This window comes from Lissotriton helveticus, chromosome 12, assembly GCF_964261635.1.
Source record: "Lissotriton helveticus chromosome 12, aLisHel1.1, whole genome shotgun sequence".
Taxonomy (NCBI): Eukaryota; Metazoa; Chordata; class Amphibia; order Caudata; family Salamandridae; genus Lissotriton; species Lissotriton helveticus.
In genome coordinates, this window is record NC_136073.1 from 771985762 (window position 1) to 772123084 (window position 137323).

The window sequence follows — 137323 nt, forward strand, 5'->3', positions numbered from 1 at the left end:
AGGTGTACTAATCAATTGATTAGACACTCCCACTACTTGGATTGCTTCTCCCGAGAGGGGTAGGTTTGGAACGTCTGCTGTTCTTACAGTAGAACGGGTAGCACCAGTATCCAATAGGAAGGTGACATCATTTCCATCAACCTTTCCTTCAATGTATGGCCCTGACTGGTCTACCGACAAGGAGGCGCCAAGTACGCACTCCTTGTCCTCCCCTCTCAGGCCCCGTCAGTACTCGTCATCACAGAAAAAAGTGTCATTCAATAAATATTGCAAAGTTGCTGCATTTCTGTTTTCATTGCCCCCCCAGATCTCTATATCATCTCCCTGCGGTGATTTTCCCTTAAAAGTTGGCTTTGGCGCTCGGGGTATTTGAATCGTTTTTACCTGCTGCTGGGTCTTTCTTGGCTTTTTATTCTGCGTCTGTGGAGTTAAATCAGGTGTTTGGGCATTATCATTCTGTAAATAGGGACATTCGTCTCGCCAATGTCCAATTTCTCCGCACTGGTGGCAGGGAAATTTCTTTTTCGCTTCCTCTCTGCTCATTTTAGCTCGGGGCTTTCCTCCACCCCCACCCCCAGAGCTTTGGTTCTGAGTAATTTTATTTAACTTACTCAGTTACTTTTCTTGTTGTTCTGCGAGCTTTACTTGAGCCCACATCACTTTCTCCTTTAAAGCCTTTTTCTTTTCTGCCATCTCGTCCTCACAGTACTTTGCGTATCGTAGGACCTCATCCATCTTTTTGGTATGCCAACAGATTTTATTATCCTTTATCCACTGACAAATTTCGGGTCTTAAACCGTTTACAAACCTGTAAATGAAGTGTGTCATGTCCTTCATCTCGATGTTATCTATTCCACTGTATGTTTTGAACACCTGCAACAGCCTTTCGTAAAAGGAATGCACGGTCTCGTCCCTTTCCTGCGTGGTTCTATCTATCTTGGTCCAATCAGTTTCCTTTGCAGGCACCTTTTGCTTTAAATGTTGAATTACCTGATCATATTTTTTCATCACTTCTTTAGATGGTTCTCCTGTTTTTTCATCTCTCGGGTATTCCTCACTAGGCCAAGCTATGGCTATTTTACACTCAGTCCATAGATCTACAGGGACCACTATGTCGAAGAACCCATCCAGGTCCTTCCACAAACACTTTTGCACCTTTACAAATCTTTCTACCTGCCGGTACCAATCCACCGGCTTCTCTCTTAATTTCGGGAAGTCATTAGTAAAGGACAAAATATCCTGTCTGGACCATGGAACATGTACATATTTTCCACCTGGCACTTCTCGCATAGGGCATAACTGTTCTGGTTTGTCTGCCTCTTTTAAAACAAATTCTGGGGTTACCTGCTTAGTCCTGGCCTCATCCTTCTTTCGGGCCCACCTTGCTTTCCATTTTTCTACGTCTCCCCATTTCTGTAATACTGTCAATAGTTCTCTGACCTGTACTTTCTTTCCAGACACATTCAGGTTTTCTAAATCTTTGTCTGAAAAGTCTGCTCTGTAGGGTTTCTGCAAAGGTTTCGATTTTGAAATATCTATTCCCATGCTAGCAGCCGTGTCTGTCAGTTTTTCATGGAGTACTCGGGTATTTCGGGTAAGACTTTTGCAAATAAACAGCAGTTCTTCTTCAGAGTAGGTATTTAATCTGTCTAATCCTACATTACCTGCCATTAATTCTTCTATTTCTACTCTTAATTTGTAAAGATCTAAAGGTTTCGTCTGCGGGGTTTGTTTTTCTAATTCTTGACTCCATCTTTTGATTTCTTCCGGAGTCACCAACGTGACACTCTTAGTTCCCGAAGTCGATTCCATTTGAATCTCCCTCGTATTAAAGGGATTATGTCTTTTCTGCATCCTTTTCCCTGTATTCCTAATGGGCAGATCCAATAGTGAGACTTCAGATTCGCACTCACTCGTCTGTTCATCTACAATTAAGGGCTCTGGTCTTGGCTGTGCTATGACGGGAGTAATGACTGGAGTTTTCGGACTCCCTTGACGGTCCCCATACAACGGAACCACCGGTCCGATAGTTACTGGGATTGTCAAGGCTTCAGGACTGGTATTTAACTGGGAGATTTTCTGAATTATCTCAGCTCTCTGTTTTGCTAGAGCCTCCCGCTCCTTTTCTTCCAATAATCTCTCTAAGGACTTGTCATGCAACACCTGCGGGGTCAGAGTGGGAGCATAACTCGGGGCAGTAGGATGTGTTTCACTTGGTCCTTCGCCATAATTAGGTCTTGGGAACAAACTTCCTGTGCCTAGGGATCTTGGTTCCTCCTCATAATGAGGTTGTAGGAACGGCATTCCTGAACCTGAGGGTCTCGCTTCACCTCCGTAGGGAGGTCGAGAGCAAAAGTCTTTTTCACGGGAGTATCTTACCTCTCCACTAACTGGTATCCTTGGATAAATATCCCTCTTCTCTACGGGACCTAGACTTTCGGGGTATGGAGGTATGAAGCAACCCCCTCCTGCACTGGCAGATCTGGCCTCCTCCGGGGGAGGAGGTCTTCGGAAAATTTCCCCTTCACTAGAAGGTCGACGTTCTTCATTATAAGGAGGTGGGCTTCTTGTAAATATGTCATCTAACAATTCATCATCCGATTCCCCAATGGGCACCCAATGTTTACATTTTTCTGTTTTCTTCTCCCCTGTAGGAGGGCCACCTGCTGGCATCATTGGAAACAGCCCTTCTACAATCATATTCTGTCTCCACTGTTTCATCTTTTTGGCTCGCGCTTCCTGCTTCAACTTTGGATAAAATTTAGTTAACCCTTTATCCATTCAGGGCTTATCCCTTTCAAAAGCCTCAATCTCCCATTCCTCTAGTGCTTCGTACTGCGTTAACCTAGGTCTGGGATGTAAATCATTCATTCGGGTTCTCAGATTGAATAGAATCCTACTGTTAAAGGTACCCTCTAACGGAAAAGCCAATACTCCGTCATCTTTCGTGTATTCTGCCCAGTTTTCCAACCATACACATCATGAAGGATGCGGGGGTGTTGGGTGGCGGTATGACAACACCTTCTCTAGTTTTAATCGGCTTGTCTTTTTTGAAATAATTCTTCACCTTGTTTACAAGAGACAATTTTCTCTTATTTCCGTACATAATGTCGTTTTTAACGCCTTTCCACTGATCGTTCTCAAATCCCATATGCCGTGGATCGGGTCGAGTATGCGGTCTATACGAATGCCACATACGATTTCTACGAGTGACTTTGTTTACAAAATCACTTCCAATCTAAGTGCGTCTTTTATTTTCGTGCGACCAATGAAATGCACGATTTCAAATAATTTCGACCAATGGGTGCGCGGCCTTTTCGCGAGACAGTTCTCACGCTTTGGCACTCACCCCTCCTTTACAATTCCAGCTCCGCTACACACCCGCTGCGTCTACCAATCCCAGCGCGGCACAGAGTGACGTCAGAGCAGCTTCGCGCCTGCCTCCCTCCTTTACAAGGTAACGGAAACTTTCTTTCTTTCTAAAGTGCTAGTGCTTGGTTATTTAACAACGAATACACATTCGCCACTGTGCTCAAGTGTCTAGACAGGAAAGAGTTTTGTTTCACTGCAAGTAAACTCCTTCCATTTACTTTTCACACACTACGGGTAGATCTCTTCTGCCTACCCTTCACACTAGCATCGGAGCACCTGCTATTTCCCTAGACTCATCCACCTTTCCGGGATATATCCAAGTCTAAAGTTTCACCAGCGAGCCCCTTTGCTTTCACCCAAGCTCCGATGAACCTGCTACTCTTCCGGTGTGACCCTCACTAGGTTATGCCACAAGAATTTTGCCAATGAACCTCGTTACTAACATTTATTCAATCATACATTCAGAAAAAAACCCTAGTTAGTGCTTCCAGTTCTGCCTAACCTGCACCAACTTTCCTTGAAAGCCAGTGACCTCAAAGCAAGTGGATTCTATTCACCACTCGCTATTCAATTCCCCGGGGATTTCCGACAACATAGATAGCGTTTTACATACGAATGGATTAGCACATATAACAGTATAATAACAAGAACAACGATTTTAAAACATTTCATAATTTTTTCAAAGCAAACACTTCAAGTGAGTGATCAGATCACCCGAATTGCCTACTCTCGTTAGCAGCATCCAACTTAGCTAATCTAACTAGTCCTACCTAACCTTTAACTATTCCCTAACCATCCTCGATGCTACCAGAAAATTACTGATAGAGATCGCAGGTCACCCGACCAATATTTTCACCAACTTCGGTCTCGGGCCCATATACTTTATTTTACCATATACATTGATCAGATGACCATACAATCTACTACCAATAATCGTGTGTCCTTTTCTGCTATTTCCAGTGTACCCGACTTACCATCCACCGATACGGGTACCTATGACCACGATGGGTCAGGGAGCTAGCTGTAAAAGGAAAGGCAGGAAAAATACGAACCCAACATATAAATTTGCTTTTCATAGAATGACCACGGACAACTGGGAAGTTTTAAGTTTCTTTATCTAGAATTCAGTTTTGGAAAATCATTTAGGCTTACAGAAAAAGGAAAACGATAGTCAAGGTAACAATGGTACATAACCATACAGAAAAAATGTAAGGGCAACCATCTAAGTTTGTAAATAGGGCTACAGGGAACACGCTAAGAATGGAACTCAAAAGTAGACATCCTTAAATGGGCAAAGTTATGTAATTATAATTTTTATACTAGGGAAACAGTTTTCGTGAATATGATTGAGAAATTGGGAATCCTAAATAACTATAGTAAAAGTGAAAAGGTGAAACACGCTATAACTTCTAGCAAAATACTTCAGTCAGTTTTATACGAGAAAAGTATAGACCACTTTAGGAAATTACAAACTGCGATGGAGAAAATGATTTCTAAAAGGTAGGGTAACATAGGAGCATGCTATGAAATTAAATGCAAATGACTTTAAGATATGCAATAGTTGCGGAAAGCATGGAAAATTATCATATGCAAAGATATGTCTTTATTGAAGCAAAGACCGAAAAATAGAAAGGTGCAGTTTCTTAGGAGTTTCAGAGCGATATTTACCTAGACTGGTGTGGAAACCAACCCTGGCCACGGGTCAGTTAAGGACAGGAAATACCCCACGGAATAGCAGTCATCAATGGGACAGCAGGTGCAGAATGGACACCCCAGGACAGGACAGGAAACCCAGATTAGGATCAGGACAGGACCACCAGGATACGACCAGCACCCGCAGTTCGGAAGCAACGCCTGCGCTCCACCCTCTCTGCAGCTATCAGTCAGAACCCCGATTGGGTTAGCGAACTCCCCAGCAAAGTGCTCCGCCAGCACTTAAGGTTTAGTAAAACCTTAGTCTATGGTCAAATTCGGACAGAGTGCTCCGCAGCGCTCTGTATATTTAGTCACCTATTGAGTGCGTTGGGTCAGTGACAGGCCAGCTATTCGGACAAGTCGGACAATTTCTCTAGTTAAACCTAGGCTAGATATACTCTTTTGGGTCAGTGTACCACCCCCCAAATGTTGCAAAGTGTCAGAATCCCCAATTTTGATTGGTCCTAAGGTAGGATGGGTTAAAACACCAATCAGAACAGACTTATTCAAGTCCTATTTTGCATTCTAAGGTACCGCCTAGCAAGATTGAGGTTCCCATGAGAGAATATGCAGAATACAATAGGAATAATGTCATTGTATCAAATCAGGAACACAATTTCTCTATCCTCCTGGGTCAGAGGTGGCGTTCTCAGGAGCGTCTTGTCTGTGCCTGCCAGCTGGCTGAGTTCCACCGCTCAAGGCTACTGCTGCCTGGGCTGCGCGGTCATGCGCAGAAAGGACTCTCAAGATGGCTCTCGACCCAGTTGGACCCCCCGTTTACCATGGTACATGAAAAGTAAGCGAAAACAAATTAAAACATAGAAATAAATGAATAAACTACAGAACATGATCGTGTACTTATGAATTATCACTATAAAAATATACTATGCAATTATTTATTAGTGCAACAGACAAATCACAAAAGCAGCGGTGCAAGCTTCACCTCGTTATTAGAAAGCGCGGCCATCTTATGGCTATTACGCATGCGCACCCTTTCCCTCCAAATGTGACTGCGTCATGTCACGTGATTATGCCTAACGCATGCGCAGAATCAGAATTCAAGCAGCATCCATTTTTAAAGACAAGGGTTATTCGTATTAGTGAAACACATAGGCAAGCATCACTATGATACACACGCACATTCAAAATACATAAAATTAGTAAAACGAACAATTGGAATTACGAGATTATAATACATTTTCGAGGTTCTTGACACGAGCAAGTCGCGATGCGAAATCTTGCTCTATCAAATGCTCCCAGGGTTTGTCAGAGTGGGTGGAAAATGCCACAACCCTTGCATTCTACAGTACTCTGTGAGATTACATGTAACAAAATGATGATCTATAGTCTGTAACACAAGCGATAACAGCTGTTTAGAAGCTAGACCAACTGCCTTTGTCATAACATTTCATAATAAGCACACCAGATGTATGCCATCATATGTAACATATCCCACGTTACCAATAAGGCAGATAGGTTGTCATAACAAACTCAGGCCTACAGTTTTGAGTGTAAGCTTTTCCGCAAAGCAACCATCAGACACACAATAATAAAATTTGAAAGGTATACAAGATTACAGTTGGGTAAGCAAAATACTATCTCTCCTATGAGGGCCTAACAAGAATTCTCACAGAGCAAACCTTCTACAGCTACAGTTTGTCACCTAACCAACACCAAAACATTGCCTACTAAGGTAAAAATTGAGATTCTATGTTGCAAACTATCTATCTTTTGGCTTTAATATCGAGTAAGAGCAATCCACACTTCAATGCCTATTGACTTTAACATATAATTTCAAAAATAAATGCTTCAGGTCTTGTTCCTTTTTTGTAACATTTCATAATGAACATTATCAGGCTTATAGCCATGATCATTGCCTTGCCACCATTACAAACTCAGTTCTGCTGTATTGTGTATAGGCCACAAGCCCCGAAAAGTGCAATACAGGCAGTCTTTTTAGTGGAAGCACAAGAATTCTGCACAATTAAACCCTGTAATCAGGGAAACCAACATGTGGATGAAGCTTAAACCCCTCTCTCTGTAGTACTCTGAAAGCTCTTTTTTGTTGATCACATAAGGAAAGGCAACAGTTGCACTGTCAAGGCAGATGTAAACCTCCATGTAGATTAGTGAGCCCTGGGCATCCCATACTGTCTCAACACACAAAACTGCATCCCATACTGTCTCAACACACAAAACTGCTCTCTGGAGTCTAAAGTTAATGCTGGAAAAGGAGGGTGCTGGATCTCCACTACATTCATCATGACTGCCTTCCCGTCTCTCCTGCTGCAAGAGAAAAACAAACACTGTAAGTTATCTAGTTAAACAAGGCACTTTCCCAGCATTACAATAGGGGAGAAGATGTGGCCTAACAGCAAGAGTGGACAACCTCATGGCTGGAAAGCCAAGTTCGAGTCTCAGCAGGGACGTTCAACATCCTGTGATTCTGGGCAAATCACTTAATCGCCCTGTACCTAACAAAAAATGAATGTGTCCATCTGTAACACATCTGGTGCTCATGTAAAGCGCTCTGAAACCTTGGGGTCAAGTTTGTGCTATATATAAAAAAAAATTCATGTGTGCACCTCTGAAAGCTCAGGCAGCTGGCTAAATAGCAAAATAATCAGAGATGCTTGGAGGGAAGGCACTTATTTTTGAGGAAGCATATAACTTCTACCCAATCAAAGCATGTGCCCCTGGCTACCAACATGTGGCCAAAGCCAACACCCTTCCCTGTATCACTCTTGAAAGCTTTTTTATAGGTTGTTCACATTACATCTGGTGATTACTACTTCGCAGTCAAGCCAGACCTAAAAAGAAACTTGACGTGTTGCTCCAGGTAGGACCAGCAACTCAATGTTCCTAGGTCTTTAACCACAGACAAAGCATGATGTCATGTAATTCCGTGAATTGACACTTTCCTACAAACCTATTCAGACTGTTCTAGTGGAGAGGCTGAAAACTGAATGGATTTGCAGTCCTCAAAACCATTTTATAAACCCCTGTAGCCTAGTGGACTGTGGTCACAGACAAGCAGTGTGAAAAAACATTTCCTTTTTAGTAGATGTTTTTATATCCGAAGCTACAGAATAAGAGTTCTGGAGCAAAGACAAATAGTGGTTAAAGTGTCTTTGCCTCTTCACCTGTCTGGCACTCCATTAAATGGAGAAGTCCTAGTGCTACATATCAACGCGAGAGCAATTCAGTGTCCGATTTCCATTGGGGAGTGTGGGGGTACTTTTACCCCACCACGTGTATTCATTTTACAAGACAGCCCTGGCAAAAGAGCTCACTGCTTGCTCAAAACATAAGAGCACACTCTTTAATCATAGTGTATGTTTCATTTGACATGCCAAGGGCCAGGTTCCGATCTTGTTCAGAAAGCATAGTGACCAAATCGGTTCAGGAATGCTTTCCATCCGACTCGGATCGGGGGAGTCCGACCGAACGAGTATGATGCATTCGTATGCATCCGGATACGATTCAGTCGGACTCCCATTGACTTCAATGGGAGCCTGTGTTCCAAACGTGAACACAGGCTCCCATTGAAGAAAGGAGAGGGTGGGGAAAATCTTGCACCCTGTGGCGGGCACCCCATGATGCCTGCCACACTGCGCCTAGTTGGAAAGGGGGACCCATGGGCCCGATATGGAGGGCCCCGGGTAAAGTGAGGATTGCTAAAGGCCCCCAAAGACCTATTCCAGCAGCCATTTTGTTTCGGGCAAACAGATTTGTAAAAGGCTGTCCTAATAAGTCATTGTACTCGCTAGTTCAGAAACCAAGTCCATAGAGCTGTACAAATCGGCTCCGGAAAGGCTCAACATGTCCGAATGCCTTTCAGAACCCATTTGGTCAGCCCGGTCCAGGCATCGTACTTGGTCGCTCGGAACTCGGAACGAATCGGTCGGAAACAAGGGCTCCGGATCAGTTTTGGCAAACACAAATACGTTTCAAAGCCCTGCCGACCGACATCGGAATCGACTCCCAAGTTGTGAACAGGGCCAGACAGGCCTTTTATTCTTCTGGGCATTTTCCAGGGGGCAACAGCCCTTGGAGGCCAGTTTTGAAAGCCCTTTGCTACTCCTGCTGCCTCTGTCTCTTTCTCCAGTTATACAGAGGTTAGCTGCAGCAAACACAGGGTGGCTTCAAGAGAGAGAGAACGAGAAGGAGTGTGGGGTAGAGAGAACATGGTCAGAGAGGGAGAAGAGAGAGACAGAGAGTATGGATGGATGGATGCGGGATAGAGAGAACATGATCAGAGAGGGAGAAGAGAGAGACAGGGAGTATGGATGGATGGAAATTGCACAAGAAGAAGGCAGTGGGCTTGTTTGAACATGTTTTCCAGGGCTGCTTTAGGTTCCCCAATCCGGCCCTTGTTGTGAACTGTGAATCTGAGAAGTGATGGATGAGTTCACTTCTGTACAGGGTTAATCTGCACCCAATGACATTCATTTTACAGAACAAGATGCTATATCAGCCTTCATTCATATTTTTGAAAACATTTTATTCACATTTCCATTGCTTAACAGAAGACAGCTAGTGCGCATATCAGGGGTTTATAAGGCACAGTATAAGTTCTACCCACACCCCTCTGGAATCATCCCCATTCCACAATCCGACATAAGTAGCCCCAGTCAATTACCGGTCCCAAAAGAACATTTCTCTGCATCCAGTGATCATTAGTGCTCGTCAGGTAGTTTGATTCGTACTCCCCTGTAACGGGTCCAATCAGACCATATCTTCAGGTTTTTCTCTTTCTAGCTGTAACGCTTAGTGCTAAGATGCCTTGGCCAATGCGCGCTTTATAAAAATGTTACTTGCTTGTTTGGGCATCCCCTAGCTGCTTGTATTAGCTTTTCTGTCTGCATGTATTTTTGTTTCATATTCCATGTTTCTTCTGAGTAGGCAAGCAGTCTCCTGGCCAGTGCTTAATTTGAACCAGTGGTTTCTTGTGCTCAGTAAAATCAACAACACCAGCACTTTTCATGAGCACCAGGAGGCATGGAGAGATAAAGTGATTTGCTCAGAATCACAGGATGTTGAGCCGACGCTGAGACTCGAACGTGGTTCCCAGCTCTAAAGTTGACAGCTCTGGCCATTACAACAGATCTTCTACCCACTTTCATGGTTAGTAGTTGGTTCTGTTTTAGGCTGATTTAGGGCATCTTCCTGTTCATGTGCCACATGGTGGGTCTGTGAAAGCCAGAGTGGACAAACTTAGCCAAAAACACCTTGTGGATCCAAATGGCAACTACATCCAGAGATGGTGCAAGCATCTTTCATTGATGGGGAGAATCTGGCTTGATCTCTTTGTCAGCACTGTGAATGCACAGTTTCAAAATGTTTGCATGCTGAAGTTCTCTACACGGCTCTCTTTGAGACGTAGCCCACCTAGAGTGGAGCACAGGCCTCCAGTATGCTTTTCTGTCACTGCCTCTCTTGGCCTGTGCTCTGAAGATCTGGAACTACCGGGCCCAAGTCATCTTAGTGGCTTCAGATTAGGCCAGGAGAGTGTGGTACCTAGAACTTCTGGCCTTGAGCACCTGTCTCCTGATCAAGTTCCCTCTTTGTGGGGTGTCCTCTGTTGCAGCAGCTGGACAACATATTGCACCCAGGTCTGCGTCACCTGCACCTCCATGTATGCAGATTGTACATAGTCAGTTGATCTCTTTTTTGAAGTTGCTGTTGTCTTTTTTGTAGCCAGGTGTCCTTCCACAAAATCAGTGTCCAACGTGCTCAGGGATATGTTTGTTAAGAACAAAAGGGGATAGGTCCATGAACGAGTGGTGAGGGCTAGACCCTTTAATAAATTGAAAAAACACACTGTGCCCGCACCACAATTACTTAATCAAATTTTTTAAGAGGGTAAGAGACCAATTTATTGTAACCACCCTTGACATGGTTATTTTATGTCAATCATTTTGTACTTTTCGAATTTTCACAAAGCTTGCAGACAGAAAAAAGACTGTACATTTAAATATTTACAAAAATATATATACTCTGTACATACGTGGAAAAACACACAATGTTTACACAATAAAAAAAGTTTCTGCATCAAACAGTACAAAACATTATGAATACATCACGAACAACAATATCACAAACATTACAATCAGTCAGTCAGTCAGTCAAAACCACTTTATTCGATTAATTAAAATCATAAAAGTATACTAAAACAATGTTAGGTACATGATTAAGAACAGGATAAAAAATCAAATTAATACAGTTAAATTCATGAAAAAAGTTTAAAAGACCAATTTTCTCTCCTTTTTTCCTCCTATTAAGAGGACAACTACTGCACGAATCCCATTCCTCACTGGAACTCACCAACATTAATTCATATACAAAATACAGTTTTAAAAAGGATGTTTTTAAAATACAGTTTTAAAAAGGATGTTTCTACAGTATTACAAGTCCAATCTTTTTCTCCTGATTCTTACGGCAACTGTTAAAAAACTAGCAATACAATACATAATGAAAGGGGTTTCCAACATTAATAAAAATAACAGTGCAGGTTTATATTGAGTGAAACTCATCTCTTTCAGCAAAGGTTTGACATAGCGCTTCCGGGGTTCACTATACCACGGGCAAAAAAATAGAAAATGCGCAGTGTCCTGGACAGACTTATCATCGCATTTACATGGGGTAGAATCCTCTAACTTGCACCAATTTTTCATATCCCATAAGACCGTATGAATTTGGTTGAAGCGGAATTTTGACAGTAGCCATCTATGGAAAAAATTTGTTACCACTGACAAATAAGGCGCCATTTCAGGAGTAGTGGTTATCATTATATGGCTCCTCACTGAGAGTTTACACAATTCCTCCGCCTCTCGTTCCGCATCACAGAGCTTGATGAAATTAGTTTTCACCCATACTAGATCTTCTTTGCATAGGGATTCTGGACTTTCAAAGATCTCAGGGCGTCCTAGCTTTTTAGCCACATTCTCTACATAAGACAACCACTGAATATCCCTTACATGATCTAATTTCATACAGTCTTTGATGATTTTATGGTTCAGACTAAGGTTCTGATTTAGCCAAAGTTTTATCCATAGCACAATGGGTGCTAATTTTAGCATATCATTGATAAATCCCACCCCTAGTTCAAGGTGTACGGGATAAGATGCTGTTTGCTGGGGCAAACCAAGCAATGATCTTAAGAATTTGTTTTCTTCCACTTGGATGCGGTCTATTTTTGAATATCCCCAAATAGCTGCCCCATAACGTGCTATTGCAACTGATTTGGCTTTGTAGATGGCTAGAATAGCCTCTATAGGTTTCCCCCCTAGTCTTTTTGCAAACCCCAAGACTGCGGATGCAGAGCTTCTAACTGCATTTGCCTTAGAGGTTAGCTGCGGTACCCATGTTCCCCTTTGGTCAAACACTACCCCTAAATAAGTAAAAACCTTTACTCCGGAGATAACTTCACTGCCACAAAAAAATGTTTTTTCTTTGCTTTTTGAACAACCCACTGACATTGTATGCGACTTGGCACTATTAATGACCAAATCCAGATTGGACATAAAAGATCCAAAAGAATCAAGGAGTTTTTGTAGGACAATCGGGGTCCTGGCTATCAGGACCGCATCATCGGCATAGAGGAGCACCGGAATTGGCCTCCCCCCCATGCACGGGATGTCCTGAGTTACTGCTGTTAGGTTGGCCTCCAATGAATTCACGTACAGCGTGAACAGCATGGGGTCCAAAATACAGCCCTGGCGTACCCCTCGTCGGGACCTAAAACTTGCTGTACACTTCCCATCGGTAGTCATCCTAATGGAGGCATTTAGATCTTTATGCAGCTCCGCCAGGAAGTGTACCAAAGAGATATCAAGGCCCATGTTCAGTAGCATAGTCCACAGCTTTGATCTATTAACTAGATCAAAAGCTGTGGATAAGTCCATAAAGCCTAGGAATATGGATCCACTTTTGGCCCTCGTGTACTTTGCTATTATCAGGTGAAGGTTAAGACATTGGTCTTCTGTGCTCCTCCCCGCTCTGAAGCCGTATTGTACGTCCGTCAAGATGTTATTCCTAGTAGCCCAGGAAGTTATTCTGGCTAATACGACTTTTCCTAGAATCTTAACAGAGGAGTCCAATAATGATATGGGCCTATAGCATCTTGGATCTCCCCTCCGGCCTTTTTTGAACACGGGGATTATGGTAGCTCTGGACCAAGATTTCGGGAATCCCACAACAGTTGAAGCATTAAAAACTTTAACTAAAATATCTGCCCAAAATAATGAATTAACCTTAAACAGATCCGAGGGAACCCCGTCTGGACCCGGTGCCTTTTTGCCTGCGCTACTCTCAATTGCTTCAATGACTTCAATTATGTTGAAGTTTACTGGCCCTGGCGGGAATTCAGATGCAGGAAGCTCAAAGAGCTCCTGCTCCATGTTACTTGCATACATTTTTTCGAAATGGTTAAGCCAGTCAACCTCAGGGATATTAAGTTCCAGTTCCTCGTTCTGGTCACGAGCAAACAGTGGGGTATTTATTATTGACCAGAACTTCGAGCTATTTTTTAAGGTAGCTTTATCCATAAGCTCAAGCCAAGCTTCTCTTTTTAGAGCATGTTTACGTGCTTGGGTTACCCTGAAATAATCCTTTCTCAGCTGTCGCACTAAGGATAAATCCCTGGGGCGGGTATTAAGTGCTTTTTTTAGGCTGTTGTGGGCTTTACTGCAGGTAGTATCAAACCAGCCTAATGCCGGTCTGTTCTTCCCTCCCTGACCTTTGGATGTTAGGTTCTGGGATATTATATGGCAGATGCCTTCAAAAGAGGTTAAAACCTCCTCGCCTTTTGAGAGGGGGTTAGCACAGATGTTCAATTGTTCGGTAGCCTCAGCGGTTATGGTGAGAAAAAAATCCTCCGGTACTACCTGTCCCCACTTGAGCCTCCTCCCCTGATCTTTAGTCTTAATGGGTAAAGCAACCTGAGATATAGTACTGAAACTCATGAGGGAGAAGCCATTTACTAACTCCATCCCCACGGGGTTATGATCGCTCCCAGGCATCGGTACGGCATTATAAAAAATCACAAATTTAAGTAGACCTAGCAATAGGAATATATAATCAATTATTGAATCACAATCCCTTCCAGTATACGTAGCTACCCTAGTGTTTTTATCAAAAAATTCTGCCTCATATAAATCATTGGTTGCTAATAAATTTTCCATAGCCACCCCCTTCTGACTGTGTTCAAAGTGCGGGGGGGAAATACTGTCAGGGGCATCTGTATCGATAAGGTCACAGTTTACACATAAGTGTACATTAAAATCACCCAACAATATAAAATGACAATAAGTGGTTTGCTTCTCTTTATATGTAGTTAAAAAGTCTGTTAGCCACACTAAATGTTCATTAACAGGGTAGCCATTCGGTGAATTATAACAATTCACAAAGAGTATTTTGTTGCCATCGACCAAAGTTACCTCTAAAACTATACAGTTATGGGAGTCGCAGACAACTTTCATAATTTTACCCTTTACATTCACCGAGACCAAAGTCAGCAGGCCCCCTCTGTAGTCAGCAGGCCCCCTCTGTGGTCAGCAGGCCCCCTCTGTAACATTACAATCAAAACATGAGAAAAACTTATTTCTAGGGCGAACATAAGCAACTCAATGACTTGTAGACGCTTGAATACTGGACCAGCCGGTCCTAGGATCTTGAAGATGGTAGTTTATTCCACCCAAGAACAACTGCCGACGCGTTTCAAGACCAGGCACAAGGTCACTGGTCTTTCATCAGGGCTGTTTTATTCTTTGTATCTAAAAGATGCAAAGACATTATTTTACTTTAATCATCAGATTCATAGTGAGCACCTTTTTCCATTAGTGGGCTACAAGTAGTGATGGCTACATACCAGACTTGTTTTAAGGAGGGACAGGATGTTAAATCTTCATATTATCCAAAGGACTATTTGTAGTCGTGGCCGGACAGGGATATCTAGAAAGGTTTAAAAACATGCATCAATGAACCCTGTTAGTAGCTTGGGTTGTCACGCTGATATTCGAGTGAAAATAAGGCATACCTTGCTTATTGCCAACTGCCGCAAATCGGCGTATTCCCTTGTATGACGTCACCATAAAGATGTATTTCTACAACAATAATAACAATAATAACAACTATTTTAGGCAAGGGACTTTCTCTAAACCTTTGCCGCATTAAAATGCATGCCACCAAGAGAAGAATTTGCCTACCTTTCTGAAGTATTTATTCTCTTGTATTCAAAATTAAATTAACATGAATTTAGGGACTCAATATTGCGCCGCGTACTGTATGTGAATACAGGTCTTTGAAAGTAAGGCGTATTCGAAATCTAGTGGCATGCAATCTTATATTCATTGTGCACAAATCTGTCCGCCATGGACCACATTTATTCTACAGGCCAAGCCAGGGATGTCACCAGACGTAAGTCAACTGGAATGGGTTTCATAAAATTTTTTTATATGTGCGCTATCTCAGACAGGCTGTTAAGGCCGGTCTGAGCGCTGTTGAATTTTAGAATCAGGTAAGCCTCTTTCTGCAATAGACACGCTCAACGTCATGGCATTTTGTCGTAGAATTTATAGTATACAACACAGACCATTTAAATTCCTGTTCATTGTGGCCTATTTCGCAGAAATGTTCAACCATTGGGGCGGTCATTACCTTCTTCTTAATGCGGGATCGATGCTGGCTGATCCTTTGGTTTACCTGTTGACTGGTCTTTCCTATGTAAATCAGCTGGCGCGGGCACAGTATCCCATAAACAACGTTTTTAGTTTTGCAGTTAGAAAAATCTATATGTCTCCACTTTGTACCTTGGTGAACAAACTCGTTGCCTTCAATTGTGCTGGAACATGCGAAACAATTGCCACACTTGTGGTGGCCTTCAATAGGCTTGAGGTTCCATTGTGGCAATAGGTCACTCTTGGACTTTGGAATGGCAATATCAGCCCTGATGAGCTGTTCACCAATGCTGAGTTTTTTTCTGTAGGCGAAGATGGGTTTAGGGAACGGACAATTCAAACCCTCCAATAGATGCCAACTCTTTAGAACGGCTTGTCGTAATTTGTGAGTATCAGGGCAGAAGGTTGTAATGCACATAAGTTTATTCAGTGGTGTGCGTTGTTAGTTTGTAACAGACATTCCCTAGGCGTATACTTAGCACGCTTGAATGAATGCTTGAAGCTCCTCAAGCATTCATCAGGGCTGATATTGCCATTCCAAAGCCCAAGAGTGACCTATTGGCACAATAGCCACAAGAGCCACAAGAGAACAATCCTCGACATCCCAAAGTTGCACCCGAATCAGGTGGACCTGGGAGTGTTGTCAAAGTCCGGATTGGTCACCCATGAGGGACACTAGCCCTGTTAAAGGATTTTGCTATAACCGCTGTGTTCAGAGACTGGTAGTCAGCAGCAGCTGGTCTTCTATTGTCTTGAAGAGGATTTCATGCACCTCTGTGACCAAAGTTGCCCCACATCACCGTGGACCAAGGAATCACCTCAAAGGCACCCCCTTTGACCGCACAGCACCTCTAGCATCTTTGAGCATCTTTTCATCCTCAGCATCAGTACCACTCCATTATTGTGTATGGCGGTTATGCTGTAAAGGCTGGAGATGGACTGGAAAATGCTCTAGTGGCCAGATAATTGTCTAAATCAACCCCACTGGCCCCTAAACCTTCTCCTTGTCTGATTTGGTTGCCCAAACTGGGCCAGACTAGCTAAACTAGCTGTTTGAAACTTTTTTAAAGTTTACAAACTTTTTGTTGACCAATGTTTGCGACTGAAATTAGAAGTGATAAAACCTTTACAAATCTGTATCTCTGGAACCCTCTGGTGGACTCTAAAAGTTTCTAACAATGTACTCTATTTTTATAAGTTTGTGTTGTGTTTCTTTTGTGTTGTGTAGCTCTCTTATTTTGTTGTTTGGTACTGTTAAATGCTCTACACTAAGTTTCTTTGTGCAAGCCTTGCTGCTCGTAAGTCATAGCTACGCAGGGTTGGGCTTAAGGTTATTCAAACGAGCCTGACTGGACCCAAGACAGTTTTTGTAAGTGTATTTCATGGTAAAGCTAACTACAAAACCCAAATCCTCCCAATCGTATTTTTTTTCATTTTTTTAAATTTTTATTTCAAGTCATTTTTATTGAAGTAGTAAACAAAAGGAAAGACATTACAATAATTCTTCCGTTACAGAAATTGTCCAATTCAGCTATTGATAGACAGTTACAGAAAATGAAAGTAATGCAAGTAATACAAAGTAAATCAACTCTTGCTAGCATCCTCGTAGTACAGATACATACATAACACTCAGTAGGTGGAGGTAGCGGCTTGGGCTCCAGCGGATTACAACAAATGTACTCTCAAATAACACAGGACCATGAGCAGGAATTACATATGGTGCATCAAGGTGGCTCATAGTGAAATGAGGATGCATCTAGCGATTTCCACAGCTTTCTATTAGACGGACTCCATGTAGCTGCCTGTAGCGCCGGGTTATTGGCACCTCTCAGAAATGATAGCCACTCCTGCCAAATTTTGAAGTTTACCTCATTTGCACTCTTCCATTTGCATAGTACCACCTTACACGCCAATGTTAACATTAAGTCCAGAAGCAGGCGGTCTTGATCATTTGATAACTGTGGATCAAGTGCTCCCAAAATAACATATACGAAGTCCTGTACAGGCCTTATCTTGAATACGTGGTAAATGCAGTCAAATATTTTCCCCCAGTATATACTTAAAGAAGGACAGTTGAATAGCATGTGAGCAAGATCCCCCGGACCTGACTGGCAGTTCCAGCATGTAGGCGAATCCCTTAATTTACATTTGAAGAGCCTATCTGGAGTCCAAAATGCCCTATTTATTAGCATGTACTTTGTTTGGAATAGGATGGGTGAGACTTTGTGGGCAAGAGCCGTCTTATGAATCACATCCCAGTCAAAATCTATGCCTGTTAAATTTGGTTCAGCCTCCCATTTCAATTCCGTCTTTCTATGAGCTTTCCTGGGTAAGGGCAATAATAGTTTATACACCTTAGAAACGAAGTGACCCGCACACATGAGATGTGGGAGATGAGTCATTAGCCATGGTGTGTAGGGAGAGAAATTACGTGCAGTTAGTATCGCTTTGATTTTCAGGAAATCATAAAAATCCATCGGAGTAAGATCATGCTTCCGTTAAAAAGTCGAGAACGGGAGTGGAACCTTCCCTTCGTATAGATCCCCCACCAGATTAATGCCCTTGTTGGACCATGAGTCCCAGGAGAGTGTACAGCCATTATGCTTGAGATAGAGATTTCTCCATAGGGACATGAAAGATGACTTAGCGAATGTCAACTTAGTTTTATGTGTTTGGTCAAGCCTAAGCAGAGCCCGCCTAGTATTTAACATTATGTATTTGGAATGTGGTAAATGCGATAGGTCCATAGTGAGCAGGGTTTCAAGAGGAGCATGGTTCACTAGCGATTCCTCTATATTAATCCATATTGGTGTGTAGAGTGGTGATTTTGTCAACCACTGAGCTCCCTGTTTACAAAGGAAGGCTGTCTGATAGTTCCTGAACGAAGGCAGACCCAAGCCTCCTTTATCTTTGGCTAATTGCAGTTTTTTTAGTGAAATCCTGGCTTTCTTCCCCCGCCACAGGAAACTACCAAACAGCTGATCCACCTTAGTAACAAAGTTGTTCGAGAACGTCATCGGGAGCATACTGGCCAGATAGTTAACCAACGGAGTAGACATCATTTTGAGCGTCTCCGCTCTACCCCACCAGGAGAGGAATTTTGGAGACCACCCTTCGAGTAGTGTGGATATCTTTTTAAGAGTCAGTTCCTCATTTATTTTCAGGGTGGAGATCAAATCTTTAGCAAAGTCTAACCCCAGATATTTAAAACACTTAGGCTGCCATGTAAGGCCGGAGTCCCCAATGATTCCTTTATCACCAATATTGTTCAGGAGTTTGACCTCTGTTTTGTCCTTATTGAGTTTGTACCCAGATACTCTGGAAAATTCCTCAATGTCAGTCATGAGCGCAGGTATGGCCTCTTCAGCTCTCTCAGACAGAACAAGCACATCATCTGCATACGCAGTTAATTTAACCGTGCAGTCCCCAAATGGAATACCTACGATTTTAGGGTATTTCCTTATATGATATAAGAACGGCTCAATTGCCAGTAAGAAAAGTGAGGGAGACAGGGGACATCCATGCCTTGTTCCCTGCTTTAGACAGAAGGCAGAAGAGAAAGATCCACCAGCTCTAACTCTCGCTGAGGGGCAACAGTATAAGGACATTACTAGTCATGTGAATGTTTCCCCTAAGTTGAACTTGTGAAGGACTGCTTCAAGGAAGGACCAGTCAACCTTGCAAAGGCTTTTTCAGCATCCAGTGTTATTGCTGCTGTGGATGTACCTAGTAATTTCGCCTTTTCTAAAACATGTGCCAGAATCCTCGTGTTATCACTGGACAACCTATTTTTAAGGAAGCCTGCTTGAGATGGATGGACTAACTGGGGAAGGACCTTCTGGAGGCGGGCGGACAGTATCATAGCCAGGATCTTACAGTCGATATTAATCAGTGAAATTGGTCTATAATTTTTCGGGAGCGACGGGTCTTTCCCATCTTTGGGGAGTACTGCAATTATCGCTTCTGCCAGTGTGCCTCTGACCTCACCTGAGTCATTTATTTCTTGAAATAGACGTAGGAGGGGCTCTACTAGTAGGGAGGGGAAGGTTTTTTAAAATTTAGCCGTGAAGCCATCCGGGCCTGGTGCCTTCCCAGATTTCAGGCTTTTAATTGCATTCCATATTTCTAGAGCACTAATCGGGCCATTAAGACTTACTTGGTCCTCAGTAGAGAGTCGTGGAAGATCACATTCATCCAAGTAACTCTTAATTCTGTCCTCCTCAACCATTTTATTCTTTGCATAAAGGTCTTCATAGAAAACTCTGAACACCTCCGTTATTTTGTCCGAGTGCGAGGATCGTAAAGCGTCCTTAATGACACTAATCGAATTCTTTTGGACTTTAAACTTCAAGTACGAGGCTAGACTCTTGCCAGCTTTATTAGACTCACAGATCTTAAATCTCCTTCTTTTATCAAGCCAAACTCCCGCCCTCTCGCTGGCTAATTTATTGTATTCGTATTTTTTATTTGCCAAGGCATGCAGAGACATATCATCTCTATCTTCCAGATGTTTACTCTCTAGGTTTACAATTTCACTCTCCAAGGACTCCAGATTCGCATTATAATTTTTGTTCATTGCTGATCTGATTTTGATGCACACCCCCCTTATAGTGCTTTTCAATGCTTCCCATCTAGTGAGATCAGATGTGTCCCCCACCCTGTTGTCCTGCAGATAGGAAGAGATCGCAGCTTGTATTGTGGCCCTATGTTGATCATTACTCAGAACTTCATCATTCAGGCGCCAAGACGTCTGACGAGAGGAGGGTTTGACATTAGCTATGGATAAGGAGATGCAAGAGTGGTCAGACATTACACGGGGTTCTATGGCAGTAGACTCTATTCTAGGGACTCCGTTCTGTGTTATGAGGATGTAATCGATTCGAGAGTAGGAATCATGTGGTGCGGAGTAAAAAGTATAATCTCTCCCTGTGGGATTTTGAAGCCTCCACGCATCTACCAAGTGAAAGCGTTGACATAAATTGAGAAAGGCTTTATGCAATTTATTTGTTTTGAAGGGACAGTGGGAGTCTCTGTCCAACGTTGCATCCATTGGAAGATTGAAGTCCCCGGCCAGTATGTGAACAGCATTATCCGGGATATTTTCAATATGTTTATTCAGATTCTCCCAAAATTTAAGGTCGCTAGTGTTAGGAGCATATATGTTCGTGACATAAAACTCTGTATTATCCCTACTTAGTTTGGCCGTGACCCACCTCCCGTCGTCACTCGCTTCGGAGGACAAAAGCTCTACCTTAGATTTCTTTGCCACAAGTATCAAGACATCATTCTTTTTGTTCACAGCCTCTGCACCCACAACCTCATTATAAAACGTATTTCTCAGGTGGTAGAACTGCTTAGTCTCAAGTTTCGTCTCCTGAAGTAAGACAATGTCACCTCTCAATCTCCGTATATAATCTAAAATCTTTTGTCTCTTGACAGGTTGATTCAGTCCTTTAACATTAAAGGATAATATCTTCATTTTGTCCACATTACACACCCCCAACGGAGTATTAATTGTACTATGTGACATCAGTAGGTCGTACCCTCATAGCGATAATTATATATCTCACATGGTATCAACAGTAGGATGACAGACATACATAGATCCCCGAGATCTATAAGGCCCATATGCACGATATTACAATGATGGAACCCCCAACCGTCCTCACCACTAAGCATTAAGACAATGAAGAATATGCAAGCACAAAAAAGCAAAAGCAAAAAACATAGAACACACATCCCAACCCAGAATCCCCACATCCCCCCACCCTCCCCACCCCACCTTTACGCAGTAGGCATGGTGACTGAGAGAGACTACGATGTAACCTCCCCATGCGTGTACGTTTCAGAAAAGTTTGGAACAAATGAACTCTCACAGCAGACCAGCGGTTTGCTGTTAACTAAGGCAACTTAGGCAAAGCCACGCTTTAGGGACCAACATCCAGGGACCCCCTGAGCAAGAAGTGAGAATATCATAGTATCTGCTGAACATAGGGCGAGTTTACGAAAACAACAACAATATCAACTATCATAGCCCTTCGAACTACCAAATGGTAAGCGTACCAACTCGTAGACAGGTGCACATTACCTAACATTCGTTACACTAGTAGACGATAATAGAAACATATTCATTATCCAATAGCACATTAATAATTGCAGACATCGGAAAAGCCACTCAGTTGTAAGAGAACTTAAGCAGAGTTCAGTACTATCAACACCCCTCCATAGTAAGGGAAGTGAACACATATGAAAGTTGCATGGAAAGCGTAAGCAAAGATCGTTCACTTATAGCCTGATGCCGAAGCCTGGTCTGCTGAACCTTCGGGTTTGCTCGTTTCCATTTCCAGGTCCTCAGGGCCATCTAACATACGTTTCAGTTTCACGGGATCCGAAAAGATGTGTGGAGAACCTTGGATAATCACACGATACTTTGCTGGGCCCACAAAGCCATATTGGAAGCCCCTTTTCTTCAACAGTGGTCGGAGTGCCAAGAACGCTTTTCTAACGTCTACCGTCTCTTTACTAAAGTCCAGCGAGATGTAGATTTTAGCAGACTTCCACAGGATATGGTTATTTTTCCGCATGAAGTCGAGAATTTGTTCTACATGTTGGTAGCATAATGCCTTGCATACAATAGCTCTAGGGCCTTTTTGATTCTTATTGATCCTGCCCGGCACTCTGTGTGCCCTATCAAATTCCAACGGGTGATGGAAGGTCAAGTTAGTAGCTTGGGCGAACCAGGATTCTAAGAAGGCCACACAGTTCCCATGTTGATCCTCCGAACCTTCCGGAATCCCAAAAATACGTAGATTCCCCCTTCTGTTCCTGTCTTCCAACTCCGCGAGTTTCCGAGTCGTTTGGTCCGCAACTATGCATTGCTAGTATCACACGATTTGACTTCCATGTCCTCGAGTTTGCTAATCCTTGACTCTGCTTCCAGTAGTTTTGCATTGGTGTCGCGGTTATCCTGCCTGATTGCCGCCACTTCCTCTTTGGTCGCTTTCGCCAGATCTCTTACTTCGTCCAATCTGCTGAGTATCAGATCAATCGGATCAGGGTTGCTTTTTCCCCCTTTGTTGGGCGAATTCGGATTCGACTGGTCATATTTGAGCCTCTTCAAGCTTTTCGCTAGTTCTTTATTTTCTGCCATGGCTGATTATGGCGCAGACTCCTTGAAGCGTTATGGACGATCTCCTTATGCTCCCAGCCGCCCTCTATGGAGTACTCACAATCGTTGGTTCCTCTGCCTCCTTCTGCTAGCTTAATACAGTTAAGTGGACAGTCACCAGATAAAACCACCTAAGAGCTGGTATAATGGTGGCCCTATCTGTTCGCTTTCTGTGATTGTTTAATCGTCGTGAGGAAGTGTGCACATACATAAGATGCCATATGTTTGCGCCGCCATTGTAGGAGCCACCATTTGTGTGAAGTCTTGCACTGAGAGAAGCACGTTTTCAGCCCAACTGCTGTAGTTGATCTAAACTGCGTCTCTAAAAGCTTGGTTGTAGGTCTATAGCCTCATGGCGCAGCGCAGGAATCAGTTACTGTTTTACAGGTCTCCAATCATCGATTCGACGACCATTTAACCAGCACAGCAGTCCCTGCTTTCATGTGACATACCAATCACAGCCGTTCACTATATTGCCGATTCCGTTTCAACATCATACTACTGCATTGCCTTATATTCATGCCAATAGTGCTCTTATTGTGTAGATTGTGCAAGCGCCACTGATCATATGGGTAAGTCGACCTTATTTCTTCCCCTCATAGCGGGCGCCGATAGACAGCAAATGTTGCACATCCTTAGCTAAGGCACCTTCCTTTGGTCATTAGTGGCGCACAGTTTTATTTCCTTCACTGGCTGAAGAAGGGCGTTAAATACAGTCTATTCCTCATGTGCCGGTGTATAAACATAGAGCCGGGAGTCCTCGCTCAAGAAATAGCGCATGCCGCCATTTTGTGTGCGCGGATAGCGCTAGCGTTTTCTCACGGGTCTAATGTCTCCCGTTAGAGATTGCAGTTACTCACGGTTTCCCCTGAGGTCTGCCCTTCCACCGCTGCTCCCAGCGATCATACCCGACTTCAGCCGGGTTCTTGTATTCCGTCCGCCGACACTCTGGGCAGCCACGCGGTCTCCTTGTCCGCCTCCTTCGCAACAGCCTCCGGATCGGAGCACACGGAGCGGCCGAAACACCACTTCCCAGCCACAGATAACCACGGGCATACCCTCTAAATGCTCCTCTCACATTCCGGGAACCGATTTGGTGACATGTATCAGTGTTGGAGCAGTAAGACACGTTCCACCGACATTAATCGACCTCCGCACGGGCAGAGAGAATTACAAAGCCGCCATTTCTCTCGGCGTCCAAACCACGCCCCCTCCCAATCGTATTTTAAAGAAACATTAATATAATACCAAATATTTGAAACATTATTTTTTTTTAGAAACAATGTAATGGTTTACAACGTCTTTTTTTGTTCGCTTGTTAAGCAAGTATATAGAAAGATGCCTGTTAAAATTAGGTAATGATGGATCCTGCTTTGGTAATGCATTTTTGTAATGCCTTCAGGTTAACAGTTGAAACCTTATAGAATCATCAGATATCCTAGGAAGGAAGTGTTTCTTTAGTTCTATTTACACTGTAAAAGTTGATTTCTTCATTGCAACAGTGCTCGTTTTCTGCTGCTTATAGTGAAATGGCATTCAAAGTGTTGTATACAAGGCTTGTAAATGTCACATAAGACTGGGAGACTTTCAACAGTGTTGCTATGCCACATGTGTACCATATGACTCCATGAAGACTTGCAACCTTTCTAAGAAAATAATATCGACAATTTTGTGTATTTTTTGATATCTGCAAAAGAATTCCTGTAAAATTGACTTCTTTTGCCACACTGCAGTTATAATTCTGAAACGATTAAAATAGCGTTCATATACTTTTCAACGGATTTCTTTATGAGGTTTTGTTGGGGGTTTATCTTTCACATGGGGGAAATACCAGATTTCACTGATTTTCCAAATATTTTTACTGTCTTAGATTAAAATACAGGACATGCCAGCTACAAAAACACCTGGCTACTGTAATGGGGCTGCAAGCACGTGGCTATAATTAGCGCCGCAGCCGCAATCAGGCAAGGGACACGGCTTTTTTTTTTACTCGCGTGGTCCCGACTGCCGGAGCCGGGCCATGCCCCTTTATTTTATAGCCGGCGTGTGACGACACACGCCGGCGCTAGACAGCGTCCTCCGAGCGTGGGTAGACTGCACCGCTACCCGGCCGGAGGACACTACATTCCTTCCAACCTTTATCAAACAATTAACAGTTAACAATATAATGACAGAGTAGATCTGTTACCAGTCCTTAGAAGAGTCCAATCCTTGGTTCATCACACCATGAACCCTGCCAGGCGGGAGAACGGGACCGGGTTGCGTCTCAGGTCATACCCGGAGTCTTCTCCCCGGGAGGAGGGCAAGGATGGAGCCATTTCTTGTGAGCTTTCCCCCTTCGGAGGACTTGGCTGGGTTCTGTCTGGCGTCCCCAACAGCTCAGGGGAACTCTGGCTGGACACGTCTGGAGTCCCTTCGAGGGTTATCCCCTGGTCACCCTCTGGTTCTACTTCTTCCGGTCGATGATTGGGCCTGGCGTCCAAGTTGTCCGCTGACGGTTGCTCCTGAGTTCCAGCATGTACCCTTTTGAAGAAGGAGATATTGCGGGTGATTTCTTCAGCTCCTCTTCGGGCCGTTATTAAGGTGCCAGTGCGGCGGGTGACTGTCCAAGGTTGGGAACTTACTCCCGGGGTACCGGTCCCTGACGTAGACTCTGTCCCTCCTTTGAATGTCCGACACTCTGGCTCATCGGCTGGTGCTGACCTGGTCATTGGAATTGGTCCTGTTGGCTAATACTTTTCCGGCGTCAATCCGAGACAGGGTCCAGCTCGGGTGATGTGGGATGGTGTCTCGTACTACTCGGCGCATGCTTGCCGGCCCCAGAGCTGCTTCAGTCGTGAGATGGGGTGTCAGCCGATACTCCCGCAGGAAACTGTATATGGCTCTTTCAAGGGGTGCTTCGTCCGCATGCGCAATGTGTATTACCTTGTTGAGGGTGCGCATGAACCTTTCTACTTCCCCATTCGCTTGAGGCCAGCGGGGGGTCACTTTTCGGTGTTGTATGCCCCATGCCTTGAGGTAATCCGCACAAAGTCTTGTCCGTGGAAAGGTGGGCCGTTGACTGTTTTTACCACTTCGAAGATGCCATGGGTCGCAATGGTTTTCTCAAGCTTGGTGATCACCTCCGAAGCTGTCTGGTTCCCCACAATCTCGACCACTGGATATTTTGTGTAGTCATCAATGATCACCAGGGCATAGCGTCCATCTGGGAGGTGTCCGAAGTCTACGCTGATGCATTCCCATGGCCGCTGCGGGTTGTCTTCCGTGCTGATGGGATGGGGCCGATCTGGCTGGCCCGACGATTGGCACCATGAGCACGTTCTGACCGTGAGTTCCACCAGGGGTCCATTCCTGGGAACCACACTTTTGCCCTTAGCCGGCTCTTCGTCTTCACCATGCCTTGGTGTCCTCGGTGCACGAGGTCCACAGCTTGTTGAGCAAGACTTGAGGGGATCACCAGTCGAGGGCCTCTGAGTAGACAACCACTGCTGTCCACCGAAAGTTCGTCTTTTACCTTCATGACGGCCTCCAGGACAGTTCTTGCTTGTGGCGTCCGCCTGGTCATGGTGGATTGGATGTGGCGCCAGTTGTTCGATTGGACTGCTCCGATGGCTAGTTGCAGACATTCATCTGTCCGGGTGGCTTCTACAATGGTTTCAAGGCTCATGGGGAACGGCCGCGACCTTTCGGACACAAGCCGGACATATTCTTCTGTGTCCCTGGCATCTTCCTCTTCTACTCTTGTGGCGGCCCTGGGATGTCGTGACAGGTAGTCCGCCGGATTGGAGGACCATGGCTTGTATTCCACTTGGTAGTCATACCCTTGCAGCTGGAGGATCCATTTTTCAATCCTCGGGGGAGGCTTGGATACTGACCACTGGAACAGGGGGATGAGAGGTTTGTGGTCTGTGGATACGGTGAATGGATGGCCATACACGTATACGTGAAAGTGCCGGCAGGCCCAAAGAATGGCAATCGCCTCTCGCTCGATTTGCGAGTATTTCTGTTCCGTGTGCGTCAGTGAGCGACTCGCGTATTCGATCGGGGCCCATTCTCCATTGCTCTGTAGTTGAGTGAGCACGGCTCCTAGCCCGTAGGGGCTGGCGTCCACAGCAACATTGGTGAGTCGGGCTGGGTCAAAGTATGATAGTGTAGTGTCTGCCGACAGGGCTGCTTTGGTGTCTTTAAAGGCTTGCTCCTGTTCTGGGCCCCATTGCCATGTGGTGGTAGATTTTGTGAGTTCCCTGAGGGGCTTTGCGAGGTTGGACAAGTCTGGGACGAAACGCCCGCAGAAGTTCACCATTCCAAGGAAGCTTCTGATTTCCGAGATGTTGGACGGTGCTTGAGCTTCTTGGACATCCTTCACCTTGTCGGGATCCGGGGCCACTCCTTTATCGGGGAAGGTGTAGCCAAAGAAGCTGATCTTGTTCCTCAAGAACTGACATTTTTCTCGGTGAAGGGTCAGCCCGGATTCCTTGATCCTGTGGAGGACCTTGCGAAGTCGGCGGTGGTGTTCTTCCATCGACGAAGCATATATCAGCAGGTCATCACTCACATTCAGTACTCCCATGATTCCACTGAGAACTTCGCTGATGGTGTTTAGGAACACCTCCGCAGCACTCGAGATTCCGAAGTTCAAGCATCGGTATCTTCGGAGACCAACGTGCGTCGAGAAAGTGGTGATGTATCGAGAGTCTGGGTGTAATGGCAGTTGGTGGTAACCAGATCGTAGGTCCATCTTCGAAAACCATTTAGCTCCGTTCAGCTCCCCCAAGATGTCGTCGATGGTGGGGGTTAGGTGACATTCTCTCTTCACCGCGGCGTTCGGAAGACGCATATCGACGCAGATGCGGACCTGTCCTGGTTGTTTCGGCTTCGGTGCTACTACGATCGGGGACACCCAGGGGGTGGGCCCACTGACCTTCTCGATAATCCCTTGTTTCTCTAGTGCAGAGGTCTTCAAACTTTTTGATGCCGAGACCCCCCTGTCAATAAATGTTAGTCATAAGGACCCCCTCTGACAAAAAATTCTAGAACTTTGTACTCATCATCATCGACAACCAAAAGCGCCCCCAATTACCACGGCAAATCATTTTACGGTGGGGAAATAGTATTAAACAGTGTTTAGCAAATAAAAAGTTTGTGGGTGACTGTGGTTCTTCACAGGGTGAGGGTCAGAAGAGAGATTGTGAAAGGTAGCAAAACACACTCGTCTAGAGATGGAAGACAAAACACACCAGTTGTTTCTTTTTTGTGGGTGAATTTCATTGTACCCAGAGGCTGGTAATCTAACAGACAGGTAAACTGGATCATTCAAGATCACACAGGCAGTTGGCGAGGAGCTGAAGAGCCTCCAAATTAGAACACACAGCGATTCTGTGAGAGCCTGGCCTTAACATGAGACAGACAGCTGTTTACCGCACGCCATTGTCTCCTCCTTCTCCCCTCCCCGGTACCTGGGTGATTTATGATTATTTATTGCTGACAAACGTATAGACCACTCATGGAAAATGATGCCACGAAAGAACAGTTTTGGCACAGGTTGGTATTCAATACCACAATGACACAGCATATATGCGGAGGAACCATTCATCGTTGAGTCACCTGTGCTTAGTTTAGGACACAAAATCTCATTGCAAATGGCAGATGTTTTTCTATATGAACTGAAGATCCACAAAGCATTCACTGCTGCTGCAGTGTGTCAAAGATATTGTATTGTAATTGCATTTATATAGTGCTTATTACCAGCAGCGGTGCGTCCATTGGGGCGTAGGGGCGTAGCCCCACTAAGCTGCCCTGGACGCACCTAAAATTTGTTGGTGAATTGCCTGCAAACAAACATTATTATAAAGCGCCGCAGTGCAGCGCTTCAATCCGGGATACACCCGATTGAATCCGGAGACAGCAGAGAGTGCGCATGGGCAGGGGGTGGGGCTGTGATAGTCTGCAGGCCAGCAGCAGCACTGCACTGCGCATGAGGATTCCAGGCTTGCACCTGGCCTGAGCATGCGCGCTGCTAACCTGACAGTAGAGGGTCCAAGGGGGTGCTGCTTTTACAGCCCCGGGGTTTCAAAGGGGGCCCAGGGCGAGCAGCAGCGTGCCCCCCTAGCCGCCAGGATTGGCTGGTCCCACCGTGGCAATCCAATGTGGTGGCACACTGCCTCACTGCACTGCATATGGCCAATCACTGTGACTTCAGCAAGTGAAGTCATGCAGTGATTGGCCATTCGATTCGGGACGTGCGCCATGACGTTTGTTTCTGTACTGTGGGCCATGGCCGTCATTTGTGTAGCGTCTCAGGAGCGGCATGAATTTATACTTAACCACAGGTGCGTGATTCGTTGGTGAAAGCTTTGGGGTGAAGATGTGGTAGCATAATTAACAGTTGTAGAGAATAAAGGGGAGGTGTGGGGCGGTTTTGCAGGATGCTTTACATTGCATTATATGAGGTGGGTGAAGCAGCTGCCTGTGAGTGGGGGCGGGGGTTAAAAAGAGTTGGCAAAGTTGGCATTTTAGCCACCAGAAAGTTAAAGAGTTAGATTTTAAAGAATTTGGATTAACTTTATAGATGCAGGGAATGGGGAGGTGAGATGCACTTAGCTGGGTTTTTTTGGGGTCGTCTTTAAGGGAATGAAGTAGGGTAGGTTGCAGATTACAGTAATGGATAGTGAGGCATTCATGTAATGAGTATGGCTATGCGCCAGGGTTTGACTGGTTGTCACGTGGACCTGTTTCATCATAGCAGCCTTTTTGCACGCACATGTTATTCGCTGGACAGAGCAGTATTTCGGAGTGCACCGTCCCGCCAAATCATGCGGTAACATGCTCAATGTAAAATAAGACCCTGTGAACTTGGGCAAATCGCGTCATCTGGCTGTGCCTAAAAGCAAAGAAGTGTAATGCAATCTGGTTCTGTTGTGAAGCATTCCAGGGCCCTGTGGCCTGATATGTGCTATCGTTTTTTTTTTCAAAAACAAAAAAGATTTCCCGCGATTAGAGGTAGCAAGGGCAGTACCAGAGATACCGAAGTATGAGCAAAGTCGCACCTCATTAGTACGAGTTTAACACTCGATTGCAGCCATCGTCAACTGAAAGGTGACCAGTTAACCCTTGTTTAGAAAATGTTGATCCGTATGAGCTGCAAACATTTGTTTGGTGACATCTGCAAATTAGAAAGCCGGTGGTGGTTTGCAGGGGAAATGCGGTAAACCCGTAATAATACGGAAAACAATGCAGCCGCATAATTCTAGTCACCCCGACTATAACGCTGTACCTGCTATCCAGACAGCATAGTATATTCACGGTTGTGGCTGCAATCAAAATGTTGTTCAGTTTTTCTTGCAAACGCATTGATCTTTCCTGTGAACGGCGCTCTAGAATAAACGGAATTGTCCAAAGTATGCGGTTGGCTTTGCCCGTTTCCCCTTTTATTTAATGTAACTTGTAATACTTATTCCCTCTGCTCCCTTTTGCTTTGAGTATTTTTTTTATATTAATCCTTTTTTTTAAATCTACATTTTATACATTTTCCACACAATCTCTTTTAGAAGTGGGGTTACAAACGCAGAGCTGCGGGGTGGTACACGGAGAACCCTTACATATATTCATTAATTGGAGAAGCTACACGCGGAAGAATGGTGGAATGTGCCATATTAAACTATCGATTTTAAACAGATTCTCAGAAGAAAAAAAAAGTCAGTCATTTAAAAATAGCCATCCTTCTCAGCAGCAAGAGATGGGGAACACAGTGCGTCACAGGGTCTGCACTCTGATGTAATCAGGCCCTGTGGATGTGGAGAAAAGTTAGCCTGAACCGAGAATGGCTCCATTTTAGTTCAGAAAAAAGTGCACAGCTGCTGACACAGCATCTCGGTGGCAATGAGGCCTTTTCATGTTCCTGGACAGACTAATTCAGTACCTTGACCAAGACTTGCGCCGCCCCACTAAATACTTATGAAGCCTATGGTATCTTCCACTGTTCTCTGATGTCATCCTGATGACAGCTGATAAGCTCCTCATTATGACGTGTCCCTCATGGGGAAGCCTGGTAACCAGGTGACCGCTGCATTGAAGAGTCGGGCTCCGGCCAGGTAAGGATCGCTGCTGGAGCTGGAGACTTCATGGGCAGACCAGGCTCCAGAAATGAGGAGCACATTGACGTGGAGGGTATGGGGGGCTAAGGTGAGTCAATAAACCAAACCAAACAACCTGAAACCCGAACAGATAGCAAAACCGAAAACTGACTTGAAACCACCATTTCCCCTTACACTTGAAATCGCCATCCCCACCCAGGCGTCAGTATCCTCCCACCCAAAACTAACCTTAAATGTATCCTTCAGTCCAATTTTCATTCTTTCGGAATTCCACTTTCTTCTTCCAATCTCTAACACCTTCAGTATCATATTCCGACTTCTCAGAGCTTCATATCATCCATTTTCCCACACTAGGTCCCAAAAATCATCCCGTTTTCTACTCGTTTTCCACTCCATACTCCATTCTTTTTCTCCAGACCTAGCCCCTCTTCTAATCCCACCTACTTCTTCCCTCTACTTTTCCTTTTCTAATTCTGTTCACCTTCCTTCGCCACTCTGTTGCCTCCCGTCTCCTGCTTGCTCTATTGTGCTCCCCTCCTTCCTCCCCCTCCTCCCCCTTCGGCTAACTTTTCATGCAGCTTGACATCCTTTCTTTTCGTCTACCCCTTTACTCCATCCTTCTTGTTCCTCCCATCTTTCCATCTCCATCGACCTCGTCCCATTTCACTCTCCCTACCCGCGCCCCATTCCATAGTCTTTTCTTGTTCCTTCTCTCCCTTTCGACTGGCCCAACTGTCTCCTCTAATTTCTGCCATTCTCCCTTCTCTTTTCTTCTATTTGCTCCTTTTATTTATCTTTCCCTCTCACCTCTGCTTCCCACCCTCCCAAACCTACACACCTCCAATGTTCCATCCCATTTTCCTCCTTCCTGGCCCTCTATTCATTGCTTTGTCTCCCTGTGCTAAACCCTTTCTAGAAACATTCCACACTCCATCCACTTCCATTCCTCACCTCCCTTTTTTCCTGTTCTCACTTCCCATCCACATCATCTTTTGCCCCACACTCTGTCGATACTACCCTACACTCTTTCCCCTCCAACTGCCCCAACCTTTTTTAACCTCACCCCATCGCTAATATTTTTTTCTCTGTCTCTTCCTATTACATGCATATCCTTTGCAATCACCTCTCTCCTTTTCCTATCAATCTCTCTCTTTATTCATTCCTCGATTTCAGTCTCTTGTCCCTCTTCTGCTCTCTGCTCCTCCCATTTTCCTCTGCCTTTTCTTACTTCTTCCCTCCCACTCTCCCCCTTTCATTTGCTCCCCTCTATTCCATTTCTATTGCGCTGTCATGCCTTATGTTTCTCATTCCATCTCTCAGATTCCCTCCCAACCTCTCTCCCTTCCCCATGCATTTTTAAATCTTCATCCCTCTTCCATTTCCTGTATGCTTTTTCTTTCCCACTGCACTCCTTCTCTTCTCTGCTCTCCCATTCCGTTCCTTTCCACAGCCAGTTGATTCTACTCCTTCCCTTGCATGCATACTCCTCCATCCGCCCATCCCGCCAACTCTTCCTTCTCTCCATTTGCCCCATCCCTCATGCTTACCCATACATTCTTCTTTCACCTTCCTTTGCTACCTCTGTTATCTTATCTTTCTCATCCTCCTATCCGTCTGTTGCCCTTCCTTGTGTTCCAGCCTGTTTTCTGTACTCCACTTCCCCTCCCATATTCTCTACCTTTTATATGTGTCTCTTTCCTAGTCCTTCACCTATTCTCTTCCCTTTCCCTCCCCTCATTTTTCTTCATTTTATCTTCTCCTGTCCTTCCCCTTATGCATGTCCTGTACCCTCTCTAACCTAACCTTTCCCTCCACATCTTCCTCTTAACTTCTTCCTTTCCCACATCTCCCATCCCACCTCTGTTACCCTCATCTAATTTCTTTACTGTGCTTTTGCTACTATCCTTAGCTTGTCATATGGTCACATTAAGCCCAAGTAGGTACACCACCATTTTACATGCTCACGTTTTAAAATCGCCTTCTTTTCTTAAACACTGACATTTGATACACATTTTGCAGCAGCGGTGCGTCCATTGGGGCGTAGGGGCGTAGCCCCACTAAGCCTGGTGGACGCACCTGCGGCTGCGACAAGAGCACCTAAAAATAAAATGAAGCACAGCGCTTCGGAATCGGGACAGACCAGCTGTAATCGGAAGTGCGCAGGGGGTGGGGCTGGCCTGGTAACCTAGGTAACACAACAACATTCAATAACAAACACACCGGCTGCGAGTTGGACTCTGCGCATGAGGCATTCAGGGCATAAACTTGCCCGCGCATGCGCGTTACCGGCAATTTGACCAGCACGGACCGAAGGGGCCAGGGGGTGCGTCTTTAGCCTGGCCCCGTTGATTTAGAAGGCGCCAGGGCGAGGAGTCTGTGGGCCCCCCTAGCCAATCCTGGCGCTTATGCAGCGCCAGGATTGGCTGGTCCGCGCACTATCATCATGGCCAATCACTGTGACTTCAGCATGTGAAGCCATTCAGTGATTGGCCATGGCCATTCCGATTCGGGGTCCGTGAGCGGTGCGCGCCCTGAATGCACAATAACTTTTAAAATCCTTTACATTGGGTTACACTTCCCATATTGGCAAACATTAACGAGTGCTGTCTAATTATTTACCCTTCCATTCTGTCCTCGATGCTTTGACGGACTCCTCTTGCCTGTGGCTTCAGGCAGCAGTTTTGTCTGTTCATTTACCATGTCAATGGTATATTTATGCTTTTACATCTATTTTGGCTATTGTTTATTGGTAATTTCCACGCTTTGTGTATCTTTTGTGCCCTTTTGCTGAGACTTGTCTCGGTCACGTCCAGACATGAACCGTCATCTGTCGGAAATGCACATTTGCACTGGAGCGGTCTCTTACTCTCTGACTGCTCCCCTTTTTGCCCTCTGATCTTCTCTCCCACCACCCATCCTTGACTAGTGCTGTCTCCTCTCGATGTATCTCTCGATCCCCATCTCTCGTCCTATTATTCTCATTTTCTCTCCATCCACCTTTGTCACGAGCAAACTTTCTCTTTGTGACCCTTACAAGAAAAGAATCCTCGTTTTCAATTACTCAAGCTGTCTGTTTGCCAAATCAAAACCCCACACTTAAAATCTTGGTTTCACCTACTCCACCCCATGCTCTGCAGCCACCTGTTTCCAGCTCAGAGAAGGGGCGAGAAAGAAGAAACGTCAGCGAAAATCCTACCATGCACAACATCGGTCCTGCAATTACAGAAAGAGTACCTTTCATATTGCACGCACAGTGTTATTTAATTAATGCCGAATTGTAAAACAATTGATAAATTGGGACTAATTGAAGGAGATGATTGGCTCTCATGCTTCACTTTTATCTCCCTTGAACCATGCAGGTGAAGTGTAGTGACGTTGTGAGGGTGCAACAGGCCTCAATGCTAGCAATGCAAAAAAGAGTCCCTCTACCTCCCGCTAAGTGGTAAAAAAGAAAGCGATAGTCGGGGGGGTCACCCGTGCCTCTGCACCTCCTCCATTAATGACAGTTGTGCCCCAGTCTGACTGAGTGATAGGGGTAACTGGCACAGCCTACCGACCCACTTGTGTTATGGCGTGTATTACTTACTTTACAAGAACCGCAAAGGGTCTTTGGATGGAAATTCAAAGTATTGCATTTTTCTTAATTAAGGCGGGATTGTAGCTCTGAACAATGCTCATGACGGGCAAGAGCATCACAGAGTATACAGTATTCCACATGTGGGCAGAGGACAACCACCCCCCCCCCCTCTTTCCCCGCCTACATTGCACCTTCCCTTGCAGGAGTGTTGTAGTATCAGGTCATGACGTCCACAAGGGAAGTTTTAGTAGTGCCAGTTTGTGTGAGTCCCTTAAGAACGAGAACTGTGCACAAATGCATCAGTGTGACAAATGCAGCATGTCTAGGCTCTAATTTGAAGACCGTTCCCTGACAAAGAGGTCTCCGCGCCCCAAAGTTACCAATATATAGGTACAATATACATTTTATTTGAACTTAGCCAAACGGAAGGTGTCGCGTGCCACTGAAGTGTTCCACTCGCCTTCTTTGTGCCGCGTCATCTGATCAACCCGTTTAGTGCGGTGACCTAGTATGGCCGCTTCTGATTGCCACTTAATCTGACAGCTGCTTTGACAGTCAAGTTAGGTTGCAACCACCGCCTTTATCCCAAACCTCGTATGAGGCAGACGAGAACATGTACTGTATATAAAACATATCTAACACACAGGAAAGAATTATTGTTTGACGGCTGCATGTTTCAATGCAGTGGAGCTGTCCATGGGTGACTGTGCTCCTGACCAACGGCGTTAACAATTCTTCCATACTATCCACCTTTCCTACTTTTCACATTCCCTTCCACGATCCTTTCCTTCTTTATTTTATTTGTTCTTTCTTTTTTCTTTCCTTCTTCCTTTCATCCTCCATCCCTTCGATTCTCATCCACTGTTTCCTTGTCTTCTTATCCCTCCTACCCCCTATTTTTCCTTTCCTTATGTCCTTACATTCCTAATCCTTACTTGTTTTAATCATTCCTTCAAATCATCCCTTCTCCCTTCCTTTCCCCCCCCTATGCTCCCTCCGTCCCTCCGATTCCTTTTGTCTCTTGAAATTTCCCTGTTTCTCTTCCCTCCATCCTTCCTGCTTTTCTCTGTTCCTCTTTTCCTTGCTTGATTTGTTTATAATTCTTTTCACATCGACGGCTCGCTCTATACCATTCAATCTCTGACGTTGCTCCTCTCTGGCTGTGTAAGCTCGAGGAACCATGGAAAAGTTCAACATTAATTCAGTCATTAGTCTCTAGAAAAACGTTTCTGGTAGCAATGACTGTTTTAATCGTATGTACGACTTTTTAATCACCAGGCGTGCTTTACTTTTAATTACTAAATTGGTAATTTAATTGGTATCACTTCTCAGGAATCCAAAGAGATGGGGCTGCGCCAGCTCCTCTAAACGTGCAGCTAACACAGTCAGAAACATGGCTGCATTTCATAGTCCGGCAGATGTTGTGCTTCTTAGCATCTTACATGCCTATCAAAGTTCTGAGCTGAGATTTCCAGGAGTCTTATAGTCTGAATTCAGCACCTGAGCATAATAGGGCGGAATGTATGAAGCTCTGTGGTTATACTGAATAAGCAGCTACCTATGTTATGCCATCTATTAATGTAATAACTGCACTTTCACAATTGCTTTATTAACCTTCCTGCTTTCTCAAATTTGCTTGAAAATGCACGATTTTTCTTCTTTTTTTCAAAATTTTCTTGGGGGGGGGAAATTCCCCCCAAACCCCCCTTTTGGGGTTCGGGCTCGCTCGCTACGCTCGCTCGCTATGGTGCTGTATCACAATCACTTTCCGCCCCACCACTTTCAAATCTCACCCACCGCCCCTGCTTATTACCACTGACGAAGTGTTGAAGCACTTTTTCAGCGAGTAGCACGCTTCGCCAGAACCCTTAACGGATTAGTGGTGAATTAGTATAGTGAAAAAGGAAAGTAATTTGAGTGGTGGATATGGTATTATGTTATTTGGATTGAGAAGGATAGTGGAGGGATGTTTTAGAGCTCATAGTAGTATTAGGAGGCTTGGGATAAGTAAAAGGGAGACGGAGGGGAAAGAGTCAGAGATAAGGGTTTAGAAAGGCTTTTTTGGGGGGTCAGAATAGTAAAAGAGGTAAGAACAAGTTAAGAATGAACTATATGGATATTTCTAGAGTTAGTGCTTTGCCATGCTTGCTGACTAATGTTATGATTTTACTCATGAGAAGATACTTATGCATTGAAACTGTAGTTGTATCTACATGGTTGACTAAATGTTTTGGCATATTCTTATGTTTTGCTGTATTAACGCAAATAGTACTTCCATTGCTTGTCATTTATAGAAGCTTTCTTAAAACATTTGAACTACACAATTTAAAAAAACTCCATGTTTTGGAATCTTGTTTCTTTGCAAAACACATGAATAAAACATAATTTTGTAATTACAAGTGTTGTCATTTTTCTAATGTGTATAGCACCAATATCTTTAAAATACATTGCTTTGCAGGACATAATTATCTGTTTCTAACCACAGCTGAAATTTAAAAGGCCATTAAGGTTTGCATGAGCCCATAATCACCAATTTAGAGATTATCGAAGTTATAAACCACAATCAATGCCCTCCTGTGGGTGGAATCTATAAGTGGATGGAACAGCCTATGAATATTGAGACTGCATCAGGTGTTAGATCGAAACCTAGACAGTTGGTCCAATATATATAAGAAACTGCTGCTAATAGATTAGACCTGGGAAAGTACATAGAATGTGGATCCAGTCTACATAGCCTTGACATCAGGGACATGAATTTGTGATCTCTTGTTTACATTCATGAAGATATACAAGGATATTATAGATCAGCCATTGGCTGCAGGTTTCTGCAATTTGCATCACGCACTATTTTAAGAGTGTGATCACAAGCTTCATTCCAAATTGCGGAGTTAAGTTCAAGGACAGCTTCATTTTCCTGTGCCTTTAGAATTCTCTCTAGTCACTACAACATCTGCACTAATATTTCATTGCACCTCCTAGTGAATTTAATAAACGTTATCTTGCCTATTTAAAAAATACTACTACATGTAATAAAAAGACATGAGACGCTATTGAGGCCACCAGTCTTATATATTGTGATTTTGTGAATATTTACTATTCAGAACTTTTTGACAAAAAATGATGTCCTCAGATGAACTCTCCCAGACAGTTTTTCAATGATTCTTCCACGTGATAAATTTTTTTGTAGTACAAAAACCACCGCATCAAGTAAGGTGCAATCATAGATGCTTTACTCATAAAGAATTAACCATCGCTTTTTTTTGGAAAGTGTGGCAACTGTAAGAACACGGACAATAAACATTTCAACGTCAAACAAATGACTATGAAACTGCTGCTACAAACTCAGAACGTACACAGAAAATAAACACCATTCCACTGTCAAAAATGACCCGGAGACTTTTTTGTGACCCCCCCCAACATGGCTCAATCAAAGAAACAGATCAGAAACTGTGTGTGTGTTTTTGCGTGCACGATAGTTTCAATCTATATCTGCAGCTGAAAAGCCAGAGCATGGGGGATGAGGAGGTGGCTTACCTAATTATTCCTGGAAGCTTCGGGTTGCCTTGGAAACCAGCCCGGAGGCAGCAATGAGCCACGAAGATAAGTTTGAAAAAAGAACTCGAGGTGAATGCAGCCAGGGTCAAGAAAGACAACTGAATCCAGTGAAAGGCAGCAGTGACGGCGCAGAACTTCTTGGAAATACAGCCTGCATTACGAAGGTGCTGGTCCATCTTTATGGACAAAGTTTGCAGGCATTTCCTGATGTGCATGCTGCAGTCTCTCTGATTGGAGGACAGGCATTGGTGACGTAGCCACATTTTGATTGGCATATTTTGCCCTGTCCTGCAATCAGAGAGGCTCCAGAGATGTAATTATTTTGAATCCAAAACTAAATGTAAACGTTTTGGATTCGAGGCAGCAGTGAGGCAGGTGAATGCGTGACCCCCTGCCAATGGCTCCACGCCCCCCCTGGGGGTCGCGCCCCATAGATTGAAGACCCATGCTCTGGTGCCTTGAGTTCTTCTTCGACCTTCTTCCGCAGATAGAACGCAATCCGCCGATGTCTCAGCGCCACTGGTTGAACTGACGGGTCAATGTGGAGAGAGACTTCCTTCCCTTTTAGGCATCCAATGCCTTTGAAGACGTCTTCGAACTCCTCCATGATGACCTCAAGTTCTTCTTCCTGTATTGCCATGGCGAATTAAATTAGCTTCAGCTCCTCTGCTGACTGCCCGCTCAGCAGCATTCCGCTTCCTTCCTGGGTCACATACACCGTGGTGGGGATTTTGAGGTCCCGGTGCTTTAGCTCAGTCTTGAAACATCCCTGGAGCGGGATGGGTTTCTTTTGTCCGAACGCGAACACCCTGATTCTGGCTTCCTGCAATGGCGGGCGTGGGCTTAACTGATTGCATACATTTGCAGCCATTAGTTCAATCGAGGCCCCAGTGTCTATGGTGGCTCTCACATCCTGCTGGTGAATTTTGATCCTGCACTTTGGAAGTCATCGTCTCTTCCGTCGTGGCTGGTCTAGCACAAATACGTAGTGGACTGGGTAGTCTCCTGCGTCATCGTCCATGTCCTCACTGTCGTGTGCTTCCGCTACAGCTTGTGCTGCTTCCTTCCGGGGTTTTGTGGATCGGCATACCGCCGCGAAGTGGTTCATCAATCCGCAGGAACTGCACTTCTTCCCTCTCGCTGGGCAATCTTACATGCGGTGGGGCGTTCCTCCGCAGTAGCCGCACTCCTTTTTTCCCTCTCTGCGGTCTCCTCCCTGAGGCTTGGGGCGCCTTGGGCCTCACTACATTTACCGCTTCCACTGCATTTATCTGCTCTGTCTTGATGGATCGGTGGAGGGCTGCCTCCATGTGTGACGCCCTGGCTTGTGATAGCTCCTTCGATCAACCCAGGGTGAGGATACCATCCAGGGGTTTCCCGTCTTCCTGAAGGATGTTCACTCTGAGTTTGGATGAGTAGCATCCTTGGATTATCTGCCCTCGGATTTCTTCCTGTTCATCTCTAAATCCGCATGTACTTGCCAGTTCCTTCAACCGCCCGTGGAATGCGTCTAGCGACTCCTCGGCTTCCTGTTTGGCCCGGCGAAAGATAAATCTCTCGTAGTCTCTATTCGCCATCGGTTCAAAATGTGCGTTTAGGCCGCTAAGCAGCGTCATGTAGGTTTTGGGTGTGGCCTCTACTAAGGTTTTGTATATGCGTTGGATGTCTTTGCCTCCCAAATGGAGCAGTAGGGTCCTGCGTCTGTCTCGGGCTATGCCTACCCCTTCGAAGTATATCTGGAGCCGGTCAGTCCAGTCTCTCCATCGCGGGGCGAGGGAAGATGGGGCGCCATCAACTGTAAACGGCTCAATGGCCGGGATCGACGCCATCCTTGCGCAGTCGCAGACACTCTTTGCGGCACGTGCTCGGCCTACCTCCTGGGCTCAGTAGCCGTCGCCTTGCAGAAGGTGACGAAACACATAGCCAGAACCTCCCTCTGCACTCTGGGTAGCAGGCTTTACTGTGACATCCTTTCTCCAGAGGGGCGCGGGATTCTCAAGGTAGGGCTCCGGCAGGGCAATCAGGGACACTTCCACTCTTCTCCAGGCACCCCTCGGAGCTGGGGGATCTTCAACAGCCCGGGGCAGGCATCACAGGAGCACCACAGCAGGCCTCTGCAGATCAAACAGTACCCCTGTGGTTTTATGGCCCACTTCAAGGGCTCTAAATGACTGCTGGGGACAGAGTGCACACAGCAGCGCACGTGGGCTCTTTACTGCCTTGTCGCCAGTGTAATGGGGCTGCAAGCACGTGGCTATAATTAGCGCCGCAGCCGCAATCAGGCAAGGGACACAGCTTTTCTTTTCACTTGCGTGGTCCCGACTGCCGGAGCCGGGCCACGTCCCTTTATTTTATAGCCGGTGTGTGACGACACACACCGGCGCTAGACAGCGTCCTCCGAGCGCGGGTAGACTGCACTGCTACCCAGCCGGAGGACACTACAGCTACGTCCCTAGCTCTATGTCACCAGGACACAGGTCTTGCATTCCTGAACTTTCTCGTTTAATTGTCATTATTATCAGGTGTGCTGGTCTAATTGCCTTCATTAAAACCAACTAAGACTACAACTCCCAGAATGCACTATGTAACAACAAAACACAGAAATGGTAGCATTGGGTGCAGTGAGACTGACCCTCCTAGTGACCCTACACATGAGAGAACTTCAAACGTGGTAGTTAGGTTGCTTCCCCTGAGTGTATTTATACACGTACACGGTCAGTCCCCACTTCTTCTGACTATTTCATCTATAATTGTTCATAGCTGCCAAGGTTTCAGATTGCATTTGTGTGACATTTTCATAATTTCACTGTAATTATGAGTGACATTCAAGAACTATGAGTGACACTTTCTCGCGAACAAAAATCAAGCAGTGAAGACAAGTGTAACATGTGTTACAGAAATTACACCCATTTGAGGAACGACAGAACTCTAATACGGTCTTAAAACTACTTTAAAACATCAAAAACCGATGCCGCCAAGTGCTTTCTCCTGCACCACTACATTTACAAATATGTTTGCGGCAGTTGCTTCTCCACAACTGTGGAGAAACATGAAAATGGAAAGCTAGCAATAACAGAGAAGAGGATGGAAGTACACCTCAAGAATCCAAGATGAACTGTAGCTCACAAACTGGCCTGGAAACGTGTTTACATATTTATAGTATTCGTAAGATCATTGTGGGCACATTATGCAAATGGGCATGATTATTCTCCCCTGCATTGCATATACATTCTGGGATACTGAAGGGGCTGAGTGTATCGGGCGGGTCGATGTCAGGAGAGAGGAGTGGCTAATGATTTGGTCAGTGTACCGAGGGCTGGGGTAGGAGCAGTGACAGAAGAGGGGGTTAGAGAGGGACAGCAGGCCAAGTCAGGGTCACCGCTCATCCATGAGCTACCGAGCCTTTCTAGTGCAGTTCTCCTGACGGACAAGATAGCCACGGGGCCATGTGGCAGTGCACCCCGCACACTAAGTTCTTCCGGAGCAAGGCAGCCCGAAAGGGACTGGGGCAGCCTGTGCCAGTGTGGGCGGAGGAGTCCCTTGCAGGACATGAATAAAAAGCCTCTGTTATTTTACAACTAGGTCTGTATGTCACTATATTTGCGGGCTTCCGTACCGGACAGAATGCTACTCAGAAGCATTTCCCTGGGACATACGTGGCTCCAGTCATAATTAATTAAAATCATTCAGAAAAGCAAAGGCATGCTTAAGAACTACTGTTCACCATCACCAATCTTTTTAAAACGAAATTGGCAATACATTTGCAAAGTAGTTCAGATTATGCTCAAAGTGCACTGAAGAGAGTGCGATCAGTAAACAATGTGGCGGCGGCCATCGTCACATTAACAAATTAACATACACATGCGCGGCTGGCTGTAGCACTTACTGTCCAACTTGCGAGGCCACGGCAATGAGTTTACCGAGGTGGTGGGCAGGCCGCCTCCTCGGTCGTCCTGGCACTCCCTCGACAATTCACGGTGGGGTGATGGTCTTCTTTTAAATTTTACAGCAACCATCAGGTGCAAGAAGCGCTGCCCTAGGCAGTTTCCCAGTCTCACAAATCATACTGCAGCATCGGCGGTAGTACCAGCAAGGTGACGTCCTCGTTGCGCGCCTAAAGACCCCTGACCTGACGACCGGCTGCACTAATTTCTCACTGCCGGCTCCGAAATTACAACTGCTGCGGCGGCCTTGATTATGATGGCCTACAGCAGAGTGTGGCACAGGCCGGGCCATCACGTGCAATATAATCAACGGCGCTGCCCCATAATTATTGCGGGCGACTTGCAGAATAATAAACTCCACGCTCTCGGAGTCAGCAGGATGTGACTGCGGAGCGCTAGCTGGGAACGGACATGACGTAAGGCAGGCTGACGCAATGCTGCCCGGCAGCGCGGCTTGGGAGATACACTGTAGCAAAGAGGCAGAGCCTGGGACTGGCAGGCGCTTAGCTGGGGTTACTGCTTCAAGAAGACCATGGAAGCAGCGCGACCGGCAGGCAGACCACAGACAGTCCCTGTAGCCAGCTACACCTGAGACTGCCACTATGCATTATGCGTGACAATGCATTTCAGTGCGGTGATGCGGAGCACCGCACTGAAATGCGTTAGTGTCACGAGTGATGCGTGATGCTTGACAGGGCTGATTGTTATTCTCCCGCTCTCTTGCCACCATTGCCTACGTAACGTTTGTTCTTGTGTTTGAGTGTCCTCCATTTATTGCAGTATTATACCTCTACTTGTACTTTGTACGCTTTTGTAACCTGCACATTTCACTTTTTCCTCCTGAAATGCACCGTTTGCTACCTCTTGTATTTTGTTTGCTCACGATTGTTACTTTGCCTCATGTAATGTAACTTTTGCTTTTGTAATTAAATGTGTTCACTTGTAATGTTCTCTTATATCAGTCCTGTTCCTATTGTGAAGCGCTCTGACACCTTCGGGTAAAGTCCGAGCTATATAAAAACGCATAAATAAATAAATAAAATAAATAAATCTCGATTTTGCCTCGGTTTCTTTATTTTGCTTCGTGGTATTCTTAGTTTCCTAATCATTCTCCGTGGCTTTTTTTCTGCGCTGTTTTAGTCTTTTCTCTGTTTCTATTGTGTTTTCCGACCCTATTTTAAACACAGTGTTTAGTATTTTTATAGTTTCCATTAGTTTATTTTCTTTAGTCCTTCTTTGGTTTCTATAGCCCATTCCTTTGTAGCAGCAGTGGTTATCATTTTGCCAGCTGGTTCGTAGTGGCCCTACACTTGTTTCCATGGCAGCTATCTCAGCCGGGTGGCCCTAGTATTTTGATCTGTGGGGTTCGTCGGAGGCGGCTGACCCGGTCGGGCTTTGTAAGGGTCCGGCAAGATGGGGGCCGCCATGTTCTTCGGCTGCACTTTCATTGCCTTCGGACCCGCCTTCTCCCTCTTCCTGCTGACAGTAGCGAGGGACCCTCTCAGGGTAATCATTCTGGTGGCAGGGTGAGTGCTGTGGAGGGGCTGTGTGTTTTCTCTCTTATGTTGGGCGCACAGCGATCGTGGGTTTCGAGATTGTCGGCATATGAAGGGCTGATCAGGAGGATGTAGACGTCCCACTGCATCCAGAGATTTGGTGTTGCAGATACAGAATGAGTGTAACAGCATGTGGTTTTATATACCAGTGTGTGGTGATAATGTGCTAATTGTGGTATCTTGTTCTGTATTTAATGTCTCAAATTGGAATGTGATAGCTGAAAGAAAGGGGTGAAGCGAACATGGAATTTTGCTGTGTAGGTTGTGATCTGGATGTCACGATGTGGTACTTATCAATCAGTTATGGCTTGGCACGTTTCTGTATGACTGAAGTGATGCTGTACAGTGTGTTGTGATTTGTTGTGTTGAGGAATTCAGATAGTGGGTCTGTGTATATTGTTGTGTTTTGACCTAGTGTATGGTGTGATATAAGTCGCCGAGGGTGACTGCAGATCAAGGAGAGTGCCGGGGTGTCTGCTTTAAACAAAGGACGTAGCTAAAGGCAGTTACATTAATGTGGTCGTTAATTACTGCAGACAATACCACATTGTGATGCGGCTAGCTTCAAACCAAAGAAACATATCTGTACATCAGAGTGAGGGCAGATTCATGGTCGGCACTTTCGAGGAAGTTCGGGCTAATGCTGAAACCTTATTTTATAACTACGCACCTATCGGCCAGTATGCATACTCTGTATTGACTGTCAATGTAATGTAGTTGTTTACGCTTCTACCCAAGATCAGAATCGGAACTGGTTTCGGAAAATGCAGCGCTTTTTTGGCTATATCTTTGGCTGTTTCCTGATCTGTTCTGTAAGACAAGTGTGGCACGCCCTGCAAATGGAGTATATTTTAATCTCATTCCTTATAGAATGGTGATACAAATGACATGTTTTCAGTGCACAGCTCTAAACATGTTGGTGGATAACATAAATAAGATAGTCTTACTAATAGCGCAGGGCTTATAAAGAATGGCTGGTATAAGTCTTCAGCTCCAACATCTCAGTGTTTGTCTTTCTATTTCTCCCATTTTAATTTAGCATATTCTATATTAAGTGGGTGCAATGTTCTAATAGTTCTTCTGCCTTCAGGTATACTGGTTGTGAAAGGCCCTCTCCTAAGGCTTGGCCCAATAACTCAAGTTGAAGGCCTTTGACAACTGACAGAGCCCTCCCCTGCAGCCTATAAGGCTATATTATGTCAATGTTTAATATGTGCAGAAACATGGCTACGCAGGCAAAGTGGGGAGAAAGACGTGAATTGTGATGAAGTATTAACCAAACCCTCCTTTTTTTGATACGGTATATAATTAGAATAGTCTTGCATGCACTAGTCAGTGCAGAGTGAATATCAGTGATTTAGCGCAGAGTGAATATCAGTGATTTGGGCCATGTAAGTTAAAACTGCAAACTTGATGTCTCACTGAAGTTTTTGATGTGTCAAGAAGTTAGTGTTTAGCTTGCTGATAATTGTTGGGCTAGGTTGTTGATTATCTAACAAGGATGTCAGCCAGGAAGCTAGGTGATAGTCTATTCATAGTTTTGAAGAATCGAACAAGTACTGTATTAAAGGCACATTTTTGCATATGTCTATAGATCCTTGGTGGCAGCATTGTAGTGTAGTGATCCTTTTCGTTTCTGTATTCCTCTTTTGACAATAAGTGAGCACAGTATAGAAAAGTCTCTGAAGAAAGCCTCCTTCTTTCAGCAAGAAAGCTGAAACGGAAATGGAAGGTCACATTCAGCTGGTCCACGGTTGGGTAAATGTTCTCTGGAATAGACAGGGAACACAAAGGTAAATGGCTTTGATTTATCCATTCTGTTACAACCATGGACCAGTTAAAAATCTGATTTGTGGAATGACTTGACCGTTCCTATCCGTCAGTATTACACTAAAATTTTGAAGTAGTTTGGATTAGTTGAATTGAGAAGAAATGTCAATATAGGAAAGTAGAGTGTTCTGCTATGAGGCTGGTTAGGCTTCACTATGTAATACTCTGACAATACCCCAAAGATGGTACTTGGATTCACAATTATAAATCCATAGCTGTGTTGTTTTTAATGTGTTGTGAAGAGGAACATTAATGCCCTAGTAGGTGGGTAGCTCCCACTTCTGGCTGCCTCTGGCTTCTGACTGTGCCTGAATATCTCCCTGCTTGCCCCTTTGTGCCTACTGCATGGGCTGATTCTCTGTTGAGAGGGAATTAGAGAGCTTGTGCTTGCAAGCCTTTAAGGCTCAACCCTTGCCTGATGGGCGACTACTGGTCAGGGATCATAGAACATTTGCCTGTCCTGGAGATACACTTTCCGAATGGTGTCAAAAGTTAGAGGGTCACAGCAGAATAGAAGCCACAACAACCGGGTGGCTTACAGGCAGGTCATCAATCTAGAGCAGCACAGGCATCCTGCCCTGGCATGCAGGAAGGGTTTTCCACAACACTAACAAACATAGTGATTCCGCATCTCACAGGGGTCCCATTGAAGCGTGTTACTGAGCGGAGCCCTGAAGACCGTTCAGGAAGTAGTGATGCACTCCGCAGTCTGTACCCTGAGGTACGATGGCCAGAGTGGGGCAGATGGAATTCGCAAGCAAGCTTTCTAACTTAGAGGAAATATCCTCTAGGGGTGAGATCTCTACTGCACTAATTTAAAGCATTGCATGCTGAGATATCCATCTTCAAACAGTGTTTTGGTGAAGCTAGAGAAGAGTACTCAGAATTTGGACAATCTGCGTAGGGCCTCTTATCCTTAGGTTTTGAGAGTCTCTCCTGAAGTGCTGCTAGTGGAGCTGGTGACCTTGTTAGGAGGATCGTTAAGTGGTTTGTTGGGCTTGCAGGAGGGTGCTAGAACATGACAAAGATAGGAAGGTGTACAGCCTAACTTCGTGGAAAAAAAGTGAAATTTAACTGGTTTGATAGAAAATGCATGTAAGCAGATAGAACAGTGACTATGTGAAAGGCATCCAAGCACGACAGAGATGGACATCTATTGCTTTTCTAGTCCTGAACTCTGGTACCCTTGCAACAAAATAGTCCCTGATTGATGTGAGACACATGATAATGGATCTCATTTGACAAACTCTTAGGGCTTCTCCATGAGGGTCAGATCAGAGCTTTCAGGGGTGGAGCTATATCTTATATTAGGCAGATTCTCATGGGACCTTCCTGGAAGGTTTGGACTACAAACTGAGCTGCCTTTGGTGTTCTCTTCTCATTGTATTTCATGTTGGTGACTGATTTTTTGATTCATGTTTGATATAGCCTAGAGGATCCTGGTTTAGGGAGTGGGGTGGGAAGGTCTGCAGGTTTTGTGTTGGCGGAGTGTGCTTCTCCTTTTCTCTCTCCATTTTGGCTCTCAGGAAATCCACGCCTGTAGTTGTCCTGTTGTGGACCTAGATCTAGTTATTGGGAAATTAATATTTTTTCATGTTGGACAGGTTGTTGAGGGCGAATTGGGATGGGGAGTGGGGGTAGGTCTGTGATATCCCACTCTTTTTTTCCCCGTACATCAATAATCGGGTTTATATCTTTAAAACATGTTTCTCCTTGATAGTGCGGAACGCGTGGAAAACAATTTAAGGGTATGTGCACCTTCTGAAGGCATTTTGTGTATTTGTGAGTATGGAGTATATAAACACTAGCATTTGTGTGGCGCTCAGATGAATTTAGACAGTTTTACTCCACATCTTGTCACCTGTGCTTAGGTCCTGGTATTCCACCTCACCTCCGATCTTCGCTTCAAATACCCACATTGCATTCAAAACAAAGGCCACTTTGCACCATCTGACCCTGAAACAAAGTGAATGAAGTCTTTCAGCAAAGAAGCTGACTTCAGGGCATCCATACACTGGGATTATTTCACCTAGGCAGGGGCAGCAGCGCCTTGCTGGAAACTCCCAGCGACACACTCCAAAAAGAGTATTAAGTTCCTGTAGTGCAGCAGTTAAATATATGTGTGTAGGTCTGATTTTACAGAGGTGGGAGATGCTCCAATAGGAGCAAATGCCCTCATTCACCCATGTGGGTGTCATCATTGGGCAAGCTCCTCATCGGGCCGGAGGTGCAATGCCTGACGGGCACCCTAAAGGAGGCTCGTTGCTGTTTTTTCATTTGTGCTGTTTGATGAAGTGCAGGTGGGTGGGTTGTAAGTGTAGATTGGTAGTGAAATGATGTGAAAAAGGAGACTTAAGTGATCCTCAGAAAAAAACCTATTTAATGAATTGAGGTCACTTGCCTAGTTAAAATGGTGAATGCTATAAGGGGATATAACTGTCCCAGATACCTTAGCAAACCTAGTAGGTTCAACATGTTTCTCTCCTATTTCTGTTAGGGGCATGATCAATTGGTGATTCTTTAGGACCCAAAATAACCCTAATCTACACAGTGAAGGAATCTCAGGAAGTGGATTCTAGAATTGAGATTTTTAAACACTCCAAACAATTGCGATCAATCAAATATATCTAAAATTGAAAACCGTCCTAAAATACAAAAAAACCACATAATTATAGTATATAAATTGCAAGTAGTTGTACAAAGTGAGGCAAGCACTGCAGAGTCAAGACATGCCCCCTTATACGACATGCGTGCAATGTCTAAACATGCCACTACACATGAGTGCAAAAAGGCACAGTGAAAAACACCCTTGCACCCAGCAACACATGACAAATGTGTAGCCACAAAATATAGATAGCTTGCACTGTGAGGAAATATACAGCAAAAGTAATCATATTAATAGGGACTTGGGTCATGATATAGCCCCCCACAAGAGAAGGCTGGGGAAATGCGAATTAGCATACTGCAGGAAAGAGGGCCAAATTAAATCAAAGGAAGGAGTCTTACCATATCAGTGGTGGAAGCAATACTCATTGGAGGCAAAATGAGAGTATTTATACGGATGCATCACAGCTTTCCATGGGTAGACCTACCCTGCTCTGCTTTCTTGGAAGAGAAAGGCTGAGAGTGGAGCTGCTTTTTAAGTATCGGTATAAAGGTGCTGTTTGAGGGTGAAAACAGCGGTGAGGAATGCCAAGTATGTGGGCATAATCACTAACTAACTGTGTGGCACAGAACCTGTGAGCCCCATGCTGGAGGTAGAGGGCGTGTCACTTGCTCGCAGGACCCGGGCTGCACTGAGGCAGTGTGGATGTTCTGTCTGGCGCAGGTAGAGCAGGTCGCTTGCTAAAAACTACAAAAGCCGCAGGATATGTGGCTGGCAAGAAAACCATTGGTGCAGTGGGCGCCAATATAAAAGTAAGGCTCATACCCCTAAGAAGGCACTATTATGGGAGTGTGTGGTGTTAATGATATTGCAATAAAAATGAACCTTTTTTGGGTAAAGTGTTGCTAGCAAGAGATGTGTAGGAGCCGCAAGTGCCGTCAATAGGGCACATATAATTTAAATGTACGAAAGGTGGCACAGTTATCCCATCATAGCACCCCTAACCATGTGGGATCCAAAAACAGTAACATCAATCCCAGCTTCCACTAATAACCAACTCAACCACCGAGCCAAAGTGGCAGGTGACACTAGACGAAACAAAAGCGGGGCAAACAACAACTGTCCTGCCGAATCCTATGACTCCAAATATAATCTTCATATTCTTTCAGACAATCAACCACACACAATTTATAATTATTTGGAAAAGCTGAATAATGAAAATTTTGAATATTCATTTTGGTACGTTTGGAAATGTGGAATACCACTCTGCCAGGGGAAAATACTCTACACGTAATATCCAGTGCTCTACTGTCAGAGATCCTCTTGAATGAAATCAAGCACAGTAATATAGTAAACTTAGCTGACAGTTGTTTGCAGGAGAGATATGAATTGTGAGGTCAACGATCCAAACATTTTAGAACAACATTTACATCCCACATTCAAGAGTAACATGGTTGTGGAGGATTTGAAAATCTGGTCCCTCTCCACAACTTACTGGCCAGCGGAGGCTCACCAATGTGAGGAGCATCTATCTGAACATGTCAGGCTGAATTTGCATACCGGAAATTAATAATCATTCTGTAAGCAAGACTGCTATATGCCAGTTCAGAAAGAATATTCACCACCATGGTTACAGGTGCTCCCATAAGAATCCAAACTCCATTTGGCGTAACAATAAAGCCATCTCGCCCAGTGTGAAGAATGTCTCTTATGCATACGTGCAGAGCAAGCCTGTCTGAAGAAGAAATAAGGTTGTTCCGAAGGTCCCGGCTTTTGCAAACAACTCCTGAAATTCTCCAAGCCATGAGACCAATCAGGTTGGACTGTTTTATTTGGTGTGGGGACTCTGGTGGATCCAGAAGTTATGTCGGAAAAAGAAGGATGGGAGATTTGCAGGCCATCTGTAAAAGGACCAGGAAGCAAACCTGAGTCCTCCACATCAAAGTGACCAGAATCCACTCCGTTTCCTGCCTTGTTCCATGACTTGCTACCCTCAAAATCATTATGAGTAGAGGAACCCACCCTCCCTTTCTCCTCCAATGTTGGAGGAAGACATCCATCGCCAGGGCTTCCAGGTCCGCACTCCAAATGAAAAATCCCTTCTGGTGTCTGTTAAATGTCTATTGAAAAAGGAACACTTTGCAAGGACCGCATTGGAGATTCAACTGTTGGAAAATCTGTGCATTCAGTTTTCAATCGCTGAAGTCTGTCAGATGTCTAAAATGCCCATCCACCACCGTGTTCTGGTGGCCCAGAAGATATTTCGCTGTTATTGAAATGTGGTGTTTTAGGCAGATGTGCAAAAAGTCCTTGGCAATCTCCACTAACATCCGCAATTTTGTGCCGCCCAACTTGTTAATATAAAAGACAGCTGAAATGTTGCTCATCCTCCACAGAATACACAGGTCATTGTGTTCAGGGAATAATAACATTATCACAAAACAGCCTGCTAGGAGCTCAAGACAATTGATGTGCAATGCTAGTTCCTTCATCATCCATCTGCCCCCCCGCCCCCCAACGGCTGGCATCGGATTTCACTGCCACATATAGCTGGCATCAAAAGATCGCCCTGCAGTTCCAGGTTTCTATGTGTTCGAGCCAGCACCTCAATTCTGTCTTGGTCTCAAGCGACAATGGCACTTGATCCGCATATGCCAGACTGTTGTATCTTCAAACTTTGCAATGCTCTGTAGTGGAAGGGCACGGGGAAAAAGGCTTTGATAGAATAGGCCAATAGACCCAGTATTATGGTGGACAGCTGAAGAGACATTGTCTCTCTGCTCAAAGCAACTCGCAACTCTTTCGAGATTGCCTTCATTTTGTGACTGGAAATACATAACTGCGTTGTCAGAGAGTCTAGTCAAAAACCTAGAAACTCTATGGATTGAACCAGAGTCTGCAAAGATTTCTTTCAGTTTATGACCAACTCTAGATGTTGAAGTAGTTCTATCGTCCAGGTGAGATGAAGCATCACAATCACTTGATTTTAAGCTAAAATTATGAAGTCGTTTGAAATGAACTGTTGGCCTCACTTCTTTAATTTGTAAAATGTCCACAATTAGCTTCATCAGTTTTGTGAAGCACCGTGAGGCTGACAAGAGCCTGAATGAAAGAGAAAACGTTGATTAGAGGGAAAACTGGAAATGTTCTGTCTGTCATCATTCAAATCCAATCTGCCCATCTAGTGTCTGGCCTGCAGAAGATTTTGTAACTGATGGAAACCTTGAATCTTGAAATGCTGCTAGACTATAAAATGGTTAAACTCTCTGAGGTTCAAGACCAGGCAGAAATCTCCTGCTTTCTTTTGGACAAGGAAAATGGCACGGAAAAACCCCTGAGGGTGGAAAAGAGATAGAGGAATAATGCCTTTTCTTAATCGAGCCTCAATTTTTGTATCTATAAAATTCTTCTGCTTGGGGAAAATTGAGAGGTGAAGGATTCCCTAATTGCAATGGAGTACTAAAAAACATCAGTTTCTAACCTTGCACGGTGTCTAAGACCCATGCGTCTTGAGACCCTGATTCCCAGTTGTAAAGAAACTACTTCACTTTGCCTTACAATATCACTTGTGTTTAATGAAATAACTTGATACAGGAGTGACAAGGTTGGTATTTGATCCCCCAGAGTACTTCCTCTGTGTCTACCACGCTATCTATCTCTGTTTCTGCCTCCCTATCTGGCGAGGAAGAATGTACCTCCTCTGGCATCATATGCCCAGCCTCCATGTCATCCTGGTTGAAATCCTCTCTGGGGACCTGAATAGGAGGAATGGCCTGGAGATTGTCCCCGATGGTGCCTAACAAAAGGATCTCCGAACAAGAGTCCTTTGGCCACAGGACCGTCTTCCACTGTTGCTAATCTGTTAGCCTTGGGTGGATCTTCATTAGAATAGATTTGCAATGTTCTGAAGAGCTGGCACAGTTGGCGTTGAACAACTGACATGTGGCTTGTTGTGACCATCCCACACCGCTTTCCGAGTCAATTGGTTCCCCTGATTCCGCAGCTTAGTAAGCTATCTCCAAAATTTTGTTTAAAAGACCAGAAATGTCAGAATTAATCCCTGCATGTTTTCCAGGACCTGTCAATCCCAATCTTGTGGTATTTATTCATAAACATGTCCATATTTGGGTCCACATCTGGAGTTTCTGCCACTTTATCGCTCCTAAGCGGTTGCACACTTTATCAAAAGACTTGCACAAGCGAGCTTGCACATAATTCGCCACCTAGGGAGTCCATTCCGACCATCTCTGATGTATGATGTCATTCGGATCAAAAGGGAGTACTATTGTGTGGGCTTTATAAGAAACTTTAGGATTTTTTGTTGTGCATTTGCATTTCCCTTTGCTAGTGTCAAAGGGGTCTTGAGAAAAGTCTGAGTGGGAGGTATCCGTGTCAGTAGTGTTATCTACAGGATTAGCAAGTTGCAGTCACTGGAGCTTCCAGCTGAAACATACTGTTGGTCACACTGGTATGATTTAGCCAATTTGTCCAGTGTATCCATTTGTGCCTACTTTTTTAGCAACCTGGAGGCACCTACTGCCTTCCATTCGCAGGCAACCTTTGCAGGGCATCCAGGGGGACCAGCTGTCTTTTCTGTGTTAAGGGGTAGCTCTTTAGCTGTTGCGAGACAGGTTGGAGGACCTTTGCTAATGCCTTTTCCACTGATTGCTCGACTGAGTTGTCCAGGGTCTCAACCATAAAGTAGTTATCTTGGTCAACCTCATAGTAATCCTGATAGTCCTCAACATCGAAGTGTGACTGATTCATAATAGCAACAGGCTGCTGATCCACAAGGATTGATAGGGGAAACACATTTGGCCGTAGCAAGCGCTCGTCCGGTTGGAGAGCTGTACCAAATGAAAATAATACTGTAGCGACAATTCTATTTATCAGATGGAACCCAAATACAAAGCCACTTATCTTGACTGCTGAGCAGCAAACAAAGGTTATGAAGATGCTGCTGATTCTATTTGAGGAGCAGAACGGGATGTGATTGGTGAAAGACTGTGGGACAAAACAAGGGAAAGTTTTAATATTTTATAATATAGTTCTAAGCATTAATATTTATTTAATAAGCATAATTCCAGCCTCTGGTCCTGACATATAATGTGTCTGGGTTCTACTCTCTAATATTGTTAACTGCTAGTAAATAATGCGTATTAGCTCAACTTCTAGTGTATTTTATGAAAAAATGTGTGCAACCACTTGTGATGCTACTGTGGTACCCTCATACTAACAGACCATATTGCTATCACAGAGTAAAAAGTGTGGATGCAACCGTGCTGTAATTGGAAAAGGCAAAACGAACAATTGATGGATAGAATGCTGAACAATATCAAACATTCTTTGTGACTGGGTGTGAATGCTTACATTGTTCAGCATTCCATCTATGATTTGTTCTTTTTGCCTTTGTCACCCTAAGTGGGAAGGGTATGCCCAGACATTGGTCCTGTGCTCACTCCACCACTGGATTTAAGCTAGCCTGGCTGATATGGGGTGATGCCCAGAAACCGTTACCAAGATGCTTGTTTCCGGTCCAGGGAGGACCTGGCCTGGCAGTGGGTGGTGTGGTGAGCAAAAGACTGATAGATTAAACCCAGATCTTTGTGACTGGGGGTGAATGTTTGCATTGTTCAACATTCCGTCCATCCTTTGTTCCTTTTGTAATTGGGAAAGAGCAGTACTAAAGGAATATATGACGATACAACGAATTCCGTTGCAACGCATGCCTTTACCACGCATGCGTTACAACGGAATTCGTTTACCACGCATAAACATTTCATCGACTATTTGCGTGGTGACGTCGTTAAGAGAAAACGGCATTTTTTTACCGATTTCTCTTAAGCGACTCTGATGCCGACGTGACTTCTGGTGAGTTGTTTTATTTGGGGGGGAGACCCCCCCCCCCAAGCCCCCCCCCTTTTTTTTTTTTTACCTTTACCACATATGCCTTTACTACAAACATCGTAGTAAAGGCATGCGTGGTAAAGGCATTAGTGGTAACCACGCATGCGTTGTACTGCATGCGTGGTTAAATATTTCGTGGAAACGGCCTCGTTGTAAAGGCCGTTTCCCGTACTAAAGGTGTTAAAAATGTATACTGGTGAGATAGTATTTTTATTACAACATTCACCTGCTAGTTACTTGGCAAAAAAAAAGCTCACCCTTCCTTTGCCCTATAAGATGCTGACGTGTCATGACCATTTAAGATAGTTCTTTATGCCATCATTTCTACAGGGCTCTGCACATGTATGAAATGCATTATATCTAGTCTCAAATCGTCTAGTTCAACTGTAACTTTGGTCATCAGGACTTTGCTTAGTCTGTTTCTTAGTGTGTTGCCCTATTCCACTACATCAACCGTGGCATCCATTTATTTTATAGACAGCACTTGCTGTTTCTGGTGACCTGGAGAAAATAATTCTTGTTCTACTGTGGAAATGTCTCAGTTACAGAAACATTAAACGTGTGCTACTACTGCTCGCAATAAACACTATGGAGGCCAGGATAAGAGACAGAAGAAATTGTTGATTTCACTCACGGTAGGACCAGTCAGTGTCCAGGCTCCGACATTTGAGGTTTTCTAAGTCGGCAGATAATCTTTAAGTATAGCATTGTTATTGTTTGTTGGTAAAGAATTTCTGGGTTCATAGTGACTTCACAAATAAAGGCTCACACCATACTCTAGTATAGAGAAAGAAACCTTCGGTGAGGTAATACAACTGATGTTAAAGCAGTTGTTGAGGTTTTATGTTCTGCCCCCCCCCCCCCCTGCCCATTTTCAATCCTCTGTATTGTCCTTTTCACAGTATGTAATTAATTTATCTGTAAGGGTCTTGGATTGACTCCATTAAAGGCACCCACAGCCTTTCTGTCTTATTTTATTTTTTACATTTTATTGCAGTTTTAAACCTCTCATACACCAGAATGTGGGGCATGGTTCTGTGCCATCTTACATTTCTTATGGGCCATACAGCCATATGCATGCTATGCAATAGCAACATACAAGTGGTAGGCAGATAAAGCATATGGTATCATGGGCTTCAAAAGCAGTCTTCCCGCAAACAATGGTGCTCCCATCTACTACAGTCTTCCCAACTACACTTGACATCCATAGGAGAACATTCCCTTCCTCCCTCAACTTCCCTCCCGCTCCCCTCGGTCGTTCCCCAGCTTACTCCAGTTTCAATAAATGGAACATAGTCAGTCTCCTTGTGTAAGTGGTTCTGCAGGAGTCTGTATGCTATCTAAGCCCCCCAAAAAGTCTCGCCTCCATCTACATCCTGTTTGCTTTCAGTCTTATTTTTATGTTATGAGATCAAAGAAATAGAAAACTCCACAATTTGTGATTTGATGATAGCATTATTTACTAGTTACCCTTAATTTACCTTAGAGGTGATTTATTGTTTGGTAGTAATTACTTGGTTCAAAACTTTCTGGTTGAAAATGAAATGCTTCAATAGTTTTGTTTTTAAAATTTCTGTTTGGGATAAAGAAAACAGCAATGTATTTTTTTCATATAAAGAAAGGTAAAGAAAAATGTAATTGTTCAAACTTATAATATGCAATATCAAGGAGAAGAATCTTGTTTAAATACAGAATTGGTGTATTTGATTAAGCACCATTTAAAATATATTTTGAAAATAATACTGCAAATCGGGGGAGATGAAGTTTGATACGAGTTGGGTTGTACGGTCATACGCAAGCTGAAAAGTAGAGATTGGAGGCTGTGTAACACAGCATCAGTAATGTCGGTTATAGCATTTTCAGTATTGCCAAATAGAGTTTGGGTTTCTCTTCCATCAGTAGTATCCACACACTTGGATGAGCCATTCAGCTTTCAAGGGTTTTCTAAAGAGCATTCTGATAAATGTATATTTCAGAGCCAGGGGCCCTAAACTCCCAGAGAAATGTCCCCATGCTATTGCATCTTCAGTTTCTAGTGATTGCCTGCCTGAACGTCGCTCTTTTGGAGTTTTTTTTTATCATTCTCATTAGAAAATCACGGAGGCCTAGCTTGCATACTTTGCTCTTCAATAGTTTTCAATCCCAGGTATGGCTGAGCAACAGGTGTGGTGGTGCATACTTTCCAGAAGTTGGCTTTCTAGGGTTTCTCTAAGTTATAGAAAGTTTGGGTTTGGACGATGGTTTATATCTTGCACCTGCAGTAGGGTTCTTTAGAGATACGTTGATAATCCCATGTTTCAGGTGTTGTGTAGCCACCCGGTCAGCACTTTACACAAGTTAATGTAACGTTGAGCATTAGCAGAAAGGGGCATTCTTCATAGCATGGTGCTCTGATGGTTCTCCATCCAGGTTGGATGCTCTAATCATGTTTTCTAGTCCTGAAATCTTGTTTGTAATTTGAAGATACAAAAACGTTTTTTTGGAGGCCTGCAAAATATGTTTGATTAGGGATACATGGGGTGGATTCATAGTTGCTTACTTTGGCCATACATATATATTTTTTTCTCTTAATTAACATTAAGTAAGGTTCTTCACTCTTTGTGATTTGTGATGTAATTCTGTTTTTGTATAGTTCACCATCAATAATTACTTTGTCACTCAATTCTTTGGTGCAGAGCTTCTCTGCGGTTGTGGTTTTTTTATGGCATGGACTCTATAGATGGCCCAAGCATTGACCCACATAGTATCTATGGTGTGTAAAAAAATAAGTTACATCCCCTGAAACATTCTTCCCTCTACAGGGCCACTATACCTCCGATTTCAAGCACAAGTGTACTAAAATGAATGAAAGCGGTCTTCGGAGTGGTGGGCACCCATGGGTAGAAGGGAAGGTCACATGTGAATTCATGAAATATATCAATACTGGAGAGCCACAGTGTACAGGTACAGACCTGTTTTTTTTCTTCAGTATTAAATCCTTCATAGATTCACATGCTTGAATCTGATTAGTAAGTAGTACAAACCAAAGGAATTGGAGGTGGGCATGGTAAACCACTTGGAATAATCACAGTAGTATTCTCAAACATGATATGCACTAAAAAAAAAAAGATAAAATGTTCGCTCATATTTATGATCTTTTCTTTAATGCATGAAGTATAATGAGCTATAGCATTACAGGAAGTTCTTACCTTATTGGAAAAGGCGTCATAGAACTGCTTGTCCAACTGCGAAATCTGGTTTCAAGATGAATCCAAACAATAATGCTTGGTGACGGTATGGACATTAGTCCAAATATCTGCTCTGAAATGTCTGGTAAAGAATCTCCAGCAAACAGGGCTGTACAGGCAGCCACCTTCCTTGTGGAATGAGCTTTTACTTTCCCAGTCAATGTCTTTCTTACTTTACTATGGCAAAGGGTAATGACTGCATAGGCCCTCTGAGCTATACTGCTCTGTGAAAGAGCGCAACCCTTCATAGGCGGGGCAAGCATTATTACTAATTGGTCAAAATGTTCTAAAAGTCTTTGTTCTTTCTATATAGAATCTAAAATATCTCCTGACAGCTAAAGAATCTAAGCCTTTTTTCCCTCTGTTACAAGACTATTAGAAGAATGTTGTCAATATAATTGGTTAAGTTGAATTAAATAAATTAGGAACTTTTGGAATGAATTGAGGGTAACGTCTGAGTAATACTCTATTATCATTGATTTGTAAGTATGGTTCGTTTACCATAAAAGATTGGATTTAACTTATTCTTTTAGCTGAGGTGAAAAGCCAGAAGGGCAATTTTCCATGAGACATAGTTTAATTCCTCCATGTGAATTAGTTCAAACGGACTTCTCATCAGTTGTGAGAGAACCGTATATAACTACCAAGGCACAGGCTGTCTTTTTAATGGATGAAACACTCTGAAGAGTCCCTTCATAAACTTCTTGACCAGTCTTTTAGACCAGAGAGCTACTTTACCTGTCTCTCTACAAAATCTTGAGTTTGCTGCCAAATGGATTTTGTCTCGTTAGCTAGACCTGATCTTGCCAATTGGAGTAAATAAGGTAGAATTTCTTCTGGAGCAGATCTAAAAGGGTGTAGATCATTACGTGCACACCAACAGCAGAATCTCTTCCATTTCGTTCTATGAGATTTACTTGTTGAATCTCCTCTTTATTTCTCTAGAATCGCTTTGCACTCCTGTGAAATGTTAAAGAACAAATGTATCAGCTTGGCTCGTGAGTTGCCAAGCTGATAAATTGAACTGAAATATTTTCTGATGAACAATCTGTCCTTTATTCATTGAGATGAGATTTGGTATAGGTTTTAGAGTAATGCGTGGTCCTTCTTATAGAACCAATATTGCCTTAGCCACACCGGAGCTATTAATTAGTATTAAACTGCACAGTTCTTTTATTATTTTTCGCAGAACTCTGGGAATCGGATGAAAAGGAGGGAAGGCGTAAGCAAACATTTCTGTCCAGGCCATGAAAACGGCATCCAGCGCAAATTGCTGTGAGGAAATTTGCTTGCGAACATTCACATTTTTTGTTCCGAAGCGTTGCAAAAAGATCCGTTTGGGATTTACCATTGTCAGACAAATTGTAGTAACTGTTGTTGGTCTACTTCACATTCTTGGTACTCCTTCGAAGTTCTGCTGAGTGAATCCATCTATTTGTTTTCCACTCATGTAACATGTTCCACTCTTAAGGGTATGTTGTAAAGAAGAAAACAAGTTACTTACCTGTAACTTTAGTTCTCCAGTATTGGAATCTTTCATAGATTCACATGCCTGAATCACTCCCCGTCGTCGAGACGTGAGTCTCCGGTATATAAAAAAGCAGTGCTTAGTAGTATAGCAAACTGAAAAGAGGCCTAGGCCCATTTCCCTTTTGCAACCCATAGCCTTTGTTATGTAAAGAAGTCCCAAACTTTTCTCTGAACCAACCAGAGCTCCTCACCCTCTAGAACACTCCTGAGAGAACCTTCTGCCCCTCAGATTTTTCGCGCACTTGTGCATATAAAACACTTCTTGTGCTAAATCCGAGGTGAGCCTCTCAGGGGAGGAGGGTGGGTGCATGTGAATCTATGAAAGATTCCAATACTGGAGAACTAAAGTTACAGGTAAGTAACTTGTTTTCTTACTCCAGTATTGGAACTTTCATAGATTCACATGCCTTAGTCAGAATAGCTAGCAGTGAAAAAACAAAGCACATTTTCCTGATACATTACATAATCATGCAATACCATTAGAAAATGAAGCATAATCTCATATACATACATACTTATATATAATGTGACTTTGTAAGCAAAAGAAATTATGGATGGAGGGATGCAAGAAAGGCTCACCGTTACTGGATGATATTCCGCAGTACCGCCTCTCCCACCGCCGCATCCGATTCTGCGGCTGCCTCCAAGCAGTAGTGCCTGGTGAAGGTGTGCGTAGATGCCCAGGTTGCTGCTCTGCAGATATCCTGGGTTGGCACTCCTCCAAACAATGCAGTGGATGTGGCCACTGCCCTCGTAGAATGGGCACGGACTCGTGCATTCAAAGGCTTTCCAGCAGCTTGATGACAGTAGACAATTGCACTGGAAATCCATCTGGCAATTCCCCTCTTTGACAGCGGGAAACCTTTCCTGGGTGCGCTGAAGGCGACGAATAACTGGGAAGACTTGCGAAACGCCTTAGTTTCTTTCAAGTAAAATTTCATACATCTCTGAACGTCCAGCGAGTGTAATACTCTTTCTGACGCTGTTGATGGATGAGGAAAGAAACGCTTCAGCACCAATGGTTCGTTCAAATGAAAATCAGTTGGCACCTTCGGAATGAACTTCGGGTTTGTCCTGAGAATCATCTTATCCTCTAGAAATTGCAAGAAAGGCTCCTGAATCGTGAGCGCTTGTAGTTCACCTACTCTTCTCGCTGAAGTCAATGCAATGAGAAGAGCCACTTTCCAGGACAAGAACTTCAGGTCTGCCCTGTTTATCTGTTCAAATGGTGGCTTCATTAATTGAGAGAGTACAATATTCAGATTCCATAAAGGTGGTGGAGGCTTTACTGGTGGAAAGACTCTGAATATCCCTTTCATTAATTGTTTGATAATCCTTGAGGACCATAAAGATAGGCCTGACGATGATCTCCTGTAGCGGGATAACGCAGCCAAATGCACCTTGATGGAGGCGTGTGCTAATCCTGACTTTGCTAACAGCAGAATGTAAGGTACAATTTGATGAGGTGCAGCAGTAAGAGGGTGAACATCCTGCCTCTTACACCACAGACAAAACCTCTTCCATTTCATTCTGTAGGTTTTGTTGGTACTCTCCGCTCTGGCCTTGGACAGGATCTCCCTACATTCATGTGAGATGTTCAGATGGCTAAACTCACAGTGTTCAGGAGAAAGGCTGCTAATCGCAAGGATTTCGGGTCCGGATGGCGCACCTGCCCCATGGACATTGTCAGAAGCAATGGAATCAGGCGCAACCGACTTGGACGGTCCTCCGACAGTAGCAGCAGTTCCGTGAACCAGTGATGTCTGGGCCACCACTGGGCTACTAGGATCAGCCTGCACGGCTCTTTCTTGATCTTCACCAGTACGCGGGGGAGAAGAGGAATTGGAGGAAAACCGTTGGCAAAGATGCCTGACCATGCCATGGAAAGCGCATTCCCCCAAGATCCCCTCTGGGGAAGTCAGCTTGCGAAGTACCGGCTTTTTCTGTTTTCCTTTGTAGCGAAGAGGTCCACCATCGGTGTTCCCCATCTCCGAAAGACGCTGTCCAGGATCTCCTGGTCTAGCTCCCATTCGTGGCAGGACGATTTTAGCCTGCTGAGAGTATCCACCTTGACGTTTTGATCCCCCGGGAGGTGTTCTGCTGCCAATGATATTTCTTGCTGAAGAGCCCATTCCCATATCTCCTGGGCTTCCTGAGACAGGGAGAGAGATCTCGTTCCCCCTTGCTTGTTCACATAATGCTTCGCCGTAGTGTTGTCTGTTCTTACCAACACCGGCGAACCTCTTATCCATGGCAGAAAAAACAGTAATGCCAAGCGGATCGCTCTGAGCTCCAGCAGATTAATGTGTAACTGCTGCTCCTGTGCCTTCCAACGACCGCTGACTTGAAGGTCCTGAAGGAAAGCTCCCCATCCTTCTAACAACGCATCCGTCGTTACCATTAGTGGAGCCGCTCTTGTCAGAAACGTCAGTCCTCGAGACACATTGGCATTTTGTGTCCACCACTTTGCTGCCTGTATCATCACTGGTGTCACCCTTATTGTATTGTCGAAGGATCCCTCCGCCTGATGCCATTGGAGATCGATCTGTTCCTGCCATGGTCTCATTCTTAGCCTGTAGCAAGGTACCAGGGGAATACAAGAGGACATCGTGCCCAGCAAGGATTTGCGCCTGCGGACTGAAAGAGACTTTCTTTTTACCAACTCTTGGAAGAGGGACACAATCCTCAGTTGTCTTTCCTCGGAGGGAAACGCTTTGTTGCATTCCGTGTCCAATATTGCCCCAGAAATGTCACTGGAGTCAGACACTATATAAAGATTAATGGTCCTCCGGCTACTGCCAATCGAAGATACAGTCTAAAGGAAGGATGAAGGGGATGTGAAAATAAGCATCCTGTAAGTCTAGAGTGGTAATATGATCCCCTGGGTTTAAGAGTAGCCGAATGTCTAGGGACAGCATTTGGAAAAAATTGCTTCTTACGGTAAGTATTCAGAAGTCTCAGGCCTAGAATAGGGCGCTACTGCAGGGCATTCTTCCGAACTGGGAAGAAAAACAGGAGTAAAAAAGACCCTAAAAAAAACTTTTCGTTTTTGGAAGATCGGCACCGGTTCTATTGCTCCCTTTCGGAGCATTGTACGAATCTGAGATAGATGTTTTTAGTCTCTTGACTTGTCTGCAGTGTTGGAAGGAGGGAATCGAAGAAAACTGAAGAGTGTGTGAATTTTAGTATAATGAAGACCCATCTGTCTGTTATTTTCTGTCAATAGTATAGATGGGAAGCAACTCTCCCACCCATGGAACTCGTGGAGAGGAAAAGCAACATGCAGCCAGATCCCTGAGGTTGTCATTGTCTTTTACCGATGTTTTTTCCCTTGACGACCTCCTCGTCCTCTAGGAGCAGACTTTGTATAGTTCCTTGTTTGTTGTACCTCCTATTGTTGACAATAGGGTTGTGATGATGAGGAATAAAAGGGGTTATCTTCCCTTGTTGATAACTCCCTTTGTAGGATGACTGGCCTCTTTCCCAGTCGCATCGGAAAGGCACCTAACGGTATCATAGTGTACCCAGGGTATTTGTAATATCTGTATCTCCTTTGATACCTTGAAATGCCTCATCCACTTGTTTCCCAACAAATCTTCTCCATCGAAGGGGAGATTCAGGATCCTAATTTTGGACTTCTAGTCTTAAGGCACTCGACCGTAACCACCTTTGACTCGTTAGCACCGTCGCTCGCCTCATGTCTAATGTTCTCTGCGAAGAGGTTCATGTTAGGCGCCATATTGCACCATATATGCCTGTATTAACTGCCCAGAATAGCAAAGGCATTATCTGCTTTGCCTAAGAGAACAGGCATGGATGAGAATCTCTGTCTTGCGTTGTCCAAGCATCTCCCCTCCCTGTTAGGAGGTGTTGATATAGGCGCAGAGGGATTCTTAGATTCCTGATGCGCCACTTGCTAAAACACGAAATGAGATTTTGGGTGGTTTTGAATGGCTACATGAAATCGTATAAGAAGTAATCCGTTCGTATTGTCGACATAGGAAGCTAGAATCTATCGCAGCTGTTTCCATTATGTTATGGAATCTGCGGAGAATCCACTAGTCCTAGTGAGGGAGATACCGGAGATGGATTCAAGTAATCATCCCATTTCTTGTTGGGATCTGTTATGTCTTCCTGGTCATCATCATCTGTGGTGACCGGATTCTGGTGGTGTATTTTGTAATTGTAGTATCACATGTAATTGTGAGGGACTACTAGCGTATCCAAAAGGTTCTTTCACCGTCGTCGACGACCCACCGTCGTCGACGACCCACCGTCTTCAACGACCACCGTCTTCGACGACCCACCGTCGTCGACGACCCGCCATCGTAGACAGCCATCGTAGACGACCACCATCCACCATCGTAGACGACCACCATCGTAGACGACCACCATCGTAGACGACCACCGTCGTAGACGACCACCGTCGTCGACGGCCATCGTTGACGGCCATCGTCGACGACGACCACCGTCGTCGACCACCGTCATAGACGACCACCGTCGTAGACGATGCCGTCGTAGACGATGCCGCCGTCGAGGGAGAGGCTGCCTCAGTCTTTACCTCAGAGGTATAAAAGACTGCTTCCTGAAGGGTTCTTTGACCAGAGGAAGTGCTTTTGACGGCTCAGAAGTCGTCTTTTTAACATGATCTTTCCCCAAAAGCATGTCCTTTCTTCTCCTTTTCCACAGAGTGAGGAGATTTTGAAGGACTGCGCCCAGAAGACCCATGAGTGGTCTTTTTGAGGGCCTTCTCAGGACGTTCCCCTGAGGAATGAGTTTGAGGAGATTTTTATCTCTTATGAGATCTCCTAGATTCAGGCATGTGAATCTATGAAAGTTCCAATACTGGAGTAAGTCCTTTTTAACATGATCTTTCCCCAAAAGCATATCCTTTCTTCTCCTTTTCCACAGAGGGAGGAGATTTTGAAGGACTGCGCCCAGAAGACCCATGAGTGGTCTTTTTGAGGGCCTTCTCAGGACGTTCCCCTGAGGAATGAGTTTGAGGAGATTTTTATCTCTTATGAGATCTCCTAGATGTTGAGGACGCCGCCTCATCACTGTCACTGGGGAAAACCTCCTTTCTGGCCTTAGCGTTTGACACCCTATTAAAAGGCGCCCTCCACGACCTCTCAGAACTTACTTGAGAAAATGCGACATACCTTGCGGTCTGTGGCCTGCGGGTATAGACAGTAAATCTAGTCAGTGTGAGGTTCATCAGTGTAGTGCAACCTCTTGGAACAAGTTGTACAGGCTCTAAATGATCCTTTCTTCTCCTTTCCAGACATTCCTTAAAGAATGTATTTGAAGATAATCCGTAGTAGAACAGAATCCAGAAGAATTGCTAAGAACAAAGTTCTTTAAAGAAGTTAACAAACACAGAGTTTGAGCAGAGCTCAAAGGAGACTCCCTAGCACAGCGTGCAGTAGAAAAATCTGAGGGGCAGAAGGTTCTCCCAGGAGTGTTCTAGAGGGTGAGGAGCTCTGATTGGTTCAGAGAAAAGTTTGGGCCTTTTTTACATAACAAAGGCTATGGGTTGCAAAAGGGAAATGGGCCTAGGCCTCTTTTCAGTTTGCTATACTACTAAGCACTACTTTTTTATATACCGGAGACTCCCGTCTCGACGACGGGGAATGATTCAGGCATGTGAATCTATGAAAGTTCCAATACTGGAGTAAGAATCCCTTTCCAGATTTGTTGGGCTTGAGCAAATATTCTTAATTTCCTTCCTCTCTGCTTGTTTAAATAAAACATGGTTGTGGCATTATCTGTTTCAACCAAAATTGTTGGAATTGACAATTCGGGATAGAAAGGATACCTAAAAAATACAGCTTTCAACTCTAGAAGGTTGATGTGGATTTTTGCCTATTGATATGTCAGTTTCCCACAAATCTCTAAATCTGATAAGAAACCCTTGTTTTGATGAATAAATGAAACATCCTCTATTGCTCCTTTGAAAATAAGCGACAGGATTTCCTTTTTTAACCGATCTAGATGTAGGTGCGAACTCTTGCAAGGAGGACATTCGGGAGGTTTTTGAACAAATTCTAGAGTCTGACCATGTTGTATTATATGTAAAATCCACTTTCCATGATTGTAATATATAGATTCTTTTTTGTCCCGATGTTGATGCAGAGGGGCTGAGGTGACTAGTGCCACAAAATTGTCACAGATATCTGGATGCCTTTTGACCTTTGCTTCCTGCTGGTGGTCATCTATGGGCAGGTTGTCTTCAGTATGCTGCCACTTGTGGTGGTCTGTATTCTTGCAAGGTGAACCGATGGCGAAAACCCTGAAACTGAGGAAAGGTGGCCAAGCCTCTGCTAGAGTATATAAAAGGAGCGGCCTCAAGCTGTGATGCATTCTAGCACCTCTCCTATAAAGCGTTGTCTCCCATCCTCAAAAAATTGGTGACAAACTAATTGCGTATCTACAATATGCTGATAACCTATATAGAATAAAACCCCGGTCGCCTTTAGAGACTCATTTCCGCCCATGAATTCTTGCGTTCAAACAAATGTGATACTACCAAAGTGGTAGTTATCAGTCGTAAAACATTTTTTTTAAAACTGGTGTTCGGGACATAGACAGTAAATGTACAAATACAACCTGTATAAGTATCTGGACATATGATCTGATGAGCGAGTTATTGTCAAAATCCTGTTCCCTGGTTTTTGCTTTCATCACCTAGCAAAGAAAACAGTCACCCTTCATTAGCATCTCTTCTGCGAGTAGTTAAAAGCAGGTTGTTTTCATCATTTACCTATGGACTCAAAACAACGCTTGGGAAATTTGCCAAGGTTTTTGGCTCTGCCCTGTGCAGCTCCTAGCGAATGGTGTATGGCCTGCCAGACACCATGGGTAGACCCGCCTAGAGTTTGGTCTGATTACAAGTGCTTTCGCAGTAAGCAGGGTTTGTTAACATTTTTCACATCTGCAAAAAACCACCCCCTGCACAGACATTAAAACATTGCATATGGAAGGAAATCGTGCTAGAAGGAGACTGCAGAAAAGATCCACTGAAAACTCCTTTACAAACTTTATTCTTGTATTTTTTTGTATTAAAGAGCAATGAAATACAGCGGCAAATAACCCCTCATTCAAAACATTTGTAAGTAAATCTCTCAAGTGTATTTTATATTGGGAAAATAAATATGCTTTTGCCAAACTTTCACATGCTTAGACTGTTATAAATGTATTTGCCTAATTTTACAAGCATCCTTATCTAGGAGCAAGAGTCCCATAGCGATTCGAATTCAAGATTATAAAATAGTGATTTGCTCTCCTACCTGCTATTGAATTCACAACACAGAAGAATGACTCTAATAAGTTAAAATATGTACACTGTAATTGCAAATAAGAGTCGACTGCATTTTCTATGTAAATACATCAGTCTGTCAAACGGTCGGAGACCCAAGCACCCTCTCAGTGACACACTCGGAGACCCACGCACCCTCTCAGTGAGACACTCGTAGAACCACTCACCCTCTCAGTGATCCACTCTGAGACCCACGCACCCACTCGCAGACCTACTCAGTCACGCACCCTCTCACAGTACCAGTCAGACACTGTTGCACTCATTTAGATTCCCACTGTGATTGAGACCCACTCAGACACGCGTCCACTCTCAGATCAACAGAGAGACTCGTGCACCCACTCCGTCTCACTCAGCGACCTACACACCCACTCAGAGACCCAAGCATCCACTCTCAGACCCACTCAGAGACCCATGTACCCACTCACCGTCCCAGTCAGAGACCCACACACCCACTTACTGACCCATTCAGAGACATTGGCACCCACTCGCGCATCCACTCACAGACCCACTAGGAGACCCGCTCAGACACTACAGCATCCACTCACACTCACACCCATTCACAGACCCACTGAGACAGTTCTGCACACACACATAGATCCACTCACGCACACACACCCACTTTCAAAAGTTACAGGTTACAGTTAGTAAATAAAATGTTAAAAACCTTAGTAATTCGCTTAAAAAACCAAAGGTTACAGGACAGTATATTTAGGAAATTCAATTTAAAAAAGCCTAGCAATTCACTGGCAAAAGAAAACAAGCATTTACAATGCAATAGGCCTCGGGTTAATTAAGTTTGACCTATTCGCATTGCTAAATATTGTTACACCAACTGCAACAAAAGCTATTGGTGTTGCATTATTTAGCAATGCCAATAGCTCAAACTTTAATAATGCGAGACCTATTGCATTGCAAATGCTTGTTTTCCTGGTTGTTGGTACCTGTGGTGGGGACTACGTGCGTCTATGCGCTGTACAGCAGAACATAGTTCTCAAGAAGTGTATAGTGCCCCACGCTGGTATACCCCAAGACACTACGAAGGCCAGTCCAATGCTGGCGTGGGGGGGGATGGAAGGAGGGTGGGGGATCGGGGGGGGGGGGGGGGAGGTGAAAAGTTAACGCCGTTCCAGATGAGGGGGCTGTAGCTGTTTGTGGTGGGGTCGAGCTGTGGCTGTGTGATGGGGTAGGGCATGTCAGGGGTGGATGTATGTATGTGGTGCGTGCGTCCATTCAGCGGGGATCAGTGCGGGCTGCATGGCATAGATGAATGTATAGGGAGGGCATGCATAGGTGGGGACGTTCGAAATGGATGAGGGACATCCTGGGGGCTGGCGGGAAGGGTTGGTTTTTTTGTGTTCGGCCTTTTCATGCCTGGTCTCAGCTGATAAAGCACCGAGCTGAGTAGTAAAAGGATAATTCTGTACTGAAACCACAGTGTCTTGTGGACAGGCGTAGTAACCCTGGATACGATATGGCAAAGATATGAACCAGGAAAGGATTTGGGAAGTAGAAAGAGAAGCTTTGCAGGTCAATCAATCAATCATAGCATTTATATAGCGCGCTACTCACCCAGAGGGTCTCAAGGCGCTTGGGGAGGGGGTGGTCCGCTACTGCTCGAACAGCCAGGTCTTGAGCTGCTTCCTGAAGGCGAGGTGGTCTTGGGTCAGGCGGAGGTGGGTCGGGAGGCAGTTCCACGTCTTGGCGGCGAGATAGGAGAAGGATCTTCCACCTGTGGTGGCTCTTCGGATGCGGGGGACGGCGGCGAGGGCGTGGTTGGTTGATCGAAGCTGGCGTGTGGGAGTGTAGAAGTTGAGGCGGCTGTTGAGGTATCTTGGTCCTCGGTTGTGTAGGGCTTTGTGTGCGTGGGTGAGGAGTCTGAACGTGATTCTCTTGTTGACCGGGAGCCAGTGCAGGTCTCTCAGGTGTCCGGAGATGTGGTTGTGTCGGGGGATGTCCAGGATGAGTCTTGCAGAGGCATTTGAACGCTCCTTAGCACTCGTTACAGTATTTTACATTGATTTGTACATGTGTATTTCAATCATACATTAGTCATGCAATATTTAAGAATTGAGGTCCTCGTAATTCAGGGTGTTCTGCAGGTGTTGCTTTATTTCAGTAGATGTTACAGCCAACACGTGTTTCGTCAATAGGGAATGTAACCCTTGACTTTTTCAAGGCTATTTTCCGCGAGTGTTCCTTTTTCTTCCTTGAGGTGATAATTCCAACCCTCAAAGGGGTTTCCGTTTGGGGACTTTGGTTCGTTGATGGTATGTTCTTCAGCTATTAACCACAGTGTCGGTTAATGTTAAAGCAGCTTTCGCCGCTGATAATCGGGCTTCTCCTAACGTCCCCGCTGCTCCGTGTTTGGTGAGTCTTGCAGAGGCGTTCTGGATTCGCTGGAGTCTCTTCTGGAGTCTGGCAGTGGTTCCGGCGTAGAGGGAGTTGCCGTAGTCCAGTCGGCTGGTGATGAGGGCCTGGGTGACCGTCTTCCTGGTCTCGGTGGGGATCCACCGGAAGATCTTACGTAGCATGCGCAGGATGTTGAAGCATGACGAGGAGACGGCGTTGACTTGTCTGGTCATGGAGAGGGAGTAGTCCAGGATGAAGCCCAGGTTGCGTGCGTGGTCTGTTGGTTTGGGTGCGCTGCCCAGGGCGGGGGGCCACCAGGAGTCGTCCCAGGCGGAGGGCGAAGGTCCCAGGATGAGGACTTCGTCTTGTCTGAGTTCAGTTTCAGGCGGCTGTTCTTCATCCACTCGGCTACGTCTTTCATCCCTTCGTGTAGGCTGGCTCTGGCGTTGGCGGGGTCGTTGGTGAGGGTCGTTGGTGAGGGAGAGGATCAGCTGGGTGTCGTCGGCGTAAGAAATGATGTTGAGGTTGTGCTGGCGTGCGATGGCCGCGAGGGGGCTCATGTAGACATTGAAGAGGGTGGGGCTGAGCGAGGAGCCTTGAGGAACGCCGCAGATGACTTTGGTGGCTTCTGATCTGAAGGGGGAGGTGGATTCTGAGTCCTTCCGGCGAGGAAGGAGATGATCCAGTCTAGTGCCTTCTCTTCGATTCCGACGTTGCTGAGGCGCTGCTCTGGGGTGGTCGCTGTGTCGAAGGAGGGTGCAGGTGCTGTCGTGGGGTGCGTTGGCTCTGTGCTGAAGCTGTTGTGTATGTCCGTGATCTTGTTGTGGAAGTAGGAGGCGAGGGAGTTGCATAGGTCTTGTGATGGGGTGATGTCGTTGTTTCCGGCGCTGGGGTTGGAGAGCTCTTTGACGATGTTGAAGAGTTCCTTGCTGTTGTGGGCGTTGTTGTCCAGTCGTTCCTTGAATGCGGTTTTCTTGGTGGTGTGGATCAGTTGGTGGTGTTTTCGAGTGGCGAGCTTGAGGGTGGTCCTGTTGTCTGGTGTTGGGTCTCTGCGCCAGGCTCTCTCGAGGGCACGGCAGTTTCTCTTGGAGCTCTTGAGTTCGTCGGTGAACCATGGTGCTTTCTTGCTGCCGGGTCTGCTGGGCGGGGTCCTCAGTGGGGCGAGGATGTCTGCGCAGTTGCTGATCCACTTTGTGAGGTTGTTGGCGGCCTGGCTGGGGTTCGCTGAGCTTGCGGGGGGGTCCTGGCTCAGGGAGGCGGCGAGCTGGTCGGCTGTGATCTTGTTCCATCTTCTGCGTGCAACCTGTTGCTGGTGGTGGTGTATCATGTTCTTTTTGTAGCTGAAGTGGACGCAGCTGTGGTCCGTCCAGTGGAGTCCGGTGGCGTGGCTGAAGGAGATGGCTTTGCTGGAGGAGAAGACGGGGTCGAGGGTGTGTCCGGCGTAGTGGGTGGGGGTGGTAACCAGCTGCTTGAGCCCGAGGGTGGCGAGGTTGTCCAGTAGGGAGGTGGTGTTGCGGTCGTTGTTGTTCTCCAGGTGGAAGTTGAGGTCCCCGAGGAGGATGTAGTCAGCGGAGGGGAGAGCGCGCGGGCTGATGAAGTCGGCGATGTCTTCGCTGAATTGTGTGCGTGGTCCCGGGGGTCTGTAGATGAGGGTGCCTCTGAGGGTGGTCTTGGGGTCGGTGTGGATCTGGAAGTGCAGGTGTTCGGCGGCTGTGAGGGTGTCGTCGGAGTTGCTCGTGATGCGGATGGTGTTCCTGTGGATGATGGTGATGCCTCCTCCGGTCTGGCTGCCGCGGTCCCTCCGGATGATCTTGTAACCGTCTGGGATGGTGATGGCGATGTTGGGCACTGGGGAGGCGTTCATCCAGGTTTCCGTGATGAAGGCGACGTCTGGTGATGTTGTGTCGAGGAGGTTCCAGAGCTCGACTGCGTGTCTGCGGTCGGAGCGGGTGTTGATCAGGATGCACTTCAGGTGGTTGCTGTTGGTTCTCGCCTTGGTGGGTGCGGGTGCGGTGCAGGTCCGGAAGCAGGAGAACTTGCAGGAGTGGCAGCTGAAGGGTCCGTGGGTGCGCCTCGGGGCGGCTTGGTAGCAGTCAGGGATCCCGCCGGTGTTGAGTGCGAAGAGTTCGGTGGCGTCGTAGGTCAGTCGGGTCGTCTTCCGTCGGTGGGGGCCAGGGGTCCTGGCACTGGGCGCGGACGGGCACAGACGGGCTTAACTTTGGCGCGCCTTCGGCGCACAATCGGCGCGCCCGCTGCGCGTACGCACGGTCGCCATTTAGGGCGAAGTGGGAGGGAGGATGCAAATCACTGGGCAGCATTTACAGTTTTGGGCCCGTATCCAGATATCCTGCCCCCAGAAAAGAATAAAGGTGCTAATACTTTGCACAGGGGAGATACCAGGTTAGTACAAGATGTATGGCTCAAATAAGTAAAACACTTGCAAGGTCTCATACCTGTTCGAATAGAGTCAGGGTTGGGATATGTGTCAGTCTAGAAGGGCCGATCCATGAAAAACATTCAGGACATCCATCTTGGCTGGGCTTAACCACATTCAATCTAAACGGAAGTTCTACGTAATACATATAGAGTATAGCCTCTGCCCTCCTGGGCCAAGGCTGGACATCCCGGTCATAAAATCTCAAAAGGATAACCCAGTAAAAATAGGACATTAACAGGGAAGGTGTGCTACTAAACCTTGAGAAAGAGTGAGTACCCACTTCCCCATTCTGTAAGCTCTTGTGGGTGAAAGCAGTATGCGATGAAGGGAGCTCACCCAAAGCCCCTATACGTTGTAGGTGTATGGGTATATTCTTCTAATTGTGTATTTTTGTTCGGATCTGGCTTGTGAAATAACTAAAGTTGTCTCCAGACCGGGTCTAAAAGGCCTAGCACCGATGCAGGGAGTAAGTAGCCAGAGCTAAAAACATGGGTGCCCAACATTGTTTATGAAGGCCAAACCCACTGTAGAATTCCAGGATTACCTTCGATTTTATCATTTCATGCAATTTACTTCTTGGAAATATATATTTTATGGACAGTCTGAGAATCAGGGAAAGCTCAGATCCTAGCTGGACCCACTGGAGTAATGTCAAGTGCAGAAGAATAAATAGGTAATGAACAGCAACCAGAGTGACCAACTAACTCCAGGCTATGTCACACAGGTTCCAGTCCCAGGCTTTAATGTATCGGCCAAATGCATTTTGGGTGTCGTAGTTGCTCCTATTGAAATAATTAGACGAACTAAACTGATTACTATGATTTGTAGGGAAAAAGTTCAGGACTTAAAACAGTTTGCGTGATGTCCTGGAGTGAGTGCCCCCCCCCCCCTCCCCACCAAACAGCCAGCGACTGACCTGTCTGTTCATTTATGAATCGGAAAGGAAATCAGAGGCGGAGGGAAACTGACAGTTTGAGAATGTGGTGTGAAGAGGCGGGAGGAGAAATACACCCACAATTTCCAACGCTCCTCGCATTTCCATTGCGGAAAACTGTTATAATGAACACGCGTTTCCGTGTGTAACAACTTTCAGCCCCCAAGACTTCACAACCCCGTCCTGTCCAGCCAGCAATAGAAAACGAGGATAAACCAAGAGTAGTGCACTTAAGATCAGCAGAGCTGAGAATATTATAAAAGTTCAGACTGGTGGAAAATTTACAGTAGCCCCCACCACCCACAGCCATCTCTCCCATCCTCCCTCTTGCATAGTAGGTTTGCTACGGAAACGTGTTAAGGAGCCCCGAGAAGACACCCCCAGTTAACTGCCCGGCTTCGGTCACTACGCCGACAACGTATGCAGGGCGCAACGGTAAAGTCCAAACACGTCACAAACAATTCTCGCGCTACTGTACAATCAACTGACACCATTCCCCTTACCTAGCACCGATCCAGAAAGTCGCAGCAACAGAAAAAACAAGCATGCTGCCTTCCGTGAAGCCGGCCAGGAAGAGAGCAGTCATCGCGCGCGGCGGAGACGCTGGCGCCGTGAGCGTGCGCGTGGCCAGCTCTTGTCGCCCCCTCTCCCATTGAGAATGCTGGGCGCGTGCACAGCTGTTGTCTCATTTGCCGCCAGAAACGATTGCAATAGTTCTCTGCCGAGAACGCGCTTCACGCGTTTCTAGGCCGAGACCTAAAAAACAAAGGTTACAGGTACTCTATATTAGGCTCAGATTTTACTCATACCATACCAGTGAAAGATTCAGCGGTTATAGTTACCTGAATGAACGACAGCATATGCCCCCACAATGCACTGCTTATGACCTCACATGTTAGATCACTAATGACATGGTCCGTGACATCACTGATGCCATCTCAAATGACATCACGGATGACTTCATCCACAGAACCACTCACACACCCATAACTCCTTTCTAACACCCACTCCCACACAACCCCTCACTTACCCATTCAAAGACCCATACCAATACTCGCACAACCAATGACTCACCCATACAGCCACTCGCCCATCCACTCACCCATAAAGCCACTCATACACCTTCTAACTCGCCCATACATTCACTCTCAAATACACCCACTTATACCTACTCACCTATACACACTCCGCTACCTACTCACCCATACAACCACTCACACACTCACTCACCATTACAACCACTCACACACCCATGCAGCCACTTACATAGCCACTAACTCACCCATGCAGCCACTCGCACACCCACTCACTCTCCATTGCAGCCACTCACACACCAATAGAGCCATTCAGACATCCACTCACACTGATACAGTCATACAGCCATTCAGATTAGGTATGTTAGCTATAGTATGACTAATTCGTATGGAAAGAATAGTAATTAAGCTTAGTTTGTATCTTTAAGTCTCAGAAACATTTACAAAACACTTAAGCTCACCGGATGATATCATCAGTTATGTCATTTGAGATGTCACTGACCATCTCATGAGTGATGTAATATGTGAGGTCATCAGCAGTGCATTGTGGGGGCGTAAGTTCTAGTTGGCTCAGGTAACTATAACTTTTAGAACTTCACTGGTTTTGTATGAGTGAAATCTGAGCCTAACTCTAATACCCCTGTAACATTGTTTTTTCCAATGAAGGAAAAACAAATATATATATATATGCACCACCATACTTTCGCATGGGCGGTGACACGTATTCTTCATACTACCTGCTTTTTTTCCGATGCTGTTTCGAATTGGCAAATAAGCATTTTTCCTTTTGCTAATGAAGAACAGCCTCTGCAAAAAGTAAGTGCAAAGTCAAAGGTTGGATATTCCATTTGAAAGGCAAGAGCTTGCTGCTTTGCCAATGCTTGTTTCGAATTTTAACATGACTACTGGGTATATGTGAAGCTCCCAAGACATGTTTCAGATCTGCTCATTCTGATGAGGGTGCTATGTTAAAGTAGGTAAAGGTAGGGGAGAGTCCGATCCTAGAGTTCCAGCTGGAGTGGTGGATGCTGCTACTTAAACTCCTTTTTCTGGGCTAATGTACCATTCAGTCCTGCCCAGCCTACAGAGACTAGCGTTGTGTTCTGACTTCTACCCAGTGTTGTTCTCTCCTGACATCTCTAGTGACTCATGGAGGTTTTCAACAGGAACATTTTGGCCCTTTCTTGAAGGAATTTGAGTTGCTTCCTCTGGATGAGGCACTGAGCTTGGGTTTGTGTGATTCAGAAGCAGTACCACTCAGAATATTAATATTTGCAAAATTCATCTGTGCTGTCAAGGCAGTGTGTGTTAATGTCTCATCCTGGGACAAGTGACTCAGGAATGCCCTCTCTTCTCATATCCGTTGATCACAGCAAGTCTGGCTGAAGCCAATTCCCATCGATACAAGTCAAGTCATATAGTCTTCTATAGCGCAACATATCACCGCTAGATCTCAGGGCTCTTGCAGACACATGCTTGCTTCTGTACTGGATCATGATTACACAGGGGCCAGAGGTTTGAACTCTTGAGTGTAGCTGCAATCGGAAAGAGAAGTTGTGACTAAAGGGCTACTTCCTCTTTTCGAGAGTAAGAACACAAGAGGCAGAAGTGCATGTACTAGTCTAGTAATCCTAAACCACACCACTGTGGTGGAAGGGAGGCAGAGGTAACTTAGAGTTCTGGTGTCTTGCAAAACAGAACACGAAATTCATTATTTTAACACTGCTGAAAATGGAATGTTGAAGTTTTTGTTTTTATCTAAGCTCTGGGGTGTGGAGAAGTTTTCGTAAAGTGAATTGAGGAAATTCATTACCCTTTTATTTTGTTCTCAATAATGTGGTCCACCCTCTTTCTTTATTAGTCTGTTCCTTTGTCATTGGTGTGTGTGTGTGTGTGTGTGTTTTTTCAAAGCTCCAAAGTTACCCGCAGGCAAGGCAGCACACTCCAGCAGCTTGTCACAAGCATCTTCCTCTCAGCAATTTTAAGGGTAAAAGCTACACTCCGTCCTTCTGTAATTACAGTCCTCGTGTCGCATAATGAAGCCTGACGCGTTTCTGGGCTAATGCCCTCATCGGAGGCTCGAAAGGAGATTTGTGGAGTGGACACGCCCCCCTTGTTTCTAACCGCCCTCAATTGGGCTGCTTTCAGGTGAATAGCCGCAAAGGCTTATAGGCCATGCAGTGCGTGTCCGCCACGATAATTAAACTGTATTAGGAGCCCTGGATGGGCCCCGAAGGGCGGGTGAGCCATCAATCCCCTGCTGCTGGTCCACATGGGTCTCAGGAGTCTCCGAGACTCGTGGCACCCTGTGACATGGGGTGGTGCGCGCTTTCACTGCCGGGCTGCCGTGTACGTTTTCAAAGCTCCAAAGTTACCCTCAGGCAAGGCAGCACACTCCAGCAGCTTGTCACAAGCATATTCCTCGCAGCAATTGTAAGGGTAAAAGCTACACTCTGTCCTTCTGTAATTACAGTCCTCGTTAAGAAAGTGCAGAGAATTCCAAGAAAAGAACTCCTTAAGGTCAAGGAGGAGAATGAAGTTGGAAGGGATAAAGACAAAGATGCAGGCAAATTCCGGATGATAACTACATATTTGGATGATGCCAATATTTTTGGGGGGATGCTAAAAAGAAACTGGCATATCCTCCAGATAGACTCAGTAATAGGCAAGGACATTCCATCCTTTGATTACCTATCGTAAATCCAGATCACTCCAAGATAGATTGGTCCAGAGACACTTACTACCCATTGGTCACAAAGCAGGAACACTGAAAGACATGAAGGTTTTTTTTTTACCCTGCGGCAAATGCAGGGCCTGCATTAACAGCAAAATAATTTTTGAGTTACAACATAGCAGGTGTGAATAAGCCCAGAGTGATAGATACATTCATCACATGTCAAACAACCCATGTCGTATATTGCCTGGTGTGTCCCTGTGGGCTTAGGTACATAGGTAGTACTATTCACAATGTCAAAATCCGCATTCTCGAACACCAATGTGCTATCGTTAAAAAGGATGTTAATTACCCAGTGGACAGGCGTTTTGCCTTGAAGCACCAGAGCAACAGGGAGCTGTTGCAGTACTTTGGTGTGGACCATGTACCCATCAGTCCGAGGGGTGGAGATAGGGTACAAAGGCTACGGAGGCTAGAATCCCGCTACATCATTGATTTACAGACCAAGGTGCCAGGTGGGCTTAATAGTGGAGAAGAGCTAGCAGTACATCTTGGTAGATAACTCCAGTATAATTAATTTAGATTCCCATGATGAGAACATTTTGATCCCATATTGTATATAGTTGTTGTCACTTGCATTTCTAACATGAATTTAGTTTTTTTGATAGTTTTGATGTAGGGAGACTAATAGGGTTATGGGGAGACTAATAGGGTTATGGGTCAAATAACGAGAGCGATACAGAATCTGTACCGGCCGATTCACGGCTTTATGACCTCAATGCATCATGTAACATATTATTGCAGCAATGGAAGGTTTACCCGCATTTGCGATATGAGGTAGTAACTTGGGTAGATGGTGCCGATACACGGTGAAATTTGAACGCGAGAATTTAAGATGCTTTTACATTGCCATCTGATATGTAATGAGTGTACACATTGCAATGATGTTCGTGTTACGAAATACTGTAATGTGAAGGTGCATTTGGGGAGGGCTGTGCCGATACACGGCGAGATTCTTTTACCACATTATTCTCTTCTTATGCATTACGGTACAAAAGGGGGTGGTGATGGACGGATCATCTGAACCAATCAAACACTCACACCCAGTCAACAGATCTGGATTTAATCATCACCGTTCTTTAGCCCACTCTGCCACCCCAGTTCAGACATGGCCATATGCAAATCAGTCTGACCCTGTGCCTCATGGGAACAGTCCAGCCGAACTGCCAAGCCATGCCTTCCCTGGACCGGAAACAAGCTTCCTAGGACCGGTTTCTGGCATTTCAGGCGTCTTCAGCCAGGCTTGCTTGAATCCAGTGGCAAAGTGAGCAAGGGACTCACATCTGAGTATACCCTGCCAACTTATGGCGAACAAAGCAGTACAAAAGGAGGTGGTGATGGACGGAGCATCTGAACCAATCAAACACTCACACCCAGTCAACAGATCTGGATTTAATCCATCACCTTTCTTTAGCCCACTCTGCCACCCCAGTTCAGACATGGCCATATGCAAATCAGTCTGACCCTATGCCTCATGGGTACAGTCCAGCCCGAACTGCCAAGCCATGCCTTCCCTGGACCAGAAACAAGCTTCCTAGGACCGGTTTCTGGCATTTCAGCCATCTTCAGCCAGGCTTGCTTGAATCCAGTGGCAAAGTGAGCAAGGGACTCACGTCTGAGCATACCCTGCCAACTTATGGCGAACAAAGCGGTACAAAAGGGGGTGGTGATGGACGGAGCATCTGAACCAATCAAACACTCACACCCAGTCAACAGATCTGGATTTAATCCATCACCGTTCTTTAGCCCACCCTGCCACCCCAGTTCAGACATGGCCATATGCAAATCAGTCTGACCCTGTGCCTCATCGGAGGGACAGGGTCAGACTGCGTTGGCCATCGAGGCCCCTGCCCACTCGGCAAAACCGCTGCAGCGGAATTGCTGCCGTGGTTAAGCGACTAGTCAGCAGAATGTTCTAACAAAACAAAGGCCTTGCGGAGGGAGCCCGAGGGGATTGAAATCCGCTCTGGCTCTGTGAGCCCTTTGTTCACAACAACAGCTGTGAATGACTACGTTGAAATGTTGAAGCCCCGGGCTTCTACTGGCCACTAGAAGCCCGGAGCACTCCATTGTTTTCAATGGAGCTCCCAGCATTCCAGTGTTCTAATATGTCTTAAATGCCCTACCTGGAGATACTTGGCTGTCTTCAAATGCCCATTGGGATACCAAGCATATATGAATGATCAAACTTGCTGCTTGTGGACAAGCAACTGTGCTTTGGGTCGGGAATGGTTAGATATTCTTGGAGATGGTTAACTATGGATAATTGGTAGCTCAGAAGGGCTTTTATCTTTGTATCTGATGAAACCGACTTATCTGAATAGCAGGTGTTTAATACAGATTTCTTCTTTTCTTTTTGAAAGGTCTTTTTTTTGGCTCGTGTCAGTGCTGCTGTCTTCTCTGATCTGGTTTGTGTGTGTCCAGATCAGCAACCGAGAAAACGCCAACCTGCAGTACGGATTGCTGATCTTCGGGGCTGCCCTGTCAGTCGTTTTGCAGGAGATATTTCGATATGGTTATTACAGACTGCTGAAGTAAGAAAACTAACTGCTAAACTAAACATATTGGGCGAAAGTTATATTTAGTTCATAGGTCATGCTAAATTGGGGGATGCAAAAAGCCACAGTCAGCAAGATGCATACATGTAAATGGCCAGTTATTTTATACTGCCTACTTTTGTTTTTTGGCATCAGTCATTCTGAACTTGGGCAAACTGAGGTAAGGCATATGGAGGTCTCAAGTTGTTCAGGATCCCTCTATGTAGTCCACTAAAACCAGCAAGGACTACAACTTGAATGCTCTGGTTCTGTAGCCGACACCACCACCGCTTTCTGATATTCTGATCAAGAGCTACTACCATCAGGTGATTTTAGGCTGTCCATACCAAGTATTTAAGTACAAATATACTCACATTGCAATCGTTATCACCACATCTTTGTTTCACAGTCGCCATGCAGACGATTGGAGGAATTTCATCAATTGAAATGGTTTATTGTTACTATGCTGGCGTAATTTGCTGCCTTCTTTAAGATCAACTCATGTGCCCATTTTGGTACTTGTGGTTTTTGAAAGTAACATGATATTAAATGCATTTGTTGTCTTTCGCATCATGTGTCTGATATCCATGTTTTCTAGTGAGTGCTCTCTCTGTCCTGGTGCTGATATCTAATATCGCGAATGCATTTTTGCCCTTTAAGATCCGGAATAGACACACAATGCCTTTATTCACCTTGTTCTAAGAATAGGTAAACGTTATATTCACTGCATAGTTTAGGTATAATTCAAGAGCCATAGATAATGGATTCAAAGAGTAGTGTGTTACAGGTGTCGTTTGTCCACACACTGGAAGAGAAATGCTAGATGTTACGTTATGATTTTAATTGTTGTTCGATTTAACATACACTTACTAGCACTTCGTTCCACTTATTAGGCCCACAATCACAATTATCCAGTAATTATTTTTGGCCAATGAACTGCTGTTGGATCGTTTTTACTCCTATCCTAATTTCCTTCCCTTCAATGGCGTTTCATTTTGAGCTCAATGTAGGAAAACTATAACGATATTGGTGATAAATTCAATTAAATTTATGGTTCAATTTCCATTTCATATGCAATTTTTCATTCTATTCCTTCCTCTTTACACTTTATTGCGCTCTGGGAAACATCTGTTTCCTCAAGCTGGGTAATCCCTGCCCTTTGTATTGCAGTGCAATCTCCAAGAGCAGGGTCTTGTGTTGACATTTCCAAAAATGTAGCAAGGAGAGTATTGTGTGAAGACGAGGATGCCTGGTCTGGTTGCCATACATTGTAACATTGACTGATCGATGGCACGTTGCAATAGCTTTTTAGTTTGTTGAGACTGTAGAATGTCCCCTTTTAACGGGCACTCACTCACCCTAAATCTCCATTTTAATAGAATATCCCTGATGCCTTAGCTTACAATGTTCTCCTTTGCGTACACTTTTTTGTTTCTAAAGTCATGCTTGAAAAACTTACTTCACTAAATCAAATCACCCTTGGTGGTTTGCATGTAAAGAATGTAAGCCTCATTTGCCTGCTTAAAAGTGTAACAATTTTACAAACAAGAGGGAAAAGTCTTCATATTTCAGATGATGGTTCAAGGGTAATTACTGTATAGCTACCATGCTATGTAACCTTGTTTCCTAATCCCCCGGTTCTGGTTTAGAAAGGGAAAGAGTTTATAGGTGTGTTTTGCGTGGGTGCAGCCGCCTTTGGCATTATAGCAGCCACTCATTTAGAGAGCGGCTGTGACTTAGAAGTTGTTACTGCTTTTGTGTAAAGTTTTATGCCTCACAATATCTTAGTATGTGCGGGCCGGTAACGAAATGTCAAATTTCTTAGCTTTCTTGTGTGAAAGATTTCAGTTCTATTAAGGTCACTGTTGTGGGGATTATTCTTGAGACTTTCTTTGATAGGCATTGGCAGCCTTCAATTGACCATTTATCAAGGTAAAACCGTTCAAAAGAAAAGCGTTAAGGCATAAAACTACAAGTCACAAGTCCACCCGGACCAATAGCTGCTCCTGACAACTATGGTTCAGATGTACTAATCACTGCCCGCACAATAATGATCGCAATTTGCGAACAGTTATGTGCTAATATATTGGTTCGTAGAGTACTGGATTGTATGAATTCTAATAAACTAATCAGGTAGGCAGCAAATTACAACCCCCTCCCCCCCCCCTATGATTCGCTGCCATCACAGGGATGGTGGCCTGCTGGTGTCAGCAGATCACTATGTCTGTGATGCTTTTAAGTAAAGCAATCATTATTTTTTAACATGCAGCCCGTTTTCCTTTATGAAAACGCAAGAAGTTAATCCCCAAAAATATTTTTTGTGTATGCAGTGGTACATGCGCCCTCTGCCAACTCATAAAGACGTTGATGTTAACATTTAGAAAGGGGAAAGTGTCCCTTTGGGGACCCCTTCCTGTTTGCGAACAGATTACCACTATCTTTCAGTAGTCTGTAAAACCGTAATGTCTTGAGACCAGATTTCTGTTGCAAAGTCCCATTCTGAATCACTAATTTAAACGGACGCCCTAAAGAAGGTCCTTCCAAATAACGATTTGGTATGTAGGCACCAACCCAAATTACGATTTGTTAATGTGTAACTTAATTGCAATTTGGCTTTATTACATAGACAACGTCTATTTTGCGGTCGCGAATGGTCCAGTTTTGCAAATTGTGCCCTTTGCAACCGCAAAAAGGCTTTGGCACACCTGGCTTAAAAATGTTACTTTTAGCTATATTCTTGATTTTGTTAATCATATAAAAGAACACATTCTCAGCTCATCAGGAGTTTAAATACAACAGTAATAAAAAACATAGCATTATTACCATAAGCAGGAATATATATATCCTACAACAAAGGAAAAACCTAAATAATCATTGGAAATTTAAAAAAGCTATACTGAAGTGAGGATGTCTATCTTTGACTGGATGCCTTTAATATGATTAAACCTTTCAGATGTGAAGGCTACAAAAATGTTACATTCTGCTGAGACAGAAAGAAAGGGTAGGCTCATTCAGAGCTGTTCACCATGGTGCTATACTATAAATTGGTCTGAAATAAATCCATTTAAAAGTGCATTTAGCTGACCTATCTGTATACTTGATAATTTATTTTCAATCAATGTTAAGTATATGCAAATTTGAATTAATTCCAGAACTCTTAGGCTCACAGACGCTGTGGGCTTTGTGGTGACTCTAGTTCTGGATGTGAAAAAGAACCAAAGGGATGCCTGTGTGAATTGGTGTACTTTCTGAGCTTCCATTGAGGGCCTTGATGAAGAAAATTGCTAGCATCGCACCATCGTCCATGCCTGGCTCTTGCAAGAAGGGCTTGTCGAGCACCTTCACTGACACGTGCTTTGCCCTGGGCCATGTAGGTATCAACAAACTTTTCATAACCTTTTCACGAATGGGTTTCCAAACAAAAGACAATCCACCGCTGGTCCCGCTTCACAAGAGGCTAGGTTGTCAATCATGTTTTGTGTGACATTAGGTATGGCTGTCACTCTTTCTTCACACGATGCAAGGGACACATCAGCCATAGGCGTTTCCTGAGCTCTTTATCAATTGCTTTTTGCAGCCCTCCAGAATATATATATCACATCACCAAAACCTCCTTCCATCCGGACAGAGCAGATATATATACTGCTGCTGCTTTAGTGTAGCGGGGGGTTTGCTGTGATATTCTAGGATGAAGAGAATTGAACCTGTCCTACAATACCAGTGTTAGAGCGAGATCTGCTGGTCTGCTGAGATTGAATAATGCTAGCTTACTAATCATGCAGCTTAGCTACCAGAGTCATTACATTCAACCTGTCCAGCCTCAGCAGAAGAAACTTGCTTTTCTTCCGGTGAGACTGTTTTAAGTTGTAACCCATTGCGCTGTCTAGTTCTTGATAATGCTCTTCTTTGTGCTTCTAAGTCTGTACAGAAAGGCTTCCTTGCGTTTCTTGAACAAATCCACATCTGTAGTGCTATCAGACGTGCATTTGTCTTCAGTGAGAGGAGGCCGTCCTACCATTAAGGTTTTTATAATGGCGTTCATCGTTTTCAGGCCAATTTACCTGCCAGATGATTAGGGTTTCCATCTGGGCTGTGTAATGATTTCAAACGGTTCCTGAACCATCCCAGCGTAGCCGAGATCACCTGCACCAACAACTCTGTAACCATCAACAAGAATGTAGCTAGTTAGCTGCTAATCATAGAGTTCTCTTGTACAAGATTACTTTTATCTCTGGCTGCCATAACCAGAATTAGAACATTGGAATGTTGAGAGCTCCATTGAAGACAATTGAGTAGCTCTGAGCTTATAATGGCTGGTATAAGACCAGATCTGCGACATTCCAATGTTTGTCTCCATGTTTCTTCCTTTTAAATTTAGAACATTCTACCCTTGGTAGGTGGAATGTTCTAATAGCCCTATAGACCTTTGTCTTGGACTATACTGGTTGTTAAGGGCCCTCTTCCTCGTTATTGGACCGAGGCGCAACTTGGGTCTAGGGTCTTTAACAACTGGTTTAGCCCTTGGCAGTGGGCTATAACTACACACACCAAAGGCACTTGTGGCAGTGAAGCAAATGGTCTCAGAAACATGAGATAGAGCCTCCACAGTAGAATCCACAATATGGAATATAGCCTTATAGCCCGCTGCAGAGGGCTATGCCGGTTGTTAAAGGCCCTGAACCTGTTGTTTAGGCTTGAGCTAAAGGTGATGGCCAATAACGAGGGAGAGGGCCTTTAACAACAGGTGTAGCCCGAGGCGGAAGGGATATAAAGCTAGTAGACCATTCCACCCATTAAGGGTAGGATGTTCTAAATTGAAAAGGGAGAAACAGAAAGACAAACATTGGAATGTTGTGAGCAGAAGGCTTATCACGCCCATTATAAACCTGGAGCCACTTAAAAGTCTTTGATGGCGCTCTCAACATACCAATGTCCGAATTAGTAATGATAAATTGCATTCATTTTGATCTTGGGATGCCTTTCGCACATGCCGCAGGGCAGGGTCTCAGCTGCAAAGAGGAGGATGAGAAGATGGCAACAGACTCCCCAGACAAAATGACTGCTACTGGAAATGGAAATGCTGGAGCTGATCACCATGCAGCTGGATCCGCTGTGTGAATTTTACCTCTACTGGTGGGCAGCTGCCACTTTCTGCATCTGCAGGTTGGCTTTTCCTTAGCCCGCCAATGTAAGAAACTGCTCGGAAATATGAACACTGTGACTTTCCTGTGTAGTTCAACGTGCGGATCCAAAAACGGTGTATTGCAGCGCGAGCTACAGCTCTACTGTTACATTTCACCGTAATTTCCAGCACATTGTATTCGCATGAGGGCTCAAACCCGCGGATGAGGAGACCGGAACGGTAGCAGTGACCTGGAACAAAACTCCTTCACTCAAAAAGCACTCTAAAGAGTTTTCAGCATACACACTCAACTTTTGGCATGAAGACTTTGGGCTGAGTAGACCTACTTGAACTGCAGTTGTGCAGGCAGATGGACCAACTGTACCAGGTTAAATAGCACAAAAAGTACTGGAAAGGCATTGATCGCATCAATAAACATTAGGGCGGAAACACAATCTTCTCTGCAGTGGGTTTTAACGCTGACATGCAAAGGTTATAGCAGGATCAAAAGAAACTTATCTGAGGTTGCTGAACAGCCAAAAAAAGTTGTATTAGTCTGTAAAGTGATAGCTTATAGCTGTTCTAAGCCACCAATGATCACTGTACTCATGTCATTTGTATTTTTGTGTCTCAAAGAATGAGTGTTTGTAAATTCTTGCCAATAACCAATTTAATATCTAGAGATCTGAACATGTAATTGCTTTTCCACAAAAGTAAAAAGAAAAAAAAAAGGTTAACCACTTGAATATGTTGGATTTTTTGTATGTACCCACTAGGAAAGCAGATGAAGGTTTGGCTACCATCAGCGAAGATGGAAGGTCTCCAATCTCCATTCAGCAGATGGCCTATGGTGAGTGAATAAATCAACATTAGTGATCATTGATTGTCTGGAGGACGAAGATGTGTTTTAATGGTATCAGATAGCAAAGCTCATAGTATGTACTAGTGGGAAGTGCAAAGGCAGGGTAAAAATATCGAAAGGTTAAGAAAAATGTAACTTGGTTGACTTCTAATGTAAAAGAGTGAAAAGAGTCCTGTCCCTTTAAGAACTCCATCTGCTGCGCCACTTCTTCGGTCTGGTACTAGCCATGGCCTGTTGACTTTACTAACATTACATTTATAATATGCCTGGTTTGCTTTTGTCATCCACATTTTTCTTCTGTCCACCACAACATTACGTAAAGCATGGGGCAATGCATCAGCCCACTTCAGCCATTGGCTGACTTCACTGTGAGTGACAGCATTCTGTCCTTCCACAAGAATCACATCTGCATTAGTAGTTCACTTCAGGGGACTACTATGGTGATGTGAGATGTGTGCTTTTTGAAAACAAAAAATATTTTTGCCTAGTTGCCAATGCTTGTTTGTTTATTCTCATAAATGCTAGCCTAACAACTCTTGTTTTACTGTGTCTAGGGTGACAAAATATGTGTAGCACAAATCCAGGCAATAGCACTATTGTGGCTCAACTGCACTGGTAGTTTACACCCACCTACACACATATAAACTTGCACACAGAAGTTTATAGTGAGAAGATGTCTATACATGCCAGCCAGGCACTGCTGTAATCCAAAGTCAGTACTAATCAATGGGGATACCCAGTACAGTGCAGAACCTGGGGACAATTACATGAAACGAACAGTGGTTCTGCCACAACACACTTTTCAAAGCTAAATAACTTCAAAGTTTTCTTATCCCTTGCAATGTTAGGATATCAATAATGGGTATACATATCTGTCTAAACACATGCTAAAAGTTAATGGCACAAACTAATTATGTTATTCTGTAATTTATTTTAAGCAGAAAGATTCTTGTATCATCATAAAAACAGGTCATACATACATAATTATCTAGTGCAAAAGATGAGACAAAGTGAAATAAAGTGTATAGTTTTCATAAATCACAACAAATCCATTGGATACATACATAAACGACTAATATTCAGGCACAGAGAAAAAACGTGGTTATTATCAAAGTGACCTAGAATTATTCAAAATCATTTTTACTGGTCTAAATGGAATGTAAAGCTCCTAATTATGCATTGATGTTTCGACTCCTGTGTATCTGTGCTACATAGAAGCTTCAAACGCGGGCCTTCTTCAGGACAGAATAAGATAGACTGTGTGTAGCCTTGTCGATACGGTTCCAAAGGAATCCAATATATGAACACTTGATTACACCGCAGAAGAGAGCAAGTAAAAAGAAGTAGTCCTGAACGTGGAAAATGGCCTTAATGCATCACTCCGAAAAGTACTAATGCATGTATATTCCATGTATTTATTGAGGATTCTGAATTAATGGAATTTTCAAACCAGCATTTGTTTACTGAATAACTGCACTTACAGGTTAGTTATTCAAATTTACTCCCCCTTGTAACCAATAGATTTTTGGTTAACTAGCTCATTCAGTCATGCAACACTCCATTTAGCCTCTCGGCTGTATCCAGGCCGCACTACGTTTTCACAGTAAAGCATGCTGATGGCTTTGTGACATAATATGGGGCAGAGAAAAGACAACACTCAAGCTTCTATGCTAAGTTCTCACAGTATATTAACATGCTTTAAGCTTTGACACCTGCCCAACAGGAACGTTGCTTTGCCACTCCATCGGTGTGACTGAAACCGTTGGATGGCTAAGAGCATAGGAGATAGCACAATCTTTTTTTAAAAGACTTTGAGCCCTTACCCTTAGCTCAAGGCTCGCCAAAGAACCAAGGGCACTCATTTTTATAGCAGTTCACATTCTTATAATTCTTTCTGATTGCTTGTTCGTAAAGTAACCTTCATCTTTTCTTTTATTTTCCAGTGTCTGGTCTTGCTTTCGGGATCATCAGTGGAGTCTTTTCCGTCATAAACATACTTGCAGACTCAATCGGGCCGGGGATCGTGGGTATACATGGGGATTCACCTTACTACTTTATCACTTCAGGTAAGTCAATAGTTCCCCTCTACTCTTTGCTAAGTGAGGCTGCTATTTCATATTAAATAAGGGTGTTCAATATCTGGAAACATTGGAGGCCAACCCCCAAAAAATCCAATCCATGAGTGATCTGTCAGAAACAGTGAAAGGTTTCATGGTTTAATCTTTTGAGTTTGTACCCAATATATTGTAGTTTATAATTCAAAATCAGCTATTCTTTTCTTTAAATTTGGTTTCTCCAGTCTGCAGCATTTATTGATGATGAGCTCTTTTAAAGGGGACTAATACCCTGACTCTAGCTCCAGTTGAATATAAAAGGTGCCCTTTCCAAGATCATTGCATTGTCTCTCCTGAGGTTCACCTGGTGGTCAGGGGTTCATTTTGAAGAGAAACTGAATATACCAAATACAGTTTCTTTTGAACACATCCAAGATCAGCAGGTAGCTCAAGAAAGTGGAATGAAATTATTCATCTTCTTTTTAATTTCTCACCTTCCTCTGAATATATAGCATAAAAGGGGACTAGTGAAATGCACATAGGAATGACCATTCTGTATACTTTGAACGCACGCTTGCTTAGCCTCCTGATCTCATGTTGACAATTAAGCAGCAGCTTTGCCACCCACTCAAAATCTTTTAGTATATGGGATCTTTACATATATTCCAAAAGCAGAAACTGAATCTTTATTCTGCTATGAATCTTCTGGTTTTATTTTTGATAGTAACCTGTGCCCTACACATTTTCTCTTTCCAGCATTCCTGACAATGGCAGTCGTGTTCCTCCACACTTTCTGGGGCGTGGTATTTTTTGATGCCTGTGAGAAGCGGCGCCTCTGGCCACTTGGGGTGGTTCTCGCCAGTCACCTGATCATGTCTGGTTTGGTGAGTGTCGATGGAAGGTAGACTAGAGACTAATAGATTACGGGTGGGGTGAAACACCTTGTGACTTAGAGCTTGAGGGCATGAGTCAAATGATGTATAAATTGTGCAGCAGTCTTTTTTTCCCAGAACACCGAGAATCCCAGGCAAAACAATGGAGTAAAACCTTCCCCAATTTCGTGCTCTCAGGAGGGGACTACAGTAACTGGGGATGGTCTGTTTGAAAGCTTACATATCCACTTTAGATGCAGAACAGAGAGGCCTTCTGACAGTTATTCTTTTAGCACCAGTACCCAAGTCCTAATAACTCTAGTGTCAGTCATTCATTTAGTAACTCGCTGTGAAACTGCATTTAGAGTATTTACCAAACATAAAAGTTAAAAGATTGCTGCAGTTTTGAAAGCAGAAAAGGAATTTTTGATCGGAAAGTCTAATGCTTGGCACTGGGTCAAACACTGTTGAATATTCTGAAATTCCAAAATTGCTGAAGAACAGCTTCTTTTATCTGCTGCACCCTGCCATAGAATTTCCCTTAACTTTCCATACGATCCTCAGTATAAGCCTTCTGTGAGCAGAGCGGACATGACATAGCATGAACAACACAGTATTATGTAGTATAGTCCAGTATAATATAATATAAAGTAAATAAAAGCCCCCCTGCGAATGGGTAAGAATTCCTCGAGGCAGGGAACAATTCAATAAAGAAGAAATTACATTTTAGAAGAAATAGAAGTGCTCCTGCTCTGCCTTCTCTCTGCACAAGTGTGGACAAGAACACAGCTGACTATTGCAACAACATCATCACCCCTTGGGACTGAGCAGCACAGAACACACAAGACGGTTTCAACAAACCTCCCTCCTTTACAGCTGCACGAGAGAAAAGCTGGCACGACACATTGTCCTCTGTTACAGTAACACGAGGAAAGACCATATCCAACAACCATCTCTCCTTAACAGCTTCCTGAGGAACTCCCCTCCATCCGTACATGAACATAAAACCAGATTTAATACTTTACCACGTTGCAGATACACAACAGGAGCGAGGGCAAAATATCCACTCCTTTAAATCTACACGAGGGAAGAACTGTCACTGTCACTTTATATCATCATCCTTTACAGCACCATGCAGGAAGAACAGCCACACACACCTCCTGCCATTACAGCAGCATGATGAAAGACCAAATACCAGGGTTTTCAGGACCTCAGTACACCTTTATATCCTATATAAAAAACAGAACACTTGTTGTTTATTATGCAGGGTGACGTCCGCCCCATATGTGTGTCCACTCACCCCTTCTCCTTTACAGCTATACGAGTCTGGAACAATTCACAAACGTCCATCCATTATGGTAACATAAGTGGAAAACAGACTCCACATACATTGTTGCTTGTCCGCAGCCAGGGACAAGAAACGTGAAAGGAGGCATGATACAACATAATCGATTTAGACTGAACAAGACATGTAATGCAAAGGCTGGAGAGGTTTCCCTTCTCACTGGCCTTATTAAAGTAGGTGGTGAGAGGGCATTCGTAGGGGCCTGTGTGCGTCTGTCTTTTAAACTAGATTGTTTTCTACTTAAGAAATTGCCATAAAGTGGAAAATTATTCGATGTTAAGGCATAGTGAAGCTAAGATGCGTAGCTGCCAGGTAGTCCATGTCTTTTCTTTAGTTTCTTTGTATTTTACATATACACGAGAACCAATGACAATCCGCTTCAGTGTTATTATTGCATATAAGGCTATACCATGACCTGTGTTGTAAGAACCCATTTACGTCCTAGAAGAAAGCAAATCACAGTGAATTTGCTGGGTCATCAATACAGTCAAGACAAAGAAAAACTCCACCAGTTGGGAGGCACTATACATTCAAATGTTATGGTGAAGACTGTTCTGTTCCAGTGCCGGACATGTTAAAGAATTACAGGAAAATCTATCTAGAGGTTGGCTACCAAAGGTCCCATTAGTCTGCGCCTTTGGCCCATTCTACTCCCGCACAAGTATGAAGCGAATCTCATTAACATTCACGGCAGCCTGTTGTCTGATCTAGGTTTTATTTCTAATAATATAGAATCCCAGTTGACCACACTCCTATCCCTGCCTGCTCTGTCTCTCAAACGCAGTCCAACAGTGTCTTCTGCATGCACCCACTTGTAAAGTTCTGCTTTCCTGGCCTCCAGGGCAGGCGCCTGTGCAGTTTTCAAGTTAAGTACTATAAGTCTTTTGGTTAGTTGAAAGGTCAAATCCATAAATTTGCTATTTGACTTGTATGTTTTGGGTCTAACCGTTAAAATCCCAACAGATATTTTAGGATTGTAAAGGCTTCCATTTTGGGTCCATCTGTCCTCCTGATCTGTCGTAGTTGTCCAAAATGTGTGTAATAATGGCATGTCCAAATCATATGGTAGAAAAGGCGCATTAGTCTTGTGGCAACTAGGGCTTCAGTTGCCAGGTAGCCAATGTCATGTGACACTTTAAGCCAGTTCTGACTCTGCAATAGGACTTTTAAGTTTTATTGTTTTTCATTTTGACATTGTATTCCAACATATAAGGTGCTGCTGACTGAAAGTGTGGCCTGGCTTGGAAAAACTTTGCAACTCTTTAAAGCAGATCCAGTAAGAATCTGTAATGGATGCCAAGCTACCTTTTTTCTGTTAGCTCGGAGTCTGTGGCCTATCAAACCTTGAATAGAAATTTTCTATGGGGTAATATCGGAAAGTCCGAACTTTATTTAACACATGGATTTGAGTGTTATGCTGTTTTTCCTGCTGTTTAATTTTTTTCTAGCAGTAACTTACAGAATAAACTAAAAATTCAGAACGGTAAACAACTACAGTACCTAACAAGCCTTGGTGCTGTTAAAGTAAATGCGCTGCCCCCAGCACAACTGGGCACTCGTGCTGCCCTGGGAGCCGGGCATTCATGTGAAATACGAAGCAACTGCTTAAAAGCCATTCAGTGTTTCAGTGTGCGGGTGACAAATTGCCTGCTCTTTAAAGAGGTATTCGAGTTCCCTTTGCATATGGATGCAGTGAATCCAGAGGGCTGCCATCAGGGGGGTGCACTGACAGTGTGCCAACTTTCAGTGCGCCTCCTGGCAGCCAGCTTCTTTGAACCAATAATCACAAAAAGACCTGGTCCTAAAGGCAATTAATCTTATGGATCTGGGAACATCTATGGATTGCCAAAAGATCATTCCAACCACACCTCTGATTCTAGAGATTATTACCATGTTCCAGTATATTGCCAAAATAAAAGATAGCCATTCTCTGATAAACATGTAACCAGACAACACAGTACATACATCCACTAGAAGGACAACATTTGAAAAAATGTGAGAATAGCTAGATGACGCCTCACGGGCGCACCACCAATGGGACCTCTGGTTGGTACTCACCAGGATGGCCCTGTTCTCATCATCGGTGTCACCTAGCTTAACGTAAACGTGTCCGAAACCCAAAGGAAAAGGAGACAGTGAATGGTGCAGTGTACGCAAAACTTATATGTGACAAGGACTAACAACGTTCAACATATAACACAAAAACTACTGTGCAAACAAGATACAAAAACCTTTTACTCGCATTCTCTTGTTGCAAACAGTAAACATATATACATAAAAAGGAGAGATGCGAATACTACCTATCGATTCGCACTTCACTCACAGCCGACATGTTTCATTGCCTTGGTCTTTATCAGGCAATTTCTTCAGGGCAAACAGTATTGAGATGCCACTGCCAGAGATACTGTGCTTTGCGTGCTAGATGGCCAATTTTTCTTTCATACCGTTCACGGAAACCACTTTCTAAAATCAAGTGCCAACTCCCAACCGGTGAGTATGGTCTTGTCTCCCTTCAATACTTTAATCAGTGGAGAGTCCTCGTTCGGCGTCTTCTCGGCACCGGCCAGCTTCTTTGCCCTTGTGCCAGCGTCCATAATATGGTGCAGGTTCTCTCATTTGCATGGGGCCATGCAAATGAGGGACTGCAATCTTGAGATAGTGCTGGCGCTACATATGCGCCAGCACTATCTCTTATTACAGAAGGGATGCACAAGCTCTGCAGCCCCTTCTGTAATACCAAAGTGCCCTACAGATGCACATGCCTGGGGCACTATATGTAATATGGCTGGTGTCTGTACCTCTACCCCGAGCATGACTAGGCCATGTGCTAGGCTTTCCTCACCTTCCAGTTGAAGAAGATGAATTGATACCAGTGCCAGTGGAGGAGGGCCATCCGAATGCTGAAACGACACAGAGACAACACCCCAACATCACAGGGGAATGGGATGTTGAGGTAGAGGAAGAAGCAGCCCTTCTGCTGCTCAGATGGTTCAGTCCAGTTCAGAGGTGAGGTCCCTCTCCGAATTTAAAGGAGTAGAGCATCAGGACCCAGAGGTCAACAACCCCTGAAGAGTTAGACCATGTGTATGGTTACTGTCTAGTCTCAACACATGATGGCCCCATGGACGGTAGGTACAGAAAAGGAAGTGGTCCCAGGATAGATGCAAATAGTATAGTAGGCAATAGAAAAACTGGAAACAATAAACAAGAGTAGGAAGTAGATTTGTTATTTAATCACAAAGTACTGCATGTAAAATTAGCGCACATAGCATAAATGCACAAATCAACATGTCATAGTGCCCAAGGCAAGAGGGGAAGGAGGGGGGGTGGCAAGGAGGAGGGTAGACGTGGTAAACAGTGGTGCACAAGTAAAATATATACAGTAAAAGTCACAAACACTCCTTTGCGAAATACTAAGAGACTGGCTAAGGTTAACGCCAGGCACAGGAAAAGCGCGTGAATGACACTGTATTAGATCGTAACCATGCTTCCAAGTAGGGGAGCCAAATTATTTGTAGCTAGGACAGGAAACTGGTGAGGGAGCCGGTTGTCAACGTTTCGACCCTATACAGAAGTTAGGAGAAAGTTGGCCCTTACAGGAGGGTCTTCATCAGGACACGTGGGGTGGGGGTGGTTGGTAGGGCAGTAGATCTAGAGCAAAAATGGATATAATTAGGAAAGAGCCCCAAGGGGGGTCAAACACAATCGAGGGAGTTCATGGTGGACATAAATAGCAAAGACTCAGTACCGTAGCTTTAATTAAGAGTCTCCAGATGGTTCTAATCTTCATCAGGACACGTGGGGTGGGGGGGGGGGTTGGTAGGGCAGTAGATCTAGAGCAAAAATGGATATAATTAGGAAAGAGCCCCAAGGGGGGTCAAACACAATCGAGGGAGTTCATGGTGGACATAAGTAGGAAAGACTCTGTACCGTAGCTTTAATTAAGAGTCTCCCGATGGTTCTAACCAACGGCTCCTGAATGTGGGCCGTTCTGGAAAGACAATAAATGTGTGAGCTTTAATAAACGAGCATGGGAAAATCATGATGGCCTCTTTGTGAATTTAAAATCTTTAAAGAGCTCAATAGTGAATGGACCAACAATTTGAGCTAAATATTAAAGTGATATGTGTGAAGAAACTAATAAAAGCAATGACTCATTTCTGATAGTAGTTGTGCTTCTGGGAGATGTAGCGTAGAATGAATTTGCTAGAAAACCTAGGACTTTTATAGTTTGAACTGGATTAAGTATTGATTTTGGTTGGCTTATGACATAACCCAAACTTTGAATGAAAAGAATGGAGGACTGAACTGCATCTTGAGAATATTTTTTTGAATTGGAACAAAATCAGAATGTCATTCTGATTTGTGAATTCATTCTTTGAGATCTTAGATGTGTGTGCAGCAGCTTGAGTGTTATAAAGCACCAGGGAGCAAAAAAGAGACTAGAAGGAAGGTCTGTTACTAAGTAAAATGTACCCTCCCATTGAAATTGTAGATACGTCCAAAGGGAAGGAACGATTGGAAGTGAAAGATAGGTCTACCTTACAGGCACCATTCAATCGAGGGGTTGAAGGTGATGTCTGAAGTGGCGATTGTTTCCATCTTGAAATGTCTGCATAGGATAAATTTGAAGTGGTGAAGATTTAAGTTAAGGTCTTCTCTCTCTCACTAGAAAGAGATTGCCTAGAAGTCCTGAAGGATTGAAAGGTGTTAGTTGTATTGCTTACTTTCCTGACAAAAACAAAAGAGAATAGGTTTGTGAAAGAAGATTTGTCTACTGAAATAGCACCTAAACTAACATCTGTTGCTTGAAAACTGATACCTTCTATTCATTCATGTTGAAAATGCAATTAAAAAGTGAATTGTGTTAAATTGGAAGTGAGTAGGAAGGAATCTGTGATTGGTATTGGTAATGGAATGAAATTAAATGCAGGAACCAAAGTCATGTATGGGCTCCTGCAGATGTTAGTAGTCTGAGTTCTGCAGCGCATTTGCCTGAGTTTTGTGACGAAAAGAGAGGTACTGACTTTTAACTAGGTCACTCTTATTGTTGCTAATAGAATCCGGGTTAGTGAACAGCTCCAAGGCCTCCTAAGGATGTGAGTGTCTGTTTTATATATGCTAACAACGGAATTGCAAACACACTATCTAGTACTAGGCAATCGGAAATGATCTTGTCAAAGATGCCTCAGCTCTCCTCCATAGACTTAATCATAATATCAAAGGGCTTAATTTAATCCGATCCTCCTCGTAACCTAAACCTGCTTCTGAGTTGCGCATAAGGGTGGAAGAGGAATGTGGAACAGACAGCATCCTTCTTAGGAAGCCGTTTTCCACCCTTTGCAGCTGCCATGTATTGACATATCCCCAAGACCTATACCATAACCATAAGTACCTATCACAGTGCACTTGCTTAAAAAAAAATGCAGGAACTCCTTCACAGGTATGTGCTCCAGTCTTGAGTAAAACAAAAAATGGCATCAACTGACCTTTGAAACTGGTGGACCCTTAAGTTGAGTAAATATTTCCATTGTGAGACGGCATCAAAGGGAATGCCCAAGTGAGTAAAATTGTGAACTTTAGCCACCTTGGTCCTATTGCTGTAAACATTTTTTGCATTTTCTTTTTTTGCGCCCACAGGTAAAGACCAAAGATTTAAACTAATTTGTCTCTAGCCCAAGTTCGCTCATAAATGAGTCAAAGGCGGCAAAGAGCGTTTGGAAGCCATTTGCAATTCTAGCGATAAGAACTGGGTTGTCTGCGTAGAGAAGAACTGGATGGTTTCCCAGTTGAGGCATGTCTTTCCCTGCCTTGGCTAGGAAATCTTCCAGCTCGTTAATGTAGATGGGGTATAGGAAAGGGGCCGTGAACGCAGCCTTGGTGAACTCCTAAGACGGAGTTCATACTAGGCGTGAGTTTGCCATTTGTCCTGAATCATACTTTTGTCGAAGTGTGCCGGTGCAAACGGTGGAGTAGATTATTCAGGATTTTTTCAAATCCCAGCCTCTCCATTATGTCCTACAATTTAGAAACGAGGACCATGTCAAATGCAGAGGAGATGTCCATATAGGCCACATGAATGGCCCCTCTCCTGACCCTGAAACATTTCCCTGTAATCTGGTGCAAACTTAAACTTTGTTCCACTATACCCAGCCCTGGACGAAATCCTTACTTGACATTGGGGAGAATCTTGTTCTGCTGTGCCCAGTCCTCCATTCTTTGTAATATTACTCTCCATACGATTTTAGCAGTGCTGTTCAATAGAGAAACTGGACGGTAGCAGCTTCAGAGGTTCCTTTTATCCTTTTTTTTTAAAAATTGGGACGATAATTGCACCATTCCATGACTGGGCAAGAGGCCTATAGTTGCAGCCTTGATCATGTTAGTCATCCGGGGAGCCCAAGCTGCTATGTTTTCCTGGGTGATTTACCCATTGGATATCTGTTGAATCAACCTGTGGCCTTTTATAATTAACGAAAAAGGGAGGATTATCAATTATCCAAAAGGCTGCTAAATCTTTATACTGCCTGGCCGTTTCCATGCCTTAGCCCTGATCCTAGCAGTCTGTGGAAAAACACACACATTGGCCTAACCACTCTTTCAAAGAGGTTTTGACCCTTCAATAGAACGGAGTGTTTTCACATATTTAGAGATTTTCTATAATAAAGTTATCGCCAAGCAAAATACCTTTGGCAGCTAACCTCTCTTCAGTAGAAGCTAATCCTGAGAGCTTGGGATCTCGTTTAGAAGCAGACCCTTGCATCATTCCAATGAAATTGCTGGATTTGTGATTCCAATAAAGAAAAATAATGCATTGGATCTAGTTAGACCGCTCACATGGATCAATTGTTGTTATAGAACCTTCCTTTGCCTGCTCCGCGTTCTCAAATAATGTTGCCACTGGTATGAAATACTTTGCCTTGAAAGGCTGACCAGGCTCTGTTGTTCCATTTTTTTTGTGTTTTGTATTTGGAGAAGAGGTTGAAAGTTTAGGATCAAAGATGTAGCAAAAACTTTGTCAGGAATCATAGGACATGAGCACTCTAATTTCAACTTGTTTGCTAGAACCTTGTCCAAAGGTTGCTTATTCTCGATCTGATTTATTCCTCCACATGAGGAATAGAGACCCACTTTGTTGACAGAGGATGGACTAATAATGAAGAGTCAAACTGGTTCCTCAAGCAAGTCAGCATTTTCAGTGAGTGACACTGTGATCTTTATCTCCACTTTAGTTCTCCTCTTTTGTGGAGAATCTTTTAGTGGCAGTCTCTCCATATCATTGGAGGATGGACCATCCTCAATCATGGTTCTGATACTATTAGAGATCTTCTCAACAAAGGCTTCTGCTGCATCCGGAGGCCCATGTTTTTCATTAAAAGACCATTTTGGCAATATGTTTGGTAGGGAAATTTACCACTTAGGAGTCTGGCCTTTTATTAAAATGTGCATTGGCTTAAATATACCGGTTACCACCATCAGGCTGAGTCTAGACCAAAATAATGCTCTTGACGCTTTTGTACAGCCATATTTTGTAGAATAATTACCACCAAAGTCAGTCAGTGTTGATAAAATAGAGTAATATGCCCAGTCTAGTTTTATACAATAAAGTTAATGTTGTTAAAATGAAGCTTAGCCTAAGCGTGAGAAATAAGGCTTGTTTTCCTCAAAATTAATGTGGAAATGAGCACTCTGTGACAAGGAACATGGTACCAAAGTGTAAAGTCCAGTTTCAGAGTATGGGATCTCGAAAAGTAGGTGAGTCTTTCTACTTGTGTATGGTGATCCCGATAAGACAAACCCAACAAGATGATGGAGGGAGTGCTGAAACTTTTCAACCACTCACCTCCACTCAAGAGATGTGGGTTGAATCCATTGTTGTTTTACTTACACGCCACCCCAGTTTGGGCCCAGTCATATGCAAATCAGTCTTGCCCATGCTACTCATGGGAACAGTCCAGCCGAAACTGCCAGGCCAGGTTCTCCCTGGAACCTAAACAAGCATCCTGGGACCAGTTTTGAGGTATCACCCCTCATCAGCCAGACTAGCTTGAATCCAGTGGCACAACGAGTAAGGGACCCACGTCTGGGCATACCCATGACCACTTAGGGCGAACATAGTAAGCACAACAAGATGAGGGACAGAATGCTGAATCTTTTCAACCACTCACCCCCAGTCAAGAGATCTGGGTTGAATCCATTGTTCTTTTGATCACCATGCCACCCGAGTTTGGACCCAGCCAATAAGACCAAACCTCGAGATTTGAAGTCTGCGTGTCATGGGAGAAAGTCTAGTGAATCCAACAGTCAGCTCTGTTTTGTAACATATGCATTTACAGTAACCTAATATATAGCACCATTTGAAGAGACAGAAAATAATGACTTCCATCGCTGACTGCACTAAGAAAGAGGACGTGCAAACAGGTGGTGTTAGTCTAAATACTTTTTTTAACTAATGAAACGCCTCTAATCTACATTAAGGCCCAGATGTAGGTAAAAAATATTTACCGATTCTTAATTACCGAATTTTACCGATTCGGTAATTAAGAATCGGTAAATATGAAGGGTGGACATGTAGGTCCATCCAGATGTGTATTTTACCGAATCGGTAAAAATCGGTATTTACCGAATCTGTAAATACCGACCGGTAATGCTCCATTCATTCCTATGGGCTTTGAAGCCCATAGGAATGAATGGGGCATTACCGGTCGGTATTTACCGAATCGGTAAATACCGATTTTGACAAGGGTGCAGGGGGTGTCACTTTGACACCCTCTAGCACCCCCAAAAAAGGGTCGGGGGCCATATGGCAGGCAGACCTGCCCTAAGGGCAGGTCTGCCTGTCATATGGCACAGGTGTGCATGCACACATGTGCATGCACACCTGAATCGGTATTTCACCATCAAATTGAATTTGATGGTAAAATACCGATTTCTTAGGCCTTGTGGGACTCATAAGAGTCCCACCTACATATCAATTTTACCGAATCTGTAAAAATACCGGTCGGTAAATTTACCGAACGGTAAATTTACCGATTCTGCCCCCTACATCTCAAAATCCTTTTACCGGTCGGTAACGGCCGAATTCGGCCGTTACCGACCGGTAAAACCCTACCTACATCTGGCCCTAAGTGTCTAAATCCAAGGTTTGCTTGGAATTGTAGTTGTCTGTTCTGTTCGTTTATTTTATACTCTTAACTGGCTGCTATGAAAATTAAACAGCAAGAAAGACAGCAGAGACATAAAATCTCAAATTGACTTCACACACTTCTGTAAATTTTAGATTTGCTTTCATTCGGTTCTTTTATTTTTTTCCACTTCTCGTGTTGGTGTATGTATCTGTTTGTGTGTGTGTGTGTATACATGCCTAATATATCCTTTCTCTCTACCCCTCCACACCTTCATTTTGTCGTTCAAAGAGGTTGTCTGATTTTTAAACGTTGAAATAGGGATTGCAGTGATTGATGGCACGGGTTCAAAATGTAACTATTTAAAGCATTCGCAAATATCATATCATCTTATTTTATTTTGTTTTCCTTTTCTGTTTCAGACGTTCCTGAACCCTTGGTACGAGGCCAGCCTTATTCCCATTTATATCCTCACCGTAGCAATGGGCTTCTGGGCGTTTGTCACGTCCGGGGGCTCTCGGCTCAACATTCAGAAATGCCTTGCATGTAAGATCAGCTTTATTCCTAAATGTTCTAAATGCAGAATCAAAACATTATTTTGATTGGAAGGGTACATAGAGCCGTAGATTTTCTCACCAGAGGATATTGTGTTAAATGCCACAATTTCTTAGGATCCTCTAGCAATGGGGTTCATATCTTAAAGGTATGCGTGATTGAAGGAGCGATGTAAAATTGTGAAAAGTCTTCTTCCATTTGATGTCTTGATAGATGGTACCTTTTCTTTTTTGGCCTAAAGGAAATATTTCTGTGTTTGTCATAATGCACATTTTTAAGGTTGTAATGTAAATAAAAATATGTATTTTACCTTAAAAATTGATTGTCTTTCTTTCTTTCTCTGTACTCTTCAGTCTTTCTTTCTGTCGCCTGCCCTTTGGTAGTGGTTATATGTTCCTCTCTTATGCAGATTTGCGTCTCCATGGATCTCTTTTACTGCTTTCTCTTTTTAAGCTCGCCCTCCACCCCCTTTAAGAGCTCACAAGCCCCCGCCAATCCCCTTCTTGAGTTATGTCTCTTTTTTAAAACAATTGGTTGTGACTCAGTCCTACTTTGTTGTTTCCTCTCTATCCCCACCTTAGTATCTCTGACTGCCCAAGCTCCCCCCGCCCCGCATTTTTGAGCCTTCAATTCCTACTCTCTGCAACACCCCCATTGTGGCTCTGGCACTCCCTTGCCCTTTCTGACCCACCTCCTTTTCCTGCCCTATCTGTCTTGTCCAATCTGAACCCTTGTGTTTCTGCCTGCGTCAACAACCCACTTCTTTATTTTTTTTTTACTACTGTGACAACTCCCTCGCCCCCACCATCTACTTGCATCTGTCAGTCCTCTTTATTGGCTCTGAATCTCCTGCTTATATGGACTGGATTTATCCCCCATTGTGTCTCCATTTGTCTGCTCTGGCACCTACTTATTGCTCTCATCGTGCTTAGCTCCCCTTTCGTGGCATTCTCTACATGTTTTGTTCTTTTTTGGGGGGGGATTCTCTTAGTCTTTTTTTGTATTCACACCCCTTTGTGATTCTGTTTTCCTTCCATGGCACTCGTGATTTTCTTGGCTATGAGCAGGTTCTGTTTTTATGGCTCGCTACACTTCTCTCTTGGCTATTCTAATTTCTTTCATGGCTCTCTCTGCTTTCTCCTTGCAACTCTGTCTGTCTTCGACACCCCATCCCTGGTTGTGTTAGAGCCTGTTTGGCCTCACTCTTGTTCACTACTCGCTGTCTCCCCTCAACCACAGCTTTTACCGACTGCCCAAACTCTTCTCTCTTGAACTTTTAGCCCTGTGCTCACGTCACTCTACCGCTTTTAAATAATACCTCCTTCCTCCACCTCCTACAGGACTCCTGGCCGTGTCATGCATCACTCTTTGTCCACACACTCATGGCACTCCATTTGTGGCACTGCCTCATTCCTAGCTTTTGTGCTCCAAGTTTTCTTGTCTACCTCATTTCTGTGCTTCATCTGGGGCTGCTTTCCTCCCTGATCTTTATTTGACCCGCCTTTGATACCATGTTTACCATGTTGTTATTTCTGATGCTTTCCTTCCACTGCTTACCTTTAAGGAAGTAATTTTTTCTTTGTGCCTCCAGCACTTCAGGGGAATGTCTAAGTTTATGTGCTGTTTCCATCTCCATTTGGCTCTGTTTTGCCCTGCTGCTCTCCAACTCATTGCTTCCCCATCTTCCATCCTGCTCAGATTTTTTTTGTTGTTTTTTTTTTGCGGGGGAATTCTGTTTCCAGGCTCTTCAATTGACCCCACCCCGCCCTTACACTCATAGGTGGCACCATTTTTTTTTTAACGGGCCCATTTCCGACTTATCCATTGCCCCCCTTCCATCCCATTCCACTTTCTTCAAATTCTTTTTTTTTTTTTTTTTTGGGAGGGCCCGGCAGCTGCAATTTACTAAAGGAATGCTCCTTTCCTTAACTGGACTATTGTGCTCCTGTTTTTCTTGTTTTAATCAATTGAAGATGGGGGTCTTATCATATTGGTGCGACAGTTAAAAATGACAGTAACTGTCTCGTCATGAGACGGTAAGGCATATGTGTATATAGTTTATCTTGCAGGGGGCCGCCGTAGTGACGAATGTACCGGTATGCCTCATTGTGCTCTACTTTTCTCTTGTTACCAATATTGTTTGGCATCAGCAATAAACATTGGCAAAAAGCTTTGGCAAAGGCGAAAGACACGACTAATTGGCTAAGCCACTGCTTGTTTGTGTTTGTCTATCTCCCCTCAATTCCTTCATGTTTCGTTGATTTTTTTTCATACCTTTTCCACGTCGCCTACCTTTCTACCTTTCAGGGTATGGGTCTCCCTCTAATGTGGTTGTATCTTTTGGGAATCGCTGTGTTATTTTGTGCATCAATCATGTTGTTGTCCTGTTGCCACCATTACTCCCATAGTTCCTCATTGTGACTTACTGTATTTTTGTAGCCCTTTACGTGTCTTTGATGGCTCTCATTTATCTGTTCTGGACATGATCTCTGGTCACCGTTTGTAGATATGTGTCCTGTTCATAACTTTCCCAGTCTACCCCCACACATTGGTGACTGTCTATATCCTCCCGCATTCGTAGCACTATGGGCCACTCATATTTGTAGCTGTGTGTGCCACCCCTAACTATGGCTTTCTGTGCCACCCCTAACTATGGCTTTCTGCGCCACCCCCAAATAGCTGTCTGCGCCACACGCTTTCTAATGAGAATTTCTAGCAGCAGACTCCAGCTTTTGAATATTCCACAGGCTGCAGACTGGATCTGGAAACTTTTCAGCAGTACCTCTGTGCTCCAGTAGGTGGTGTAGTGCGGCACTGAACTGACCAATTTGATTCATGATTAGGAACAGCCTCGCAAGCAGCTTTGACGACTCCTGCAACGGGACCAGGACTAAACCTTGTATCTGGTCCGCGGTAAAGTGTCTCTCTTAGAGCGAGAGCAGGCTCTGCATCTGGTAGCGCTGAAAGAAAGAAACTGATATGAGCCTGCTTGAGTGATGCCTATAAAGGCTCTGCACGCCATTTCCTGAGGCGAATGGCGTTTGAGCAACACCTACCGGCACACAGAGGTACTGCTGAAGCTCATAGCTCTGTCCCACTTGGATCTGTGCCTCACCACTCTCTTGGATGTCTTCCCCTTCCCCACACTTGTGGAAGTCTGCCTGCCGCGTGGCTATCTGTACTTGCCACACTTACTGATCCATACCCGGCTTGTTCAGTTTTATTCCACCCCCAACACTGAATCCTTCCTCTGTAGCCGGCAGGCTGACCACCGTTGCCACTTCATGGCTGTAGTCTATTTTCAATGTCCTTTGCTCCACTCCCTCACCTGTAGCTTCCAACCCTGGTTCGATCGTTCTCGGAAATACCACGGCATCTCCCACCGGTCGGCCTCCACAAACTATAAAGCCTTGTAACCTTTATCCACCATCGCTGACCTGGGCCTGTCTATTCTATTCCATTCCCTTCCATTGGTGCTCCCAGGCCCTTCCATCCTGCCATCCACCCCGGCCCTGCCGCCCTCCGGGCTCCATGTGTGTTGCTGTGCTCCCCATACATTGTCCTCGCCGTTCTCCTTTCGTGGGCGACCCCCCTTTTTCTTGTGTGGCTTCCTCTTCCCACTTCCCAAGCGTCGGCTTCTCTCCTTTGTAATTTTGCCCTCTTTGTGCCTGTGTCCGATACCGGGGTGTATGTGTAATTCACTTTGGTGTCCTTATTTTCTTCCTCTCCTGTTTACTTTCCTCACGAACGCTTACGGGTTCCAGCCAGCCGTCAGTGTTTGGGATAGGAATCCACGAGCCTGCACCTGACCCAGGCCTCGCTCTCCTCGTTACCCGGCGAGCAACCCCGTTTATGGGCTTCTAATAAGATTACTCGGGTCGCTGTGTACCGTGTGGCAAAAGATGCGCTGGGCAATCCTTCTGACAACAAGGAGGGGCTCAGAGTACATACACGTACAGCCGAGTTTACTCACAATTATAGATGATCCCGTAGTGATCAATCGAACTACTCGCTTCCCTAAGTTGTATAAGGCCCTGGCTTGCTCTTTGACGGGGATCCGTTGTTTCTGAAAACCTAAGAGGGCCGCGTAGGACCAAAGGAGCAACAGGTGTTTCGTAAATCCTGCTCTCACTGCGGCGCGTGTGCCACAAGGTGGCAGTATAATACTACTATTTCCCCTTTTTTCCTCTCCTGGGCGACGCTGCCTGCACATTACGACTGGCAGCAGAGTGCAAGTGATCCGTGTCAGTGCAGAGAGCGAATTATTTCTTACTCCAGTGTCCAGCTAGGCAAACCGTCTCCACTACTTAATGTTTTTACAATGAGTACGCCAGGGACAAGTGTGTGACATGCACATGCTCTCTTTAAAGGTTGAAACAAAGCGAAGAAAGCGTTGAGGCAGCTGGGGTTGAAGCACACTGAAATCGAGTTCAGTGAATCGGGCATTAAAGCACACTTGAATCCAGTTCAATGCATCTTAATTGAGTGCGTTAACGAGAAAGCGTGCACTGCGACAGAATGATAATCTTTTCATATTTTTGTCAAACAGTGAATTGCATGTACTGTGAGTAAAAACGATCTGTGACGACATTTACCGGTATGCACTGGGGGAAATTGGGGTGGTGGTGTCAGCCAGCGAGCAACCCCACCCCTTTGATCAATCGGGTGGAAGTAGTAACCACTCTGTTAAACCCTCATCTTTCACTGTTTACCTGTTGGCTAATCTACAATAAACCACGCGTTTAACATGCTTTATTAAAGACTGAAATAGGCAATCCGATTTAGGGATGCTGTGATCCTTGAACCTAACTGAGATTTTCAGTATTTGCTGACAGTCTCAATAAGAAATGTTGTGCTGAAGTGTGGCGCTATTCTCGGTTCACATGTAGGAAGGGTCCATTCAGAATGTATTGTAACTATGCACAAGTTTACTTACAGGCTTTAAGTTCCATATACAACCTCACCAGAAGCATATATGTTTATGCCACGCCAGCCATTCCCCTAACCAGCTCCCTTTCTGATTCTAATTGGAAAACTTGCGCACCAGAACATAAAACGGCACACCCCATCTCCCAGTCAGGCCACACTCGCACAGCAAATACCTCACAACTAGATAACACACATGAAATCTAAAGGTACACAAGAACCTCGAAGTGGTTGGTAACAAACACTATCTGCAGGTGGGTCATAAGTAAGACAACAAGCATTGAAAATGCAATAGGTCTCGCAATAGAAGAGTTTAACTTTTTTCGTTTTGCAAATGGATGAGTGGCGTTGCGTGGATGAGTGGCGTTGCGTGGATGAGTGGCGTTGCGTGGATGAGTGGAGTGTGAGTGGCGTTGCGTGTGTGAGTGGCGTTGCGTGTGTGAGTGGCGTTGCGTGTGTGAGTGGCGTTGCGTGTGTGAGTGGCGTTGCGTGTGTGAGTGGCGTTGCGTGGGTGAGTGGGGTTGGAATGCAATAGGTTTCGCATTAGAAAAGTTGTAGTTATTGGTCTTGTAAATGACATAATTTATTTATTTTTTCGTTGTTAAAATTGCTAAATTGATGGCTTTGTCATTTACAATGCCAATAGTTATAACTTTTGCGAATGTGACACCTATAGCATTTGGAATGCAACATGTTTTGTATTTACGTGACTTATATGGCAGCTCTGGTCGTTATGCTACATCTCTAGATAGTTTTATCTTTCGCAAATGTGACACCTATTGTAACACAATATGTGTTGTGAGGGTGAGTGAGGGTGAGGGGTTGAGGGTGAGGGGTTGAGGGTGAGGGGTTGAGGGTGAGGGGTTGAGGGTGAGTGAGGGTGAGGGTGAGTGAGGGTGAGGGGTTGAGGGTGGGTGAGGGGTTGAGGGTGAGTGAGGGTGAGGGGTTGAGGGTGAGTGAGGGTGAGGTGTTGAGGGTGAGTGAGGGTGAGGTGTTGAGGGTGAGTGAGGGTGAGGGGTTGAGGGTGGGTGAGGGGTTGAGGGTGAGTGAGGGTGAAGGGTTGAGGGTGAGTGTGGGTGAGGGTGGGTGAGGGTGGGTGAGGGTGGGTGAGGGTGAGGGGTTGAGGGTGAGTGAGGGTGAGTGAGGGTGAGTGAGGGTGAGGGGTTGATGGTGAGTGAGGGTGGGTGAGGGTGAGGGGTTGATGGTGAGTGAGGGTGAGTGAGGGTGAGTGAGGGTGAGTGAGGGTGAGTGAGGGTGAGTGAGGGTGAGTGAGGGTGAGTGAGTGAGGGTGAGTGAGGGTGAGTGAGGGTGAGGGGTTGAGGGTGAGTGAGGGTGAGGGGTTGAGGGTGAGTGAGTGTGAGGGGTTGAGGGTGAGTGAGGGTGAGGGGTTGAGGGTGAGTGAGGGTGAGGCTGAGGGGTTGAGGGTGAGTGAGGGTGAGTGAGAGTGAGGGTGAGTGGTGGGTTGAGGGTGAGGGTGAGGGGTTGAGGGTGAGTGAGGGTGAGGGGTTGAGGGTGAGTGAGGGTGAGGGGTTGAGGGTGAGTGAGGGTGACGCACTGTGCACCCAGTAAATGCACATTACAAGGGAGCTCGATCTTGAACCAGTATTACCTTGACGACCAGGATAAGGGCCTAAGGGATCTAATGCCTTACTTACCAACACTTCACTCGCCTATGCCTCATGTACAAACACCTACATAGATAAAAGGGTGCTTGCCCTAAATGTATTTAGTTGTGCCCTGGAGGTTTCAGCGCCGTGTTGCGGCGCCTGCGGGCCTGGTTAGAAAGAAGCTGAAAAGTTGAGCCGCTAACTCCCCTTTTGTTTTTTGGAACAACTTCTGCATTGTTTCATTCCATCTCTTTGTGAGTTGTGCTCTGGTGCGCACGCAGCTCGTGAACAGACTTCATTTAATAAATACTGCGTGACAGTGTTTAATCCAGTCACCTAATAAGGGAGTTTACGGAACACACAGTCTTGCGGAAATTAAACAAGTGTGATAGAAAGTATGATGCAAGCCTCAAGCCCTTGATTCGGCCATGCCCCCTTCCAGATTCCGGTTCCAACCTAGCCATTCTGCCTAGATTTAGCAGATCATGAGGCACAGCGCAGGCTCTCGAAAAGAGAAGACGACAGCCTTTGATGCAGAGCGCAAGTGAAGCTGCTGGCGGCAGATACATTCAGGCCCCTTTGTCCAGCCGAACCACGTGACCGTCTTTAAAGGGTCCGAGGTCGGGATGCTATCAGAGACAGTGTGCCCTGTGAAAAGATGGAGAGATAAGAGGTAGCTGCCCCGCCCAGTCTCTCGGGGGCTGGGAGCCACTGCACACCTTTGATGTCTCCCCTCCCCATACAGATAAAGCAGACCAGAACCAACTGTAAACTGCTGAGTAATGGCGTCACTGCAAATCACTCCAGGCCCGAGGTGTCATGGGATGCCAGCTCCACATACGGTGAACCCGAGCAGAGTCACACACATAGCACTGAGGGCTTAAAAGGTGAAAAACACTGCTCGTTAAAGCGTGTAAAAGAATACCAAAAACTGCCGTGAATGCACCCAGGGACGCTGATGGGAGGATGACGGACACCGGGCTGCAACCTCACACGAACCTTTTGATGGTTAAAGCAAACGATGCAACCTGCTAACGAACATTTTACTAAATGGACATGCCCTGTATGCCAGTTTTAGGAACTCACGTGCTGCTACTTAAAATCTCGTGGAAGGAAACATCTGTGCTGCGTCACCGCAAGTCTTTTAATAAGTGGCATCGTTAGGTTTGGAAGGGCCTGCAGAAAGGCGCATAATACACTGGCAAAAAATGCTTATGATTTATTTCCCTGTCAGGCCTACGCTGATATCTGCGTGTTTTAGGGCGGAATTAAAACAAGAAAAGTAAAATAAAGGGAGACGCCGTGAAAGGACGAGTGACTGGAGAAGGGAGCACAAAAAATGAGGAATAGAGAGAGAAGAGAGGAAGAAAGGAGGGGATTGAGTGCAGAAAATACAGTCCGAGAGAAGGGAAAAAGAAAAGAGGAGCGAAATATTCAGAAGAATTCGATGGTGAGAAGGAAAAAAGCGGAGAAAGGGTAGGTGTGAGAAAGAATGGAGAGAAAAAAGGGACAACGAGGTTGAGCATGAGGGGCGAGAAGGAAAACAAGCTCTCGGCATTGCGTGGCGGGAGGGGGCGGGGGGAGGGTAGCTGTGCACGTCGAGTCCGAACAAAAAACAAGTGAAAGCGGGATGTAATTAGGGGGGAGGAGAAGTCTGGGCAGGCAGGATGACTCAGGGGAGGGGGCGGAGCGGGGCAGAGCGGCATGTGGGTGTGAAGAAGCCGGGCCTTTGAAGTGAAGCTAAGCTTCACTTCAAAGGTGTCGGAGGAATGCGGGCGGCTGTGCACGCGCTTTTAAGCTCAATGCACATGCGCATTGAGCTTAAAAGTCACGGGCACTGCAAGGAATCGCCACGATTCCTTGCTTCTTAGTTAAAGCTTGTTTAAGCCGCAATAGGCTCGCAAGCTCGATGCGCATGCGCATCGACAGGCGAGACCTAATAAAAAGGTGAAAGTCGAGGGCGGAGAGTGTTCCTTTATTGTGCGCCTGGCAATCAACGATCTGCCTCACGAAGCAGCACAGAATGGTTCTGTAACCGTTGAGGGTATCCTGCGAGCAGGGCTGGATTGGGATTAAAAATCGGCCTGGGAATGGTAAAAAAAAAAAGTGGCCCACATTTCTATATTGCCTTTCCGCAAAATACTGCTTTGGCAAAAGTTGGGGGTGGGAAGGGGGCGTTAAAAAAATTGCATGGATTAGTTTACACTGGTGAAACGCATCTGAAAACAAGTGAGGCCGCTTTTGCTCAGGCCCCCTGCCCCCGCTCAGTATGCATATATTAATGGGCCGGCCCAGCCCAGCCCGAGAAAGGGAGTGACACCTCTGCCGTTGATAAAAGCGAGGTAATGGACGCCCATCTACCTCCAAAAAGGCCACTCCAGCACCCACTGGCCTGCTGGTGGCATCGAACAACGCATAACCCACCCAAATCAGCCCCCAGGCTGCTCAAAAGAGCAGCCCACAGCTGGAGATCGGACAACGGCCCCTTGGGCATTGCCCGATTGCCCACGTTACCAATCCGACGCTGCCTGCGAGTTGGTCTCTGCAGGTTATTTTACGGTAGTTATGTTTAATGAGTGTTTCATACCCCTGTTGAGGTGCCAATGCACTTTTATGGATAGGTTGCACACTGCTCCAGGGTCTGTGCTTGGTTGCATGGGTGTGGCATCGTCTTGTGCCCTGTATGGAAAGATGTTTGGTGTCCTGCATGATGACAATAGTGGTGCACGTTTTCATATGTTGCTGCACTTGTGAAGGATAGAACGCTTAAGCTGTATATTACTGGTGTGTCTGGTTCAAAGGGTTTGGTTTGTGAGTGTGGCCTTTAAACCACTGTTGTAGATGGTTATGTGAGCCATGTGGGGTGCCTGGAAGGTGGTGTATCAGACCACAGCTACTCAGTGAAGCTGTTGAAGAGCTCTTGGGATGTTGCCACGTAGCCATAGTTATCAACGAGGAAGCGCATATTAGGATTTTTTTAGGAGGTATGTGCTATAGGAGGAGTTAACCTTCTTGATATGTCAGTTTGCGAGTGGAGGTCGACCTGGGAAAGGTATGAGGGAGAGAGCTTTCAGGAATGCCTAGTGTTATTGAGATGTTTTTGAGTTGGAGGAGCATTAGCCTGCAGAGTATGAGCTAACAGTGAAGTAAATTATAGAGCCAGAAAAAATCAGTGTCCTTGGGGCCCAAATTCAACATCCACTATTCTAAAATCCACTTTTTATCTTGAGCATTTGTATCGAAGATGGCAAGGAGATGTTTGATGTAGAATTGATGGGAGGGTTTGTTTAAAGTTATGAAGTTGCAGACTTGGGTTACTTATCTCGGTGCCGGGTGCTTTTAGGATGAAGCCGACTGAAGAGTTAATTACAGGTGAAATAGGGTCTCATTTAAATATTAGGCTGTCAGGTTTGCTAGATGGAGTGTTGTTATTTATGAGAGGATTATCGTAATTGTGTAAGTTATTAGGAAAATAACATTACTTAGATGTATAACCTTTGGAAAACCCTCCACTGTCAGGATGATCACAAAATAAAATACCTGAAAATGCCACACAGCAGTTCTGATTTCTGAAGGTTATGAATCTAAGGAATTTGCTTTGACAAAAAATCTTTAGGGTCTTTGGGAAATCTTTTTCGTTCTTCAGAAGAGAGGTTTTTTTTTTTTAATTTATCCATTTAAGAAGCTACTGTACTATAGAAGTGTTCCAGTTCAATATCTTGTCCTCTTTCCAAATCTTGAGAAAGGATCAAATAATATTTTTTTGTTTCTTCTTGCATATATCCTCTTGGAGAATTTGATGTTTGGTTGACTACCTTGCTCCACGTCATGCTAGACATATTGTTTCCAGTCCTAACCTTTTCACTTCCAAACTATTGCTCTAAGATGGGTTCATGCACTTTTTGCTCAGAATCTATTAGTTTGTTCTTCAGAACCCAAGACTGGGAATATATTGCTCATGAAACCATGGAGCGAGGCTGTCATCCTGTTTGACAACTTGTAGGTTATTTATTTTTACTTTCCTGGTATTGTCTCTCGGGTGGTATAAGAGTGACGTGCAGTATGTCACAATTGCTGTAGTGTGTTCTGCAGAGGAGGGCATTATGCATTATTAGAACATTGGAATGTTGGGAGCTCCATTGCAGGCAATGGAGTGCTCCCTGCTTCTACGGGCCGGTAAAGGCCCGCAGAGCAACATTCCAATGTTCTACAGAGGCTTCTCGAAGTTCGAGGGGATTTATATCCCCTCGAGCTTCGAGAACCCTTTGTTTAATTTGTTAGAACATTCTGCCACTAGAGGGCAGAATGTTCTAATAGCCTTATAGCCCTTCGTAGCAGGGCTATACCGGCTATTAAAATCCCGCTGTTTCGTTAAAGTCCCTCGCCTTCGGCTCGGGCCTTTAACAATTCAGCGGGCCATTAATAGCCGGTATAGCCCGAAGGCTATATTAGAACATTGGAATGTTGAGAGCCTCATTGAAAACAATGGAGTGCTCTGGGCTTATAATGGCTGGTATAAGCCTGAAGCACCAACATTCCTATGTTTCTTTGTTCACAGCTCTGGCTATGAACAAAGGCTTCAGGGAACCTGAGGGGGTTCCAATCCCCTCACGCTCCCAAAAGGCTTTGTTTTTTTGTTGGAACATTCTGTCCTCTAGTGACAGAATGTTCTAATAGCCTTATAGCCCTTCGTAGATGGGCTATACCGCTATTAAAGTCCCTCTCCCTTGTTAAAGGCCCTCGCCTTCGGCTCGGGGCCTTTAACGCTGGAGAGGGCCTTTAATAGCCAGTATAGCCCTCTACGGCGGGCTATAAGGCTATACTAGAACATTGGAACGTTGGGAGCTCCATTGAAAACAATGGAGTGCTCCGGGCTTATAATGGCTGGTATAAGCCTGGCGCTTCAACATTCCAATGTTTCTTTGTTCACAGCTCTGGCTGTGAACAAAGGCTTCAGGGAACCTGAGGGGATTTCAATCCCCTCGCACTCCCTGAAGGCTTTGTTTTATTTGTTAGAACATTCTGCCCTCTAGTGGCAGAATGTTCTAATAGCCTTATACCCCTTCGTAGCAGGACTATATTGACTTTTAAAGTTCCGCTGCCTTGTTAAAGTCCCTCGCCTTAGGCCCGGGCCTTTAACACTACATGGGCCTTTAATAGCCGGTATAGCCAGCTACGGCAGGCTATAAGTCTATAATATAGGATTTCTTGAGTAATTGTTCTAGATTCCCAATTTACGTCACTTAATGCTTGCTTTTTCACAAGCCACATGCTACCTCACTGGCTAGGCTAAAACTAGTTTGAGGTTGTTCGTGTTCCCATTTAGAAGGGATCTAGCAGTTTGGGCTGGACTGTTCTATTGGACAGGGCCAGGGTTGATTTAAATTTGGCTGGTCTCTATATGCAGGGTCATAATGATTGGAATGTGGCTCAAGCAATTGCATTTGGGCGAGGCTTTTTTTTACAAGCGTTCTATTTATCTTTATGTTTTACTTAATACAGTTAGTCACTGTGAGCATATTCTAGCATACTTTGCTTTCATTCTTTGGCTGAAGAATGGAGGAACTATGTGTGGCTACGAGAAACATTGGGGCATTAGACGGAAACAGAATACAAAGCCAGTCTGAGTGCTTACTTTACCCAAATGTTTAGATTTGGTACTAGGCCATATTCCAGATGAAAATATGTCAATTTGTTATCTATCCACCTCTGTTCTCTTGCCTAGACATCTCTAAATATTTTGAAGTATTGAAGCGGATTTTTGTAGATGTTTTTGTTCTTTAAAGAGTTGTCTAATGAATGATACATTTGGTTAAAAAAAAAACGTATTAAAAAAGTAATTCGAGCAGGAGAGTATAGTGCAAAACTCGTTCAGATCATGGAAATCTAGTTACCAAGTTTTCACCAGTATGCATTCCTCTTTACAGACTTTCCAGTGGTGTGCTTCAATTTTGCAACTTAGTGATTACATCACCCAAGATATTTACAAAATATAATTTGCCTTTTCTTGTTGGTTTTGTCTTCTGTAGGTAAACGGAAGGACGATGACCAGGTAATGGTGTACTCTGCTCTCCAAGTGCCATCGGAAGACTGAGCCGAAGCTCGACTGTCACCAAAGCAGGAATAGAACCTTTAACCAAGTGCTTCACTCCCCGTAGCTGGTGATCCGTATTTTGTTTTTACTTTAAACTAGGAGCTGGTCTATTATTGGGACCTAGTTCCATGTACACCTGTCCAATCCCTTCAGATTTTCAATCTGGGACATGATACCAGCAATGGGCAGGCACTGGATGCACCAGGCAATCTATGGTTGCTTGTTCCATCTGCCTTCAGGGGAACAGAATCGTGTTCAGGACCTCAACAATGGTTGTGAAATAAGGGCAACGTGAGCAACCCTTCAAAAGCCTCTGCTGTCGAAGAACATTAAATATAGAACCTTATCTGGGACACTTTAAATTTGGATTGTATGTTTCTCCCCTGAAGAGCTAAAAGTAACTAATTAGCCCCTTGTGTTCTTGGCTTGCATTACATATGATTGAGTTGGGGCTTTTCTACGCCTTGGGCACTTTCTTTGTTTATTGTATGTTTGCCGTATGTATGTTTGATCCATGTCACATAGGGGAACCGCATGACATGTGGTCTACAAAAAATGCTCAGGGACATTGATTAATTATTCAACTCCTCAAAACCCAAAATTTTGGAAAAGATCCTCAGTTGCTGTTCCTTGACCATGTTGCAACTGGTCTCTTCTCCTTGATTTTGCCAGCTTGCATTTAATTACTGTCTCCTTTAGGCAAGAATTTGTTTTTCTTCGAGCTTTGAAGCAACTTGCAGTTGTTGAACATCCTTTCTGTAAGGTTGTGAAATCTGTAGCTACGAGGAACAAGAGTGCATAGGAGTGCTCTGCAGTAACCCGTAACATGACCGAACTGTGCGTGGCATACTTAACTAAAGGTCAGACACTAGAAAGTCTAACTTCAAAGCATCGTCACAGTAAGATACTTCCAGTGATTGGAAGCCTTAGGTGTGTTTTGGGAGAAAATGCATTTCCCAAGATAAAACCGATTCATTAATGTTGTGATTCATGGTTGGGGGGTATTTCTGCTAAGAATGGCCAAAGTTCCTTTTTTTTATGATGTCCTGTGTGAAGAAAGACCTTTTAAAAATGCTGGACCTTTTATGGTGTTCTTTAGTAAGTCCCATGCTACATAAATTGCCTCCCTACGCACATTTTCGTCGATTCCGCCAACATGTCAAAAAGCAAAGGCTAGAGAAATTCTGGGATCGCTGTGCCATAGATTGCATACCAGTTATTCTTTTTCAGACCATCATGCAAAATGTCAAAGCCAAAAAATCAAAATGTATTGCATCCTATGGTGTTTATTAAAAACTAGTGTGGAAAGCTCAGTTGCTAGGATGCTCGTTTTGTAGAGCAAGTTTATAATGCATTTCAAATAGTTACTAAAAACTACCAGTAATGATAGCTGGTGACCCAAGTGGTTTCTAGAGCAAAGGTTCGAACGCCACGTTATAATCATATGAAAACAGAAGAAAGTTAGCTTCTTTCTTCTGAAAGTTGGACCAAGATCCTTTAGGATTTAATGAATGTTGCTTCTGATAAAGCAGGAGAACGATTGAAACTTTTAATCTTGTTGAATGATATCAAATCCGTTGTCGCTATCCTGCCCATACCCTACTGCAGTGCGTCCCTTAACCTTCTACATTGAAATGTAGTAGTTTCTTTACCCGCTTTCTGCTCTGATTGACAAAATTGGGACCACGAAATACATTTTAAACAGGAAGTTGTAAAAATAGGGTCGTCGTAATAAATGCTGCTTTTTTATTCCATTCACAATATTTAAATGAAGGAATATGCTGTATTTTGACCTCTGAAAGAGCCAGGAGAGCCAAGAAACAATGATTGATTTTGTTGCACTTTGGTAGTACTACTGCGTGGTGTTGCATTCATCTCACATGTCCCGTGTCCTTTTATTGTTACTTGTGGTTTTCCGTTCTTTTGCCGATTGCTGCCTATGAATCTTGGTTATACTGTTTGTTGTTCACCCATACTTGCAGCACTACAGTGCAGTTCACTTACTCAAGTTACCTAGCTCTGCGATGCGCCTCTGGAAGCTTCAGTAGGTGGCTCTTGCACCAAACTAGATGAGGTTTGAAGAGAAGAGAAAAGCTGGGATAGAAATCAAACACTTAATCTCTGGAGGAATATGGGGGTTATGATGAAGCATACTTCCAGAGGCAGGCTAACTCCCCCGCAGACCAATGATGATGGAATGCAAGTGGAGCATGGAAAAGGAAATTGTGGCCATTTTGTTGATTCGGATTCGGAAAGTAGCACCATGTCAATTTCTGTACAGCAAAACTTTGGATCCCTCAGTGCTGGGAAGTGATATGTCAAGACTTCAAAATGACAGACTCAAAGTTTACATTTCCAGCCAGAGACATTTCATTTGAACATGTAACCCAGTTCACGCTGCTACGCAGTGTTCCCGATGATTGTGCCTTTGGAAACCTGACCCCTTCATTTATTCTTTTTTGTTGAACACTGGAATATACCATTAGTTTGGATGCCCTTTTGTTAACGTTTATTATACCACAGAAAGATTGTTTGCACATACTATAAAAGGACCCCATGATTTCCCCCTTCCCCCGCTACCGGTACTCACCTTCCCGTTTCAACATCACAGTGCTGCCATGCCGTGGAGACTTGAACTCTGTTACTGATTTGGAATGAAGCAAGAGTGATTGCGTTTGATGTACTCTGTGGAAGTACTATATCATACTGCTGGTTTGTTCTTGTTCATCCACGGCAAGAGATGAGTATTGTTGATTTCTAAAAATAAAACCACGTTTTTTAAAAATAAGTCTTGTTGCTGTTATTGTAAGGATAGCACTTGGTGTGTTGTTGGCCAGTTAAGCAAGGCAGGGGAGATTTTTGGGATGCTTGAAATGTTTGTCAAAATTCAGTTATCTGTTTTGTTGAGCTCACTGGCAAAATCCCTTGACAGAACAACGTTGTTGGTACAAAACAGAGCAGAAAAAAATACAGAATTGCATTTCTGTGCAAAAACATTTAAGCAAAATACTGGGTGAAATCTGCTAGGTAAAAAGTGTTTTTTAATAATCTGGAAGAGAAAAAAGGGGAGAGCTTAATTTATAGGTGATCTTTCGGTATCTACATTTGTTTGAGTACTACATTCAAAAGACTTGAAGTGCAAGTGGTCGCAAGAAGGGTAGGAATAGATTATTAGGGTTTGGGGAGATGAGGGAGGTGAGCAAAGTGGTAGTTATTAATGATCCAAAACTGGGAAAGAGTAAGAGCTTAACAGACAGGTGGTGTTTGTGGTTTCCAGTGTTTCAGAGAAATCAGTGCAAAAGAAGTGCAAAGTGGAACATGGATTAAGGGACCTTATCCAGTAGGATGTAAGTTGTTGATGTCGGCTAAAATGGACATAGAGGTGAAAAAGGGGAGATCAATGAGACTATCACAGTCCATAAAAGCTTTCGAACACCAGACAAAAAGAACAGATTAGAGGCTCAGATCAGCATCTAGAAAAGAATACATTTGATATAAGAAAAGAATGGAAGTTTGAAGAACTATTGAATATGAGAGTAAAGAAAGTAGTGTGGAAGCTGAAAATAAAAATGATAAGGAATAATACAAATAACACAAGTCTCTGTCAGCACATAAGATAGCAAGGTTTATTGGAGACCCACAAACAGCAAATTAACGTGCAGCACGGAGACATCAGCAAAGCCACTGAATGTCCAAAGAGTTGACAGGTCTGACAGTTTATATAGGCCTAAACCACAAAGGATACGGCATCATAACATACGTAGCACAAATTAAGCGTAGTTCATTTGACCAATTAGCAAGTGTTTGAGTAGCCATATACCATGTAAGGTCCGAACTATACTGTTGCCAACCACGTGGCCCCAAGTGGGCAGCTTCTGGGACTTTCCACTGTAATGTAAGATATAAGTCCGGTGCCTTTCCACTTAATAATTGCACACAATAGTAGTGACCAGAAACATATTGTGAAATGGGATATGCTGAAATGTACGTGTACGTGCCTAAGCAAGCATCCTCCCTTGTGCCACGTATCTTGTCTTCTAGCAAGCCTTGCGTTACCCAAGCTGTTTCTCTGAAGCTCTGAAGCTAAGAAAAATACACCATCCTGTGTAATGTTAACTTAACAGGGCCTAGAAGCTTTACTGCATTTGGTATCATAAAACAAATGGCTTCTTCAGTAGTTATTTGACGGACTCTTTACGAGAGCCTAGGAATGTAGACGAATAGAAGTTCAGTCAGATTGCCATTGCTTGAATTTTTTTGGCTGATAGAGTGTGGGTCACTGGAGGCATTGGATTGAATCATAATCTTTTCTAGATAAGCCGTATGGCTCGGCATACAGCCACATTAAAACTAGATAATAATTCAAGCCCAATCAAAAGAAATCCAAATTTGTGCAACAATTTTATCTATACTGGACCGAAGCTATTGCCTGTGCCTGTGGCCTACGATATCTTTAAAGTGAAAAGGTGTTGTCAATTGCAGAAACAATTCCTGAAGGTTACAGAGGGAAATATGAAGGGAGGGTGAGAATAGTAGTGTCTGAATGAGTAGTAGAAGAATTGGAGGAGATTATAATTGTTTTCTTAGATTTATGTTACTAAGGGCAAGACAACCCGTATGAAGCAAACAAGGCAGTTGGAAATCATGTCATACGTTGTGCAGGAAGCTACGGGTCTGGGATCTTTTTGTGTAAAAGTGCTTCCACAGATCTAGGGTAAGTGAAATGAAAAATAGACTAGAAATAACAAGGCCTGACTACCAGTAAAGCTGTAAACGTGCTCATTGAGAAAGGCTGAAAGTGGTGTGTCAGGTTAGGAAGTTATGGTAGATCACAGAAGAGAAGTCCTTAACAAAATTTAGCAAGTTGATAGATGAAGCTGTGAGAAGTGGAAAGATAAATTAGCTTTGAAGTTTTTAGGGAACACCCCAAAAAATAACGATAGTGTGAAAATCCTGCTCAGTTGGGGTTCTGAGAATGGTTAGAGTTGAGGGAATAGACTGATGGGTAAAAGGTGAAATAGTACGATAATGGTTTTGGCCTTTTTGAAGAATAGTTTCGATTTAGAAGGGTAGCATGTTTCTAGAAGTTTACCTCAACCTGAGGATATTAAAAAGAAATTAAGGGTAATGCAACGAGGTGTTAAAACAACTTGAGAAATGTGCATTTTGAATCACCACAACCTTTCCACAAAACAGGAGCATGCAGGCCTGCCATCTTTGAGGAAGACCTGGAAAGAAAATTCTGCCAAAATGTAAGTTTATGTGAACCAAACTGAATATGTATGTGGGTTAATTAATGGTACATGCATCTAACAAGGAGTTGAAAGACAAATTATGGGAGGTGAGAGATCCCAAGTTTCTCAACCTTTAAATATTTCATATGGGAACCACAAGTTAGCCAGGTGTTCATGTAGGGCAAACCTCTGGAAATGGAGTGTAGATTCTAGGATCTATTGACAGTTGTGCTGAAGGAAAAAAAGCAAAATCAAACTAAGAACGGGGTGTATAAATACTTCTGATTTGTATATATATATTATTTTAGTTTACATTTTCAGACCAGTCTTAAGCGAGCAGTGTACAGTCAATTACATTATCAAGATTGCAAATACCACATATTTACCAAATTATTTCAGCATTTACTGCACTGTCTCATACATTACTAAATGTGTGGGCTGTGGCAAACAAAAGAAAAGGGTAAGGAGGGCCACTCCGCTAAAGGGAGAAAAAATTACACCTCCGCAATGGGAGCTTCACAATACGCACAATAATGCATGGCGACAGACGCATCTCACTGCAGCCGCTGGCAAGATGTCACCCCGAGCAACAGCCATCTTCCACCCTCATCTGGGTGCTCAGATAGAACTCTTCAGGGGGACCCTATATCCTTAGAGCAGGATTTCACCGGCATCAACTTGTGCATTCAGTTGTTCTTGGCAGTAAGCTGCATCCCTAAGCTGTCAAGCTCACCACAGCGTCTTGCGCCAGCCCCAATGTATCGCCACTTGGCGCTTTGCTAAGAAAAGTCGGCAATTTGCACTCTTCAGGGGGCTGTAGGGGGCACACATAACCTAAGAGCTCGGGGACCATTCAGGCAATTGTCTGGTTATTTCCTGTAGAGCGTCAAAGACTGTGCTCCAGAGGTGTTGCAATCCAGGACAGTCCCAAGCAAGATGTAAGAAGTCGTCCGCAAGAGGGACCGAGCATCGTACGCACCGTTAATCAAACCCATTTTTTGCAACCTTTTCCGGGGTGTGGTGTAGTCTGTGTAGACATTTAAAATGTACTAAGCACAATCTATAATTGAAGGAGAGCGCACATGATTGAGTGCAACAGTACTTCTATTGGTAGTCAGTAAGAGCAAAGGTCCCTAAATCTGCATCCCATGCCCGCCTGCTGGCAGGAAAGTGCACTGGTGCAGTCTCCTGCATCCCAGCTTAAAGCCTTGTGACCAGCCGCGCAGAAATGGGTTAATAAGAGTCTCCTCAAGAACCTGAAATGTAGGTGGAGCCTCTGTGAAGGAATCTTGACTTGCCATACGGTGGCCCGCAATTGGTAATAAGGTATCTAAAAGAGGCACATTGGGTCCCTGCAGTGCCTTTTGTGGTGAGAAGAAAGTGCCATCTGTTTACACCGCACCCATGGAAGTGACCTGTAAAGTGCACAACTTATTGCAGACCCCTGCATCAAGGGTGATAGAAAAAGAGAGATGACCAATGAGTGGCACAGAATTGGTATCCCAGCCGGGCCCTCCTGCTAAGCTCATCCCATGCCCATACCGTGCAAGCCACAGTGTCTATTCACACCCTCTGATGCTTTAGGGCCAGGACCACTGCATCTGCAGGTGCCGCGGTGCAGCATGGTGACATTCAGATGCAGAGTGTGCCAGAAACTGCATAGGGAATAGCAAACGGTGCATAAACTGAGCCTTGGTGCTACAGTAATATAAATCCATATCTGGAGTCCCCAGGCTGCCCTGATCGAAAGGGGCATCATTCTATCCGATGCAATCGACTGCCCACACGAAGGATACTGGGCATGAGCAAAGCTGATGGTGGGGATATAGCAATAGGGGAAGTGGCAGATTCATGAACAAATAAAGAAATTTGGAGAGGATCACCATTTTAGCAATGGCTAGCTGCCCATTTAAGGATAGCGAGTGCTTCTGCCTGCGCTCTATACACTCATGTAGCCATGTCATTAATCATCTATAATTATCTTCCCACAGATGATCTAGGTCTCTGCTGAGCCAAATCCCTAAATATCATACCGTATCCCTCGCCAACTGTAGCGGAACCTCCCAGGTGAACTCCGTCGTCTCAGCTGTCAATGGGAATAGGATCGACTTGGCCAAGTTAGACCCCTGAACCATGAATTCTCTTATTAATGGGTCTAAGTTGTTTTGTGGGTCTCTCACATGCAGGGTGACATCATCTGTATACATCGATGAAAGAATTCTACGAGGTGTAAATACCAGTCCTAATGCGAATGGTGGTGACTCAAATTGAGCTGCAAGTGGCTCCATAGCTATGGCAAATTGTATGGGTGCAGGAGCATCTCTGACGGGGTACCCCTTGACACTGGGAATGGGGAAGTAATCCTCCCATTAACCTGTATGCAGGCCACTGGGTGGGCGTACAGGAGACCAACCTTATAAACTTGGGGCTCACTCCAAGTCTTGAAAGCAGGGCAAAAAGGTAGAGCCATTGAAGTAAATCAAACACCTTAGTGGCGTCCAAGAATACAGCAGCTGTACCAATGTTAGGATGGGTAGTATGGAGTAGGGCAGAGAAGGTGCGCCTATTGTGACCAGCACGAACAAAGCCCAATTGATCCGGGAGCACAATAGTCGTCAAAAGCAGGAGCATCCATGAGGCAATCAGCTTTGCGTGGAGTTTATTATCCATGTTAATTATGGTAGGAATCCCAGTTCTGTTTTTTTTAATCTGGTTTGAGTATTGTCAGAATTAACTCCTCGTGCAGGTAGGTGGGAAGAACACCGGCAGTAAGGGACTCATACATGGCAAGGAGATGCGTGGCCAGGGTGTGGGCATATTCTTTATAGAAGGCAGCAGTGAGGCCATCGAGGCCAGGGGCTTTGTCTCCGGGCATTTCGTTGATAGCCTGGACAACATTCTCCCCCGGGAATGGTTCATCTAAGAATTTCCTATGGCTTTCCTCATGCCACCGTAGCTGCACTGAATCGAGAGAGGAGTCCAGATCCGGTGGAGGAGTGGGCTGTTTGGTTGTGTGGAGGGTGGAGAAAAAGGTGGTCATCTCTCTGCGTGGCCTCGGTGCAAACATGTTTGTTGGAGTGGTCGTCCTGCAATTTGTCTATGTAATCACTTGCCAATGGTTTATTCAAAAAGTTGGCCAATGTCCTACCCGCCCTGTCCCCCTCACCATAGAGCAGAGTGCAGGTCTTTTTCAAAATACACTATACATACAGAGATATCCCTACACAAATATAGGAACACGCGTAGCACACCTCACCAAGGCTCTCTCTACAAACATTCAAAATAAATCCTGAAAAAATATTACATACATTTTCGGATTCCCATCACTCACCTAACCAGGTGACCTGCTTCATCATCTGGGTCTCCTTTGATAGTCAACCTAGTGGCCATCAGGGCTACAACTCTACCATATTGATGGAGGAGCCCAAGGATGTTTTTTATCGCTTTACAGATGTGAGCAAATAGATTTTAAGGGAGTGTACGGGAAAAGAAGTGCAGTGCAATAGTGAAAGTGCAGATTAAAATTAGAACGTGGCAGGACCACAATTTGTATTCCTGTCTGCCACGGTCAATTAAAAACAGTGCAAGGAAACTGTTTCAACAGATAGCCGTTTCTAATAGTTAAACGGTCAACATGTTTCAGCACCTCTAGGCAAAACTATACCCCGTGCTTTCATCAGGACCAATCCAATTATTTTTTCTACTGCAATAGTGAAAATGAAACGAACAAATAATAAATCAATCAATGTGATCGTCTGGCTTGTGGATCGTATAGGATCATACACACGAATAACTTCTTAAGTGTGCTGAAATCATCCACAACGAAAGATGGCTGATGCAGTAAGGTTAATACGCGATTTTGAGAGGATTTGGGCCGTATTACCGAAGCACCCATATTGTAGTCTCAGAGAAGTATTGGTGGATGATGAATATTTTGATAATATTCTCAAAAGACCATGCAATATGGTCTCGGATAGTGCTTTAAACTTTGGCCACACTCCAAGTTGAAAAGTGTTTATGTTCACTTTTTGAAACTGACTAGAATTTGTTTGGCTCGAACTTTAAATGCTGACTTTGTATAAGATAGATGACCACCATTAGATTGCTTCACAGACTGACCTATAACAGCAAGAAAGGTTAGTCTGTAGAATGCTGTATTTGCCACTGAATGAACACTATGTAGATGATGTGAGGAATAGCAGAGCACCAAGTATAAATGTTCTGCTTATTTCCTTCTTAGAGCGGTGCCTCCTTTATCCTGAGCCATTGCCAGGCGGGGTGAGGTCTTTCCCTCAAATACTCGAGGTAAGAAAGAATGATGGTTGCCCGTAAATTTGGATATGACTGGCTGGCAATGGTATTGTCACAGTAGTTGTAATTATGGAACACGCAGGGCCACTGCCCAAGGTTTTCGGTTTGCCATTATATGTACTCTTTTGATATTTCTTCTAGAATCTCCAAAAGATACGAATATTTGTTGAGGATGGAATATAAACAGTAGGAAACAGGTGACTAGGTTGTATTGTTTCCAATTAAGACATATGCGTGGACACATGTCACATTGATTGATTTATTATTTGTTCGTTTCATTTTCACTATTGCAGTACAAAAAATTATTGGATAGGTCCTGATGAAAGCACGGGGTATAGTTTTGCCTAAAGGTGCTGAAACATGTTGACCGTTTAACTATTAGAAACGGCTATCTGTTGAAACAGTTTCCTTGCACTGTTTTTAATTTGGACCGTGGCAGACAGGAATAAAAATTGTGGTCCTGCCACGTTCTAATTTTAATCTGCACTTTCACTATTGCACTGCACTTATTTTCCCATACACTCCATTAAAATATTTTTGCTGACATCTGTAAAGCGATAAAAAACATCCTTGGACTCCTCCATCAATATGGTAGAGTTGTAGCCCTGATGGCCACTAGGTTGACTATCAAAGGAGACCCAGATGATGAAGCATGTCACCTGGTTAGGTGAGTGATGGGAATCCGAAAATGTATTTAATATTTTTTCAGGATTTATTTTGAATGTTTGTAGAGAGGGCCTTGGTGATGTGTGCTACGCGTGTTCCTATATTTATGTAGACCTTGGGATATCTCTGTATGTATAGTGTATTTTGAGACTTCCTTATCCCATTAGGTCTTTAAACCCAGCCTCCGACCCTACCTAAAATTTGATGTTATGCAGGTCTTTTTCCCCAAGTAATTGGTTTTCTCTGTGCAGCCTCTTTGTATTCTGCAAACTTTCCCCGGATAGACACCAGTGTGGACTCACTACAATCGACAAAGTATTGGAGTTCCAATACTCTGATTTCCTGCTCTAATTGTGTCAGCTCAATGCACTTAAGCCTGTTTCGCTATAGAAGCTTCCTTTCAGAACTTTAAAAGCCTCCCAGAGGGACGATCACAATGCCACAAAGCGCTCATTATGCTCAAAATATTCCACAACAACTAATCTTAGAGCCTCAATGTGAATGCATGTGTACTGCGGTCGGGGGGGGGGGACCATCTGCAACGACACTGGCGCATGGTAGGATAATGTCTGAGGTAGGTGTGTGACACACGAGGTCCATGTATTGATATTGCGTGTCGCCAGCCAGTAGTCCATGCACAACCTTGTGTGTGCAGTTGCTATGCATGTACCTACAGCATAGTGCAAATGCCAGGAGCGGCAAAGATCGGTGAGTCAATTGGCATCCATTAGTAGACGTAACTGCGCGGCTGTCTGATGCAGGTGTCAGGAGTTGCTACATCTATCCGCTACAGGGTCTAGAACCACATTAAAGTCCTCTCCAGCGCCCAGGCCCCAGCCAGTCTCATCTACCTTTAGACCATACTCTGAGAGAAGTCTGAGCCGGTGACCCTGTAGTGTGCCAGAGAGCAGGACCTATCGACCCTTCTGGGCACATATGACTCAGTGGATGTGTCATGGCAAGCCTTTGTGAATCAATATAGTCGCCCCACGGCCTAATTGGAATAATACGCCATGTGTCAATTTGATTTTCACCCGGCCCACAGCTGCGTCTGAGTGCTCTCCGTGAGATGTAGTTCCCGCAACAGACAAATGTATATGTTGTGTCTCTGTAGGTATGCAAGAACCGCCTTGAGCTGATCATTGAGGCCTGTATATTCCAGGTTAAAACTTTAGTAAGCTGCATTTGTAGCAATGTATTGATGTTATTGTTCCTGATACTCCTGTAGAAATTGCCTAACCTGAGAGAATACATTAGTGCGCCGAGTGGTAATAAAGGCAAGATATAAGAAAGTTTGCATCTGAGAGGCTGCCAACATCCCGACATTCCACCCACTTTGGCCCCCAATTCTGCCAATACCATCAACCCACCCTCCATGTGACACCCAACAACTAACCTGAGTTGCCATCCAAGGGCTGATCTTGTGGGAGCGATCCACATATCCAACACTTTTCCAGCCAACACACAGCCGGGTGGCGAAAGAAGAACAGGATCAAGGGGGCTAGGGCATGCCCAACAGGCTAGCATGGGCAGTCTCCTCTCCATCAATGGCACAGGCTTCGCTGCTTTTGCACAATGGTGTTGCCCGGAGCCCCAAGATGTGCAGTAAGAGAGTGTCATTGTCTGCTGAGCATTAACCTCTCACCAATCCCTACTGGGAGGAACCATGATGCTCAACCAGGTTACCACCGCAGTCTGTCCAGCATGAGAAACATTTTATAAAACTTAGTGCAGAAGGACTCTGCACCGAGTACAGTCAACAACCTTCAGATTGCAGTCTTTACCAGTGCTCGCAGAAGGTGCAATGCCTTAGTCATTGTCACTCCAATATCTCAATTCAGCTTCTTGTGCTGCTGACGGTGGCCAAACTGTATTCACTGGGATATTCTTGACGAACCTGGCAGCCAGCTTTGTATCAGTAAAGTAGTGAGTCTTTCCTAAGTGGGGTATGCACAGCTTGGCTGGGCAAATCAATCAGTACTTGGCATCCTTACGTTGAAGTGAGCGCTTGACTGGCATGAACTCCTTTCTAGCAGCATGTTCAGCGATCGTGAAGATGGGGAAGATGGAGATCTTGATTTGGTAATGAAGTGGTTGGCAATCCCTTGCTAGTTGCAGAGCCACATCCCGGTCTCTACAGTTCAACAGCTGGGTTATTATGGGACGGGTCTGTGTCCCCAGGGGTAGGGCGCCGTCCAAGCGATCGTTGGGCTTGTTCCACTATAAGCATACTACAAAGTTCATCACTGAACAGTCCTCCATTTGAACAATCACCATCGATTTGAGCACTCCCAGGATACTTAAATTGTTTCTCCTCAAGTGGGCTTCCAGGTCTTCATTCTTGTTATGTATGACCTCTAGCGCCTTTTCCAGTAGATTCTCCCCAGACCCTGAGTGTCCATCTTCGACATCCAATGTGTGGCGCTCAAATTGGTCTATGCGTTCATCGTGCTTATCAACTTTTTCTTTGAGGCAGTCAAATCGATCTGTAAAATGATCTATTTTAGTATCAATGGCAGTCAGACTCTGTGGTCAGGCAGCAAAGGCACACCTTGAGGAGAGTCCATGAATTGTCCCAGCACAGCTTAAAGCCTTTTGTTTTCAGACGGGACTTTCAGCAAAACTGTTGGAAATCAACTAAGTTGTGAGCGGGGATCAGGATCCACGTCCGAAGGAGTGGAAAGAAAGCAAGACATCAGGGCACATAATTGGCCCTTATGTGCAGTTCAGGTCTGTCACTTCTGGGGTAGTATGTAGCCAGTGGGAGAGCTGTTCAACCCCACCTACCTGTTGGTGCTGGACTGGGAACCCAAAGCAGCCCTGGAAATGTTATTGGACCAGCCCCCCTGGGGGGGGGAGGGGAGGATTTACAGGGGGCAGCACTGCTGTTTGTTACTGTGGGCCGGTTTTGCAGTGCCACCGCAAAACAAACGCCCATTAACAAAATTGGAACCTACTGCTGCAGAACTGACCCCCAACCTTTCATCCTCCTGGGGAAACGCCCAAGGCCTGCTACAGCAGTCCTGCCCTGCTACCTGTGTATGGGAACACTGCAAAAAAAATATTCTCCAGATACTGTCTGATGTCTTGGGGGATATTCAAAAGGGGAGGACTCTGTGGTTAGATTAAATTGAGCATCCAACATTAAGAGCATTACTGATGGTAAAGTACTTGTTTGTGTGTGAGCAAAGTGGGATACAAGTGTGATGCCAAGGAAACTTCTTGACTCCCTTTATATGGATGGCCTGTAGGTATGCAAAACTGAGAAAAAGGCTAGGTTTTCCTTAACCCTGTGGTCTGAATCACAGCATATGTGTCAATAAAGGGATTTCTAATGAACCTCACAGGATTATTTCAAGGAGATTTATACCCATGGGTTTCCTTCCTTACATAGGTTCTCATAATTGGGGTTACCAGCCCTTAGGGATTACAAGATTGTAGTGTTTCTCGCAGAGATTTTGGGGCATATGTATCAAGCTTGTTAATGCCAGGTCTCTCCTCTGCCGCCGCACAGCTCCACCAGTGCGTCGCTGCCTCCCCTCGCTGCTGCCGCAGTTCGTGAGTTCCATTCCGCCGTGCCCCTGAGCTGTGTGACTGTCATTTCAGTATTTTGTTCTTCCTGCTAGCACTTTGTTCTTTAGTGCTTGTACCTTCACTGGGTGCTTCCCCCCCTCCCCCGGTTTTCTCTTCTGTACCCCAGCCTGCCTCTTCTTTCCTGCCGCTGCCCCCCGCGGCCCCGCCCCCCTCGCCGCCCTCGCCGCCCCGCTCCTGCCTCCCAGCTGCTCCTCCTCCCTCCCAGCCTTTAAAGTCGGCCGCAGCATGGCAGTAAGGGCGACCCTTGACCTTGCTAAGGCCAGGTCGCTCCTCTGCCACCGCACAGCTCCACCAGTGCGTCGCTGCCTCCCCTCGCTGCTGCCGCAGTTCATGAGTTCCATTCCGCTGTGCTCCTGAGCTGTGTGACTGTCATTTCAGTGTTTTGTTGTTCCTGCTAGCACTTTGTTCTTTAGTGCTTGTACTTTCCCTGGGCGCTTCCCCCCTCCCCCCGTTTCCTCTTCTGTACCCCAGCCTGCCTCTTCTTTCCCGATGCTGCCCCCGCGGCCCCGCCCCGCCTCCCAGCTGCTCCTCCTCCCTCCCTCCCAGCCTTAAATGGTGCAGCAGACACGCCGATGGCGTGCCAGAGGCGTGCCCGTCTGCGCCCATCCGCACCTGGACCGCACCCAGCGCCAGGAACCCTGGACCCCGCGCACTCCACAACGACACACTCTGGTACGACGCCAACACCCTCCACGCTCTCAACACCGGATGAAACCACTGCTGCTTCCAGTCTGCCCCAAAACGCACCCACGGACCCTTCTCCTGCCACACCTGCAACTTCACCTGCGACAGAACCACCAAGCTCCAAGGACCGGACCCAACCACCTCCGCTGAATATTCCTCAACGCCCGCTCCGCCGTCGAGCTCTGGGACCTACTCGACACCTCCACCCCGGACGTTGCCTTCCTGACCGAGACCTGTTGGAACGACTCCTCGGCACCGGACATCGCCATAGCCATCCCGGACGGCTACAAGATCACGAGCAGGGATCGCGCCAACGGAATTGGAGGAGGAATAGCCATCGTCCACAAGTCCACCCTACAGGTCCACACCCTCGCAGACGACCCACTCCACTCCGCCGAACACCTGCACCTCCGGATCCACACCGACCCCAACACCACCCTCAGAGGAACACTCGTCTACAGACCCCCAGGACCACGAGCCCAGTTCAGTGACTCCATCGCCGACCTCGCCAGCACCCACGCACTCGCCTCCACGGACTACATCATCCTCGGGGACTTGAACTTCCACCTTGAGAACAACAATGACGCCAACTCCGCCACCCTGATCGACAACCTCACCAACCTCGTCCTCAGACAGCTTGTCACCGAACCCATTCACGCTGCCGGCCACACGCTCGACCCCATCTTCTCCACAAGCATCCACGTCACCTTCAACCACACCACCGAACTCCACTGGACAGACCACCGCTGCATCCACTTCACCTTCAAGAAACCAACCACGCACCACCGCACCCAACAGCTACCCCGCCGCTGTTGGAGCAAAATCACCAAGGACCAACTGACCTCCACCCTCGCCCAGAACCCACCCACAGACCCAGACGCCGCGGCCCGTAACCTCAGACAGTGGATCAACGACTGCTCCAACACTCGCCCGCTCAAGAAACCCTCCATCAACCACCACAGCAAGAAAACCGCCTGGTTCACCGAAGAACTCCAGACCTCCAAACGGACATGCCGGAAGCTGGAGAAGAAGTGGCTCCACGACCGCACACCAGACAGCCACACAGCCCACAAGGACGCCATCCGCAGACATCACCACCTCATCAGAACAGCCAAGAGATCCTCCTTCAAAACCTGCCTGGATAACAACGCTCACAACAGCAAAGAGCTCTTCAACATAGTGAAGAAACTATCCAACCCCAGCGCCAACACCAACGACATCCCGCCCTCACAAGATCTGTGCGACTCACTGGCCGCCTTCTTCCACCGCAAGATCGCCGACATCCACGACAGTCTCAAAAACCCGTCCGACCCGGCCACGACAGACCCCACCCCGAACGCCACCTGCACCAACCAGCTAACCTCCTGGGCCAACGTCAACGACGACGAGACACGAAAGGTCATGAACTCCATCCACTCAGGATCCCCGTCCGACCCCTGCCCGCACCATGTCTTCAACAAAGCAGACGCAACCATCGCCCCCCATCTACGGAAGATCATCAACTTCTTCTTCGACACTGCAACCTTCCCGGAAAGCTGGAAGCACGCCGAAATCAACGCCCTCCTCAAGAAACCCAAGGCAGACCCCAAGTACCTCAAGAACTTCCAGCCCATCTCCCTGCTCCCCTTCCCGGCGAAGGTCATCGAGAAAATCGCCAACATACAGCTGACCCGCCACCTCGAGGACAACAACATCTTAGACCCATCTGTAGGAGGGTGGATGCCTGACTATGGTTACCCCAGATTTTTTTCCTTGCGTTTAGCTGGATTTCGACTTAGTTGGCCTGGGATCCTGCTAATCAGGGCCCCAGGCTATCTGCTCTCTCTTTAAAATGGACTCCATTTACCCTAGGTGCATAACTAATTGGATTGGGTCACCTTATCAGCCCCTGTACAGAGTACTATAGGTACCCAAGGCATAGGTGCATCCAAGGCCTACCAGGGGCTGCAGCATATCTTTTGCCACCCCTGGCTGGCCATCCAAACTGACACAACTGGCTGATCACTCAGCTGGGGCAAGTTTGTGTAATCACCCCTTGCTTGGATATAGTATACCTATATCTAAACCTATATCTGGACACATATATACCTATAAGTCACTCGTATGGCAGGCCTTAACAATTCTGGAGGCAGAGTGCTTGGTTTTATGTGAGATGGTGCTCTAGCATGAGCTGAGCCTGTCTGCAGCTTTCGGAACCATTTCCTTATAGCTGTTCCAGGGTATTGCCATACCATATACTCTTAAGTGCATTACAATCCTCGCGGTTATTGCTAACTTTGGTTTGGCTTTATCAAAACCTGTTGTGTAAGGTGTCATACACTTTGGAATACTACCCCCTCGCCAGTTCTGGCGACGGGGGTAGCATGCCACCCTTCTAGAGGGAGAAGACATGTTACTTTACTTAAACGCGGTTAATTCTAACCAGAGCCTCAGCATCACAAAATGGATGCTGCTGCCACAGACACAAGTCTGGCCTCCTGCTGCTGAACGAAACTCCGGCAGGAGAGGCCTGGACAAAAGGTTTCCTGTCACAGGGAGGTGTTACACCACCCCAGACATGAGATAGTGGATTGAGGCAGGCAGGGCGAGTGAAACTAGACACTGCCTGGGGCGCACAAGGCTCCCCATGCATAGCCCAGTTCAAACCGGTGCTGGGGCACTCCAGCCCCAGTCCTGGCGCGAAACTGGACAAAGGGAAAGGGGTGTAACCACCCCCTTCCTGAGTTCCACCCATAGGAGGGACCTAGCAGGTTATCCAGCCCCTTGATTTGGAATAAAGATAGGAGCTGTGCCAATGCACATCAGATAATCCAGACTGAAACTTTAAAACAAAACTCTGGACCCTTCGACATCCCACTCGACACGGAAGACTGAAGAATCTCCCTTGTGGTCAAGGAGTGACCACCCTGTGCAAACAGGCACCATCCAGCGCCCAACGGTTTGCTTTGTTGCAGTTCCCGCCGTAATTCGAGCGACAGAGATCGACAAGACTCAGCTTCCCTGACTTCTAACAGCCCGATCCACAGTCCCAGCGAATCTGAGACCCATGGAGGCGACGTGAAGCGTGGGGCCGGCCATCTTGAAAAGACTGCGAAGTGCTGACTGTGCAGCTCCCGAGGCACCCTCGAAACTGTGCATTGGGGTTTGAGAAGCCCCAGCCCCGAGCATCTCGTGCACTGAAGATCACCCCTCCACACTCACCGAGTGCTGCGTGGGGCCCTTTTGCATTTTCCATCTTAGACCCATCCCAGTCCGGATTCAGACGAAACCACAGCACCGAGACAGCCCTCATCGACGCCACAGACGACATCAGGTGCCAACTCGACAACGGCGAAACTTCAGCCCTCATCCTCCTGGACCTGTCAGCCGCCTTTGACACGGTCTGCCACCGCACACTAAGAACACGCCTCGACGAAGCCGGAATCCAGAAGAAGGCCCTGGACTGGACCATGTCCTTTCTCTCCAGTAGAACACAGAGAGTCCGCCTCCCACCCTTCCTATCCGAAGCCACCGACAGCATCTGCGGCGTACCCCAGGGCTCATCCCTCAGCCCGACCCTGTTCAACGTCTACATGGCCCCCCTCGCACAAGTGGCCCACCAACACAATTTGAACATCATCTCCTACACCGATGACACCCAGCTCATCCTCTCCCTCACCAAGAGCCCTCACACCGCCAAAATCAACCTCCACGAGGGAATGAAGGCCGTCGCAGAGTGGATTAGGACCAGCCGCCTGAAACTGAACTCAGACAAGACGGAAGTCCTCATCCTCGGCCCCACCCCTTCTGCCTGGGACGACTCCTGGTGGCCGACCACACTGGGACCAGCACCGACACCCACGGACCACGCACGCAACCTAGGATTCATCCTCGACTCCTCCCTCTCCATGACCAAGCAGATCAACGCCGTCTCCTCCTCATGTAACAACACCCTCCGCATGCTTCGCAGAATCTACAAGTGGATCCCAACCGAAACCAGAAGAACAGTGACCCAAGCACTCGTCAGCAGCAGGCTGGACTACGGCAATGCACTCTACCCAGGAATCCCGTCCAAATACCTACAAGGGCTGCAACGCATCCAGAATGCCTCCGCCCGCCTGATCTTCAATATTCCTCGACGCAGCCTCATCACCTCCCACCTGAGAGACCTGCACTGGCTCCCCGTCAACAAGAGGATCACTTTCAAGCGCCTCACCCACGCACACAAAGCACTCCACAACACCGGACCAGCCTACCTGAACAACAGACTCACCTTCTACACCCCCGCCCGCCAGCTCCGCTCCGCCAGCAACGCCCTCGCAGCCGTCCCTCGCATCCAACGAGCAACATCCGGTGGCAGATCCTTCTCCTTCCTCCCCGCAAAAACCTTGAACGCCCTCCCCACCCATCTGCGGCAGACCCAAGACCTGCTCGCCTTCAGGAAGCTCCTCAAGACCTGGCTCTTCGAACAGTAGCAACACCCCCTCCCCTCAGCGCCTTGAGACCCTCACGGGTAAGTAGTGCGCTTTACAAATTCCCTGATTGATTGATTGAAGCCCTTTTCCCGGTCGCAAACGGGCCGATACTCAGAACCGTCCCGTTTGGGAACGGGAACTGCATTTAGGGATGTATCATCCCAACAGGGCATTGCAAATGAGAGAATCTCAAAATTTGCGATTCTCTATTTTGCAATTTCATTTAACCCGTTGAGTGCTCATGACGAGCCGAGCTCGTCATGAGGCACGGTTGAGCTGCACTAATGATGAGCTGAGCTTGTCACGGCCGTTGGAACGTTCGCACGCGGGGATAATTTCCCCGCTGTGCTGAACGTTCCAAAACGGGTGTGGTCGTGACGAGCTCAGCTCGTCATGAGTGCAGTTCCTCGTCACAAGCACAGCCGCGCCGCGTGTGCCCCCCCCCCCGCACAGCGGGGGGAAACACCCCTCAGTGAAGGGGTTAGGAATCACAAATTGCGATTTCTTAAATATGATGTAGAAAGCACCTAAGTTGTGCGAATTTGGAATAAGGAATCGCAAATTACCACCAACTGACAGTTGGTGGTAATTTGCAAATTCTGTGAGAAAAGCACTTTTTTGCTTTTTTCAAAGTGCCATGTGGCACACATACATGCCCTTAGGGCATGTACGTGCGCCACATGTGCACACATGCTCATTTCAGGGGTGCATCAGGGTGTCCTTACGACACCCCTGCAACCTTGAAATTGCATTCTCAATTTGCGATTCTCTAATTGCGAATCGCAAATTGAGGATGTCTTCTCATTCATTCCTATGGGTGTCTACGCCCATAGGAATGAATGGGAAGGTATTCCTTATTTGCGAATCGCGCCTTGCGACTCATTATTATTGCGAATCCTATATACATAGCATTTTGCGATTTCTTAATAGCAATTCGCTAAAAAACGCAATTAAGGAATTGCAAAAGGGCTTGTTCATATATATGCCCCTGTATGTCAGGACACAAAGGCTAACATTTTGCAAATGCAAGCTCATAGCAGCAACAATTGAAAGAATTTAGAACTTTTAAATATTCTAGTAAGGTGTAAAATACAGCAACGGGCAGCCATCTTACAACTTTTTTTGCTGCTGTTCACAAGATAAGTACTGTTTGTATTACCTACTGACAATATAGGTTTGATAGTGTTATATATGGGTATTTAAGGGCAATCCCTCCCCCTTCCCCTCTTGGGGAGATTTTTTTTTTCTGTTGACCTGTTTTTATCATTCATATTTGTGTCTTTATTGGCTTTATTTCCGTTTAGTCTTTCTGCATATTTATATTTAATTCAGAGCATGGGTGCGTATTTCATTGGAGCGGTGTGAGCACCTTTTATCATGGGGCGAGACACTCTTGTTTTTCTTTTCGTGCCCTGTTTTCTGCTAGTTTAGCAGTTGAATCCTGAGTATTTCCAGTTTAAATCCGGCAGTCATGGCACGCACCTCTCCTCCGTGAGCCGTTTTCAATGCCCCTGCTGAGCTCACTTACTCCCGATCCGCTGCAACTCAACCTGACAGGTGCTCGCCCCGGCGACCCCAGTCTCCTCTCCTGCAGTGCAATGCGGCATGCGCTGGTGGGGCCGAAACCCTCAGCTGGAAACAACCTGTAACATTCCCACAGCATCCCCTGAGGCTTTTGACGTTTCCAGTCAGTTTTTTAGCATCAATTGTCCTCCTCACGCAGTTTGTTTCACAGCCAAGTTTAGAGTCGTTAATTTTATTTTGGGATACGGTTTAACTTTATTTGTTTATATGAAAAGTTATACTCTCTGGGGATGATCAAATGACTGAGGAACAGCTAGAGCAGAGAAAGGAGGATAAGATAGAGTATATGATTAATAGCGCTCTTGGAAAATTGATGGAGTGTCCAGATGACACCATCCATAAGAAGTTGGAGATACTTTCTAAAAAGGGCAAATAAATAAAAATGACTGGAGTGGATTTAACACCGGAGAGTGTCTGTAACAGGACCAGTGCTTCTGGCAGTACCGATGGGCAGGAAAAATACCTGGATGCCCCTATTTGCATGGATAGTGATGAGGCTTTAGAGCTTGAGATTGTCTATTCATCTGATTTTGACTCCGACCCTGAATGCTCCAGATGCGGAAGCGTGGAACGCAGAGCAATTTTCGTAGAGGAACTGGAGATCGTGATTGAGTCTAATTCGACTCTACACAGTTGGGGAGTGAGCAAAATCAATTGCTTATAATTGTTTGCAACATGCTGCTTCACACCGGGAATAATGAAATGTTGTGTGATGCTTCGTATGGATAATGTGTCTGCTGTGAGGTACATCAACAAGATAAGTGGACCATATTTGAAAGATCGCTTGAGCAAGGGAATTTCTGTTGTGGCTGAACATATTCCTGGGTTAGGCAATGGTGTGGCAGACAGGTTTTCTCAGATTTTAAAGTATTCCAGCAACTGGAGGATGAACAGGAGAGTGTTACTGAGTATTCAGGAGAAAAGTAGACCCTTTGGAGTGAATATCTTTGCGGACAGACTGAACATGCAGCTGGAGAAGTTCTTCAGCTGCAGACCAGATCCTCAGCTTTGGGGAGCAGACGCCTCTTTGCAGGATTGGAGGGGCTTAGCGTCTTATGCATTCCCTCCATTTACTATGCTCCCAAGAGTTCTTTTGCAAGTACCAGATGCAGGGACACTATAGTTCTGTTACCCCCACTTTGGAGGTCACAGGCTTGGTTTTCAGTCTTGTTGGAAATGATAATAGGTTTCCCTAACCTGATATCAACGTTAAGGGACATAATTCTAGGACCAGGGGAAGATGTTATACCCTAGTTGATCAGGGTCTCCTTGTCCTGATGGCCAGGAAGATTTCAGGAGACTGTGGGAAATCCCAGGGCTTTTGACAGATGCTTATTGACTCCTATCTGAGTCCTGGACATCAGGAACAAGGAAAGCATATTGATTGGTTTGGAAGAAATGACTTTGTTGGTGTATTCGGAAATACGACCCCGTTCAAATGATTTAGAACATTCAATTAACTATTTGACAGTTGTTTGGTTCAGGCCTTTCGTACAGAACAGCGAATGTCTACAGGTCAGCTATATCAGCCGGGTACTGCTTAGTTGATGGTGCCTCTGTTAAACAGTATCGACAGACTAGGAAGATTGTGTAGCATGCTTATGCTGAACCCCCCATAGCAAAGTACTCTTCCTTGTAGGATGTGAAGGATGTTTTACAAGTTTTAGCAGACTGGGGTGATAACTCTAGCTCACATGTCTCTTTTAAACTGACAATTTTACTCTCCTTGGTGTTGTTTAGGCAAACTTCTGATGTAAGAGCCATAGATGTCACTAGTAAGGCCTATCAACCAGAGGGAGTTTGTATTTATATTAAAAGCAGCACAAAGACGTTGTCTACCACTATTTTCTATCCTTTTTTTGTATGAACAAAGGCCTGTGTGTGGTTAAATGCTTGAAAGTGTACGAGAAAAGAATGGCAAGTTTGAGAAATAATGTGGCGCAATTGTTGATTTCTCACATATGGCCTCATAGGGGTCACTCATCCCTCAGCCCATCTTGGCAAGGTGGGTGAAGGAGGTCATGCGAGGCTGCTGTGGATGTCAGTAGATTTGGGGCTCATTTTCTTAGGATTGCATCGGCATCAAAGGCTTACATCTTGGGGGGTGGTTTGCAAGACATTCTTAGAGCTGCAGATTGGTCCAATGAGAATATGTTCAAAGGTTGTTACTTTAGATCTGTTGTAAATGCCATTGATAATGTGTTAACTGCACTTTAAACTTTATACCTTACTAGAATGTTTAAAGTTCTAAGTTCTTTCAATTGTTACTGCTGTGAGAAGGTAATAAATACAGATTTGCATAATCTTAACTTCTGTGTCATTAATAAACTCCAGATTTTCTGCCCATCAAGCTGTGAAAAATCTACATTTCTGCTGCTAAAAGGAAGAAATATCTCTGAAACAATGAGGAAAAATGTGAATAGGGCACTGAAACACATTCTACTGAATGTTTTTACCTCAAAACACACAGTTCTCATTGGTTATCAACCCATGGAAATACTGGGACCTCTGGTAATGGTAATTCCACTGGGGGAACAGTGGACAAATGTTGATTGTTCTGGGCAATTCGTAATGTTACTACATGTGCTGGATATGGCGGTCAATTAATTGAGATTTTGAGATGTTTGGTAGTGTAAATTTAATTTATAAGGCATTTATGGTGTGACAAGGATCCTTCTTAAACACTGACTTCTCACGATGTGATGAAACAGATGGAGACTTCCTGCACATTGTATTGCGTTGTGAGGTCTTGCGGACCTACTGGAAACAGGTGACCACTCACCTAAACAGAGGGACACATTCCTAAGATGTGTTTTCTGGGCCCATTCCCCAGATCAACTGCGAATAGACCAAACTCCACATTCACAGATTTAGGTGCTAGCCAAAAGATGTGTCACTATGCACTGGAAAGGCGACTGCGGCCCTTGCCATAGAGAGATGAAATTGTGATACTAGCAAGAGAGCTTCTACTGAACACCTCACATTGCTGAGGAAGGGAGGGGACTTGGAAGATTCCGAACGATGGAACGAGATTCTAAAGCCTTTAAATTCCAGGGGTGACCTTAGGCGATGATGCATCCCAGCACACCGACTTACCACAGATGCTGAAGACGATACACAATAGACCCCACAGCAAACACAATAGAGAATATGCCTGATGTGCAATACCACACATTCTATGCTATACCACAACACAAGGACATGGGCAGCTTTAGTTTCTATTCCACATCTTTCTTACGGTACTGTTTTTGATGATGCTGCAGTGTATGATTACTCTCCTCAAGTCGACAAATGGGATAATGGATGGCGACTTCAGCTTCGGTCAGCTCTAAAAACATAATAGAAAGCACCAGCTGTGCAATTATGGTTTGGTAGAATGGTTTAACAAATGTACATTGTTGTGTGTGTGAGAAAAAAAACACACAAACCTGAAAGAATTCTAACGAACCTGAAAAGCATAATATACAGTTTAAAAAAATAAAAAGCATGCCCTCTGGTTGCTGAGCCAGATGAGTGCATGTCATCAGAGATAAACTATGGTGCAAAAACACAGGTCTTGTGAAAGTGCCCTTTCTGATGTAGTCTTCTTGAGGCGGATGCCTCACCTTTTGAATATTCTCCCGGTGTCAGACTAGATCCAGAGCGCCTCTGTGCCAGTAGATGGCATTGTGCGGCTCTAGACTGATGCTGTTACTATCCAGGAATGACATGGGGAGCATATATATATATATCTCACTCCGCATGCTAAAATCAGGTTTGAGGCATATGAGCTGCAGATCACACACTATGCATAGATCGCCATCTGGTGTTGGGCCCGGATGTTTGCACTTGTTTTTGTCTTGGAGAAGTCTTTGGAAGTCATGAGATGGGTGAGTCCTCCTTTGGATGATAGTGCGCATGGGCATCGGCTCCATCTTCAGATTGGTTTTTCCGCCATCGGGCTCGGATGTGTTTATCGCGCTCCAGTCGGTGCTGTTACGATACAACTTTCAATGTGCAATCCTTCACCATTTCCACGGTATTGTTTTCGATCGCGAACCCTAATTGGCGCGCATCTCTCCAACGTCGAAGTCCTCGATTTCGATCGTCCACGAGGGCCTTCAGGCCTACCTGGGCCTTAGCATCTGGCTCATGGAAAGGACTCCATTCAAGCAGTGTCCTCGATGTGAGTTGAAGTTTCCCCACACCGATCTGCATGAGGTGTGTAACCTCTGCCTTTCACCGTAGCACGAGGCCAGAGACTGTGCAGCTTGTACCTCTTTCCGCTCCAAGAAGACCATTCGGGATCGTCGAGCTCGAAGAACAATGGCTCGCTTGTCTATATCCATTCCCGACTACATCTTCCAGGAGGGCGTCAACGTACCAGAACAAGAGCAAGTCGAACAACACAGCGCCTCTGAAGCCGAGGACTCCGACATCGAAGACCTCACTCCGCGCAGCGGGTCGTAAGTAGAGACGCTGACCCCCTCCATACATCATCCAAAAAGGCTTCAGTCACACCTTCACATTCGGGCCCAGGTGCACACCGAGAGACTGCTTCCCATGCCCGCCCTCGGGCACGGCGAAGAAGTCTATTAAGCCTTCAGCCCACTCGGGCTCGAGTCAGCCTGCCGTCGGTACCAAAACTCATTCACTGGCACCGAAAAGGAAAATGCCCTCCTCCTCCGCGCCAAACACTGCCTTCACATCGACGCACTCGGCACCGAAACCAACAGCTACCAACCCTTCGACTCCGAAAAAACACTTGGAGCTGAGCAAAACGCCACTCCCTAAAAGTTCGGAACAACCTTCGGAGCCGAAACAACCTTCGGAAGCCAAGAAAACACCGGGTCCACATACAGAGACAATAAAACCTCACGGATTCAAGCCAAAAGACAAAACTATTCCAGAGTAGTGCCGCGTAAGGCAGCCGAACCTAAAAAGTCGGCGCCGAAAGACCAGCCTCCATCAGAAGAGCTTTTTATGCCAGATCCTAAACAAAAGACTCTTCTAAAAGACCCTAAAACTAGTCAGCTCATCCTAAGCTCAAAGAAGAGACCATTGGATACGCCTGCACCGGCTCCACCACCAAAATAACTGGACATTGCCACATCTCTACTTAGAATTCCTTCTCCATCATCACCACCCGCTCCACCTCCTCCTCCTCCTCCATCTCCTCCATCTCCTCCCCACCACACCACTCTCCTACACCATCCCCTCCATCAAGGGACGATGATAGTTCTGATAACACAGGGGAGGGTGCAGGTGATGAACCACTAGAGGACCTTAGTCCACCTTCTTCCCCTGACCCCTGGGACGATTACAACACTCCAGATGTCCCTAATATTCCACAGGAGGACGTATACCCCTCTAGACATTCCCCTCCAGAGGACACAACAGGATTTAATCAGCTGCTCTACAGTGCTGCACAATACCATGGGGTTAACTTACATACCGACCGAGTGGAAGAGGATTTCCTAATGGACACTTTTGACACGTCACAAAGGACCACCTCTTTCTTGCCTATGCTAAAAGAGATCATCAAGCATGCACCCGAAGTTTTTAAAGATCCTGTCGGGGCTAGAGTCATCAACTCCAGGATCAGGAAAAGATACAAAGCTGCCCCTGCCGACCCAGCTTATATTAAAGGCCCCGTACCCTTTGATTTACTCGTAGTCGGCAACGCTAGGAAAAGGGCCAATTCTCAGACATCAGGTGATGCGCCACCCCTGATAAAGAGTCTAAACTCTTGGACGCCTCTGGCAAAAGAACAAAGTCCTAGGCAGCTAACCTATGGCGTATTGCCAACACTTAAGCTTTGTTAGCCAGGTACGATAGGGCACATTACGATGAGTTAGAGACCCTATTACAGCACCTTCCAGACAAATATAAAAACCGGGCCAATGACCTTATGCAAGAGGGTAAAATCATTACTAACACTTCCATTCTATGTGCTCTAGATGCAGCAGACACGGCTTCCAAGCAGTCAACACAGTGTCCTCCTGCTTAGACATGCTTGGCTATGCATTTCTGGTTTAAACCAGAAGTACAAACTTCTATTTTAAACCAACCATTCGATCAGGAACACTTATTTTGGCCTAATGTCGATTCATCACTAGAAAAAATGAAAAAGAACACAGACAGCCAAATCCATGGGAGCATTGCAATCGCAAGCTG

The 137323-nt window shown here is 45.0% G+C and overlaps 1 protein-coding gene across 1 annotated transcript; it reads left to right on the top strand.

Annotated features, from left to right (window-relative positions):
- Positions 1-43286: 43286 nt before the first annotated feature.
- APH1A (aph-1A gamma-secretase subunit) lies at positions 43287-113425 on the top strand. Its single transcript, XM_078670531.1, has 7 exons — positions 43287-43609; positions 77905-78075; positions 83977-84050; positions 86006-86128; positions 86873-87000; positions 97881-98004; positions 110576-113425. The coding sequence occupies exons 1-7, from the start codon at positions 43497-43499 to the stop codon at positions 110638-110640; spliced, it is 798 nt and encodes a 265-aa protein (XP_078526657.1). The 5' UTR covers positions 43287-43496; the 3' UTR covers positions 110641-113425.
- The last annotated feature ends 23898 nt before the right edge of the window (positions 113426-137323 follow it).

What these genes read in the sequence shown, in the direction of transcription:
- APH1A (XM_078670531.1), top strand. Translation starts at nt 43,497, where the DNA reads ATGGGGGCCGCCATGTTCTTCGGCTGCACTTTCATTGCCTTCGGACCC. An exon ending in GTAATCATTCTGGTGGCAGG is followed by an intron (nt 43,610 to 77,904) that starts GTGAGTGCTGTG and finishes TCTTTTTGAAAG; the next exon opens with GTCTTTTTTTTGGCTCGTGT. An exon ending in CATTCAGCAGATGGCCTATG is followed by an intron (nt 84,051 to 86,005) that starts GTGAGTGAATAA and finishes TTTATTTTCCAG; the next exon opens with TGTCTGGTCTTGCTTTCGGG.